Genomic DNA, 138,523 nt, shown 5'->3' on the forward strand with positions numbered 1-138,523 from the left:
AGGGAGGATCTGTGTGTGTTGGGGCACTAGGGAGTGGTGGTTCTGTGGGGGGGGGGGAGCTGGGCAGTTGTGGTGGGGCTGTGGGCAGGGGTGGTGTTGAGCAGGGTGCTGTGAATTTGTGCGTGGGTCCGGGGGGCTTCTGGTCATAGGGAGTTGGGGGGTGTTGGGCGGGGGGAGGGGCTGTGTGGTGTGGCATGGGTCCTGCCCCCAAGAGGAAGGGGCATACTGGCAGCACAGGGCCGGGCAGGCCACTGTGCATCTGGCAACTGCCAGTTTCTAAATAGTGCCCTTGCATTGGGCGGAGCGGGGTCGCCCCTGCCATACCATGCCCCATTGCCTCTGGCTGGCCCCTTGCTCTGGGGACTGACTTCCCCGTGCCATGCTTCATTGCCTCCATAGGGGCCCAAAAAGGTTAATCCAGCCCTGGCTGGGAATAGAATCCAGGAGTCCTAACTCCCAGCCTATCCCTCTCCCCCTTTTAATTTATGGGGCAGAAGCCAGTGGTCTCTGCAACTAATGGTGGAACAGCATGAGCCCTCCTTGTTCTTCTACAGGGGCCTCCCCTGTTCCCTTCCCCAAGCCTCCTCCCATGGTCAGTTCAGTCACAGCATTTGGGAGCCCCCTCCCCCCATATGGAAAAGGGGGAGCTGAACTGGGCCCTGGCCTGGTGCTGAATTCCAATGCAGATTGAGCTCTGGGCAGATCAGAAGCCTATGGCCACTAGTAACTTCCCCATCCCGTCTCCCATTCTGAATCCAGCCTCTGGTGCCGGGGATTACACCAGTAAAATGGGGACAATGTCCTCCCTTCTTGCCTGCTGCTCTCCATACACCCTCCCCCAACTTTGCCCTAAAGACAAAGTGAAAACAGTAAGCTCCACCCTCTGCCTCTGCTTTCAGACAGTGAGCTCTGGGGGCAGACGGCCTTGTTCCTGGGAGCTCAGGTAGGGCTGTCTGTGTTTAATAAATAACCTCCTCCTGGGGCTGGTTGGGAGGCTGGGACAAACGGGAAGATCCATGCAAGGAAAGCAAAGCTTTTCAGGGGCCAGGAGTGTCCTTGGTCTCCGGGGCAGCCTGGGAGCCTGCTGGCTTGGAGACGCCAATCATAGCCAGGAAAGAATCCTGCCAGAGCCTTGCCAGGGATAGGGTTACCATATTTCAGCAAGAAAAAAAGAGGACGGGAGGAGCCCCGCCCCTGCCCCTCCCACTTCCCGCCCCCCCAGAACCCCCAACCCTCCCTCCGTTCTTTGTCCCCTGACTGCCCCCTCCTGGGACCCCTGCCCCTAACTGCCCCCCAGGACTCCACTCCCTATCTAAGCCTCCCTGCCTCTTGTCCCCTGACTGCCCCAACCCTTATCCACACCCCCACCCCCAGACAGACCCCTGGGACTCCCACGCCCCATCCAACCACTCCCCACCCCCTGACAGCCCCCCCCCGAACTCCCAACCCATCTAAACCCCTCTGCTCCCTGTCCCCTGACTGCTCCGATCCATCTCCCCACCCCTGCCACCTGACAGCCCCCCCCAGAACTCCCAAACACTCCCCCCCTGCTCCTTGTCCCCTGACTGCCCCCTCCTGGGACCCCTGCTCCTAACTGCCCTCCAGAACCCCACCCCCTACCTAAGACTCCCTGTTCCTTGTCCCCTAACTGCCCCCTCCTAAGACCCCCCCCAACTGCCCCCCAGGACCCTACCCCCTACCTGTACGCTGACTGCCCAAAACTTTCTCCACTCCCCCCAAAAAGCCCCCCCCGTTTCTTGACTGCCACCTCCAGAACCTTCCTGACCTCCTTACCCTGCTGCTCAGAACAGAGTGTTGGGCTCTGTGCAGCCGAGCCGGACACGTGGCTGAGCTCCCCAGCACAACAAAACCCGGTCCCTGGCCCTGCACAACAAAACCCGGTCTGGCCCTACACAGTGCTGCCGGACTGGGCTGCAAGGGAGCTGCCGGCTCAGAATGCAGGGCGGATCCGGCTCCTCTACAGCTGCTCCTGAGTCCAGCCCGGGACTTCCCTGCAGCCCTCCCAGCCGCTCGCTCTGCTCTGCGGGGGGGAAATCCCGGACATTGTGAGTGCTTTACAAATTCCCCCCGGACGCTATTTTTAGCACAAAAAGGAGGACATGTCCGGGTAAATCCGGACGAATGGTAACCCTAGCCAGGGATGCACTTTATTTCTCAGTGAGCAAGCTCGGCAGTAGGAAGCAGTACAGGGGTTAGCACTGCTGACCCAGCACAGGGTGAGCGCGGGCTCTAGCACCGAGCACAGGGCGGGCTGGGAGAGCAGGCGCATGAGGCGTCAGTCCGATTCACGAAGATGAAGTTGGCCGCCTTGGCTGAGTGAGGTTATGTGGTCAGATCCCGCTTTCATTGGTGGCTCAGCAGTGACAGGGTTTGGGAGGAAGCCTGCACCATACAGATGGCAAAGAGCTCCAGCCAATACCCAGTTACCTTTCACTGAGCCACAGTTCTTTGTTCAGGCCAGAGTCTAACTACTCACAGAGCAGCCCAGCTGGACCTGGTAGTCCCCCACTATCTCAGCCTGGCTCTGGGGCCCCTGTATTGAATTTCCCTCCCTGGGCTCTCTGCTGTCCTGCACTACACTGGTAATGGCTGGGACCCTTTGCCCATCTCTCTTTGCCTCACTAGGCAGCCCTAGTGAGCGGCAGCATTGTCCCTCAGTGCTGACCTCCCTCCAGTGTGTTAGCAAGGAAGCATCTTGTATTTCTCAACATTCATCTCAAAGTGTCCTGCTGTGCTCTGCCCCAGGCCCAACTCCTTCCCCCAAGCTCTGCTCTGCTGCTTTAGTGCTGGAGCAACCTTCTGCTCCCCCTCCCCGTTCTTTATCTGCCTCTGAGCTCCTTTCTCTGGCTCCTGCCCCATGACTCTCCCTGGCATTCTCTTCTCCAAGTCCTCTTTCTAGTGGTCCCTTCTGGCCATGAACGCTATGACTTTCTGCCGCACAATCGCCTTGGCTTGCTCGTTCCCTCTCTGCTCTAGAAAATCCTTCTCCACGGCCTGTCTCTGAGTTTCCTTGTCCTCCCCCTGCTCCATCGACCCCAGAATTCCCTTGGTCTGTTCCTTCCCCTGGCTCTTCCCTCTCTGCTCTGGCACTCTCTTCCCCAGGTCCTGTCTCTGCCCCAGACTCCCCCAGGCCTTGTTCCTTCTTTGCGTGTGTGTTCTCTTCTCCAAGTCCTGCCTCTCTCGTACCCCACTCTGCTCTAGCAATTCCTTGGTCTTGTTCTTCCTCCTTGGCTGTGGAGCTCTCTGTTCCCAGTCCTGTCTCCTCCCTACCTTCCCCAAAATTTCCTCCCTCCTGCCTGCCAGCTCCAGCATTCCCATCTTCTCCCAACTGCCCCTTCCCTTCTGTTGCCCCTTTGAGCTGAGGCTGCTGGAAGAGGCCCTGGTATCTCTGCCGATCTTCCACATGTTTTTCTCTCATCCTCTCCCCCAACAGCCTCAGCTCTTTCTTCACAGCTGCTCCCAGTGACGGGTCCAGTTGAGCCGCCCTCAGGAAGTCTTCTCGTGCCTCCTTCTCGTTCCAGACGGCGGCATGGGCCTTTGCGCGCTTGAAGTAAGCCTTCACGTTCTCTGTCAAGTGCAGAGAAGCATGGGGTTATTTCCTTTCCTCTCTCGCCCTGCTTGGCCATCACACGCTCCTGTCCTGCCTGCAGAAGAGGGCCTCTGAGCTCCTTTCCCTGGAGCCTCCTGCTGCAGGTGCTGAGTATCCCAAAGGGGCTGCACCAGAACAAAGATCTAGGCTCCACTCACTCCTATGGCAATCGCAGCAGGGCGTTGTAGCACTACACTGCTCTACAGCTTGTCTCCCATTTAATTCACTGCCATGCAGCAGGATTCCAATGTAGGAACTGCCAAGCACCCATCTAGTCCTGTATCAGTGTCTGGCCAGTACAGCTGTTTCCCAGGAAGGTGCAAGCAAGCTCAGAGAGGACAAGTAAAGCATAGCTTGCCCACCTGGGACGTTTCTTAGTAGCCCCTGTCAACCACCAGTTTGCTCATGGCCTGAAGCGTGAAGGTTTCTTATCCTAACTGGAGATGTTCTCATCATCCAAGTCTGGCTTCTGTAATCTTACTAAGCTCTGGGCCTGCGGATCTAGTGGCAGTGAGTGCCACAGGCTGTTACACCTGGTGTGACAATATTCCCTTTCCAGGACAGAGTTCTCACAAGGGGAAAGCAGCAGATGAGAGATAGGAAAACACCCAGTGACCAACCCAACCTCTCAGACAGAGTGAAGGCTACCAGCTGTTCCTGAATCTGCCACTCTGCATTAGCATGTCAGCTTCCATTACTGACTCAGCCTTCTATGGATCTAGTTCAAGCTGTGCTCCAGCTGGGTTTAAATTCCATGGAAGGCAATACTCCTCCAGCCAGGAGGCCCGCCCCTGAAATGCCTTCTCTACACGATTTTAAGTGCTGGAGGAAGGGAGCAGCTGAAAAACTCCCAGGGGATCGGTAGTGGAGAGGAAGCCCCTGCGTGACAGGAGCGCTGGATGCAGAGTCCCATGAGAACAAGAGCCCCTCTCTGGGAGCCGAGTGGAAGGTTGGGACAGGCTGGCGAGGCGATTACCATTGTTCTTCTGGAGGAGGTCGGTGGTGTGCTCTAAGACCTCATAGTATTCCCCCAGCTCCAGCTGGCACTGGCAGTAATTCAGCACAAGGGGCGTGATGAGTTTCTCCAGGCTCAGCCAGTCTTCAGCCCAGGGCTTCTCCTGTTCACAAAACCAGCAATGTGCAGCGTGAAGACACCAGACCCCTCTGGCTGGGCAGAGAACTCGCAAAGGGACAGAGTGCCAGTAACCAGGAACAATACATAGTGCATCCCGCGGGGGCTTTGCAGGCAAACTGGGGTAAATGGAGGACAGTAGCTACCGTTGAAGTAAAACAGCCAGCATGGAGTGTGCTTGCTGGGAGCATCCCAGTGCATGCACGACCTTCAGCCATCTGGCTGAGTATGCCGTTCCAAGAACCGCTGTCGGAGCTTTCTGGCTCCCCTCCTTGCTGGAGGCCACAGGTCAGAAGTGGCTGTTTGCAGCAAGCCCTGCCTGGCCTTTCCCAGTGACTTGTTTTGATTTAGTTTGCAGGACTTTGTACCCTGAAAACGTCACCGCAAAGGCCTAGGAGTGCAGGTTCTCCCAGCCGCAGGGAGCCACGGTGTGAGCAAAGCGACCGGCAGACTGGGCTGTTATTGTCTTAGGAATCGTATTGGCTGCTGAGGACCTCCCGAAGCTCTATAGCTGGTGGGGGGGGGGGGCAGTGCAGCCAGCTCACTGCTGCATGCTGCAGGCAGGACCTGTGCAGATGGTAGGGGCTCCGCAGAGGAGGGAAGTGGTGCTAGGCAGGACGTACCAATGCTGTGGAGCTGGGCACAAGAAGCCAGAGCAGGAGGTGGCTGTCCCTGCTCCAGCTGAGCGCTGACCCATCACCCTGGGCGGCAGTGCTACGCCAGCCCACCCCTCCCCATTTGCAGTGTCCAGCGGGGTGGCTCTCACCTTGACCTGGACGTTCCGCAGGCAGATGACTGCTTCCTGATACTTCGCCGCTGCTTCCTGGTACCTCTTGAGCAGAACCAGCCGGTTGCCCTCGCTGTGCAATACGGGCACTGCCGACAGTTTCTCCTCTTTGTTCATGGCCCATGTGTCCCGTTTATAGGATGAGGGGTCGTCCACCTGGTGTGTGTGTGTGTGGGGGGAAACAGACCTTCACACTGCTGGCCTCATATGCTCCTCACACCACGCCCAGGAGAGCTGGGCTCCCCCTGCCCCAGAAGAGCTACTAGCCCAGGCTGTGCCACGCTGAGCATCGTGTGGTCTGTCCCGACTTTGCTCTCCCTCACCCCACTTGCCTTTCCTCCCCTGGCCCAGGCCTTACTTTGAAAAGCTCCATGATGAAGATGAGAGGCTGGGGGGCCCTCTGCAGCTCATCTAGGTCCACATAACCCGTGCTGTGGTAGTCGAACATGTTCCCCATCCCACAGCGGTGCTTCTGCCCCTCCAATGGGTCCTTGCCCTCTGCAATCCTCCTCATGCCCTTGGAGACCAGCGCATACATGCCTGTGTGCTGAAACATTGGGGGCAGGAGGAGATGGGGGAAGGCACTTTGGCTCAAGCACATGTACAAAACATTCCCCCTAGCCCGGGGGCCAGTGAGAGCAGGTGGGGTGAGATGGTGATGGGAGGCACCTGCTCTCAGCAGGGGGAAAGTGGAGTTAAACCCCCCTGCTTAAGGGCTGGGGCCTGGAATCTGGGTCAGGTATTCAGACAGCAGGCCAGGAATACTGTAAAAGCAGCCGCCTGCCACAGCAGAAATAAATGGCTCCTCTCCCTCGAGGGCTGAACTGCAGCCTGAGTTGGGGCTTTTCAGTCTGTCCTAGAGTTAGAACCTGCACCCACCAAATCTCAGGAATAAAAGGACTTGGTGAGGGAAGACATGCTGCTGGACCAAGCAGCCCAGTGCTCCAGCTCCCAGTTACATGCAGCAGGGTGCACGGAACCATGCATAAGACAGGTACAGATGTGTATGGCAGTGCGATCCTGTCCAGAATGTATCTGTGGGCTGTGCACACGTGTAAGTGTTGATACCTGTGTGTTTTGGTGTCAACGCATTGATCATGCAGAGAGAGAGAGAGAGAGAGTGTGTGTGTGTGTGTGTGTGTGTGTGTGTTCGTGTGTGTGTGTGTGTGTGTGTGTGTGTTCGTGTTCGTTCCAGCCACGGGGGTTGTCACTCACAATAGCATCACACCAGAACTCTGCCACTTCTCCGATCCTCATGGAGGTTACCAAGGTCTCCCACACCTCGATTTTGAACAGTTTCCCCACGATGATCTCCATGGGGATGCCAGCCTGTCGGCTGTCATCTATCACCGTGCGCTCAAAGTCGTCTTTTAGCGTCTGAAAGTGGAATGTGAGCTGCACCAAAGAGAAACCAGTGCAGAGCGGGTCAGCTGCAGGCATGACAGTCTGGGATCAGGTCACTGGAGTAGTAAGTAGCCTTCTCTCCCTCCCCTCTCCACCCTGAAACTTGGCTCAATCCCACCCTTGGGTCACTGAGAAGGGGTGACCATGACCCCAGCTTAGTGTTAGTTCACTCAGCTGTTCTCATGGGGTGAAGGGACAGGCTTTGAGGCACTCCACCATCTGCTGCTCTCTGCCAATACCTCTTTTTAACCCAACTCAGGGCTCCAGTAGAGTGAACTTCCTCACAGCAGTGCCTTGCAAATATAGCATGCACACTTCATAGCAGGGGTTACTGCAAGCTAACCACAAAGAAAAACATTAGGTCCCACTGCTAGAGGCTTAGAATGTGTCTATATCTACACAAACAAGGGGCACCCTGTCACTCCCATTATCTGCTCCCTACATGCAGCCCTTAGCTTTGTTCCTTCTGTATGCTGTGCTAATGTGGCTCCAGGAGCCTGAGCTGGATTACAGCATACAAAGCTGTCAACTGGATTCCAGTGGCAGAACCTATTAGTGCAGTTGATGAAGGAGGCAAACAGAGCACAGCTGGAATCTTCAATGCCTGCAGTTAGAAAAACCTGCCGCCTGGTAAACTCAGCTAATTTGATCTGGACTCAATGAGAGAAGAAATCAGCTGTTTTTATTTTTAGAGTCACTTCTGACTACAAGTGCTTTTAAAGGAGACACATGTGCAGAGGATTTCAGTAATAAGGGCTCTGGGTCACCATCTACAGCCCGAGAGCCTGGGAGACAGCTGCTGGGGAACCCAATACAGGCTGTCATTCAAGGGTATGAGATAACATCTGACCTGCTCTATCCCTCCTTAGCCAGTTTGAGATGCTTGCTGAGAGTAGTTACCTTGCTCCCATCTTTGAATTGCGGCAGCTCCCCTCGGCCTCCATGTAAAATCTTTTTCTTGACTCCTTCCACATTAAGCAGGTACATTTCATCCATGTTGAAGCTGTTGGCAGATCTCCCTCCTCACCTCTTTGGTTGCTGGTCACACCCACTGTTGTTCTCACTCTTTCCTGGAGCTGAGTGTTTCTTCGATTCCGGTCTGTTGGGATGAGTTTTCTTCCTCCTGTGGCTCATCTAACAATCTTTAGCTACTGCATATCTGGCTTAAGGCTGCCCACCCTGAATGAGGCTGTGACTGCACTGCATCCTAAAGCCTTTTCTCCCTGGACTTCCCCTAGGTGGAGTTTGCCCGTTCAGGAGCAGAGAGAACTGTGCTGTACAGTAACCACGTTAAGGAGCCAGAGTGGCCCTGTTATCTGTTATATTTTCTTACCCCTCTGTCTTCGCCTCACTCTTCCCTCCTCTGTGGTAAGGAAGAACCTCCCACCCAACACCCCGTGATGCATTCTGACAACTGCTGACTGGACTGCCTTTCCAATCCCCTGCCAGGTTAATCTAGGATTGGCCTCCCTAATCTATCTGGGATTAGAGAAAGCTCCCTACTCACAAGGGCTCTGCCCCGTGGGGGGGAGGGGGAGAGAACGCCCCCACACTGACAGCACAATAGCAGTTTCCCAGTTTTCCCTTGGGAGGGTCCCATTTGTATCTAGCTCGCTCGCTGAGTGAGAAAGCAAAGCTGCTGCAGCACCCCACCACTTTTACATCTACAAGCACCAGGGAGCTCTGCTGCCATCAGTCTCCAGCTGGCAAAGGGACAGTGCCAGTCACAGCACCGCTCTGAGGAAATGAGCATTACAGGACAGCGGGGTTGAAAACACACACACTTTATTCATTCCAGTTTTGTTCAAGCAGATGTTCCCCAAGCATGGGCACAAACTCCCAACACCGCAGACCCGTCAGAAAGTCTGTTAAGGAAGCACATGCCCCACTCAGGGAATGCTGCTTTGCAGGATCAGATGATAGCAACAACCAGGTGATGCACTGACCTAGCTCTGCTCCTCCAGGCCTGCGCAGTGCACGGGGGGTTAATTCCTGCCCTTTGCTCAGCACAGCTTTCTGGCACCATGAGCTAAGGTGACCCAGAGCGACAGTGCTGTGGATTAGCCTGTCGGGAAGCAAAGTGCCTTTGAAGGAGTGTTCCAAGGTATGAATGATTTCCACTGAGAGAAAGATGGGTCAAACTAGTCAAGGAACGATCTCCCCCAGCAGTGCAGCTAACCCACTAGCCATGTGTTTCTGCTGCTCTCAGAGAACCAACTGCAGGTTAGTGCCTTTCTTTCTTCAAAGGTTAATGGTTTGGGCTGCACTGTCCAGCACAAGAAACATCAGCCAGCAGCTCTAGAAACAGTGTCCAGGAGAATTCAGAGTGCCAACATTAACAGGAGTAGGCTTATCGGTAGTGAGGTCATGCCAGTAACATCAGGTCTTCAGCACAGAGGATGGCTCCAGAACCCATGGGTGAAGCGTCCATCTCAGCACTATGCCTGCTTGGAGGGTATAGCTCCCACCCTGATCAAAAGCCCTCCTCACTTCTCCATAAGGGATTCCAGTTGTTCTTGCAGAGAGGTGAGCTATGGGGAGAAGGTTGGAAGGGGAAGGAGTAAAGCATTAGAGATATTTTATGTTTAAAACTTCTTAGATCTCTCTCTCATACCAAAGGGGTAATAATACTCTTCTTTCTTTTCAAAGGGATCCCCAAAACTTTTTACAAACTATAGGTCTCTATGAAGACACCTACATGTAACTGCCTGAACAGAAATACCCATGCCTAAATGAGGTGCAGAATGAGCATGAGTCTTATTCTGCCCCTAAATGGCATGTTAAATAACCAGTTACATGCACAAACATCTGATTTGCTTACACAACTGGAGTAGCTGTGTGCACATATTCTGAGCATGTTTTTAAAAATCAGGCTCAGATGTAAAAACTGGTTTGTTTGCAACTGAAATGCAGCCACTTCTTGGGTGGAATGCTGCAGCTGTCTACAGCAAACAACATTACGCAAGCCAGTAAGTGTGGGGAGAAAAACTATAGTATTCAACTGAAACTGCAGGGAGAGATGTAAAGCAGCAGAATATAGTTACCCAGCTTGGTAATTTGCCAAGTGACCAGAGCTACCCCTACTCTTCAGAAAGTGCTACTGTATCTTTAATGGACACACGTCGTCAGGGTCTTCATTTTACATCTCACTCTAAATATGGCAACCTCAGCATCAGAGCACCCTCTGGAACAACGTGACTTGGCTAACTAGTGTTCCGGAGAGAAGACTACACCTACTGTATCACCATTTCCAGCAGCTCCACTGGTTGTAGGCATTCTACCACGGGGGTACTGGTCAGGTACAGCTCTGCTTAGCTTGTGGCAGCTGTTGATCACAGCCTGAGGTGGTGTGGTGCAGGGCTCAGAGGCCTTTATACATTAAACTACTGAACAAGCGTGCAACGTGTTGCTTCCTAATGCTGAGAATCACTCAGCATCACCCCACAACACTGCACACTCGTTGCTTTCTTCTACAGGAACATAGAGGAGACAGTAACAGAGGCTTCCTCACCTGCTGCTTCTCTCGGTCTTCCTGCTGTTTGAATTCATCCAGCACAGCCTGGAGACGGGTCTGGAAGAAAGACACAAGCAAGAACATAACTGCTGTCTCAATAGTGGCCATTTATGTAAAGAGAACAAATCTGCAGTTGCAATTTGACAGGCAGCAAAGTAAAGGGAACATAGCATGGATTGCAGGACCCTTATCTTCTTCAGCACAGTTCCATGGTTTGCTCTGCATCAGTCTCAGGTCATCCATGGATGACTGGCTGGAATGTATTCCTATAGCTACTTTCATCTTAAATTCCACATGGCAAGGCCATCAGCTACTCCGGGACAATAGGTTTGGATGCCTTCTGGTTCCAAACCTTCACTGCATCAGCTGAGCTGAACAGGACCCCGTAAAGAATGCATGGTTTGGGCTAGAAGGAAAGGTACCAGATGGTGACCAGCACTCACCTTGAGGGCTAGATTCTCTACTTTCATGATGAGATCTTCCTGGCGCTTTCTCCGTTCCTGGGTCTCCTGGAGTTTACCCTTCAGGTTGTCAATCTGCTTTTGGATCCCCATGGCTAAGGGAGACAGCAGAAATGATCCACACCATAGTCTGAATTATAGCACTAGCAGAGCAACATGCCAATCCCCCCGGCACCAAGCCTTCCAGGGTACTGCCCATCCTCGGCACCCAACCTACCACTGCCTAAGACTGCTCACCTATCTGGTTTGTTCCCTCGTTCTCCTGCTGCTGCCCATCAGATTCATTCAGTTTGTCCTGCAGTTGCCTCTCCAAGTCTTCTTCTGTGTCCATGATGTTCAAATCTTCATCATCATGATGATCTCTCTCATCTTCATCTTCACTGCTGCTGCTGATGTCATTAAATATCTCCCGCAGTTCATCATGTTCTAGTGGTGTGAAACAAGGAGAAAAACAATGAGCTGATGAACTCCCATCAGATTCCGGTGTCTCCTCAACTCTCCCTGAAAGGCACTGCACATCCCATTGGCTGTCAGGCATAGTTTTCTGTATCCAGTGTCTATCTAAACACACCTATTGTCCTTAACCTTCCTTATGGGATCCAATAGACTACAAGAAGACTAATTCAAGACCCAGAAAATACTGATTTTCTCTCTTCTGCCATGTTCACTAGAATGGCAAATGCATATCTGCTTGACCAAACTATTATTGTCCTGTTCTCTCATACCAATGAACACAATCTCAGCATCCAATTCTGCTCATAGGATTAAATACATCTCCCATGTTTAACTACTCCATAGAGACCAAAACCAGGTGACCCTGCCTTCTGGCAGCGAAATGATGTTACTAAAAGCATAAGCCTTCATCAGTGTACCCGATGAGCCATGGCCCTGCTTGTGGCCAGACATTCCAGGAGAGGAGATGTCCAAGCCGGTGAGTGAACCATGGTTGTCTGCTTCCTTTGTTTCATCTTCAGCAATGACCTCCCAGCCTGAGAGCAGATACAGAAGAGTCAAGGAAAAACCAGAAGAATGACAGACGGTGGTACCAGCAAGAGCCCACTGACAGCAAGGTGCTAGAAGAGGTTCTCCAGCTAACAGTACCCCAGGGATGACTCCAGTCTCTCTTGCTGTCCCTCTCTAATTCTGCACTGTGTTGGCAGGGTCACGCAAATGTGGCCAATCTGGCCCTGCAGGCCTATTTCTGTGAAGGCCTGTCTTCTGGAGATGATGCAACCAGTTACCCCAGCGTCAGGAGTAGCAGATACACAAGGAGGGCTGTGACGAATGCCAGAGAGAGGTCATTGAGGAGAAGCAGCAGGTTTTGAACAGGGTAAAGCTCAAGCTATAACTTCAGTGTCTGTCACATGCCCATGTCCTGCCTGCTGTTACCCATGTGTATTGTGAGATCAACTTAACTTCTCTCTCCTCTGAGCCTTCCTCAGCCACTCTCCTGCTCTGCGGAGTTAATCAGAAGAAAGGATACGGACACTGACAGCTTCAGCATCTGTACTCAGCAGACGCTTCACCTCCTTTTCCACGTCTGGAGACTCAATGTACTGGGCCAGAGAGGGGAAAGAGAGAAGAGACGGTGTTAAACACCCTTGGACAGACAGTTCTCCAATTCAGAAGTATCTTGGCTGTTGGCTGCCTCCCACACCTCAACCCATCCCAGCCCCTTATTTTAAGGCTCTTTTATTTTACTCTATTCTTTTAGACTTTGAGCTCACCCATATCCCACCAGAAGACTCTCCCTTGCCACTACCTGCCTTTCAAGACAGTGTTCCATCTTCCTCCTCTTTGCCTCAAAGCTCCTGAATGAGCTGAATCTTCTCACTATCCTGACTTCCGCTCCATTCTCACACTCCCAACACCACCTCTGAATAAAAGCTGGCCTGACTGTATGGCACATGAGAACTCCCCAAGGCTGAATTCATTTATGAATCCTCAGTGAAAGGCCTCCCAGGTTTGAAAGTCACCTGCTGAATCACAACAAGGTTTCACTTTTTATGATTATTAAATTTGTTGGGAATGCTGGCTAAGTGTTGCTACACTTCTCCTAGGGGAAAGTCTCAGTGCTTCCAGGGTCTGGTTTCCCTAATGTTGCACTGAAATATTGCTCCATTGTGTGAAAGTGAAGTGCAAAGCAGAGAGGAATTAATTCTCCCAGCCTGTCCCACAATGGGCAGCCACTTAGTATAGCTTCATTTCCCCTTCAGAGTGCTTTATTACTGGGGGCTTCTGCACAAAGACAGGATTGGAAGGGTTCTTCTGCTCCCATTTCCCTTCTGAAGTCATTCTGGGTGCTACATCGTAGCTGGTTGCTGTGGAAATGATTGGGCCCTACACAGAGGACTGGGATTTCAGGTGGGGAAAGAGGAGGAGCAGATAAACTCTCTTATTACTAGAAATATCTGCATAGAAATTCAGAAAGAAGAGACACACTGTATGCAAAATGGACACACAGACTCGATCCACTCCTGCACAGTGGGCTTTCCCCACTCCAGGGCATCTTTCAAAATTCAGCCAAGAAAATGTTAAAATGTCCTAATTGCCTTCTCCTGTGCTCTGTCTGAGTGAGGTGTGAAGCAAAGTTAATAAAACCCATGTTATAAGAATTCATAGTGCAAAGACAGATTGTTAGGCTCCTGACCCAACTACGCACAGTACTAGTGTCTTCTTCAGTCCCACACCTTTGGACACCTCTGACACCACAGGTGCCACCATGGATGAGGAGATGCAACTCACCTTCTTCTTAGCTGTTTTCCTGAACCGCCTCTTCCTTACATTCTTCAGTGGAAGAGTAACTGGAACAAAGGAAACAGGCTGTGTGTCAGGCACCGATCTCAGGGGAAAGTCACATGCATGACAGATTCATGGCATCTGAGTACAGGAAACTCCCACTCCAGGATGTGAGAGATCCAGCAGCACTTTGGTGGGCTGAGGGCAAGGTTCTCAACTACACAGCTGAGTAAGGAGCCCTGGCAGACTACCCCTGCATTGTCTAGGGTGGAGGGGATGAGCAGTGGGAGCTATGGGTCATGCCAGGGTAAGATAGGTAAAGCACCCTGTACTCTACTCACTGCCATGGTTCCAGATGAATTTCTTCTCTCGGTCCTTGTCCTTTTTCTTGTTTGCCTTGGGGTCAGTACTCACAGTTGGCTCTTCCAGAGGGGGGTAGAGATCACCGTCCACAGTACACACGAGCATCTGAAGCCCCAGAACACAAAGGAGCTGATTATAATGTGAGAGCAGAGCTACTCAATTAAATTAAAGGCTGGTACATTTACAACATATACAAGGAAATGCTACTCCCTCCAGCATGTAGTCAGCCTCTGGGATTCACTGGCATAGCTGACAAAATCAGCTTTTGTGGATGGATCAGTTTATGACCAACCTTCTCTTCAGTTAGAAGGGAGCAGAAGTCAGGAAAGAAATTGCCAACTGCTATGCTGCGATGGGAAATTTTACACCACGGCTGCTCCACTCACATTCTGAGGATGTGGAAATTAGCAGTGGGGTACCATATGTTGCACTGCCATAATATAAAGGGTTAGACTTTTGTCTGAAGGAAGCAAGCATAGGACACCAGAGTGAATAGAATAGGCAGCCCATACCTGACAAATATCCGCTGTCTTATAGAATGTTTTCTTATCTATGGTTTTTAAGCTCTCGGTGATGCAGGGCAGGTCCACCAGCTTGGCAGCTAAGGGGACGCGATCTACACGGACAATCCCATGACGCCCATCCGCTGCAGAAAACCAAGAGACAAATTAATCCAGTAAATGCCTAACCGGTATGCTGCATTCCTGGGCCAAACACTTTAAAACTCCTGAGTGAACTGGAGGTGCACAGAACTGTGGCATTTTCCTGTGAAATCTGTGATGCGCTTAGCAGCAAGATAACTACAGACAGACTCACAGAAAATACCTTTGAAGGAGAGGACGGAACAGTGGGGTATGCTCTACAGCTATGGCTATTCTAACAGGTAGAGGCAGAGCTTTCTTGCCTTTGAGTCCTCCAGGGCAGGACTGGGAATTTGCTGATGGAGTTGAGCTAGAAAGAAAATTCTTGGGATTTCCTCCAGGGCCAATGACTTATACCTGTGTTAGTAAGATGGCTCTACCCATGTGATTAGTGCATTGCATGAATCAATAGTATTTTACCTTCAGAACTACACATATTCACATCCCAATTTCTGGCAAATAGGGAGATGCCCATTTTGTGAGGTGCAGAGAAAAGCGACAGACTGCTCGGGCCAATCACATTAAAGAGGAGCTGTTCTATGCATACCCTCTTTATTGAGGTTGTTGGCCAAGCAGGTTCTCACAAGATGTGAAGCTTGTCCAGTTGGGGTGTGTGCAGCTTTCATCTACTGCACTAAGATGAACTTCTCCTCTGGGTCTCCCAATGGGAAACCAGTTCTTGGTTTGATGCCGGGCACATTTCCACCAGAAATCAGACACCCACATTGCTCAGTGCACCCTTCTCAACATGTCTGCATGATCCCCAGAGAAGCCCAGATGTCTCTTCCCACTCTGGGCTCTGCAAATCAAGTCACACTCTTTCAAAGCCTACAGTACTCGCTCCTGAACTGAGAGATTAAAGGCAGCTGATCTTGGCTACTCACGGTGTAATTCGATAGTAAGTCTATCCTTCAGGTTGACGCTTCCAGATTGTACTGCCCTCCGCACAGTGGAGGCATATTCCTGAGAAAAAGCAGATGAATGAGACAGGACTAGACCTGTGTGCGTTAGCTGGTAGAACAGCTAAAGAGATAATCTGCTTTCAAACCCAATTTTAATCCATACTTTCATCTAAACACAGAAACTCAACTGAAAAGTGCCATTAAACACAGGAAGAAAAAAGCACTTCTCCTAGCAATGTGCATTAACCTTGTGGCTTTGCTATTCCCAACGTACTTCACAGCCAGCAACCTAATGAAATTTGGGAAAGATTCTATCGCTGGTTTAAGGTCCTTTGGAAAACAGAAGCTACCCCATGTTTTTATGAACTGCTCATGTCTATTTTATTTATAGGGCAGCTGAGTGACAGACCCTTTCAGCAGAACTCAGATGCCCACTCTTACAGCTCCTCTACAATGCCCTTGTGGATAACCAGAGGGGCTCCATCAGGGTCAAGGGGAGATGCCTCATCAGTGTGTTATTTGAAGAAGCTTCTTCCCAGATTAAGCATTTATTGAATGAGATTAACTGCACCAAGAGTGAATGATAGAACTGATCACTGGCAATGAGGACCAACTGAACTATCACTTGTAAATACTTTGCCTTGATCTGTTTCACAATACCATAGTTTCTCCAAGCAGCAGTGCACCCGGATGCATCTCACAGGCATAGACATGAACAGGAATGGGTAGAAGGCTGGTTTACAAGGTGTCATTTAAGGGAGCTACATTACAAACAGGCAGGGGTTCAGTACAAATAGCCAATCTGTCTTGATATCTCAAACAGGGTCTGTAGAATTCCTATTGCTTTCACCCATCTCTTTAAACCCTCTCTACCTTGAGTTGCTGCCCTGCACCTTCCAAACTGGGGCTGGACAGGATGGGTGCCTTGGGAACTTGGTGATTTTTGCAGAGTGATGGTAGCCTTGTGTGGGAATGTTCCTCCCACTTTGTCCTCTTTAGACTGGCCCAGATCTAAGGGTCTCTTACCGGAGGCAGCCGCAGAATAAACTGGCTTTCCAGCTCATGGGGAGCATCGTCCTTGTTCTTACTCATCTTTAGTTCTTGAAGTCAGAAAACAAGATAAAACACAACGTCACCAAGATGTTTGTTCAGTCTGTTTTGACCTCTGATAGTTGATGGCTACTCAGCATTTATAAATAAAGTGGATATTCTCCCTGTTATATTACTAGGAACCGTATGTGCCGGCTGCTGAGATACAGACACTGATGGGATAGACACTTAACTCAGAAACTCCTTAATTGACAAAGCTAAAGAATTTCTGCTGCTGGTATCCAGTGTTTACATTCTGTCACCAAGTTTCTGTAGAATCTCCCTTATATGAATCAAAAGAAAGTACAAAATATTCCTGATCACAAGGATGCATTTGGGACGTGATATAAGAGTTTATGCCTACACACACACAGCATAGAAGAGCTTACATGAGAGACAAGAGCTGAAAAGAGAGAGAGCAGTTTCTGTGACTACATGGGATTCATTTATGAAGTCTTTTAGGGTAGGATTTTCTAAAACACTCAGTGTTGACCTAACTGCTCCTATTGACATCAGTGGTACAGCTCTCAGTTACTTCAATAGGAACAGAGTTAGGCCAACACTTAGCACTTTTTAGCATCCCACCCTTAAATTCTATCAAATAAGGTTCTGCTTTCACGAGAGCAACTTTAATATAACATTACAAAGGGGGAGAGAGTGGGTGTCTCTATCAGTTATGTATCTGATGTTACAATTACATGTGAACAGAAGACTACATTAGAGGTGAAATCGTGCATTGCCTGAAGTATCCGATATACTAGTCTAATAGTTCTGCACTGCTAGGGGAGAAACTCGGTACTATTTCCTGTCCTACTGTCTTGCTCCTAGAATGGTGGTGCTTAGAGTGCTCAGCTACATACAGCACAAGCCTCCTGTAACAATATTCAACCGCAAGTGCTCCATTGACATGAAGGGCATCCTGCCCACTTCTCCTTGCTAAAAGATGCCATTATAACACTAAAACAATAACATCATCTTCAGGTCTCAATAAGAGACAATGGAGGCCTTGTAGGGAGAAAGACATGCTTTTGATTCTGCTCCATTAAGTTTATCACACGCACTAAAGATACGTTTTCATTATACTCAAAACTTCTCCAACAGGAGGATATTCCAGGTGTATAACTCTCAAGCAGAAGTCCAGGAAGAGGCACCTGAGGGAGGCAGCATTCTGTGCTTGTGAATCTAACACAGAAGCACAGGATTCCTGCACTCCGCATTAGAAACTGTGTGATTAAATATCAGGAGTCTTTGACAATGGGAATATCTCCTTGAGGAAGCACCAATGGTGGATCCATAGCTAAGGGCTTGTCTACACTTACTGGGTTTGACAGGTGGCGATCAATGCATCGGTGGTTGATTTAGCGGGTCTAGTGAAGATCCGCTAAATCGACCGCCGATTGCTCTCCCGTAAACTCCTGTACTCCACCTGAACGAGAAGTGCAAGGGGAGTCAACGGGAGAGCATCTCCAGTCGACATCGCATAGTGCGGACCCCACGGGAAGTAGATCTAAGTATGTCGACTTCAGCTACGTTATTCACATAGCTGAAGTTGCATAATTTAGATTAATCTCCCCCCGTAGTGTAGACAAGGCCTATGGCTGCATCAGGATTTTCCTTGGGGGCCTCAGAAGTCATATATACATGGAGTGTATGTTGTTTGTTCTACAGATTCGATTTCAGCCCCAACAGCTTGCTGTTCTCCTTTGGATACTTTCAAAGAGTTGGAGGGAACACAGTGAACTTATGACTTTGAAGTATCCTTTTTCCGCAGAAAGGAAGCAGAGACAGAGAGACCCAGCACCAGAGAGACATAAGCAAACAAATTCATTACTTGTAGATGTCATCTTGCCTCTTCTTGCTTCACACAAATGTTTATAAACATCTGTATCATTCAAAAGCCAAATACAAATGCCCAAAGGGAAAAAAAGAAAAGAAAATCAGTTTTTTAAAAAATAAATGAAATAAAAAGTGATGGGGTAGACTAAAAAAGGACAAAATAAACTTAAAAATCGCACTTCTGCGTGAGAAGCGATTCCCTGCTATTGACACAAATAACAACACCGGCTATTGCAAGAGCCGAAAGGGGAAATACCAGTCCCCGCACCCCTATTTCAGTAGCCCTGACAGGGCTAACGAGGCCCGGATCCCGCAAGCCTGTGGGCGGACCCCTCTGCCCACCCCCCATGTAAGGCAGCGGCCGGGCCCGGGCCGTTCACACGGCGAGCGGGGACCAGACACAGCCTGTAAAGAGGAAGCCCGGTGACTGGGGGCGGATCTGACATCTCCCGCGGCGCGTCCCCGGGCTTAGAGCGGGGCGAGCGGCTGGGTCCCAGGACATGAGCTCGGCGGTGTCCTTGTTCCAGCACCGGGGCGGCCGGGGCAACTGCCCGGCAGGCGAAGCGATGGGCACGGCAGGGGCGGGGGCGGGGGCACTGGCTGAGACAGTCCCGGGACCCGCCCGCCAGCGCGCGCAGCGGGGTCTCGCTACCCCGGGGGGCCTAGGCCGGGCCTACTCTCCCCGTTCCCCGCCACTCACCAGGCCCCAAGCGAGGGCCCCTAGCAACAGGGGCGGAAGGTAAGAGTGACGCGCTCCCCGCTAGGCGTCTCGTTCCCCGCGCTAGTTCCGGAGGAAGGGTTTGGCTGTCGTACCGGAAGCGGAAGTGAAGAGCGAGGTGCTGGGTCCGGAGGCAGGGTTTGGCTGTCGTACCGGAAGCGGAAGTGAAGAGCGAGGTGCTGGGTCCGGAGGAAGGGTTTGGCTGACGCTGCGGAAGCGGTGTGGGGAGCTAAGCTAGGTTCCGGCGGGGAAGGGGCAGGGCGGGGCAGGGCTCTGTGCTTGCTGCCCGGGTCGCGGTGCCTCCCTGCGCTGACAGGGCCCGGGGCTCCTGTCCTCGTACAACCTGGGGCTCGGGGGGCACCGGGCACTCGGGCTCCTGCGGTGAGAGGCGAGGCCCGTTTGGCGGACGGGGCTGCCTGCGCTCCCCCGCCCCGAGGACAGTGCCCAGCACGCGGAGATTGGTGCTCGCCGGGCGGGGTACGGCACTCGCTCCGGAAAGGGGAGCCTGGCTCCCAGCGGAGAGCGGCACTTGGGGGTCGTTGCAGTTGAGCGCTAAGGGTTTCAGCCCGCGAGTTGGACAAGGGGGAGCTGCAGAATCAGCTCCTGGCACCTATGCACCCTGAGGGGTCTTAGGTCGTGCCCTGGTTTATGATTATTACTGAGACATTGCAGGTACACTGTCTTCTTAGGAGCAAAGTCCCCCTTCTCTTCCCCCCCCCCATGTAGATGTCCATTAGGACAGAGGTTCTCAAATTTCTTTTAAAACTATTTCAGACTGTGATGACACTGACTCCCCCTCCCCCCCACCCTCTGCTACTGAACATAACATCTGTGGCACCAGTGCACATACCTACAGAACTAAGTAACCACACCATGCCATCCTTACTTTTGCACTGCTGCTGGTGCCGGTGCTGCCTTCAGAGCTGGGCACCTGGCCAGCAGCTGCCATTCTATGGCTGCCCAGCTCTGAAAGCAAGGAAAAAGATGCTCTTGCAACCCCCCCTACAACAGCCTTGCCCTATCGTGTTTTGGGTTGGGACCCCCAGTTTGAGAAATGCTGCATTAGGAAATGTCAATGGCCCTAGCACTTGAAGGTGTAGAGATCAGTAAGAGCTCCCCACAAGCTGCCCTACAAAGTATTTATTTCATGTACAGCAATCTTTCATGTTCCAGGAGAACACCCTGCAACTGGGGCTTTCCTTAGATTTGTGTGGTGGACATGCCCAACCCTCTTCTCTCTGTGAATCTGAGTGTTCTTCCTTCCTTATGCAGGGGGCTGTGATGGAGGGCATGTCAGGTCACTACGACTTCTACATCGGACTAGGCCTGGCTCTATCCTCAAGTATTTTCATTGGAGGAAGTTTTATACTAAAGAAGAAAGGGCTTCTCAAGTTGGCCAGCAGGGGCTCCATTAGGGCAGGTACCTTACATCTTTATTGCTGCAGTTGGCTGTACAGTTACGTTCCCACCAAAGGCAATGTTCTTATTGTCCAAGTAGAACAATAAGAGAGTTTTCAGGGGCTCTCTACACATTTGGAAAGATTGAACTTCAAAAAGCTCTAATTGCTATTCAGCTAGATGATGTGAAAACATTTCTGGCTTTAATACAGCTCTTAGTCACTTTAAGATCAGCCAGAAGGGACACATTATTTTCTTGATCTTGGAGCTGTTAATACAGTCGAAATACCAGACTGCTGTAGTGTGTCTTGTAACCAGGTGCAGTCTAATATTGCACAGTATTGTGAGCAAAGAGCTGGAGAAGTGCAGCATTCAAAATCTGTAGAGGGCTGGGACAAATGACAAGAATTTAAATGAATAGGGAAGAGAAATAGAAATACCTAATCTGGACAGAGGAATGGGATGTGCCATGGGAAGATTTCAGCTCCAAGTCTGGCCCAGATCAGTAATCCAAAAACATTACTATCTGACAACTGCTTAATGCTGTACTATATCATGTGAGTTTGGTCTCAGTCCAGTTCTTAGTAGGCAAGTATTTGCTTCATAAAAACACTTACTTCAGCTGCTACCCTTGACGGTATCTTCACCAGAGATGGAATCAAGACCAGACTATCTCCTTGTGTTGTAGACGTGATCCTGGCATGGTTGGGCACATAGCTGAGGCAGAGAGGAAGAAGCATGTGCTGCCACTGCCCATGCTGTACTTATTCTTGAGGATAAATTGGACTTCTGTCCCCAGGGATGGCTACCCAGCAGTCTTCACCAGCATCAAGCTTTTTTTTTTTTAAAGGTGCTATATCATCTGGAAATTGGCTCATTTACAGAGGAGGAGGAGTGCTGGAGAATTAGCCCACCCCTCAGAGGAAAATTCATTCCTTTCTTAATAGGTAAAAGAGATCCTGAGTTATTTGTATAGCTTGTGCCATTGGAAACTCACCCTGGATTTGTTGTTGCTCTTGCTTTCTTTCTCAGGACAAGGAGGTCATGCATACCTGAGGGAATGGCTTTGGTGGGCAGGACTACTGTCCAGTAAGTACTTGCTGTGAAACTGAAGTATGAGCAAGAGATGTTAGTTGTCAAGGTTTTTGATTGTTCACATTTATCTTTGTCTTGTTCTTTTATTTCCTTTGTCATAATCGAGGCTCAGCTGCCTTGTTTTATCATTGAGCAGTTTGAAAGTGGTGTTACCTGTCTAAACAAACCATGTTGTGTGCTCTCATCTGACATATTTCTAAATTTCTCACTTAAGAGTTGAGTACTTAGTTAATCAGGTGATTGGGCCATTTTGGAAGTTCTGTCACCATGCAAAGCATTCTAGGGCATTATGCAGATTGCCATATGTGCTGCATAGTTGGCTCCTAAGCATCTGGTATTGCTGGGTAGTCAATAGAGCTTCATGGCAATTCACAGACGTGATTCATAGATTCTAGGACTGGAAGGGACCTCGAGAGGTCATGTCCAGTCCCCTGCCCTCATGGCAGGACCAAATACTGTCTAGACCATCCCTGATAGACATTTATCTAACCTACTCTTAAATATCTCCAGAGATGAAGATTCCACAACCTCCTTAGGCAATTTATTCCAGTGTTTAACCACCCTGACAGTTAGGAACTTTTTCCTAATGTCCAACCTAAACCTCCCTTGCTGCAGTTCAAGCCCATTGCTTCTTGTTCTATCCTTAGAGACTAAGATGAACATGTTTTCTCCCTCCTCCTTATGACACCCTTTTAGATACCTGAAAATTGCTACCATGTCCCCTCTCAGTCTTCTCTTTTCCAAACTAAACAAACCCAATTCTTTCAGCCTTCCTTCATAGGTCATGCTAAGTAAAGACTGGAATATGTCACAATGGACACCATTACAGGAAGGCAAAATTATACAAATATATGTTGAACTGTAAGGATGTTAGTATTTCTTTTCTCCATTGATGCTGGTTAGTAGTATATCCATATGTAAATAAGCTTTCTCCTTCACCATCCACCTCTTTGTCTTGCTCAGTTCTTCTCTACACTGTCCATACAGTGCTCAAGCAGATGGATTGTGCTATTGCAGATAACAAATTATGGAATCAGCAAGTGGTGATGGTGCTTCTGTACAGTGACTAGCTGCACAATGGTTATGAGCTGACATGAATTGTGCTGCGTTGGCTCCAATGTTATGCTGCTCTCCTGTGACTGACTGGGTCTCTCTTGCAGTGGGAGTTGGAGAAGCAGCAAATTTTGCTGCGTATGCCTTTGCCCCAGCAACACTAGTAACTCCATTGGGTGCATTAAGTGTTCTAGTCAGGTAAGCAACACAAGAACAAATGGTACTTGTCCCTTTGCCCTTTACCACTGGAAGTAGCTGTCTACCGTCACCCTATCTTTTCCCTCAAATACTGCACCTCCTTGGTGTTTGTTTATTCTTTGCTTTCAATCCTACAGTGCAGTTTTGTCATCCTACTTTCTGAATGAGCACCTGAATGTCCATGGAAAGATTGGCTGCATCTTGAGTGTTCTGGGCTCCACAGTGATGGTAATCCATGCTCCACAGGAGGAGGAGGTATCCAGCCTGGAGTCAATGGCAGAGAAGCTTAAAGATCCAGGTACCCAAACAAGGGGCTACTCAGATGGAGAAAGGCTAGTTATTGTCAAATCTGACACACGAAGTATGATGCAAGTGTTTGCTATATTTGCATTTTATTTTAATAAAAAAGAAATGGCACTTCTCATCTTCAGGATGTTTTGTAAGACAGAGGTTAAGTGACTTTCCCAAGGCCACAGGAGTCTATGTCAAAGTGGGGATTAGAACTCCAGTACTTTTGGGTCCTAGGCTTGTGCTTAGACCACTATCCATGACCCTTGTGGTTATAATACAGCCCTTTTAATACCAAAGTGCTAAGCAAGCATTACAAAGGAAGAATAACCACAAAACTAGTAGCAAAATCAACAGCAATATCAATTAACCCTAATATAATGCTGGTTTAGAAAAGGGGATTGTCAATACATGAGAGGTAGCATTAGTGGGAGGAGGAGAAGAAAGGCCAGAGAAGAAACTTAAGGTGAAAATAAACAATAGAAGCAAAGAAGGAAACAGAGAGTTGCAGGGAGGTGGAGCTCAGAGGAAAAAATACCTCACAATATGAGAAAGGAAGTTGGTATCAAGGGAGGGATTTGGGCAATAGCATGATAGGTAAGAATGAGTGACACTACAGAGAGGAAGCCTGCAGTGAGAAGGGAAGGGAGCAAAGCATGTCAATCCCTCCCCCCAAAACCCACAGGCTCATGCTGCAGTTCATCATAAACACACTGTGCTGATGCCCCAGAACGCCTGACCTGCAGCGCCCCTTCCTATCCCAGGAGAGTCCTAATCCCAACCTGAACAGCTCTGCAAGTACCACTCTGGCTTGACTTGCAGCATATTGATGTTCCAGTCCTGGGCTCCATGTAGCTCTGCCAATACTTCACAATTCCAATTTACAGCATCCCCTACTATATCAGTGGTGTATTATTCCCTACCCCCAGCCAATTCTGCATCTCTGCCTCCGTTCTGAGCTGTAGCTTCCCTATTCCAGGCTTTTGTATTTCCGTAACAGAATCTGTTAATCATGCCAACTTGTGTGGTAGTCTTCTGGCTTGGACCATAATGCATAATGAATAGAGATAGCCCTAAAATCTCTCTGACATGTAACCACTTTGTTTTGAACCCCAGTCACTAAGGTGAAAGGCGAGTATACTGACCCATGGGGGCACGTCACCCTATCTTGCATCTCCACTCACTGTTCTATTAGACACATAAGTATATGTAACATAAATGTACAATAGTGTTACCCACTCTAATGCAAATCCTAATGATTATTCCTTCTTATCTAAGGGTTTATAGCCTTTGCGGTGTGTGTGCTGGTGAGCTCCATTCTCCTTATCTTCGTGGCTGGGCCCCGTTATGGGCGGAGCAACGTTTTGGTGTATGTTTTGGTCTGCTCTGCCATTGGCTCGCTCTCAGTGTCCTGTGTCAAGGGCTTGGGCATCACACTGAAGGAACTGTTTGCTGGGAAGCAGGTCCTGAAAGAACCGCTGGGCTGGATACTCCTGATTTGCCTGGTGATCTGCATCAGTGTCCAGATTAACTACCTGAACAAGGCCTTGGACATCTTCAATACATCTGTGGTCACACCTATCTACTATGTCTTGTTTACCACAGCTGTCATGACTTGTTCCGCCATCCTCTTCAAGGAGTGGCAACACATGGTCCTACACAACATAATTGGCACTATAAGTGGCTTTCTAACCATAGTCTCTGGAATTTTCCTTTTGCATGCATTCAGAGACATCCCCTTCACCCCAGACCTGCTGCCTCTCTTTCTGAAGCAAGGAAGGGCAGACCTGCATACTTTTTGGAGGGGAGCAGAAAAACACCAGTCATGTCTACATCAGCCTCTTCTGGGCCCAGAGGACATCTACAAGGGTTCTCAGAGTGTGGAGGAGGAAGGTGAAAGTGTGTAATGACTCATGAACTTGTTGCCTGGGAAAGCCTTGGAATTTCTACCCAAGAGCTTTCAAGTCTCACTACTGAGCTCCCCTTAGTGAGTTTGCTAGATCAGACTCCACCAGCTACAGCTGTGTTATTGGGAATAAGTAAACATTTACTGTCTATTCTGTGAGAGTGTTCTCTGCTTCCACTGCTGGGGACCTGAAAGGCAGGTGAAGAGACCTGATTGCAATTTCCAGCTGTTAAGAACAAAACCTGGAAAAGATCCCTACCAACACTGTAACTTGAGTTTCCTTTGTAACATGCTGCAGCTGCTATCAGGCCACAGACTTATGTGGGAAGAGACCCGGCAGTAACACCACACTAATCCTTACTGAATGGAAGGACCACTCAGTTTAGGTGGCCTTAAAACAAAGCTTTTTTAAAATATTTTTTAATATTTAGATTGTTTACAAACCATTCTAGCCATGTGCTGAGATCCTTGTATGTTGTCACTACCCCTACAGCAACAAGGGGTAATGTGTTTTAAGATGACGTGCATAGCATGTTATTTTATAACCTCATCTGAACTTTGCTCTCTGTCAGGTGCCAGCTCTGCTCACTGAGGTTACTGACCCAAAGCTAAAAGCAGAACTAGATTTCCAAAACTGATGACTCTTTAATGTTGTTGCTGCCACTAAATGATGTGGTTTTTTGGATCAGATTTTATTGTGGAGAGTGATTCCTTCACCCCGGCACTTACCTTGTTGGGTGGGAGGGACTATAAACCTGTTTTTGGTAATCACCTAAAACCCATTTCTTCAGTTACCAAGAGTGCCCCATAAAGCATTACAGCTGATTGTCACGGAAGCAGTGTAGTGCACAAAATGAGTACTGCTTTGAGAGATTAACAATAGGGACAGGTATGAAAGCCTGAAACTGTAACCGGAAGGAGAGTTCAAGAGTTTCTCATAGATTGCTTATTGCAAGGATGGTTGTGACTTAGCTACTGGTTTTAATGCCTGAAAGATGAGTATATTCTGTTCTCTCATCGAAGTCCCACTGTTATTCTAAGGGTATGTCTACCCTGCACAGTATAGATACTCCTGCTTGTGCTGGAGCAGGGGCTCTGAAATCTGGCAGGAGTGGGGGAGTCTTTGAGCCCAACTGGAATTTTCATAATGCTATTTTTAGCCCTGGAGCTTGAGTCAGTTGACCCAGGTTCTGAGACTCTGCCTTGGGTTTTTCTTTGCAGTGTAGACATACAAGAATCAGAAAGCTGTTATTTAGAGGTTAGCCCTGCCCTAGGATTGGTTGGACGGATTAAGAGAGTTGACCTGTCTCATTGGTCCAGTCAGTCACTTGTTCTCTGGAAGATACCAGTTGTGGGAGACTGCCGTGGAAACTAGCCTATGAACCAGCCCATATATCCAAGCAATGGCTCAGAAAAATAATCACTGTAGACAACTGCTACAAAAGGTGAAGGCCAGCTATGGCACTTCTCCCCTGGGAAGGTAATACACAGACAACTTACATCAGTAAGCACTGTCACCTGATGAGGCATATTAAAAGTAGTGCTTTATTAGCTTCCGCTGTAGAACTCAGAAGTAGCAGTCACAATCATGCTCAGGAAACAGGCAGGAACATGATTTCAATAATTTATTTGGGGTTTCCAGGGAAGAGTAATAGCGCAATTAAGCTTTTCAGCAACTTGTGTAAGAGGAGATGGAAGGTCTATTTCCTGTAGGAAAAGATGTTTGGTTCAGAAAACCGAACTAGAATCACTCCTCTTATTGGGTGAGTCTCTACAAAGGCACAGAGGATCAAATGGTCATGAGAACAAATTACCTTCTTATGAGAGGTAGTCTGGTTAGATAAGAAGTTTTTGCCTAAGGAAATCTGCACCATTTTATCTGCTTTGTGGATGAAGTGGACTTAATCCCTTTTCACAAACAGTAGATTTACTAAGTGGCTGATCCAGTCACGGAGGCCATGAAATAGACCACTGAACAGGAAATCAGAGTTCACAATATGATATACAGGCTTTCTAGTCAGAACAGATCCATTGTGTTTAACTAAGAACTAGCCTGCATATTCTCTCCCTGCCCAAAAATTATTTTATGGTGAACAAAATGGAGGCGACAAGGAATGTGCAGAGAGGCTGCACCCATGGCAGAGGTGAAAGGTAGGTCTGACATCCCCACCAGCCCTCCTTCCTAAACACAAGCTAATTTAAAAAATTGATCCAATTAATATTTATTCCAATGATCAGGAGAAAGCAGTTTATGGAACAAATCAATTTTTAACAATGTTGCACTTCTAATTGAAACAACTGTTACTTGGTCACATGACTGACTTTATATCTTAAGTGAGGCTTAAAATCTCTTCCCGTAGCTACATCCTTGGGCAAGTTCTTCTATCAAAGGACAGTAAGCTAGATTGGTGCAGTCCTGCAACCCAAGCTGTTGTCCTCCCCTAGGCACGTGGAAGGCACAGATCAACTCAGCTGCAGTCTGGTTCTAAGACCAAGATTCACTAGTCTTTCTCTTAGGGGAGGGTTAATCATAAAAACTGATTCTGAATACAAGACCGTTTAACGTAGTGGTCCCCTTCCTAAGCTTCACTTAATGTTTCATTCCCTACTGGCTCCAGTACTTGAATTAGATAAGATCCTAGATATCTTGGTGTGCTCCCCCCAGTTAAACATTTTGGAGTTAGTGCGCTTGACATAAGAAGTTCTGTCCACACAATCCCAGTGTGAAGCCAGTATATGAAAGGTAGTCAGTGGGAATGAGAACAGTACACCGCCAAGTAGAGTAGTAAATGTGCATCTGTTACAGGCTCTCTTCTCTAGCTGTAATTTTCACAAAATTGGCATTTTAAAGGACAAAACAAAAAGCTGATCTCAGCTCATTCAGATGACAGGACACTCTAGAATCTGACCGAGGAAGGAGCCAACTTCCCCACAGCTTGTCTTCTATAGCTGTCCCATCAGCCGCTCTCCTTTTCCTCTCTCTCTCCCATTTGATGTGCAGTTCTCTTTATTAAGGGAACAGAGAAGTCCATGCCCTGCTCAGTCAGACAGGCTCTCTGAGAAGGCTGACTTGGATTTCTGTGTCTGCTCCAACCGGTTCAGAATAAACTGACTGGTATCTATGAAACGCTCAACACAGTTCACGAAACAGGTCTCTGCCCGACTGTCCAGCTTGGGCCCAGGCTTGTCCATGCATTTCTCCTGCTCAAGACATGAAAAGAACCAGTCAGAAGAGGAGTCAAGAAAGGGTCACCACCTACTAAGTTAACACTTCACAAACAAAAGGTTTGTTATTTGGAACAGCAGATCCATCATAGGCAGTAGCTTTGGCAAAGGGGAGGGTCCTGGCGTTCTCCCACCCAGTGCACACTTAGCATGTTTTGCCATAATGCTTATTGGCCCACTTTACAGTCAAACCTAAATAAGCTGACACTACAAGTGTGAGAACTAAGTGGGTGAAAAGTACTCGTGTTAAGTTTCTCTACACTCAACACTTAGGCTTGGTCTACACAATAGAGTTAAGTTTCAGAGTAACAGCCGTGTTAGTCTGTATCCGCAAAAAGAACAGGAGTACTTGTGGCACCTTAGAGACTAACAAATTTATGCATATATGCATCCGAAGAAGTGGGCTGTAGTCCACGAAAGCTTATGCTCTAATAAATTTGTTAGTCTCTAAGGTGCCACAAGTACTCCTGTTCTTCTTTTTGCACAATAGAGTTAGGTCAATGTAAGGCAGCTTACATCAACCTAACTCTGTAAGAGTCTATGCTAAAATGTAGCTCCCACCACTGTACCTTGCTCACTCCATCAACTTAATAACTTCAACTCTGCAAGAGGCGTGGCACTTAAATCGATGTAGTTAGGTCCATGCAGTGTCAGTGCAGACACTGGGTTGCTTACGTGGACTGTTAATGCCTTTCAAAAACCCTGAAATTCCCCACACTGGCAGTTAAATTGGTGCAAGTGCTCCTGGTGAGGACACGCTCCTCTGACAAGCAGCATAGGGTGGATGTGTAAATTCAATTACTGAGGTGATTGTGCAAACACATAACTTAGGTTGACTTAATTCTGTAGGCAAGACTTGCCCTGAGTGTACAGACACACCTGCCCCCTCTTCTCAGCTTGCTCCTGCTGCTGCCTTGTCCATTGAGGTTTCCGGCTCCTCCTGTACACCTCCCTTCACAGAAAGCTGCACCCCCACTCTCCCTGCATTTTCTACAAAGAGTGGCAGCTCCAGCCATTTTGTCCCTGGCTTCCCCCACTCCTGGGCAAGGGTCATCAGTTACTGAAACACTACTAATTTGTCCAGAATTTCTGCCTACCCATGGCAAATAGCCCAGACTCTACTAGTTTGACACATTACACCAAGTTTCCTCTTATCCTCATGTTCAGCACAAATATGTTCCATTTACAAGTCAGGACGATTTCCCTAACAGCCTGGGAATACCAATCCCAATGCTGCTGCTCTGTCTCATTACCAGGAGTAAAGATGCTGCAATCTCTAGCTGAAAGTTGTTTCTGGGGCTAGAGTCTAAGGGTGTCTCCCTGGCTCTATCCCAGGGGATAGTTATATATCCAGGTTCTCTCCTAACCACTGATCTCAATGACTCTCCAGGTACACTACCCTAAAACTCTCAGGGTTATGGGCTCCCATCCCTTGGTTCACACCTGCAGTCTCCTTGTGATGTGATGGACATTTGGATACACACTGAAATTCTGTCTTGCGTTTCCCTCTCCATCGCCACCCACCAGCGCTGGGGAGACAGGTTACCGGGACTGGACGTGCCTGCGTGTTCTCCAGCAACACCCCGTCTCCCCGCCTCACACACACACACGTACGTACTGGGGGGTTCCTACCCCTCGCACACAGCGAGCCTCGTGTTGGTGCCTAGACCCCTCTGCTCTCCCGGACGCTCTGTCAGCACAGCCCCAGATGGAAGAAGGGGATGGGGGCATGTCGGCAAGGGCCGCACCTGCGAGGTGCGCGCGGCTAGCTCCGGATGGGGAAAGGAGGCAAGGACCCCGATCACCCTCGAGCGAGTGGGAGGAGTGATGTGCCCCCATTCCCCGGAGACGGCGGGGAGCATCTGGGGCTGCCTCCCGCTCCCTCCCCGCCGGAGAGACCTGCCCGGAGCCGGCCCCTACCCAGCACAGCTCGGTCATCTGATGCACCAGCTGCTGGAAGCGCTGCTTCTGGGTCTCCACCTCGATGAAATGCTGCAGCTGCGGGTCGGTGGCGCCCAGGCCCGCGGGGGACGAGGCCTCCATGCCAGGCTCCGGGCACACAGCTCGCCGCCGGGAGCGACCTTCACGTGTCTGCCTGCAGCTTGCTCGGAGGGGGATGATCGCCCCACCACGCATGCGCAAGAGGGAAATTGTCCCACCACGCATGCTCGGAGCGTCCCGCAATCTTCGGCAATGCGCATCCTCAACATTACCACTGGGCTTCCAGGCCTCGCTCTCGTGACGAATCAGTCCCCGCGCGGCGGATGGGCCAGGGGATGCTGCGCCCTCTGCGGGCCGGGCGGGGCAGGACAGGGCCGGTCTCCGCGGGCAGCAGCATCGGCCCAGCCTCGGGTGCGGGCGGGCGCCCCCCCAGCCAACTCGTGGGGCCGGGCTCTGGCCAGGCAGGCCCAGGGGTAGAGTGACTTGATGTCCCAATATTTGTGGCGTTAGAGTTGCCAACCCTCCAGGATTGTTCTGGAGTTTCCCAGGATCCGCATCGATCTCCCAGGGACTATTGACAGCAATCCGGGAGATTTTAATAGGATATTTTAAGAAAATGACATCATGTCAGGTTGGGGGGGAAAATCTCCTGGAATAGTTTTAGTCAGAGTGGGCAACCCTAATAGGGGTCTATTACCCCCTGCCTCCCGATTTTTCACACATGCTGTCTGGTCACCCTACCCGGGGGAAACACCCCAGCCAGGCTGTGCCTATGGGGTTGGGGGTCTGGGTGCAGGGCCGCCCAGAGGATGCAGGGGGCCTGGGGCAAAGCAGGGGAGCTTGTACTCACCGAAGCTTGTACATGCTCCAAGTCTGCGGCAGCGGCATTTCGGCGGGGGGCGGGGACCCTTCAGTTGCTCTGCGTCTTCGGCAGCACTGAAGGACCCGCCGCCGAAATGCTGCCGAAGACCCGGACCACCGCAGGGTGAGGAAAGGGATTCTTAGCCAGGGCTTGCGGGGCCCAGGGTCTGGGGCAAATTGCCCAACTTGCCCTCCCCCCCCCCTCTGGGCACCCTGCCTGGGTGGTGGGCCCCAGGGGGACATGCCTCAGCCAGCCCAGGCCTGTGTGGCTGGGGATGAGGAGGGCTAGGCTCAGCTCCTGGGGAGATGTGTCCCAGCCAGTCTACATCTGCAGGGTTGGGGGCTGGCAGGGCAGGTGCTGGGCTGCAAGGAGACACCTGTGTCATCCTGCCAGGCAGGTCACTCAGACCAAATTGCACCGCACAGCGAGTTGGCATAAGTCGCCTTGTCTCAGCCTCCGTGTGCATGTGTCCATGCTCCGATTTGTCTTTAGCCAACACACACACCCCCTTATGGTAATGCAGCAAAACCACCTCCCTGACTGACAGGGAGCCATGTGGTCCTACTGGGGATGATGCTGTGAAGGTGCAGCTACTGTGCAACCTCTGTCAATCCTACCAGTCCTCCAACAGCTGTCTGCCTTATTGCCTGCGACAGGGACCACTTTGGTCACAATTGTGACCACCACTGACGGTCCATGGAGATTGGAAGCCATCCCAGTATTTTAGAAATGCTTTTTCTTGATTGTCCAGTGTAGCAAGCACATCTAGTAGCACTCTCTTGTTGTGGGCCACTGCCTAGCCAACCATACCAGAGCTGCACACTAGACAGGCTCTTGCCTGGAGTAGACAGGAGCTATTGGATCTCAGTGACCCAATTCCTCTCAATTTGTACTGTTTTATTTTACAAAAATCCCTAGTTTCTATGTCTCTTTGATCAATCTCTGCTCGTAGTTCCTGCACGGGCCATTAGTACCTGGCTATTGCCATTTATAATGCCTTCAGTCTCTGGGCTGTAGCAAGAGCCCAGTGCAGCAGTGAAGTGCTGCTTTCAAGGATCCTTTCTCCAGGGAGGTTCCTGATCTGTAACTATAGCAAGTAGGTTGCTATTCTCTTTAGTACCAGGAGGGCTCCAACACAAGTGAGTTGTTGGATTGTGGGAGAAGCTAGAGTCCGATGCTGTTTGGTGAATCCAGATATCTTCTGCCTTTCTGAGTATGGCAGGCTCTTTTAGGACTCTTCCAGTGCCTGTTAGGGCAGGTTTGTTAGTCACAGAAAAGATTAAATGGCAAAAATAAACACTAATAAATGACAGCTTGGTTCAAGTAGCAGTTCAGGGTTCATCATCTGTTATCTCGAGGATATTTCCCAAAAGGACTCTGAAGGTCGGTCGCTCATCTGCTTTCTGAAACAAACAAAAAAATGCATAGAGAAAAATACCAGTGAAGTAGAAACCCATGATTAAATAAATACTGGAGCCTTGTCTATGCTAGGAAAGTTTTGCTGATGTAAATATACCAGTAATAACTGCATCTATACCAGAAGGATTTTGCTGATTTAGCCATGCTGGTAAAAAAAAATCATACCCCTAACCAAGTTAGCTATACTGTATAAATTATAAGTGTAAAGCAGACCTGAGATAAAAAGCCTCTCCCCCCCCCCTCCCCGGGACCAGATGGCATTTACTGAGCAATGTTGGGTCCAATGGATGGAGTGACTATGGAGACTTGCAGATGGGTTGTGGTAGACAGGAAGAATGTGTACTGGTGGGAATAGGACCTACCTCATGCCAGCAGCTGTACATGATGGCATAGATTCTCTCTGAGGCCAGCTGAGGCCGATAGAGACGCAGTCCTTGGGTGACATGTTCTGTTGTCTCACTGTTGTTAAACCTCTCATAGGGCATCTTTCCCAGGGAGTAAACCTCCCACATCAGAACCCCTGTCAAACAGAAATGCACATGGACAGTTCATGGGGCAGAAAGAATACAGGATCATATCTGAAGCAGTTTCCTAGAGGATCTGATTCTCTCTGACTCCATTCAACCACTCTTTCCTTGTCAGCAACTTGAAATTTTGTCCTCTCAACTTACCAAAAGCCCAGACGTCAGACTTGCTGCTGAACTTGCTGTACAGAAGGACCTCTGGGGGAGACCACCGGACTGGAAATTTGGACCCCATGGAGCTTGTATATTCATCATCTAGGACATACCTGCAGTAGATACACATTTTATGTGATGTTGCTTCACATTTTTTCCCCATTCATTCATTCTTTCATCTAATGAACCTCTCCTGCACCCAGTCAAGCCTGAAAGAAAATGGAGAGACAAGACAGAGACAGAGAGGGAGGAAAATACACATGGATGAGATGAATGGGGTGGAGGAGCGAGTGATGGAGGCGAAGAGACAGGAAGAAGGGAGAAAAAGCTTGGTGAGAGATTTGGATGAAGACAGGTGAATACAGCAGAAATGGGAGAAAAGAAAAACAAGGGTGAGGAGGAGGAGAGTGAGAAAGGGATGAAGAAGATAAAAGAGATGCAGAGAAAAAGTGTGAAAGAGAAAGGAAGAGAGATGCATGTGCATGCATACAAACTGACCTGGAAAGGCCAAAATCAGATACTTTCACAATTCCTTGGTCATTCACCAAACAGTTGCGAGCAGCCTGTAGGCAGAGAGATGGGAAGAGTCATAGTATCAGCATTGAGTATGGCATATGAAATACACAAAGCTCTTCCCCGAGGGGGAATCACTGCAGCAGTGACCATCCCCCATACCAAACAATGTGCCTGGCACAGAATGGCTTGCCTTGGTCTCCAGGGGCTCAGAGAAAGGCACTGGTTGCCAAACCACAGCACCATGGCAGCTCATGTCATGGAGGAACAGGAACTAAGATTTCTCTAGGTCATGTTACTGACACACCAACTATGGGGAGGAGAGGACTGAGCTTAGCAGAAGTTGGTGTTTCACCCAAGACATGTCAGAAAGACTTGGCAGATACAGATGCACCACAGCTGACACCATTCCTGCATCGCTACAAGGTAGATCAGGCCAGGTTGGAGATTTTATGAGCAGCATTAACCCTACTCACCATCTTCCCAGGTCCTTTAACTAACTCTCCACCATCAGGATTAGAACTGGAAATTCTGCTTACATGTTACCCAGCTGAATGGTTCATTTTAGCTCTTGTATTAAATTTGCAGCCTTCTGTCCCAAATATCTCTCAAGTGCTGAGGCCCTGTCTTCGGTTTTGCAATGGTAGTTTATGGGATGCCAATAATTTTTCTCATTTTCACACCAAAAGTTATTTGCAGGTCTGTTACAATAGAGCTTTAACTACCTGATACGAGGGTCCAATCAGACAGACATCTAGGTGATGTTAACTGCATCAGCAAATTTCAGACATAAAAAGAGAGTCCTGCTTTTAAAAATGGGGTCCTGAGATTTGGCCTACACTTAAAAGTTAGGCTGACATAGCTAGACATAGTTACATCGGTCCGGGGTGTGAAATAAACAACCTGACCTAACTCCCAGTGTAGGCACAATTCTGTTGATGGAAGAAGAATGCTTCCGTTGATGTAGCTAACTTTGGGGAAGTGGTGTCCCTACACTGATATCAAAACCCCTTCTGTCTGGGTAGGTTGCATCTATACTAGTGGGTTACACTGGCATAGCTACGTAGACACAGCCTGAGTCTGTTCTTTTTTCTACTACATTTGACTCAAAGAGAATCCTGCCTATGTTGCCTAAAGCAATGTCTACCACTGCCTGAGACCAGAGAGATCCTCCAGCCTACTTATTTGCTGAGAGCACTAGGTGGGCAAAAATGTGGTTGAAAAATCTTGTGCTTTCTTCAGTCTCTCTACTAAACCACAAGCGGAGCAGAGGCTTAGGCGGGCTGGACTGTACATATGGTACACACTACTCATACTCTGGGAAAGGAGGGTGAGAGAGATGCTTTGCAGAGAGAAGGCTGCATGGCTGCCTCTACATGCTCATGAACAAGATGGACTCAAATCAAACTGGTCAAATCAATGTAAAGGAATATGTAGAACTTGCTTCACTGACTCAGTCCATAGTTCCTCCAACCCAGGATCCTCTCCAGCAGTAGCTGAACCCTTCAAAGGATGCTAACCCCTTGGTTTTTCCTGGGAGGAAATTCTTGGCTGACCCCTGCAGCAATCTGCTGATTGTCCAGAACATGAGATTTGAAGTTGATTTTCCTCCCCATCTTTAATCAACCTAACTACAACTACAATCAGGCATTGAGTTGTCCAGCCCCAGGATATGACTGTGACCTCCCGCATCAGTGACTCTCACAGGGTCATTACACCCTAAGTGAAGAATCATTTCCTGTTATTTGTTCTCAATTCACCACCCATTAGTTTCACTGAGGAGAACTAGATTTTTTTGGTTTGTGTCTGCAAGTTCAGCCAAGGCTTCTTTAAAGACGCCCGGTGACTCTCTCAGCACAAGATGTGTCACTCATCATGTTCCTTACGGACCCTACCAGGTCTCGGTGCAGGAACTGCTTGGATTCCAAGTACTCCATGGCCTCACAGACGTCCTTGCACATCTCCAGCAGCTCAGAAGGCTGGAACCGCCCCCGGGTTTCCCGTAGGTAGCTCAGGAGGCAGCCCTTGGCCATGTACTCAGTGATAATAAAGATGGGGCGCTGCTTGGTGCAGACACCATACAGTTGCACCAGCTTCTCATGTGACAAGTTCCTGCATTGTATAGGACAAGAAAGGAAATTAAACTTCAGAAAGCGGCTGGGGAGATGCTAGGAGCATGGAGACCGAGATCCTGGCAAGGGCAAGCATTCCAAAACTGGCATCTGCTGGCAAAATTGTGTGGGGGAAGCTCAGTACTAAATGGAGGTGGAAATGGCAGTGGCCTTTCATCGCAGAACAGGGCGGTTCCTTCAGGGCAGGGTTGGTGTCCATAGGTGGAGCAGTGCAGGGAATGACCAGGAGTGAATGAACCTGGAGGATGAATTCTGAGGATGTAGCAAGGCCAAATGAGACATCTCTGTAGTAAAGACCCCACAGGAGACAAACAGGATTTGTTGCCACTTACATCATGACTTTGGCTTCCTCAATGAACTCATCCTCTGACATGGAGCCCTCTCTGATCATCTTGATGGCCACATCAAACTGGCCTCTCCATTTCCCATGCTTCACCACACCAAACTGCCCAGTACCCAGCTCCTTCAGGAAAGTCAGGTCTTTCGGGTCAATCTCCCACGACCCTGTAACAAACAGCAGCATGGGCAATGATGTGGAAGTAACTCACCTGGACAAACATATGCATAAGAAGGGATGCTGTCGGGAAAGGTGCAGGCGCACTGATTGCAGGGAGCCCTCGCAGGCACCCCAACCCTTGCCTGTCCTAGAAGGGAAGGAACCTGGTAGGGGATGTTCTAAGAGCTCTGGCAGGGGAGCAGCAAGTCACTGCAGGGAATGGTGCAGTAGAACTGAAGGCAGACACAAGTGGTAACGTGCAATACCATCACACACGTATGGAAGAACAGTGGGCATTACCATAGCCCAGTCCTGCTGTGGAGGGGGCATTCTTTCGTTGTTGAGACACAGGGTATTTCAGTCTGGAGATGAGCCCTGAAACACAGCAAAAAGGTTACAGTGAGGTACATCCCTGCTCTATGTACTCCCTGACCTTCCAGAAAAGAACATGCAACTCCAGCATCCACCAGAAGACAAGGATATTCTTGCATCAGCACAAACCTATAGTCCTTGCTTTGAATTCCAGCGCTGCCTGTGCTGTTGTGCTTCCTGGGGCCCAGAGTGTGATAGCATTCAGAAATGGGGTGCCACAGGGTGGCTGGCCCCTTTAAGGGCAGTCAGACCAATCTTACTGTCTTTAAGCCAAGTGAGCCTACCTCAGGCCACCTGTAAGCAATTAGCTGCCAACCAACCTCCTGTGCAGTCAATTGACTAGCGAGTCCCTAGGAGTTCAGTTGGAGGGTTGCAGGCTTACAGAGAAGGGCTGCTCCCAAGGAGAGGCACACCTAGAGACACTAGCAAGGGAAGGTTGCTGCCTACTGAGTTCTCCCACACTAGGGAAAAGGACTAAGGTAAAAAGAGGCCCCCCCACCTGGGGGCTGGTTGGATGTCATTGGCTACCACTGGCCTGACTTGAGGAGCACTGCCCAACAAAGAGGGCAGTGGGTGTCCTGGGCCAAGAGGGAGGAGCCTGACAGGAACTCCTCTGAGCTCTAAGGAGGGCTGGGAAGACCCTGAGACTAAGCAGGAGGTCTTTTGCAGGATTCTCATTACACCAAATAAATCAGACTCCAGGAGAAAGGGAATATTGTTTCAAGCTCTGGATGTGAGCGGTTTATTTCTGAATCCGGGGAGAATGCCAGCAGGGTCTTGGTGTGCCACAAGGGGGTGCTCTGGGATGGCACCCTGCCACTGGGAGCGTTCTAGTAGACCAGCCCCTGCATGCTTGTTCTGCGCACAGTAGTGCCACTGAATGCAAAAGTGGAGTTTCATCCTGCCTTTGCTTGGACTGTTTCACCCTCCTCTGAATTGCTGCCTCCTCTTTGAGAGGTGGTTTCTTATCATGCCTGTGGGCTTCTGTTCTTCTAGGGACCACAGCGATAGGGAGGGGGGAAATCATGCCATGAACTGTTTCTCCCTTGGCTCCTGCTGCCAGAGGTCAGCTGGATAGGGGAGCCTTCAGCCCCTTCTGGTCCCATTGCTGGAGAGGGAGATGCAGAGCCTGTGTAGGGTATGGGGCCCTGACAGAAGTCTACTCTGCCCGTGTCCTCTTTCCTCTTGCGTACTCACCGGCAGAGTTGTGCTGATGGTACATGATGAGCTCCGGGATGGTGTTGAAGAGGTGCTTTTCTGCCAGGTAATACTGATTCTGAGGCGTGGAGCACACCACGTAATGGCGGATGACTCCTTGCAGGTCCCTGAGGAGCCAATCACATTCCGAGTCAGTGACTGCAGGGGGGGTGCCAGCTAGCGAGGGAGGTGGGCCTGGAAAGTGGGCATCAGAGCCGGGGGCAGCAATGGGACAGAAATGAGCCAGCTGCCCATACTGTGTCTAATGAAAGGAAAACAGCCTTGGATGACGCTTACCCGGAGGACTTGGCAAACACAGAGACTGTGTATTTTCCTGTCTTGCTGGTGGAATCTCGGACAATGTAGCCTCCTTCTTTCCCCTGAAACACAGAGAGAGGGGATTCAGCATGGAGGACAGGACTGGATGTTTGTGAGGAGACAAGGGATGGAACCAGAGACTCCACTTCCCTCCCTCCCCCCCCTCGTACTCATTCCACGGGGGAATGGGCAGGCAAAGGTTAAAGTGAACTGGGTTCTGAGGGGCTGGCTCACCGGAAGGGGGTGAAAAGAGCAAGGCCGACTCCAGGCACCAGCTTAACAAGCAGGTGCTTGGGGCGGCCAAGGGAGAGGGGCAGCACCTGCGGCAATTCCGGGGCGGCAGGTCCCTCACTCCCTCTAGGAACGAAGGACCTGCCGCTGAACTGCCGCCGCCGATCGCGGCTTTATTTTTTCCCCCCCCAATTGCCGCCGCCAATCGCGGCTTTTTTTTTGCTTGGGGCAGCAGAAATGCTGGAGCCAGCCCTGGAAAAGAGGGCAGCGTCTCCACAATCAAATGGGGAGCCCAGCACAGGCTCTCCCTCGCCCTCACGCTGAAGTAGATCCCTTGGGTTCATTTTGCTTTGTCTTCTGACTGGATTCTTGGCCTGGGCTGTCCCACCCTGGGCTGGGCTGGGGCTAGTGGACTCTGCAGTGCAGCCCTCTGGGACCATCCATCTCTGCCTGATTGGCAAAGCTATTCCACAGCAGGAGCTACTCTGCCTCCTAGTGTTAGGAACATACCCCTGCTTAGCTCAAAGGAGGCAGCAGCTTTATAGTCTATGCACGTGCCAGATCCTCGGCTGCTGTAAAATGACACAACCCCACAGACTTCCATGGAGCTACCGTGATCAACACCAGCTGGGGATCTGGCCCAGCCTCAAGATAATGTTAATTCCTATTGAAATGGCATCACTAGCCAAGCCAGTGCCAGCACTTCTCTGATCCTTTCAGCTGGGATGACAGTGAGGCTCCACTGCTTCTAGCAGAACATGACAGCTTTGCTGTGACCTGCTGGGGTTCAGAGGGCAAGACCCAGGGCAGAGAGAACATGCTGTGGAGGTGATGCATGGCTTTCCTTGCTGGAGTGAATTGGGTCTGGGCTCTGAGAAGAGCCCAGCAAGGACTGCAGTGGAGAAAGGCTCCCAGCAGAGCTAGGTCGCTTATTTTCACTGATGTCTCAGTCACCTCTTGCTTCAACAATTGCTCGGCTTGGCTCCGGGTTATGTTTTTGGAATACCACCTGGAACAAGAGAACATGGCCATGATCAGGGAGAGGCCCCTGGACAGGAAGCACGGTGGGGGTGGACACACAACTTACTGGTGACACAGAGGTAGGGTGACCATACGTCCTGTTTTGGCCGGGACAGTCCCCTTTTTCAGCTCTGTCTCGGCCGTCCCTACTTTTTCACCAAAACTGCACATTTGTCCTGGCTGCAAGGCAGAGCAGGAGAGCAGCAGCTGTTGTCTGGAGGGGGGGAGGGGGGTCAGCTGAAGGCATCAGTGCCCACCAGCAGGAGAGCAGAGAAATTTGCTGCTGGCGGGCAGCGCTGCCTTCAGAGCTGACCACCCGCGTGGTGTGGAGCTCAGGAGGTCAGCCCCAGCCGTGGGCGGTGTGAGGAGGGCGGGTCTTGCGAGCCCTGTGCGGGGGAGGGGGTGGAGAGGGAGGTGCTCAGGTGAGCCCCAGGCTGTCCTGTTTTTACTTTAAGAAATATGGTCACCCTATGCAGAGGGCCTGGTTGTGCGAGAGGCAGTCACCGTTCTCCAGCCCCATGTTCCAGTGCTGTATCCTCAAGCAGTCCTGTGACAAAAGCACAGTAGGAATGAAAGGCTCTGGGGCTCTGTGTGGGGCAGAGGGTATGGGAGTGGCAGAGCCAGCCCCCCCCCCTCCGCCCCCTCTGTGGGGCAGAGGGGGCTCTGATGTTAAAAGCTGAACTCTACTACTTCATAAAGAGAGGTCCAATGAAGCCCAAATCCCCAGCTGGCCCCACGGCTTCTCATACTCACTCAAAAATCTCCAGGGAATTCTTGGCTTCAGTGACGTAGTTATTGGGAATGTAACCTTGCCTCCTACAGGAGAAGAGAGAACCCATCAGCCTCTCCTTAGGGAGCGTAGGGAGACCCAGGATTCCTGGCCAGAAATCCTGGTGGAAAATGGCCACAGAGAGACTAAAGCCCACTGGGGCCAAAGAGTGTCTCTCCATGGACTCCAGTGGGCTTTGGATCAGGTCGGTACCAAGGGCATGCACAGCCAGTCCGTTGCAGTCCTCCTCCTTCCTCTGAACCAAGTGAATGAGCTGCCTCTCCCTCCCTGATGCTGGCACAGACTGTTAGCCTGCGCCATGGAGCTGCAGCAGGCCTGGGGTGACCCCACCCAGAGGGAGCTGTCCCCAGCACAGACTCTGCCAGCATGTGTCTGCAGGGCACAGAGGTTGCCTACATTTAGTTTTCATTGAGCAGGATTCTGGGAGAGGGGACAGATCCCCATTGGCTCCTGCACCATTCTTAGGGAGGCACCACCACGTGTGGGGGATGTAGTTGCGTGCAGAGGTACGTGGGCGTGCATGTGCTCTGGAGGTGCCCTCAGGAGGGGGCTAAGTGTGTGCAGGATCGTGAGTGTACAGGGTGACGTGTGGCTGAGCTAGGTCCCTCCCCCACACTATCCACGCTGGGGCTCTTACCCGTTCTTGTCCCGGGCTCTCCACCAGGGCAGGTTGCTCTCCTCCAGGACAAAGTACTCCTCTCCCTTCTGCAGCTGCAAGTCCTGGGCGTTCATCGGCTGGTAGTCGTACAGTGCCACCACCCTCTTCAGCTCACTCGCAGAGCTGGAAGATGGCTCGGGAGGCAACGGCTTCATCATCATCTTTCCAGGGTGTGGGGAAGCACAGAACACAATGAGGGCCCAGTGTCCCGCCCCTCACCACGTGCAGTACAGAGCGCTGTTTTAGGGTTGGGTCCCTGAGCGTGCTACCCGGGGCCTGGCACTGCCTTCGTCTCATCTCAGCTCCCCCTGCATGTTTCTCCAGTGCACTCACGTGCACCCAGGAACGGGTTAAACCAGCATGTCCCTCTTGGGGTCTTGTTCATCAAGTCCTTACAAAATATGTACAGTTCCTCTGGCCTGTCCAAGCTCTAAGCCTTCCTTCGCTCAGGACTTCAGCTCTCCCCAGGGTCCCAATTCCCTCTCAGCAGGGGGGTCTTGCCAATCCCACTCTGGCCCCAGGTGCAACCTTCCCTCAGGCCTTTTCCTTGCCCCCCTAGGCTCAAACTCCTCCCCTTGCCACAGGGGCTCCACAGCCCTCCTCCTTGGGGTTCTGCTTGAGCACTCTCAGTCTTCCCTAGCCTGCCAGCATCAGGAGCCTGGAACAGGAGAACCTTCCTGCTGGCCTCTCTCTCTCTTCCTAATGCTCAGCAGGCTGGCACACCTAGTGATCCTGGAACCACCTGTTCTGAAATGCCTTAGAAAAGGTGTGGCTGGCCCCAGTCCCCCACTGCTCTCCAAGGGGACAGACCACCCTGTGACAAGTACTGATCCCAGCCACTCCTCTCCTACCTGATCCTCCTCAGGGGTCGGGGGGAGAGGCTTCTTTGTCTTGCGATGAGACCCAGTCTTTAAACCTTTAAGATAAGAAATGAAGCAAAAGAAGCTGAAAAACTCATCAGGGTCAGTGGCTGGTGAGACGCTCGGAAGGTGACCCGGACCTGCCTTCCAGAGATGGGGCAAGGAACCGAAGCACAGAGAAGGGGAATGGAGGATGGGCTGGGGGTGCAAGGTGGTGTCTTACTTCCATTCCTGCTCTCCAGGACCTGGCAACCCATTGCATTTTTGGCTGTCTGAGAGCAGCATAGGTACTGGCCGTCAATCCAGAAGCAGGGGTGGTATTTCTGCACCAGGTCGTTGTTGTAACGGATCACTGCAGCAGGAGAGAAAGCCTGTTTGTACAATGGGTATTGCCTCCTCCACAAGGGATAAGAGCTTCACCTACCAGGTGCTCCCAGAATACAAATTAATATACAATCAGACGAAAAGGATGGGAGGCTCCTTAGTAACTCACGTCAGCTCTTCACTCAATGGCCCCCTTTTGAATCACAGTCGCACCTACCTATTTTTTTTCTATCGAGGCCTTACTCTCACACTCAGTACTGGGACATCTGAGTGTCCTGGCGAGCCAAATCCCAGTTCCCCCAAACTCTCAGTTATCCAAAGGCTGGATCTGTCCCTCAGGGTTTGACCGAAGCTGCAGAGCTCCTACACAAAGCTGCAGAGCCTCTGAGAAATCAGTTGGCTTTTTATCACCAGGGGACCCCGAACACAGCCATCAAAGCCTGCTGGCCCGATAACCCAATCTCCCATTACCTGAAACCTTCAGCTCTCCCCCAGGACTTCAGGCAATGGGGATTGGCCTGGCTAGTGTTCAGTCATTCTTCTTCTCCTTTGGGTGCCTTTTCCCTCTGACTGGCTTAGAGAGGGGTGAGACAGGCCTGTTCTCCAGCAGGATGTACCTTTGCCTGCTGAGGTTTGGCAAGTCCTGGCTTTCCAATGGTCCTGAAATCAGAGATTCCAGTGGACAAGCCAGGACCAGACAAAGGAGAGTGTGAGAAGGTTTTAGGACAGCTCTGAGACCATAGCACCTTGTACCCCCCCAGTGTGCTTGGTGGATCTGAGTGAGTTGAGTTACTGGCAATGCTAGTGATACTTCAGTAGCTGTGCTGGAAAGACAAGAGAGGGGAAGACATTAAAAAGCTCAGCCCCAGTAAGACTACTTTGCATTGCCCCAGGAATAGAAACCAGACAGCTGGCTTCATTGTCCAGCTGTGGACTCTCCTTGTGCAGAAGAATCCTGCAGGGGAGTGAAGCCAGCACAGCGCTGTCCTCAAGGCCCCTAGCTTGGGGGGATGCCTGAGAGAAATGAGTGTGGCTGGAACGCCCTTGCACTCCTGCAATCCCAGGCTGCTAGGACAACTCCTTTGTGGCTGTCACAGTCAGCACAGTTCAGGGCAGCCCTGAGGCTGCTCTATGATATTCCTCAGTACCAGGCCTGTGTCCAGTGACCGGAGGGTCAGGGAACCATAAAAGGCATACTCATGCTGCAATTAAACACCTGCTGTTGGCCCATGTCAGCTGAGATGGGCTTATGGGGCTCAGGCTACGGGGCTGTTTAACTGTGGCGTGGATGTTTTGTCTCGGGATGAAAAAGGGTCCCAGAGTGCAGGCTCCAGCCCAAATGTCTACAGTGCATTAAACATCCCCCTAGCTGACACGGGCAGCCACGGGTATTTAACTGCAGTGCTGACATACTTACATCCAGGTTTGTGGTTCCCCTTCCCTGAATGGTTCCAGATGCCAAATGGCCAGGCCTGAGGTTCTGGCCCCAGGCATCCAAGCAGCAAGAGGCTGGGCTGGTGTGATGCCCATGCATTAAAATAGAAATGCACAAACAGGCTGGGAAGTTTCAGCGTTTTGCTCTGATGAGCCAAACACCCCAAGGACATGATTATGCAGCACAGCCTGTGAGCAACTCCCCTGGAGTCAATGAGAGCAGCTTATAGCCAGCTGCTGCACAATCGCACTGTGGGCCTGACTCTGTGTAATTACATCCTGCCTCTGGCAAACCCCTTCCTCCTTTAGCCCAGAGCAAGGGAGAGAAGGGGGCCCCTAACTCAAACTTTGTAAAGCTGTCACTCTCCTTGCACAGCTCCTTGCAACTGTACTGGCCTGTTGCCTTTCCAAAGAACTGCTGTGGGGAAAGCGACTATGGGTGGTTAATTCTGAAAGCTGCCTCTTTTCTCCCAAATGGGCCCACTCCAGCCCTGCAGCTGGAAACTCCCGTGTGCTGAGGAAGGTCAGCTCTGGATCTGGAGACACACCCACGGCAAAGGAGGCTGCTACACTCTGTGTGGTGGCACTGGAAATGTTCATTGTACTCCCTCCTTGTGCGGGTCTCACTTTGCCTGACTGTTCGGGAGCCTCTCCTGATTCAGAGACCCCCGAGGACCAGGTACTAAAGCAGCTGTTCTGTCCTTGTTACTAGGCATCAGATGCACTGATGTCCCCGCATGCAAGGTTCCATGACTGTCATGGCAAACTGTCACAGGTGGTTCTCCAGCACTACACTGTGGCACAGCACCATCCCTCACTGGAGAGACACTCCCTCCTCTCCCAGGAGCCAGGACCGGCTAGTCCACATGTTCTCTAGCAGCAGCCCTGGGTTCATGTCAGTGTGTGGCACTTGATGGGCAACCAGAGCTCTGTTATTCTGGGCTGAGTTTGGCCTCTGAAGGCAGCGGCTGATGAGGAGTGACATTAAGGGCTGCAGGGTGGAGAGCTGAAGGCACAGCCAATGCAGGGGTATGGTTAATGGGGAGACCAGGGCATACTGCCAGACAGAGTGGAAGCAAGTGGCAGGATCCAGGCAGAATAGTGTGAACACAGCACTGTCACCCAGCTGAAGAGCTGATCTGAGCTACAGGCTTTGCTAAATGCCTGCTGTTTAAGAAGATGGGGTTTGTCATGCAATAACTGACTTCCCCGTTATCAGACTGACATCCTTCCGGCTTGCATGTGTGAACTTCCCTGTGTCATTTCAGACAGCTAATCTCCCCCCTCACACACAAGCCCACCCACACACACAGCTCCATCAGATTTCAGCTGCCCACAAGTGTTACAGCCCCGGTACACTGCATCATTGCAATATGGTCCCGGCTCAAATGAAATTATGATGATTCTAGCCCAAAGCTGATGTCATTGCCCCGTGCGGAATACAGACACCTGCCTTGCCCCGTGCAAGATTTTTAAAAAGGTTTCATTGTAAAAGCCAGAGACTCACCGTTCTTCAGCTGGTGAATCCAGCGTTTGCGTAACTCCTCTGTCGGGGAGAAGACGTAGAGGGGTCCTTCATCATACACCACCTGTGGGACAAACAGGCTTATGCTCTCCAGAGCAGCCAGGGGAGAAGGTGGGAACTGAGGCCTTTAACCTTTTGCTGCAGAGCATAACCCCTTTAATTTTGTTCTGGCCCCTTTGCTGTGCTTATGAGACTGTGACCAGGAGGTTATAAATAAGCCCCCTCCCCCAAGACTTTCCACTTCCTCCTTTGACTTTCAATATGTCAGGGGCTGCTTTGTTCACCAAACGGGATTCTGACAAGCAGAGAATGGGCAGGGAGTTTATGGGGCCCAGTTGCAGATTATGACTGGATCAGAGATGGGCTAAGGAGGGGAGATTCATACGGAATTCAGTCCACAAACAGCAAAATGTCTTTAAGTCTCCAGAACTAGAATCCAGAAAACTGTGTCTGTTTGTAGCTAACCAGCTAACCAAGATATTGGAGATGGGCCTGAACCAAATCCGCAGATCTGAACATCCCCAGATCCAAACTCTGCAGCAGACCCCAGGTTCTCCTGTGGGTAGAACCAAAACCCTGGATCTGAAATTTGGGGGAAGTTTGGATCTGGATTCAAATGGTGCACCTTAGGCCCAGATATTCACCCTGGCTCAGACACCAATGTACCTACCACATTACAGCCAGCACAGTAAAGCAGTGAGAAAGTTACTATATAAGCAACACTATATAATAGAACCAAAGGCTATGTCCACACTATGAGCTGGGGTGTACGAGCTCACTGAGCTAGAGTGAGTATAAATAGCGTTGCTGCAGTAGCACAGGTGGCAGCAGGCTGAGCTGTGCCAAGTACATACCCACCGGTTTCACATCAACATCTAGTTTTCATTTGGTCCCTGCAGTGTCTGAGCACCTCCCAGTCCCTTACTGTATTTACCCTCACAACGCCCCTGTGAGGTAGGTGTGGAATTATCCCCATTGTACAGATGTGAAGCTGACTAAGGGCTTGTCTACACTTGACAGTTAATTCAGATTAAGGTTGGGTGTGAATGCAAAGCACAATAGCTATCCCAGATTAGCACCCTGTGTGGGCACTCTGATTCTGGAGTAAGAGTGCAGTGTTCCTGGTTAGCTTACCCCACTTTCAAAGTGGATTAAGCACAGCACCCTGCATGTGATCCCAGTACAGCAAAGCATAGGAACACCAGCCCTCCCCTCCCCCCATCCCTGCTGCCTTCTCCTCATGCAAAGCAAGCCTGAGCGCATTGCAGACAGCCCCAGTGGGAACTGAGGGGAAGAATGACTCACCTGGAAAGGGTATGGGAACCGCTCTATGATCGAGATCTGCTCCATCTCATTGTAATCCTCCCCCTTTCTCTGCAAGAGACAGACAGAGAAGGTGGATTTATAGTCTGGAGCATCGCTACCAGTGCCTGCAGTACCCAAGTACCAGCCCCTTAGCTTGGATGTGCACAGTGTCCTGTTGGCTCCACAGATCAGTGCTGTACAATGAATTTGCTGTGTGCTCTATGGCTCTGGATATCAGGGCTTTGTAATATGGGCAGCTCCCCGGTCTTTGGGGATTTGGGATCTTAATCTGCTACAGCCTTTCGCCACCCTCTGGCATGTCAGAGCACACAGAGCCGCATCAATTCTGCAGCCTGCCCATCGCCCGGGCACCAAGGGATCTCAAAACGAGGCCTTTGGGCCAGTATGGGAGCTAACAGTAGATAGACAAACCCAAAGCCTGCTCCCCTGCCTCTGCTACTCCAGGCATCGGGGCTGGGAGAGGCCCATGAGATTGGGAAAGCAGCCAGCAGTTACCCCCTTCACCAGGACTTGCTTCTGGCGTATGCTCTACCTAACATGCCATCTGGCATGACAGAGCAACAGGGCTAACAGCCATGCAGTGGGGGCCAGTGTGCCCAGATGACTAGAGTGCAACTTCCAAATGCCCATCTGGAAATGGAGTGGGAAGCTCTCCCAATCCCAGAGGATTGAATCAGGGAACCCCCCACCAATGCCCCAAGGGGACTGGAAAAGGCCTTGCCTCCTATTTCCTTAGGGGCCTGTAGCCAGAAGCCCCCACCTTAATTCCCCAGAGGAACTGCAGCCAGTTCCTGGGGGGCTGGCATAGGACTCGACTCCCTTTCCAGGAAGAACTGGGGCAGGAATCTCCCCACAGGGGCTGGGCACACCCTGCAGGTATGGTGGGGAGAAGGGCTGCTGTTGGCCTGTGTTCCTGTCAGGGACAGCTGGGCTGGGAGGAAGCGCTGGGGATGGGAGGAGGGGGGCAATGTCAGCAATGGGGACATGTTCCTTTCTTACCGGCACCTGCCGCTCCAGGGGAGGATTATTCTCTGGAACCACCGTCTCCACACAGGTGATTTTCTCAATGTCCACGGACCCCTTCTTACTGCCTCGTCGCTGCAAGAGAGAACAAGGGAGAGGAATTGGGGGGAAGGGGAAGGAGATGAGACCCCCACGATTCAGACCCCCAGAATTCAGCACAGCACTGCCCCCAGACACCTACACGTAACTCCCACTGACTTCAGCATCCGAGGGCAGGATTTAGCCCAGAGCTTGATACTCCTCTCCAGCGGTTCCTGGAGCCATCACAAGGTACCAGCAGGTTCCCCTGGAGATCCTGGGATGTTGGGCTCTGAGCTGTATTGGCAGTCTCCTGAGAAACTGCTCTAGGAATAAATGCCTGGCAGGGCACATGCTCTTTTACCCTGGTGAGCAGGGAAGGCAGCTGTCAGCTCCTAGACTCTGTTGCAGCCCCATGGCACTACAGGGGGATGTGAGCTGCAAAGTTTGGGTATGGATCAGCATCTGGGATCCAATCTTCCCCAGAGTTTAGGAGGATGAGGAGGAGGAGAGGGGAGGGGGGGTTCCCATTATACAGAGAGAAAGGGGCCAGCCGCTAAGCTTGGAGTCTGATCTGCACCCAAGCTGGCTGCAGGGTTAATCTCTAGGCACCAGCCTGGACTGTTACCCCAGTCTCCGTCTCTGCGTGAACAGGATGTACTGACACACAGTGCACAGTGACTAGGTCAAACCTCAGACCCACACATTTCCCTTTCCCCTCACTCCATCCCTCCGAGCATCCTCTGCACTCCTGGCCTGCTGCCTTGCTTGACCCAGGGAAAGAGTGTTTCTGTGTCTTCCAGCAGGGGATCAGACCCTGGTGGGGCTAACTCTTCTGCAGAGCCTCCCTTGCCCCATTAGCAATGTCCCCTGCTTTGCTCTAGGCCCTTGGACTCACCCCACGCTCAAAGTCATACTCGTAGTAGGAGAGCTTGCTTTCCGTCAGGAGGAAGAGACGCTTCTTGAAGTTGAGAGGAGAAGTTTTCTTCTTCTGCTGTGAGCGCTTCAGGAAGATGCTTTCCAGGATAGTGGAGGCCATGTCTTTCTCCTCCTCCTCTTCTTCCTCCGCACCACGCTCGCTGGGCTGACGCTGCCAAAGCAAAGCAAAGACCGGCCAGTCAGTGAGCATCCCACCAGATACTGCCAGATCATCATGCAGAGTTCTAGACCTTTGCCCACAGTCCAGTCCCACAATTGACATTGAAGTCAATGGGACATTGTGGATGCTGGTGCTCTGTCAGCTCACATGGTCACCTGGGGAAGGCAGAGCGAGATCCCAGACTGGCATCTTGCACCAACTTGGACTGGGATCTAAGCGAGCTGAAGATGTTAATAGCTGGATACATGGTCACAAAGACGCAAAGGGAAGGGGGAGTAATTTACATACTTGATCTTTATCTTTCAGTTCCCTGTTTTACTGCTGAATTATTATTTTTTTTTATTGCTGAGTCCCAAGAATGACCAAGAAAGATATGATAGTATCTAAGCAGGTTTCAGCTACGGTCAGATCCCTAATGCTGATGCTGGGAACATCTCCCATCTGAAATCAGCCAATGGAGACATAGCTGCCTCTTATCAGTGACAAACAAGAAACCTCAAAAAGTGTGTGTGTATGTGCGTGAGTGAATGTTGGCGGGGGGGATTCATTTGTACTGTTTCTTCATGATTCAAATGTGGGTGATATTTCTGGAGAGTTACATGGCTGATTGCCATGGGATGATATCTTAGAGGTTTGCAGCTAGCATCTGGCTCCTGAACAGAGGCCATAAAGCTACCCTAACTGAGTAGCTTAATTCCATCCTCCCCCACTATCCTCAGTATAGGGGATGCCGTAGGCATGTGCCTGGGGAAGTGGGCAAGGCTGGAGCACTCTGCTGCTTCCAGTTGACCTAACTTGGGATCTGTTACCAGCTGGGAGTTAGAACAGCCCCCAGGCTGCTGTAATTTACAACAGACCTGGTCCCTGACAGCCCTGGGGCCTGGAGGAATGCAGAAGTGATTGTCCGTTGGCCCTGCCCCCTTATGAGGGAAGAGGTTAGTGCAGCTGTGTGACTCGTTGGTCAAATGCCTCCCAACTGGGCTTAAAAGAGGGCAGCCGGGCCCTAGGGAAGGAGACAGGAAGAGCTGGAGTGAGCGGCCTGTGAAGGAGGTAGGAAGTAGTAGGGGAGAACAGAGAGGAGCAGTGGCAAGTGCTACTGGGAGAGAGCTACAGGAGACCTGGGAGACAGAGCGACAGGTGAGGCGAGCCGGCCCAGGGAGCTGTGGAGGAGGACTGGCCCAGATTCTTCCTGCAGAGGCCCCTGGGCAGAGCTTGGTCAGGGCAAGCTGATCCCAAATTGAGAGGTTTGATGCTGGAGGGCAGATCCCAGGAGAAGGGGAGAGAAGTAGAGAGATCTGAGTGGCGCCCTGGAGGGAGCTCTCTTGTGGGAGAATAGACTTGGCTGTGATAGCAGAGTCATGGGACAGAATGACCTGATGGCCTGGCGAGTGGGGCCCTGGAACAAGGGCAAAGGAACTGGGAACAGACTGGACTCTCAGGTGGGTGACCTGGAAGTGATGACCCTGGAAGGGGGAATGGGAAAACTGCTGTGTTTGTACCTGCTGTGCTTTGGGGTTTGGGGAGAATGGTTTTGTCAGGATTACTGTACATGCATACATTATGCCCAGAGACAGGCCTTTGAATTGGACATTGAGAGAGATGATATTCCTAGCTATGGGCAAACGGAAGGGAAACTGAGGCAGGTGTACTGGCTGTGTGCAGGCCTATGAAGCCACCGTTAGTGCAGGCCCTTTTCTGACCACAGCTTAGCTGGATCTGAGGCTCAGAACTTTGGTTCAAATAAGCATCCGAAGCACCTTACATTGCGTCATCCACTCCATCCATCCATCCATCCACAACAGCAGCAGAGCAATTCTCTTTAGTGTCCTGGTGAACAGATCCAGGTAGAAATGGGCCCAAATCAAAGCTCTAGATTCAAACCTCTTGCTGCATTTGTAAGTCCTGGAAATCCAAACATGGACCTGAACTTTGCAGCATGCATCCAGGGGCTCTCCCTGGTGATATACATTAATCATGTGCTCATGGGTTTGCAAATCATGCTCTACATGGGCATATTTTGGAAATAAAACTAATAACTACTAGGGCTGTCAAGCGATTAAAAAAATTAATTGCAATTAATTGCACTATTAAACAATAATAGAATACCATTTATTTAAATATTTTTGGATGTTTTCTACATTTTCAAATATATTGGTTTCAATTACAACACAGAATACAAAGTGTACAGTGCTCACTATATTTATTTTTGATTACAAGTACTTGCACTGTAAAAAAACAAAAGAAATAGTATTTTTCAATTCACCTAATACAAGTACTGTAGTGCAATCTCTTTATCATGAAAGTTGAATTTACAAATGTAGAATTATGTACAAAAAATAACTGCATCCAAAAACAAAACAATGTAAAGCTTTAGAGCCTGTAAGTCCACTCAGTCCTACTTCTTGTTCAGCCAATCGCTCAGACAAACAAGTTTGTTTACATTTGCAGGAGATAATGCTGCCCTCTTCTTGTTTAGAATGTCACCTGAAAGTAAGAACAGGCATTCACATGGCACTGTTGTATCTGGCATTGGAAGATATTTACGTGCCAGATACGCTAAAGATTCATATGTCCCTTCATGCTTCAACCATCATTCTGGAATATATGCGTCCATGCTGATGATGGGTTCTGCTTGATAAGGATCCAAAGTAGAGTGGACCGATGCATGTTCATTTTCATCATCTGAGTCAGATGCCACCAGCAGAAGGTTGATTTTCTTTTTGGGTGGTTCGGGTTCTGTAGTTTCCTCATCAGAGTGTTGTTCTTTTAAGACTTTTGAAAGCATGCTCCATACCTCGTCGCTCTCAGATTTTGGCAGGCACTTCAGATTCCTAAACCTTGGGTTGAGTGCTGTAGCTATCTTTTGAAATCTCACATTGGTACCTTCTTTGCGTTTTATCAAATCTGCAGTGATAGTGTTCTTAAAATGAACAATATGTGCTGGGTCATCATTCGAGACTGCTATAACATGAAATATATAGCAGAATGGGGGTAAAACAGTGATTATTTTTTTAACAAGCGTCTTCAGCATGGAAGCATGTCCTCTGGAATGGTGGCCAAAGCATGAAGGGGCAGATGAATGTTTAGCAGGCTCTCTGAGCTGTGGCGCAAACCTAGTATCTGGCACGTAAATACCTTGTAATGCTGGCTTACAAAGTGCCATGCAAATGCCTGTTCTCACTTTCTGATGACATTGTAAATAAGAAGAGGGCAGCATTATCTCCTGTAACTGTAAACAAACTTGTTTGTCTTAGCGATTGGCTGAATAAGAAGTAGGACTGAGTGGACTTGTAGGCTCTGAAGTTTTACTTTGTTTTTTAGTGCAGTTATGTAACAAAAATCTACACTTGTAAATTGCACTTTCACCACACCAAGATTGCATTACAGGACTTGTATGAAGTGAATTGAAAAATACTATTTCTTTTGTTTATCTTTCACAGTGCAAATATTTGTAATCAAGAATAATATACACTTTGATTTCAATTACAACACAGAATACAATATATATGAAAATGTAGAAAAACATCCAAAATATTTAATAAATTTCAGTTGGTATTCTATTGTTTAACAATGCAGTTAAATCTGCAATTAATCATGATTATTTTTTTTATCGCAATTAATTTTTTTTAGTTAATCGGATGAGTTAATTGCGATTAATCGACAGCCCTAATAACTACATACTTCCCACATATGGAATAGTTTGCAGCCTAGAAGCTCTAATATTTGAGTGACTTTTACCCTAATATGGAAGGCTCCCAAAATGACCCCAAAATCTGGCTAAGTCTAGCTGACGGCCTGGACAGTCACATATGGAAACCTCAGTTAGTTATTCTAAAATGCTGCTTGGCTATGCCCATTTCAACATGCCCAAGACTTAGCCAGTTTAACATCATTAGCACTGGATGCCTGTGAGTCACATGTGATGTCCATTTCACTTGATGTTAAAATCACTTCTGTTTTCCCTCTTGCAGAATGCTCCTAACTAACGATAGCATGAGAATGCTCTAAATAATCCTTTTTTAAAAAAAGGATACAGCTTTATTTTGTCTAATGTCTTTCCTGGGGTGCAAACTGTATCCCAGAGCGCTTTGCAGGGCTCAGTAATTACAGAGATGCATAATAATGAAAGGAGAGATGCTAATGGCAAGGGAGAAAAGCTGTGATCCAAAAATAGAATAAAATTGTTTTAAGCCACTATTACAAGCAGCCCTCTTATAGGCAGGGCCATGGCCTATTAATTTGGAGGGAGAAGAGCCAGAAGTGATTTGCTGGAGAAACAGGCAATAATGAATGGTTCAGAGAAGGCCAGCGGAGAACTCCTCTTCCCTTCCCCCTCCTATAAGGGCAAGGAAGGCAACACATTTCATACAGATACAAGGGCAGACTTTTTTACACAAGGGAAGCATTAACCTGTGAAACTCATTGCTGCAGGGTATTATAAAACTAATTCAGTAAAATTCAAAACCACAATTTATGATGCACAGGAGTAACATTTGCAGTTCCACTAGGTGTTCTGAAGTTACAGGCTTACCAGTCCTCATGCTTTACGGCTTAGTCCTGCTGCCACTGAAGTCAATGACAATAACCCCATCAAAATCAATGGTACAGCCGAGTCTAGTCCTTGGTGTATAGGCTGGTCAAAAGTTGTCCAGAAGGAATTTTTCTTCCCACATACAGCATTGCACAACTGAGCACACAGATACATTCAAAGTGGGGGAGGTTGCCTTTATCTGAAACATCATGCAGAAGACACTGCCAGAGACGGGATCCAGTACCTCTACAATTTGCCTGCTCTGTTGAGGCACTTTCTACATTCCAATTATCAAAGAGTAGAGCTGGTCGTGCATTAGCATCAAGAGTAGTTGTTATAAAAAAACATCCCTCTTCCCCTTCTCCTGACTCCAGAATCATTCACAACTCAATCTTGATTTCATTGTTCAGAAGCATCCACAAAATGCTCAGGCTGCAAGTTGTTGTTAATTAACGTCACAGATTTAGGGGCAGACGGGACCCCCCAGATCACTCAGGCTGACCTCCTGTATCGCCCAGGCCACCAGCACCCACACACTACACCCCACAACCAAAATTAGACCAAAGTATTGCAGCCCATGAGAGACTAGGCTATGACATGCCCCAGGCAGAGAACGGGAAGGACTGAAGTACACCAGTGCCCGAGCCCTGATGAAGTGAGATATACCCAAATAATCCTGGCAAGTGACTTGCACCCACATGCTGCACAGGAAGGTGAAAACCCTCAAGGACACTGCCAATCTGACATGGGGAGAAATTCCTTCCCGACTCCCACATATGGTGATCAGTTAAACCAGGGGTGAGCAAACTACAGCCCAGGGGCTGCATCTGGCCCACGAGCCGTTGTAAGCCAGCCCCGCGAGCTCCTGCTGGGGACTGGGCTCGGCCCTGCTCCAGTCAGGGCCCTGGGTCGAGCCCTGCCCTGGCTGCTGGGTTGGGGGCCACATCATGCGCCTCCCAGAGGGCGCAGCTTGGCCCCAATCTGGCTCCTACATGTTCCAGTGGCCCCCCTCCGGTACTCCAATGGGAGCTGCAGGGGCAGTGCCTGCGGATGGGGCAGCGTGCAGGGCTGCCTGGCTGCGCCTCTGTGTAGGAGCCAGAGAAGGGACATGCCACTGCTTCTGGGAGCTGCTTGAGGTATGCGCCGCTTGGAGCCTGCACCCCTGAGCCCCTCCTGCGCCCCAACCCCCTGCCCCAGCCCTGATCCCCCCCTCCCACCCTCCAAACCCCTCGATCCCAGCCCAGAGCACCCTCCTGCACCCCAAACTCCTCATCCCCAGCTCCACCCCAAAGCCCGCATCCCCCACCAGAGTCCTCACCCCCTCCTGTACCCCAACCCCAATTTTGTGACCATTCATGGCCCGCCATACAATTTCTATTTCGCAATGTGGCCTTCGGGCCAAAAAGTTTGCCCACTCCTGAGTTAGACCTATAGCTTGTGAGCAAGAACCAGCCAGTCAAGCAGTCGTTAGTTATGTTTTGCTGTGCTCGTAAGCATGCTGTGATGCCTGGTAGTTCAAATAAACTGGCACAGTCCCCACCTTGAAGATTCTGTCTGTCTGATATTTGTATGGCCCTTATGCCGGAGTAGCTGAATTTTGCAGTTTCAGACGAGAGGCAAACCAACTGAGCTGGGGAGCACAGAGAGGGCTTGCGGTAATTAGGTATGTTCTTCTGAGCAGTGGCCCACGCACAGCTTCACTGAACAATTATTTTTCTGTACAGTTTTGTTTAAAAATATCTCTGAAAAATGGGTGAAAATTTGTACGATTCGATTGACTCGCACCTTGCGGGCATCATGACACAAGGGAGTCTTAAGGATCTGAATGGGGGGGGGCAGGGGAGTGGCCCAGGGAAACTAGCTGCCATTTCCTATGGCAATGGAGGCAGGATGACCTAATGGAAAGGGCACTGGAGTAAGACTTAGGTTCAATTCCTGGTTCTGGTCTACTGGGTGATCTTGGGCAAGTTGTTCCTGCCCCGTGCCTCAGCTTCCCCATGTGTAAACTGAGGATAATGATACCGTCTTTGTAAAGTGCTTTGAGATCTACTGGTGACAAGCACTATAGAAGAGGTAGGTATTATATTATTACTGTTAGCAAGCTGTTTGCCTTGGCTGTATGGTCTTTGTAGCGTGGGACCAGTTATCTGACTCCCACAGCATTATTTCTGCTCCCTGGGTAGGTGACTGAATAACAACCAGGGACTGCTGAATCACACAGTTAATTCTGGTGATAATGACTTTTCATAGGAATAACCATTAGTACTCCAATGCCCAGAAGGCTTGGGATTTTCAGCCATGTCCCCAGATCTCCAGACCCTCACTAATCGCCAGCGATCTGACCCTAGGAGTCACGCTGAGCTGGATCTGCCACGTCTGCCCCAAACAGAGTTGTCAAACTAGTTACCCCACTCTACTGACAAGAGTGAAAAAGGCATTACCTTGCCACGTAGCACCCGAGCAATGGCTAGCATCCACGTGCAGGCAGGACAGCTCCTCAGAGTGTCTTCCAGGTAGAGCCCAGTGACAAAGGAAAGGAAGATAAATACCAAGGGAGGACCAGGTCCCTTGCGCTCTATTCCTATGGCCCCACAGACAGTCCAGCCTCCTTCATTGTCACTGAAATAACACCCAGCTCAGCCCAGGGTGTGTCTTCTAACCTATATCTGGGCAGCACCCGGCCAGCACAACCGGCACCAACCTTGATTGGGACCCTCTAGGCAGTACCTCAATTGAACCCAGGTCACCACCCAGGGGCTCTGCTCCCAGCCCACATTCCCATCTCTGCTTCTAAAGGGCCAGCCACTGCCACTGGGTGACTCCCCAGCGCCATTAGCCACATACCTCGCAGTAAGCTGTCCATTTCTATCGAAGTGAAAGCACAGGAGTGGGAGTGAGAGGATGGCTCCCCCTCTGCCTGGCTAATGTTACTTCCTGTAAATATGACACTTTGGTCAATTGTGCTCTGACAAATGTGGGACAGCTGCATTTGTACATACAAAGTGTCAAACCCCAGAGCTCAGTGAGGCTGCGTGATGTGGCTCAGATATGGGTCTATAGGCAGCACCAGGTTGGGTGCGGGGGAGGAGAGAAGAGGAGGGTGGGCAGTGGTGGCTCATGGGATCTCTAAGCTAGGGCCCAAAGAGACAGGGGTGGTCTTTTCTCGCTTCAGATAAGGGGGATGGAAGTGGCTCTGTGTGATTCTCTGATGCCCCCAACTGTGTGTGTGCTTGGCCGGTCACATGAGCTATCCACCGGATGCTTCTTGTGTCTGAATTTAGAATGCCGCTATGCAGTGCATTCTGGGCTGTCTGGATGCACACCTCAGGGAGGTGCTGGAAATCTAAACCCAAGAAACAACAGGGAGGGCACCCTGAGCTCACAGTTCCTGTGCCTCTTGGCCCCACTCCCCTCAAGCAGTGGGGTCCTACAGATGGATCTATTCTATGCATGTACATTGCATCCTGGGTCCCTGCCTGCCAGGAACCAATGAGATCTGTGCTTAATCTGTCATTGATTGGGGGATAGAAAGGGGGGGTCCCCAAGTCCTGAGGCTTCCTGGGGAATTCCCCTGAAGCCCTACAGCAGAGAGAGAGAGATCGATCAGCCACCTCCTTCCCCCAAACTTCTGCAATCCGTGTCCATCTTTCTGTCCTCTCACTCCACTTCCTTGCATCTGTCCATCCTACAGCAGGAATATTCCCTTCCCCCCCAGCTCTGTGGTGAAAAAGAATGGGAACCCCTCCCTCCCCCAGCTGTATTCTTACTGGCAGGGACCCTCTGCTGTTACTGTCTCTGATGTAAAGGGCAAAGAACAATCCCGGGTGTAAAAGTGTGTCCCAATGAGGCCACTATAACTGAATGGGTAACTCCTGATCATCAGTGTAGCCATGGGGAAGAGGAGAGGTTGAATGATAGCTGGAGCCTGGGACAGAGGAGCACTGTATAATAGTCAACACAGCAACTAAAGCGTTACTTCTTTTGCGGTATATGCAAAAGTAGGAATGTGGGGTCCATGTCAATGGCTGGGTTCCTCTTGCCTAGCAGGACCTGGGTGAAAAAGCAAAAGATGGTAGACCAGGATGCTGTTTTTAACTGTAGCTGAAATCAAGGGGCGCTGCAATGTGGAATTTGGCCCAATATATTGTTTCAACTAATGTTCTAGTCTGCATCTGTGTGCAATTAGTGTGGAGACAGAGCTAAGCAGAAGAGCCGTTTCGAAGAGGCTGATCACAGGAAAATGTGGCAGCTGCTAAAATACTGAGGCTGCTTTTTGGATTACGTGTTCCTGGCAATATAAGTTTGTTTCTAAGTTTAATAGATGCTAAGCTTTGGTTCAGGAACCCCAGAGGAATCCTGCAGTACACAGCTGTGCTAGTGTCCTGCTTTGTGATTTCATCGACTGCCCCTCCTCCCTGATCATCTTGTCCCTATGCTGAAAGTGAGACACACGTGGCTGAGCTGAGCTACAGCCCTCAGCCCCCCTGAGAGGAACCTGCCCAGCTCACTCATCTGTGCCACTGTGGGATTTGCATAACCCAGCCATCAAGGCTCTGCAGTCAAACATGCTGCTTTAACTGGAGCCAGGTTTGCTCTCAATGAGCACTGACACCCTGGAAGCAACTGAAGATGCCCGCAGGGGCAGAGTTCTCAAATGGACTCACTTGGGGATTCCTGCTCTGCTGGGGCTTGGCTCCTGGCACAAACACAAGGTCTGAACACAGAGCAAAGGCAGAGTGGAGCTGGGCTCCCTGGAGTGTAGCAGGAGACGGGAGGGGTTGGAGAGCAGGGCTGGCTGGGTTCACACTGGGGATTGGGGCTGGAGTGGGCAGGGTAGAGAGAGGCCTTGATTCTAGTTGCTACATTCCTATGCTCAGTGCTGGGAAGGGGAAGGACCATGTTATATTCTGGGGTCATTTGGGGCCTTCGCTGGCCCCTGGTGCAATTTAGAGTAGCCTCAGGGATGCTCTAACTTATGTTAGTGCTGCCCAGGGCCCTCTAGAAGCCATGAGAAGCAGATAATAATTGAAATGCAGACATGCCAGGTCCTGGATGGCAAGGGGTTGCATATAGCCACTCCGCCAGTTTAACCTTAGACAGGGGTAATTCCCATTGCCAGCCCTACTTCTGACCCCAACACACTGTGGGCTCCCCATTCAAGTGCCAGGGCAGTAGTTTGCTGAGTCAGTCCAGTGATGACCAGCAATGGAGCAGGGAAAGGAAGTGGCAAGAGATGGCCTGAAGGAACTCCCCAGCATGGGTGTAGGGGAGGGGGTGGGGGTTCTTTAGCAAGGGATGGATTCAGAGATAAAACAATGACAGCGGAGTTCAGAGCTCTGAGAAGTCCGGGGTTAAGACAAGACATTTCAGGAGGCCTCTGTGCCTGGATCTCCTCACTCCCCAGTGGGGATCAATTTTATGTCCTTAGCCTACCTAGCGCTCAGTCCTGGGAGCAACTATCTCTGGCTGTGCAGTTTGATTTCACTTGGTGGGGAGCAGCCACTTCAGGCTCGCAGCTTAACAAGAAGTTTTTACAAGAAACGATCTTTGCACTTCAGAGCCTTAACTGTGTGAAATAAAATTCAGTGACCAAAAAACGAAGGGGAAGGCGAACACAGTATCATCTTTGCCCTGTCAAGCCCCGGCGACACGCCCAGCCCCAAGGTACTGCCGCACCCGGCGACACGCCCAGCCCCGAGGTACCCCGGTGACGCGCCTAGCCCGAGGTACCGCCACACCCGGCGATACACCCAGCCCTGAGGTATGACTGCCTCCTCTCTGCTAGATCACAGCACTTTAGCACATTCCTTTAGCAAGGGAGCAGGTTTTCATCATGTCTAGGCAGCAGAACACCTGGGACCCCACTTATCAAACCACAGTAGTGTTCAAATTATGCTGAGACTCAGCCGAGTGTCTTGTATCTTAGAAAGAAACCCCTCATTGAGAGCTGGAGCCCCTACCCCTGCCCCTGACTCGCTAGCAGAAACAGGTGCCTTTTTGTCATGATGAACAGAAGCGGCCACCCTTTCCTGTCCATCATTCAGCTCGGCCAGCTCCCTCCTCCCCTTGCTGGAGGAGCTCAGGTGGACCTGGCCAGCCAGAGAAGAAGAAAGCCATTAGCCATACTAAACTGTATGCTGGGTGCCAGGCTTCCTCCTTCCCTGCAGCATGCTGTAGCCAGTTGGCTGGTACATCAGCAGGCCACGTCTGCGCAGACGAGATGGACAAAGGGAGGGCAAGGTGGGAGCTGCAAGGCTGACAACTGGGGAAGGAGAGGCAGGAGGCTGGGGAGAAAGACAGCCAGAGACAGGGGGTGCTGGAGACAAGAAACAAGAGGCACCCTTTGCCATATGGACTCTCCCCTGCTGCTCCCTCATCCCTGCTCTGCATCTCTCCCTTCCCCCTCTGCCTGCCCGGCTGATGCTCTGGACTCGGCAGTGTCTCTGCTGCCCTGCAGGTGGCGCTATATGAAGCTGAGACGCTCCAGCTCAGTTCTGTTGTTGCCCATAGGTTGGGCGGGTAGGGAGGGCAGTCACATCTAGGCATGCTTTGCCCACCTTGACCTTCTAGCCATGGATCTCAAAGCCATTTACACATAAATGACAACGCCTGCAAGGTGGGTGCATGCCATTATCACTATGGTGCCACAGGGGAAACTGAGTCGTGGCAAGAGGAAGTGACTGGCCTAAGGTTACACAATAATTCAGTGGTAGACCTGGGAATGGAACCAGGAGTCCCGACTCCCACCACCTTGTTCTGTCTCCTTGGCCCCTGATCCCTTTGTGTACACCAGAGACCATGTTATCAGCCTGGGAGGACATCAGGGCCCTGTCACCCACTGTGTGAACCTTATGGGGACTCTAAGCCATGGTGAGCCCCCAGACCAATCCTGACCCCATGTGAATTGCTGCTATTGATACCTGGGGAACTCATTGCCACAAGGCATTCCTGAGGCACAGAGCCAAGTAGGATCCAAATAAGTATGAGACATTTAGGTGATTAATAATATCTGCAGTCCCACAAGCTAAAATGGACATGTATAAAGGTCATGCATCCTCCTGTTTCAGGACTAACTGCCTAGGAAGAAACTTCCCTTTTGGACATGGTCCTGCCCGACTGGTCATTGCACTGTCCTCGGAACGAGCTGGCACTGGTCACTGTGAGAGGCGATTGGCTACTGGGCTTCCCTGATTTGGCAGTTCCTACATTCCTGTAGTCTGACCCTGTGTGTGATTTCCCCCCACCTCTACCCTCCCCAAGTCCTAACCCTATGGACTCTGACCCCTTGTAGACTCTGGCCTTGTGTGCAGGCCCTGGATGTACTCTCACACTGGGTGATCTCTAGGGTCTATGGGGTCTCCCTGTGTAGCCCATGAGACGTCCAGACACTTTCCAATCCTGCATCTCATGTTGCTCGTGTCACACTGTGCAGCCACCCTTCACAGTCATTCCGCCTGTCTGGCACATTCGTTATGAATTGACGATGGCTTTCACACCCGCTCCTCCTCCCTTCTGGATACCACACCCCTTGCTGGGCATTGCTCCCAAGCATGGCATGTCCTTCTCTGCTTACTCCATGTGGCACACGCTGGACACTCCCCTCCCGGTCTCAGTGCAACGCACAGCAGCCACCATCTCAACCCTCATCACCTCCCCTCCACACACCCAACAGGGTCCAATGGGTCTCCAGAAACTTACTGGTGATCTCCTGTCACTCCTCCATGCGCCTGCCCCAGAGCTGGCTCTCTTCACTAAGGGTGGCTTCCCAGTGGCATTCAGACTCCAGAACAGCCAGTGGGCAACTGGTTTGAAATGCAGGGGTGGTCGGTTAGTGATAGGAATGGCAGCAGGCGACTCATTCTCACAGAGAGCTGAGAGGGAGGAAGGAAGGCCACTGAGAGCTAACCCCACCCTTTCAGTTCCCTTTTTTGGTTTCTGACTTAAGCCAGTAGCTTTGTTTCCTCTTGATCCCACAGGCAGCCTCCAACAGTGCCACCATGAGTCCTATGCAGAGAGGGCACCAGGGCCAAGCCATGGTGTTGGCCTGTGAGTGGTAGGAGGTGTGTGTGCAGAAAGGCAGGGTGGGACAATGGGCAGGGGCACAGCAATGGAAGGAGAGGGACACAAGGCATAGGCAGAATGAGAGAGGACAGATGGAGCCACAAACAGACAGACATCAGACAGACAATAAAAGGGAGATCAGATGGAGAGACAGGACAGGCAGAGGAACAGGACAAGAGAGAACAGGACAAGACACATGAGAAATGTGGAGCAGTTGGGTGGAGACAGTAAGGGTCTGTCTACATAGCAATAAAATACACGTGGCTGGTCCAGATCATGTGACTTGGACTTGTGGGGCTGAAAAATTGCAGTGTAGACATTTGGGCTCAGGGGGAGGGTCCCAGAACCCAGGCTCCAGCCCAAGCCTGAACATCTACACTGCAATTTTATAGTCCAGCTGACCCAGGCCAGACGTGGGAGTTTTATTGCAATGTAGACCTTGGAGCTCCCTTCCCCATGTGGGACAAAGGGATGTGTGGGGGGAGAGGGGCAGAGCCAGCTGCTCCACATGTAGGGCAACGGGGATTGTAGGGGTGAGAGGGGCAGAGACAGCCCCTACTAATGTGCCATATTTAACTGGAGCTCTTTCTGGAGCTGGAGGCAGAGACATGGCCAGTCACTTCCTCCTACTGAGTCATTAGCTAAGGGTAATTTTTTGCTGTTGATAAAAATGGTAACATAAGAGGAAATACACTTCTGCATTTTTGCTGCCTTGGCAGTATTATGAATTTCTTTGTCATTTAAGGATTTCATTCCCCAGTAGACACCCTGTTGGTATGAGATGGAATGACCTGCACCTTTGCACGCGTTCTGTCTGTGGAAAGGGCTGGTAACACTCGAAGGGTTACCATACGTCCTCTTTTTCCCGGACATGTCCGGCTTTTCGGTAGTCAAACCCCCGTCCGGGGGGAATTGCCAAAAAGCCGAACATGTCCGGGAAAATGGCAGCTCTGCTCCTCCCCGACTCTTCGACTCTGTTTAAGAGCCAGGCTGCCCGAGCGCTACCGGCTTCGGGCAGCCGCCGTGCCTCCGGACCCTGTGCCGTTGGAGCCCGGGAGGGGAAGTGCCCGGCTGGGGGCGCAGGGTCCGGAGGCACAGGGGCTGCCCAAAGCCCGAGCGCTACCGGCTTCACGGTTTGCCGGGCAGCCTCCAGACCCTGCGTCCCCGGCTGGGCGCTTCCCCTCCCGGGCTCCAGCTGCGCTGGGGAAGCGCCGGCTGGGGGTGCAGGGTCTGGGGGCTGCCCGGCAAACCCTGAAGCCGGTAGCGCTGGGGCAGCCCTTTCCCCCTGGCTGGGAGTGGGAGGGAGTAGGGGGCGGAGTTAGGGCAGGGAAGGGGCGGAGTTGGGGCGGGGCTAGGGGTGGGAAAATGGGCGGGGCCAGGGTCCGTGGAGGGTCCTCTTTTTTTATTTATGAGATATGGTAACCCTAAACACTCGGGAATAATGGACAGGGCAGTTTTACTCCACAAACTACATCCATTTCCCTGAAGAACATACCAAAATCCCCAGGTGGGGGCACTGAACTCTGCACAGCCGCGCCTAAGACCTGCAACTCCCAATGACTCCAGTGTCATCTCTCAGGGTCAGGCCCCTAGGGCCTCATGTACAACTAGTATCAGAGGGGTAGCCGTGTTAGTGTGAATCTGTAAAAAGCAACAGAGAATCCTCTCGCACCTTTCTGTTAGTCTTAAAGGTGCCACAGGACCCTCTGTTGCTATGTACAACTAGACGACCCCCAACTGCACCCACAGGCTTTGGGTTCGTGCAAATACAGACATGCCTGCACACAGGTTATGCAAAAAGAACAGGAGTACTTGTGGCACCTTAGAGACTAACAAATTTATTAGAGCATAAGCTTTCGTGGACTACAGCCCACTTCTTCGGTTATGCAGTAGATCCGGCACGTGCAAAGCACCTTTTACTCATACAGCTGCGGCATTTCACTGCCACGCACAACCCCTTCCAGTGGCCTCTGCCCCACGCTGGGCAGGAGCTCAACCAATCAGAGGCTCTCCTTCATCTTTATGGCTCATACTGGCCCAGCCAGGATCTTTCCCAACCAATGAACGGTCTCCTTTCATCCTTCTCAGCAATATCTGTTTCTCTCCAGTAGGTGGCGCACTGCTCGCTGCTGCCACACTCCATGGTCGCCAACCGGCGCTCTGGTTCGCCCTTTTCACTCTATTGTTCCGCCCTATTGTTTATTCCCTTCCGCTTCCGGGGCAGGTTCCTTCTTTCCGTGCTGTCGCTGCTGCTGCTGGCAGGATGGTGAGAGGGGGCAGCCTTGGGTGTATCCGCCGCCATCCGCCTCGGGGACCACTCGCCTGAGCTCGGGGCCGGGCTACATGCGTCGGGGAGCCGCTATGGAGGGACTCGGCCGGGGCCGATCCGGGAGATCCCGCCGTGGCTCGGTCGGGTGGGTTGGGGCCCTGTCAGCTCCTGGGAGCCGGGTGCGAGGAGAGGCAGGAAGGGGGGGCTGTCTCCCCTCTATTATCCGAGCCCGTGGTGGGCGGGCATGGGCTGGGGGCGCTCACCCGGCACTGCTGGCTGCACTGCTCGGGGCTGGGCGGCATCTCCCACGTCCCCTCGCTTTACCTGCTGTGTCGAGGCAGTGGGATTAGTGGGCACCGCCCGCCTGTGCCGGGAGAGAGAGGCACTCGTGTACTGGTAGTAATCCCAGTTGCTGGGGGGAAAGGGGGCAGGGTGACATTGCTCATGCTTAGCACTGCTTTAGCTGAAATGCTCGAACGCCCCAGGCAGATTACATGGCAATTACTCTAACATGCTACATTGTTCTCTGCTAGGTGAACGTCCCCAAAACCCGCAGGACTTACTGCAAGAAATGTGGCAAGCACCAGCCCCACAAAGTGACCCAGTACAAGAAGGGCAAGGACTCTCTCTATGCTCAGGGTAAGGGGCAGATCAGTGCATTTCTAGACTAATTTTCCATTGGGAGGCAGGAATTTATTACTCTGTGAGATATACCACCAGTGTGGACAATAATGGGGTTATGATTACTACTGGTAGTGGGAGCCCAAGGGGGTTTGAATCCTAGCAGTGGGTAATGTATTGCTCTTGAGGTAATAAGCACAAGGGATAATGGAGCGGATATGTGTGGAGAATTTGTTAGGTTTCATAACTGTTTAACAATCTATAGTGATTATGGGGTGGAAGCTCTCAGGATCCTTGGACATTCATGTATCAGGGGGTAGCCGTGTTAGTCTGTATCTACAAAAACAACAAGGAGTCACTTACTGGCTTATGTATGTTACCATTCCTGATGTCCGATTTGTGTCCATTTATTCTTTTGCGGAGGGACTGTCCGCCATCATGTGCCAGCAATGCCCCTCTGCCATGTACATTGGCCAAACCGGACAGTCCCTCCGCAAAAGAATAAATGGACACAAATCGGACAGTAAGTGAACACTTCAATCTCCCTGGTCATTCTATTACAGATTTAAAAGTCACTATCATTGAACAAAAAAACTTCAGAAACAGACTTCAAAGAGAAACAGTAGAACTAAAATTCATTTGCAAATTCAACACCATTAATCTGGGCTTGAATAGGGACTGGGAGTGGCTGGCTCATTACAGAAGCAGCTTTTCCTCTCCTGGAATTGACACCTCCTCATCTATTATTGGGAGTGGACTACATCCACCCTGATTGAATTGGCCCTGTCAACACTGGTTCTCCACTTGCGAAGTAACTCCCTGCTCTCCATGTGTCAGTATATAATGCCTGCATCTGTAACTTTCACTCTATGCATCCGAAGAAGTGAGGTTTTTACTCACGAAAGCTTATGCCCAAATAAATCTGTTAGTCTTTAAGGTGCCACCAGACTCCTTGTTGTTTTTGGACATTCATGAGTTTCAACTGTTGGCCTGAATAGTTTTGTTTCTTCCCTGTAGGAAAAAGGAGATATGATCGGAAGCAGAGTGGTTATGGTGGTCAGCCAAAGCCTATCTTCCGTAAGAAGGTGAGCATGCTAAAGGAAAGAGGGTGTTGAAACCTTCTGGTCAATTTCATGTGTTCTGGTGAACAGAGGTAATTCAGAGACTCCTATAGCCTGGCATGGTTTGTTGAGTAGAGATTCATAGCATGTGTAGGTAGCCTTGGGTAGGGATGTCAGTGCATGTTGGCATGGGTCTAAACTGGGTGCAGTGAGTGTAATCTTGCTGTTCTTGAGGCTCAGCAACTTGTATTAATGACAGGTTTTGCCCTTTTGTACCTGAATTCATTTCTTTCCTCTGCTGCTCCTTGGCCAAACGGGAAATTTTTCCTCATGGTAGATTGAAGTAGCATGCCTTTGTCTAGTGCAGGGGTTGGCAACCTGTGGCATGCGTGCCAAAGGTGGCACGCGAGCCAATTTTTTTTTTTTTTTTTTTTTTTTTTACTGGCACGCTGCTGCCAGCCAAGGTTCTGGCTGCCGGCCCCACTCAGTCCGCTGCCTGCCTGGGTGAATAGAACCCTAGGCTGGCAGTGGGGACCCCGGCTGGCAACGGAACCCCAGACCAGCGGCGGTTCACCCGCTGCCAGCCGGGTGGGGGGGCGTGGCTGATGGAACCCCAGCCCGCCGCCGGTCTGGGGCTCTGTCCGCCGACCCGCTCAGCCAGCTGAGGGTCTGGAGTTCCGGCCACTGGCCCCTTGCCAGCTGGGGTCCCAGCCACCGGCCTCGCTCAGCCTGCTGCTGGCCTGGATGAACAGAACCCATGGTTGGTAGCAGGCTGAGCGGGGCGAATGACCGGGACTCCAGCTAGGAGGAGCCAGCAGAACCCCCCTCAGCCTACTGATGGTCTGGGGTTCTGGCCGCCGGCCCCTTGCCAGCCAGGGTCCCGGCCATTGGCCCCGCTCAGCCTGCTGCCGGCCTGGGATTCCAGCCGCCCGGCCCCCTGCCAGCTGGGGTCCGGGCCTGCTCATCCCGCTGCTGGCCTGGGGTACCAGCAGCCAGCCCAGGGCTCTGCTCCTGGCCGGGACCCAGTGCTCTGCAGCCGTCCTTGGGTACCGGCAGCTAGCCCAGGGCTCTGCTCCTGGCCGGGGCTGGCCAATGTCCCTTGAATGACAGAAGGGAATGGCCGTCCCACTGACTTTTTTTAAAGGGACATAATGGGGATAGAAATGAAATTACCCCTTTCACTTGCTCATATTGCTGATACCTTAAATCGTTACAACTGGAAGAATTTTAAAAATCCAATGTCTATAAACAGTGTCAACGCTAAGAGATTTACTATTATAACTGTTTTGGTTAGGAAGATGATTTTTGCTTTTAAAAAAAAATAGTTATACAGTGCAACAACTGTGTAGCCCAGGCCTAAGACACTACATTAAAGGTGATCTGAGGGGGAAAATGGGTTTGTACCCACTTTCACTGCTTCATAAGTATAAAGGATGCCTGGAGAACTGCCCTTATTTAAAAAAATGCGTGGGGAGATTTACTTTTATTTTAACCATAGAAATATCTGGAGTGTCATGTCTGGTTTTCTGTTTTTGCTGGAAGATTCATTAGATGTCTCTGATAATGGGGACTAGTGAACTCAGCGTATTATCTTAGTTTTTTGGTTCTCTCTTGGCTTCCAGGAAAAAGATTGGAATTTCTAATGTAATTTTAAAAAAAGCAGAATTAGCCCCATAACCTTTTTTCCAGGTCCTTATAACGAACACAGGCACAACTCAGACTTTTTAATTTGCAGGTCATCTTTTAAGACTGGTGGCTTTTTAGTGTTGCTTGGGTCTATTAGGAGCATAGGGAGAGACATTGCAAAGTAGCTTTAGCATGCTGGCTGTGTGGCACAGTTGGTGACTGCCGTCCTTGGGTAACAAGCAGAAGGATGGCTGTGTTCAGTGTAGTTTCATGTCTGTCAGAACCATAATATAATCTGGTTTGCTTGGTAGTATTGGAAACTATTTGAGTAGCCAGTGGTAAAAGGAGTGCTGCTGGTTAGGATTACCATTAATCTCTAGGACCCAGACTAGAACCTGTGGATGGACAGAATATTGCAGGCCAGGACTGAAATGTGGTAACAGATCTGTGCTGGGAAACTGGCCCCATGGTTTTGTCAGCTCTGTGCTCTTCATTCCGAATAGGAAGTTGAGTTTGTTCCCAGATTTCTTGTCTCCAAACTCCCAAGGCTGCTGGGTTTTTGTTCCCGCAAGGCCTTGGAGCGCCTAGCCTGCAGTGTACGTCAGGACGAGTTGTTCCTCTCTAGGGCTAAATGATGGCTGGCTTTGCCTGATACTGGGAATATTCTGTTCACTGACTTTTTCTCTCTCCAGGCCAAAACCACGAAGAAGATTGTGCTGAGGCTTGAGTGTGTGGAGCCCAACTGCAGGTCCAAGAGAATGCTGGCCATTAAGAGGTGCAAGCACTTTGAGCTGGGAGGAGATAAGAAAAGAAAGGTATGTGCTGAGAGGGATTGTGGGTGAAAGTTAAACTGTGGACTGTGGCCACTTCAGTGCTGAGCATGGTGAGAAAACTACACTTCCAGAGCTGGCCAGCAGATCTTAGCCACCTCTATATTAATGTAAAGATCCTGCTGCTCGTTGGCTGTAACTAGTTAATGGAGAAACTAATGAGGTTGCAGAGTTGGCTTTTGGCCAACTCTGGAGAGTAATGTTAGTCACTGGATTTTCAGTATGGCTGTGAGAGGGTGCTGTTTGAATAGTGCTCCATAGGGGTCCCTGAGGCGAATTGAAATGTTTATGGTAGGGTTCTGTATTGCATACACTTAATCAGTCTTTTCTCTTACAGGGCCAGGTGATCCAGTTCTAAACTCCATCTTGTTCATTGTTATGGAATCCATTAAAATATGTGGAAAGAATCTGCTGCTCTTGTATATTTCCTTATTGCTAGGGAGGGACTTCTGGGTATATCAAACCCAAATGGGAGCTACCACTGTGAATAAAGCTCTCTGGGACTGGGAAATCTCACCAGTGGTTGAACATTGCTTTTGTATGGGCTGATGCTGCCTAAAAAGAGGTTTTAGAATAAATTCTGTCTGCAGCTAGAGAAACTTTTTTTTAATCCAGACTCAAAGGTGTCAGCTCCTGGGAGGTTGCTCAGGGCCTACTAGTCTGATGTACCAATGTGGTGTGGAAGCCACATGTTGCTATTGTCCCAAGTCCCTTACTTCCACAAAAGGGAGTAGAAGGTAGGGCTGTGTCTATGTATAGGACTCCATGGGACTGTCTAAACAGAAGTTGCACTGGTTATCCTTAATTGATTTAGTTAAATTAGTGCAAACTCTGGTATGTGACCACTTACCTGTTTTAAACCTGCTTCAGTAGTGTTGCTTGTTTCTGAAAATATATGGCCACAAGCTAAACCACTTTAAGACAGAGTTAAATTGATGTCTGTATACAAAGCTGCAGCAGTTTAACTAAATTGTATAAAATTCCACCTTTATTGTAGTGATAGTTTGCATGGACCAGCCCTTAGCCTTACCCACCCCTCCCTTTTCTCTAAAAGCACTTAATACAGTGTAAGATCAGCTTACCCCTAAGTGATGGTCCTAATGCATGGGGGAGGGCTGGCTTGGCTTTTGCTGATCCTGCTGAATAGCAGTTGGCCTCATTCCTTATACTAGATATATAGAGCTGGCCTCAGTTTAGATCCCTCTTCTCTACAAGCACTAGTAGTAAACTGAAAACTATAGGGAGTAAATGTACAAAGGCCCTTGTGGCAGGGTCTAGCTGCCCTAATACAAAATGTAGAGATTTCACTATGACAGATTCACCTCTTTCCAGTACCATTTTTAGGCAGTGATCATTCATTGCTGTTGGTAGATGTGAACGTGCTGCTGTTAGCTCAGACAAGCAGAGTTGTGTGGGCTAAGCTTCATGTATTTAGCCTGTGGTCTGCTTCACCCTCCATGTTGGAAAGGGAATGTCTCATTAGCCTATTCAGCTAGAAGCAAGTGTTTAAAGTGTTTAGCCTGATCCCATCCTTAGGCATAGGCTTTAGAGAAACCTGGCTAGCTTTCTGTTTCACACCAGCACTTAACACCAACCCAAGATTCCTTACCTTAATAAAGCACAAAATCCATGTGTGAAAGTTACAGACTACCAGCTAGCACTAAAAAAGGTCAATGAGATCCATCAGAATATGAATTACAGGTGCTGTTCTTAGATACTGACCTCTACTTCTGTCAAGGTTCCTTCCCCACTCTGAACTTTAGGGTATAGATGTGGGGACCTGAATGAAAAGCTCTAAGCTTAACTACCAGCTTAGATCTGGTTTTGCTGCCACCACTCCCGAGTGCTAACTCCCTTCCCTGGGTAGCCTTGAGAGACTCATCCACCAGTTGCCTGGTGAACACCGATCCAAACCCTTGGATCTTTAAAACAAGGAGAAATTAACCATTCCCCCTGCTTTCCCCCCACCAATCCTGGTGAGTCCAGATCCAATCCCCTTGGATCTTAAAATAAGGAAATCAATCAGGTTCTTAAAAAGAAGGCTTTTAATTAAAGAAAGGTAAAAATCATCTCTGTAAAATCAGGATGGAAAATACAGGGTAATCAGATTCAAAGAGCCCAGAGGAACCCCCTCTAGCTTAAGTTCAAAGTTACAGCAAACAGAGATAAATACTCTAGCAAAAGGTACATTTACAAGTTGAGAAAACAAAGATAAACCTAACATGCCTTGCCTGGCTGTTACTTACAAGTTTGAAATATGAGAGACTTGTTCAGAAGATCTGGAGAGCGTGGATTGATGTCTGGTCCCTCTTACTCCCACCAGCGAACAACCCTCAAAACAAAGAGCACAAACAAAAGCCTTCTCCCACCAAGATTTGAAAGCATCTTGTCCCCTTATTGGTTCTTTGGGTCAGGTGTCAGCCAGGTTACCTGAGCTTCTTAACCCTTTACAGGTAAAAGGATTTTGGAACCTCTGGCCAGGAGGGATTTTATAGTATTGAACACAGGGGGGCTGTTGCCCTTCCCTTTATCGTTATGACAACTTCAAAGGAGAGGAGCCCCCTAGGTTTCTTAAATCTAAGCTGTATAGAGGATGCCAAGGAGCATCTGGCAGCATCTCTGTAAAATTCCACTTGATAATGTATCTCTACCCACACCCAACTGAGATTCTTCATATGCAGCAACAGGAAGGTAGCTCTATTAAGTTTTAGTGTATATGCCTCTTCTAGCATAACTTTTACAGCATTAGCAGGAGGGGAAACTCCTTCCATGTTTTGTAACAGAATAGTGTGTCTCAGCTATTGACTATTGGGATGATTTTTTGACTGGAATTCGGAAGTACAGCTTTTATAGCTAAGCTGTTCTTTGCAGTGGAGGTTTAGAGTGGCATCTTAAGCAAGTCTTTGATAGGATACAGGTTCCTGTAGCAATTCTGCATGCAAACTTAGCACCTTTTAGGCCTGTTGAAATAATTGGTAGTATGTAATGCTAGATGAGAAGACAGCCTTTGATGGTGTATCTCTAAGAGAAGGCAGAAGTAATCAGCACCATCTGTTGAAGTTCTTTACTACAATTATCAAAGATGTTTAGGAATAGGTAAACTTTAATTTTTTTTAGCAAGACTTGTGTACAATGTTCTTTATGTACAAGTGTCTTGGTATGTGTGGATGTGATTAGTTTCAAAATAGAACTAGAAAACCTGCCGCAATAGAAATCTTAGATCACACTCCAGGTGAGGGTAGGCTCAGTTCCACACACCACTACAAAAAGCCTCAACCCCCTCTCATGTTTATTAAGGTAGATTATACCAAAGGAAGGAGATAGTGAGGGAAAGGACACAGCAAGCCCAAATCTGCCCTAATCCATTTCCTTTTACTGGCATCAGTCAACATCAGTGGGGAGGGGAGAAACCCCTTTAACACACCATCCTCGACCTATGGATAGTTAATGATCAATCCCTGTGCACCAAAAACTGTATTTCTTTAGTCCAAAGTCCAGAGCCAGCAGTGGAACATACAGCTGCTGGCATCAGGACAATCAGTAAGATGGATGACTGCCCTCCCCTGAAGAAACATGGATTTAAAAAAAAAAAAAACTAAGTGAAAGCTACAGGAGTGGGAGACATGACTATATGGATGTAGTGTCCTTTACTCATATTAAAGGGAGACAGCCCGCAAGAAAGTGATAGCCTAAAAAGTACTGGCTTAAGATACTGAGTCATCACAGCAAGGTGAGAGCAACCTTGGGCAAAAGGGTAGGAAGCATATGACTTCACATGGGGGTTTGAGGGTGGAATGTGTGTTTTCTTGCAGCTGGTGTATATCAGTCACACTGGCCTGAGAGGAAACTTAAGGCAGGAGGGGAGCACTCTTCCCCTGAGTCCTGGCATCACCGAAGAACCTCACTAACATGGTACGTGCTTTGCATTTTCTCACCTGTTGCCAAGGCCATTAGGTCTTTACAGAAGGCTGATCCAGTCTAATTGACCAACTCAATCCTTTAGCCCCCAGAGAAAGGAAGGTTAGGTTACATGCTACATTGAGCAGGACTTCGATAGATCTAGCAGGGATAAGTAAAGGCACCCTCTCCCCTGTAATTGCAACACAAGGATGGAGAGAGATTACAGTACTTCTTGCTGGATTAGGGTTGATTTGGTAAAGTTCACCCATCACTGATGGGATCTTCAGCACTTATTGCCCACAGATGTGGAGGGGCAGGATTGGAGCAAAGGAGCTCTGGTGCCTGGGGAATTGGGTCACCATTACATTATAAGATATCTGGAGATGGTTTTTTGTTAATGTTCATGACAGGCTTCTCATCTGGGAACTCCCCGATCACCACCACCTTCAGCAGCACAGTACCCGTTGGGTTCACCTCAACGTTCAAGAGCGAGACCCAGTTGTGTAGTCCCCAGTCCTCGCTGGTGGGGAGGATCTGCTGGATGGAGCATGCAGGGTTGCAGGCCAGGCCATTGCCAAGGAAAGAGGTAGAGAAGCTGAAGATCTGGGGTCCTCCAATCTCCTGTCGATTCAGCACGGCCACAGCATAGGCACCCCCTGACAGAGGCCGCTCCCAGAGCTCAAAGTTGTTATCCTGCCAAAAATGGAAACCAAACAAACGTTTGAGGGGTGGGACTGACTCTACAGGTCCTAGTCATCTTCTCCTTAAGCAGCCAGCAGGAAGGAATGTGAGAACCAGTTCTCTGTGGGTGGATGTTTCAAAACTCTACTCTCCCGAGTCTACTCTGAGGAAGGCAAGGGAGGTACACCACCCCCAGCAACCTAGTTTCACCTACATCTCACACCCCTGGGAGGAGAGGAAATCTCTTCCCTGTTTCACTCGCTCCAGCCCTTATCATACCTTGCTGATACGGTATCCTTGCTTGCCCAGCGGGTCCTGGTTGATGGCAATCACATCTTTGTTCTGAAGCAGCCACTTGGCCTGGGGGCTGATATGACGTAGGTCATTGGACATGAGCAGTGGAGCTGCCATGATAGCCCATAGCGCCATCTGAGTCAGCTGCTGGTCCCAGCTCAATCCAAAGTTGCCGATCACCAGCTGTGACAAGTGTAGAATGAGAATGGTAATACATGTGGTGTTAACATTTTCATCCTAGTTAGACACCCAGAGCCTGTCATCATGAGCTGGTAGGAGGAAGTGGGGCAAATGTCAAGGTCATGCAGCTATTGGGAGGTCCGGAGCTGGAGGAGTTAAGCAAAAAGTTATGGTAGGTGTAGAGGAAGAAGGTTGTGACTGACCGGAAGACAGCACTCAGAGCACAAGGCTTAGTCTGAGGTCAAATACTCCTTGAGGAGTGGCTGCTAACTGGGTGCCCAGCTTGGGCCTGTTTTCACCTCTAGAGAGGCCTAAGTGATTGGTATTCTGAGAACTGGGCCCAGTGGGCCTCAGGCTGGGCAACCAGAGCTAGTGCCCACTTCTGAAAGCCTTGGGCTTACTTGTCAGAGTAGAACTGCTCTTAAACAGAGGCTCCCTGCTGAGCCTGAGCAATGCATGCAGGTTACATTCCTCATCACTGTGGATATCCTACCCCATCATTGCACAGCCACCAGGCTGCCTGTTTTCCTGAGACATGGGTCCCCTTTGATGAACCTGTTGTGCTAGGACCACACAGAGGGTCCTCTGCCCCCAACATATTTCCCCAGTCAGTTCCTTACAAAATTTCCTCCTGATTCCTTTTGCTCTCGGGAATGGACTCCCCTTCCACAATCTTGCATTGGTGCTGCTCCCCACCCCTTATTCTTTAGGCAAGTAGAGGCATCCTCATGGTGGTTGCAGTGTAACAAGAGCTCGGGTGTTCTCACCATGTCAGGGTCATTCCAGCCCCCTGGCCCAGCAACATCCACAATGCTGTCTTGGTGTAAAGCTGTCCACTCCAGGGTATTCTTAACACTGTTCCAGGCATCATAGATGTCAGCAAAGTTCCTCCAGTGATTGCAGTAGTGTTTGATTTCTGTGTAATTGGGCTGCCGGAGGACAAAGAGCAAGAGGGTGCTCATAGGAGATAGCTTGAGCATTTAGGATAAGGAGGCATAAAAGGATGGATGCACTGGGGAGAATCATAGATGGAAAAGACCCATAAGGTTATTCAGTCCATGTGCTGGGGCCAGTGCAGGATTGTTCCCTATGGTACATTCTCTGATACTTGCCCCACTCTAGGGTGATGGCATTTCAACCACTTCCCCTGGGAGAACATTCCATGGTCTCCTAAGTCTTCCTGATTTTATTCAGCATAATGTCACATCATCAAATCTACTCATAACTGGTACCACCTTAAGTAATTACCCCTGGTTCTTGGGGGTTTACAGCCTACAACTTCCAGTGGATTTAGTCCCCTCTTTACACAGAAGAGGGTTGCTACATTCTGCCATGTCACAGCATGAAGGAGCCACCTACGGGTGAAGTCTCGCACTCTAGTCCCTTTACGGATTAGGATTTTGCTCACAGATTTCTCCCACCCTACTAGTGGAAAAATCACTGATAGCTCAGTACTCCAAAATCCCCATTGGTGCAGGGGATTACTCTACTGGCAGATAGGCCTAAGGGGGGGATTCTGTAATCCTCTGGGGAGCCCAGAGAAGAAGAACATCACAGCACCAGTTCTGCACAGATCACGCCTATTCAGCAGCGAGGACAAATTGCCTCAGGGTTCCTCCTGACAGGTAGGACAGAGTAAAAGGATGCCTCTGCCATGAATTCTTAGCTAGCTGAGATCCACCTTAACCCTCTGCTCAGTGCCCCTTCATTCATCAACACTTCTTCCCTTCACCATCTCCCTTCAGCCACTTTGGCTCCTTTGATATTCAGCCAGGATTCATGTAGATGCACTTGAGATGATCTTGCAAGTTAATTTATTTCCTTAGTATTCTGAATCACCAATGTCTTCCCAGCATGCATCACATCTGACTAGGGCCAGTACCCTGGGAAAGGGCTCCTTACCTTCTGCATGGGTCTCATGTAGAGAGGCCATTCACAAGAGTACACAATGCTTCTACCAGTCTTATTCAGGGCCAGAGACATGTTCCTGTAACCTGAAGGAAGAGAACAGTAGCCTGGTTATATCACCTACTGAGGCAGAGGGAAACAGGAGGGTAACAGAACTCAGCACCATTGGGTCTAATGTCAGATCAAGACTCTAGTAAAACTGGGAGTGGGTTGTGTGATGACATTTCCCATGGTATTGACAAAGTCAGAATCCCAGCTAGAAAGGAGTGGATTGTCATAGTCCAGCCAGACATCTGCAGTCCAGTTGCCTGCCTTTCAGGAAGTTGGAGCAGGTAGGAAGAGGGAAGTAATGTGGTTTAGAGACAGAAAACTCAACAGCCTCAGGGGAGCTGGGTTCTATTCCTGGCTCTGTCAGTGCCTCCGTTTCCGCTTCTGTAAAACAGGGGTGATACTTCATCTCCCTTTGTGAAGAGCTTTAAGACCTACTGATGACAAGTGCTATATAAGAGCTAGGTGTTATGAGAAGGTGTTGTCTATTGCTTAGAGCAGAGGAATGGGCCTCAAGTCAGATACTGGTTTCAGCCGTATGACCTAGGTTAAGGCAGCCATTACACTGCTCTAAGATTCAATATACTCTTCTGTAAAATGGGTATAATAATTACATACTACTGTGTAATGGGGCTTCCTCCCACCTCACTGTACAATGCGTTCTAGTCTAGACAATTAGTATTAGGCAAACTCAGTTTTTTGCTTTTACAGACAGCTGCTATTTTAACTTCATGAGCTGTCCTCCATGCTGAGAGCGGTTTGAGTAAAGCCAGCTGTGGCTAACAACTGAGCAGCTCAGTAATGTGCGCTCCTTACCCTTATGAATCCCTAAGCCATTTGGATTCAGACGGTAATGTGTAAGCAGTAGGAGACAGCCAATTGGGTGAGATTCCAGTATCACTACTCTCTTATCTTTGTACCTAGGAGAGCCCTGTCCTGTTTTGTCCTCTTTAATTTAAAGCATGGGCAGGGAAAGTTCCTTTGCTATTCCACTTAGAACTCTCCTGGAGTCGCACAGAATCTCTGCTAAGAACTTCCAGCTTCACTAACGACTGCCTAAAGGTGCACTTGCAGACACTGAAGTTGTGTGTTAGACTAATCAGCTTGGACAGGACCCCCTGATCAGTTTGCTCTGAGAGAGCGCAGAACCAGCTCCAGCCTGCCTGCTGCCAACCGCCACTCTGATAAAGACTGAGTCAAGGAGGAGTCCTCTTCTGAGCTGCCTTCTTCCCTTTTATGGGAGTCTACGATTTGTTAGACAGCACGTGTGCCTGGGATTGGTTGCCTATGTGTGGTGAGGGTCCATGACTGACTCCCCAGCGTAGACCAACACTGTAAACTGACAGTTTAGTAGTTTTCTATGCTAACCTGCCTGTTGAGTTCTGAAGTTGTATGTGCAGACACAGGGTTCCCTAGTTGGTTTTTCCCCAGAGGTCTCTCGAGTCCCTTTGCTGCTAAGACCCACAGGAATTGCACTTTTGTGAGGTACAAACTGATTAGGGGTTCAATGCCTGAAGTGCTTTGAGTCCCTCGGATGAAAGGGTCTATTGAAGGGCTGAACATCACTAATGTTAGCAGATGACAGAGCAAACTGTGGAGAGGCCCCCAGAGTGTGTCTGATCACACCTCTTGGAGAGCCTCTCTCCCTAAATGATGCAGGCTCTGGGTCTGAGAAGGCTGCTCCCTCAAGCCATGCCTGCAGGTTTCAAGCTATGAAAGAGCCCAGGGCAGGAGGCACTAGATGCAGGGGAGGCTCATTGTGTGCACAAAGGGTGGCTGATGAATGGATAAAGTGAAGTCAGAGTGACCCATTCCGGAATCCCCAAGATGAAGATGACCTGCAGCATATATGACTGGCCTGTCAGAGAAGCTTCCTTTTGGTTCCCCTAGGTTCTCAGATGGCGCCCTCCCCTCCAACCCTCTCCTCCTCATATCCCCTGTGCCAGTGGATATGTTCAGTGAAGAGCTGCTCTTTTGAACCTGTCTCAGCTCTGAGACAGTGCTGATTAGAAAGCATTCCCCCCACATGGAATGTCTACAGTTGGCACATACCTTCTGCCAGTTGGTCCTGTGTGCCATAGTTACAGCCATCAAACTTCAACAGATCCACACCCCAATTGGCAAAGGTTTGGGCATCAAGGTCATAGTAGCCATAACTGCCAGGGAAGCCAGCGCAGGTTTTGTTTCCAACATCCGCGTAAATCCCCAGCTTCAGCCCTTTGGAATGGACCTGAGGGGAGCAGACAGACATATAATGAGAGCCAACAGCCATGGGGCAGAGAGAAACAGCGGTGCTCAGTAGGAGAACAAGAAAGAAGCGAAATCCCTTTGCACTACCTTAACCACATAGCTGCTGAGTGGATTTCCTGCTCCTCCAAGAACAGGCCCATTCAAGAGAGAATCACTACCCAGAAACCTCTGGGATCCCACTTTCACTGCCAATATAATTCATAGTCCTAGAGGAAAATATGTGAATGAGAACCGAACCTCCCTCCCAGCCCAGGGGCTAGGGTCCTCTTAAGGATTAGTTCAGGGGTCCCTAGAGGCCAGGGTTAGAAACCTGTGTATAGAACAGGGAGTTTCGCAAGGGAGTTCTCCAGGTGAAGGAGGAGCAATACAGCAACCTTTTGGGGTAAGTGACTGTCTGTAGTGTGTGTTTGTTTGTGTTTGAGGGTTACTTGCTGTGTGCTGAGCTTGTGTTTGTCAGTCTGTTTGTTTGTTTTGGTTGTTTGAAGGACCGTGTGCTGTGGCTGGCAGTTGGAAGCTGTGAGCTTCAAAGGAAGGTTTGAAAGCTAGAAGCCTCTGGTAAGTGGCTGAGCCTTAATCAGTGGGCGGGGCATTCATACAGGCCAGGGCTTTATAAAGCAGCGCACAAGCAACCAGGGGCTGCTAACAGGGAGTTTCGCAAGGGAGTTTGGAAGGGAGCAGGAAGGGGGCGAGGGTCCCTTGCCGGTTCCATCTGTTTTCTCTTGATTCCCCTTAATACCTATAAAGCAACTACATTCTAACTGTTTGCTTAAACAACCCTTTCAGCTGACGGGGCTGCAGACGGGAGTTTGACAGAGGGAGGCTTACGATGGTTAGGAAGACCCGCAACACCTGTGCCAGCACTGCTGCTGTCTCCTCCACCTGTGCCTGTAGCCAGACAGAGTGCCTAAGCATGGATGCCTCTACCCAGATCCTGGTGTGGTTTTGCAAAGACTGTAACTTGCAATTTCCACTTACTGATATCCAGGCTGGGGGGACCATCCAATGTGAAAGGTGCCTGCTGGTGGAATCTCTCAGGCAGCAGGTGGGAGAGCTACAGGAGGAGGTGGCTAGGTTGAGGAGCATCCGTATCCATGAGCAATTCCTCGACAGTGTCCATGTGGAGACAGCTGAGGTAGCTGTCCCAGTACACAGGACTGCTGATACACCACTGGTGGAGGAGGAGATGGCTCAGGGTGGACGCTGGCAGCTGGTTACTTCTGGCAGCAGGCAGTGCTCCACCCTTGCTCCGAACCCTCCTGCCGTGGTTATAGGTAACCGTTATGCTCTTCTTGATACAGGAAAGAAGGAATCACTCCCTACAGTAAAGGAGGAGAAGCCTCGTACCCCTAAGGCTGGAGAGTCTGCTGCCACCACTGCGAATAGGAAACGAAGGGCAGTGGTGGTCAGAGACTCTCTGCTGAGGGGGACGGAGGCGCCCATCTGTCGCCCTGACATTTCATCTCGGGAGGTATGCTGCCTGCCGGGGGCCCGTATCCGAGACGTTACGGAGGCATTGTCGAGGATTATCCGGCCCTCTGACTACTACCCCATGCTACTCATTCATGTGGGCACAAATGATACTGCGCGGTGTGACACTGAGCGGATCAAGAGTGACTACAGGGCTCTGGGAGCACGGGTGAAGGAGTTTGGAGCACAGGTGGTATTCTCTTCAATTCTTCCTGTTAAAGGTAGGGGCCCGGGCAGAGACAGATGCATCATGGAGGTGAATGCCTGGCTGCGAAGATGGTGTCGCCAGGAGGGCTTTGGCTTCCTAGACCACGGGATGCTATTCGAGGAAGGACTGCTAGGCAGAGATGGCGTTCACCTTTCGAGGAGAGGGAAGACCCTATTCGGACACAGACTGGCTAACCTAGTGAGGAGGGCTTTAAACTAGGTTCGACGGGGACAGGTGAGCAAAGCCCACAGGTAAGTGGGGAACATGGAGACCGGGGAAATGAGTCGGAAACAAGAGGGAGTGTGGGCTATATTGGCAGAGAGAAAGGAGAGTCAGGAAAAAACTGGGAGGAAAGATCAAACCAGTATCTTAGATGCCTATATACAAATGCGAGAAGTATGGGGAATAAGCAGGAAGAACTGGAAGTGCTAATAAATAAATACAACTATGACATTGTTGGCATCACTGAAACTTGGTGGGATAATACACATGATTGGAATGTTGGTGTGGATGGGTACAGCTTGCTCAGGAAGGATAGACAGGGGAAAAAGGGAGGAGGTGTTGCCTTATATATTAAAAATGTACACACTTGGACTGAGGTAGAGATGGACATAGGAGACGGAAGTGTTGAGAGTCTCTGGGTTAGGCTTAAAGGGGCAAAAAACAAGGGAGATGTCATGCTAGGCGTCTACTACAGGCCACCTAACCAGGTGGGAGAGGTGGATGAGGCTTTTTTCAAGCAACTAACAAAATCATCCAAAGCCCAAGATTTGGTGGTGATGGGGGACTTCAACTATCCGGATATATGTTGGGAAAATAACACAGCGGGGAACAGACTATCCAACAAATTCTTGGACTGCATTGGAGACAACTTTTTATTTCAGAAGGTTGAAAAAGCTACTAGGGGGGAAGCTGTTCTAGACTTGATTTTAACAAATAGGGAGGAACTCGTTGAGAATGTGAAAGTAGAAGGCAGCCTGGGTGAAAGTGATCATGAAATCATAGACTTTGCAATTCTAAGGAAGGGTAGAAGGGAGAACAGCAAAATAGAGACAATGGATTTCAGGAAGGCAGATTTTGGGAAGCTCAGAGAGCTGATAGGTAAGGTCCCATGGGAATCAAGACTGAGGGGAAAAACAACTGAGGAGAGTTGGCAGTTTTTCAAAGGGACACTATTAAGGGCCCAAAAGCAAGCTATTCCGCTGGTTAGGAAAGATAGAAAATGTGGCAAAAGACCACCTTGGCTTAACCACGAGATCTTGCACGATCTAAAAAATAAAAAGGAGTCATATAAAAAATGGAAACTAGGACAGATTACAAAGGATGAATATAGGCAAACAACACAGGAATGCAGGGGCAAGATTAGAAAGGCAAAGGCACAAAATGAGCTCAAACTATAGCTACGGGAATAAAAGGAAACAAGAAGACTTTTTATCAATACATTAGAAGCAAGAGGAAGACCAAAGACAGGGTAGGCCCACTGCTTAGTGAAGAGGGAGAAACAGTAACAGGAAACTTGGAAATGGCAGAGATGCTTAATGACTTCTTTGTTTCGGTCTTCACCGAGAAGTCTGAAGGAATGCCTAACATAGTGAATGCTAATGGGAAGGGAGTAGGTTTAGCGGATAAAATAAAAAAAGAACAAGTTAAACATCACTTAGAAAAGTTAGATGCCTGCAAGTCACCCGGGCCTGATGAAATGCATCCTAGAATACTCAAGGAGCTAATAGAGGAGGTATCTGAGCCTCTAGCTATTATCTTTGGAAAGTCATGGGAGACGGGAGAGATTCCAGAAGACTGGAAAAGGGCAAATATAGTGCCCATCTATAAAAAGGGAAATAAAAACAACCCAGGTAACTACAGACCAGTTAGTTTAACTTCTGTGCCAGGGAAGATAATGGAGCAAGTAATTAAGGAAATCGTCTGCCAACACTTGGAAGGTGGTAAGGTGATAGGGAATAGCCAGCATGGATTTGTGAAGAACAAATCATGTCAAACCAATCTGATAGCTTTCTTTGATAGGATAACGAGCCTTGTGGATAAGGGTGAAGCGGTGGATGTGGTATACCTAGACTTTAGTAAGGCATTTGATACGGTCTCGCATGATATTCTTATCGATAAACTAGGCAAATACAAATTAGATGGGGCTACTATAAGGTGGGTGCATAACTGGCTGGATAATCGTACTCAGAGAGTTGTTATTAATGGTTCCCAATCCTGCTGGAAAGGCGTAACGAGTGGGGTACCGCAGGGGTCTGTTTTGGGACCGGCTCTGTTCAATATCTTCATCAACGACTTAGATATTGGCATAGAAAGTACGCTTATTAAGTTTGCGGATGATACGGATGGGAGGGATTGCAACTACTTTGGAGGACAGGGTCATAATTCAAAATGATCTGGACAAATTGGAGAAATGGTCTGAGTTAAACAGGATGAAGTTTAACAAAGACAAATGCAAAGTGCTCCACTTAGGAAGGAAAAATCAATTTCACACATACAGAATGGGAAAAGACTGTCTAGGAAGGAGTACGGCAGAAAGGGATCTAGGGGTTATAGTGGACCACAAGCTAAATATGAGTCAACAGTGTGATGCTGTTGCAAAAAAAGCAAACATGATTCTGGGATGCATTAACAGGTGTGTTGTGAGCAAGACACGAGAAGTCATTCTTCCGCTCTACTCTGCTCTGGTTAGGCCTCAGCTGGAGTATTGTGTCCAGTTCTGGGCGCCGCATTTTAAAAAAGATGTGGAGAAACTGGAAAGGGTCCAAAGAAGAGCAACAAGAATGATTAAAGGTCTTGAGAACATGACCTATGAAGGAAGGCTGAAAGAATTGGGTTTGTTTAGTTTGGAAAAGAGAAGACTGAGAGGGGACATGATAGCAGTTTTCAGGTATATAAAAGGGTGTCATAAGGAGGAGGGAGAGAACTTGTTCACCTTAGCCTCTAAGGATAGAACCAGAAACAATGGGTTTAAACTGCAGCAAGGGAGGTCTAGATTGGACATTAGGAAAAAGTTCCTAACTGTCAGGGTGGTTAAACACTGGAACAAATTGCCTAGGGAGGTTGTGGAATCTCCGTCTCTGGAGATATTTAAGAGTAGGTTAGATAAATGTCTATTAGGGATGGTCTAGGCAGTATTTGGTCCTGCCATGCGGGCAGGGGACTGGACTCGATGACCTCTCGAGGTCCCTTCCAGTCCTAGAATCTATGAATCTATGAATTTGCTAGGCAGCCAATCTGAAGAAGATCAATCATAAAAAACCTTCCAATATATCAAGCAAAATAGTCAGTTTTTGTAAATCAAGGAAAGTCCCCTGCCACCTCTCTATTTAAGTGAGGCACCCACTATAGCTCTTACTGTATGCATTATTCAAAATGGCCTGAATTAGAGGAAGGATGAAGATCCCATGAATGGAGATTTAGGTACCATCTCTAACTATACACTCACGTAGTCAGCCAGTTTGCGGATCCCACTGGGGAAGCGTTCTGGGTCAGGTTGGAGCCTGTCCTGATCATCTCGGGTCAGAGACATCCAGCAGTCATCAATACAGACATACTCATAGCCTACATCCTTCCAGCCATCTGACACCATCAAGTCAGCCATCTTCATAAACAGCTGCTCACTGAGGGACATAAGAACCAGGAGGTCACAGGGGTCCAAGTACCATGATGGTTAGTCGAAACAGTCTGTTAAGATTGCTTTTAAGATCAGATTTAGCACAACATAATCAGACAGATCTTTCAGCCACATGGTTTCTACCTGCATAGCTGCTTCCTAGGAAGGGCACATAGATGCTACAAAAAGAACAGGAGTACTTGTGGCACCTTAGAGACTAACAAATTTATTAGAGCATAAGCTTTCATGGACTTCTTTGGAAGTGAGCTGTAGTCCACGAAAGCTTATGCTCTAATAAATTTGTTAGTCTCTAAGGTGCCACAAGTACTCCTGTTCTTTTTGCGGATACAGACTAACACGGCTGCTACTCTGAAACCTGTCATAGATGCTACAGTGTAGTATAAATACATCAGTTGGATTAAAGACAATACTACAAACATCTAATATTTGTAAAGTGTTTTTCATGCAGAGATTTCAAAGCACTTTACACGAATGGGTTAGAGTCCGCTAGTGGGAAATCCACCCTCATGTGGTAAATGTTAGCCTGGGAAAAAAACAGCCAAAGGCCCATCTTAAAGATCTGAATGGGACACTGGCCAATCCCAAGCAGAGGATTTGTCTCCAGCCCTGGAAGAGATCACCCCCTCCCACACACAGATACACACGCACACTTCCCCATCAAGATTTGCTAAACCTTTTACAGACCAAGGTTCTGGTTGCTGCCTGTACTGCAAAACAACATGGTTATCCCAGATGCAGAGAGAAAAAAAGATCTGTCTCGGAGTGCAAATGAGATTGGACAGGATGTTTTTTAAACCACGTCCCAGAATTATGCTAAAGCCTTGGCCATGGTTGTATTTAGAGACAACTGCATTGTCCCTGGATTCCCTGCCCAGTCCCTTTGCAGTGCAGGTTTAGAGGTGACCCTAATCCTCTGACTGCCAGGAAGGGGAAGACAGGGGTGGATCGCGCCATAATTGCCCTGTTCTGTACATTCCTCCTAAAGCCCTGGTACAGGCCACTGCTGAAGCCAGAATACGGAGCAAGTTAGACCATGGTCTGTCCCACGAGGGCAGCTCTTACGTTCGGACAGGCGCTTAGGGAGAAGCGAAGCCTCATCAGTTCCCTGTGCTCTGCCGGCACTAGTAGAGCGGCTCTTTGTTCCTTGTAACTAAGCCCGCGGAAAAGGGAACTAGAAGATGAGCAAGTCACGCTCTCCCTATTTGCATCGGAGCCGCAAGGTTCAGTTTCCAGGCACCTGACCGCTCTCCTCCCACCACTGCAGCGGCCCGCGGCTCCGAACCCAACCCCAGTAGCGTTCACACGGGGCTGTGGCTCCCACTCCTCGTCTCGCCCCCTGCTTCCCCCCCAAAGGCGGCCGCCTGCGGAGCGCAGCTGACTGCAGGGCCACAGAGGCGGCCCCGGCGCCCCTCGCCCGGTACCTGATACAGGAGAGCGGCTCCCGGGCGCAGTCGGTGCTGCACAGGAAACGCTCCCAGTGCAGCCAGCCCATGGTGGGGGTCCGGGCCAGCCCATTCTCCAGCGCCTCGGCCCCGGCCAGCAGGACTAGGACCCAGGCCAGCGTAGCCCCCCGCCAGCTTCCTACAGCCGTGCCCATCAGCAGCGGGGACAGTCACCGATGTCAACGCGCGCAAGCCTGCCAACCTTACCCCGGACGGGCACTCCGGCTGGCCAATCCCGACCTGCCGCCCTCACAGCTCGGCCAATCAGAGCACGTAAATCTACAGGGTGCCGCCACAGCCAGCAGGGTAGGTGCGGTCCCAATCCGGAAGCGGCGCAGGAGAGAGAGGGAGTCATGTGGTTGAAGTGAAGGGTGGGGGGGCTGTCATATGACATGGGTGCAGGGTGTCAGGCGATGGCCTCTCATATTTGCCAGTGTCTCTCAGAGGGAATGAGGTGACCCTTCCCCTCCCCATGGAGTGGCAGTGGTGGGAGGTGTCTCGCTTTCCATGACCCAAGCTGGGTGCTGCTGAACTCTAGAGCCCTTTGCTACAACATGGCCATGGGTGGAGCGAGGTCCCCCACTGCTAGCTCCTGCCCTGGCCTGGCAAGAGGGCAGTTTGGTCACTAGGGCCCAGTCCTACTTTAAATTGTGTCAGACTCCTGAGGTTCCTGCAGTGTTGCTAACTTGGTTTTATTTAAAGTCTTGTGATAGCAGGAGTTTTCCTTAAAGCCCCAGCTGCTGGAATCAGGAGATGACATGAGAATCTCAGCTTCCATTTACCTATATAAAATGGAAGTGTCTAGTCTTCAGAGTTGCTGAAAAAAGCATGAAACTGTGAAGTGGCTGCACCCTAAAGGCTGTGGAATCAGAAAACAAATAAAAAGAATCTAAAATATATTATTTTTTAAAAATAATCTCATGATTTTCTGGGACTTGACTCATGAATTTTGAATGTTGGGGGTTGGCCATACTGGATCCCATACTCCCACTGAGTTAAATAATACAGTATTGCCCACAAATCACGAGTCAGGCCCCTCAACAATCATAAGATTTAAAAAAAATAGTAAGTGGGTTATTTTTCTTTGCCTTCTGGTTTCTGAGGCATAACAGTGCATTTGGTTCAAAACTTCAAGGTCTTCTCTATGAGCGCTAGAAATCTTTTTTCCAAATGAAAGCTAAGACTCTCTGCTCTAGGAGATGGGGGGGGGGGTCTTAAAAAAACAGTAAATGTCACATGACTCGCAATACAATCATGAGAGCTGGCAACGCTATCGCTGCTAGCACTGGTGCAGTAGGTCCGTTACTGGAAAATTTTATAGAATTTTCTAGTATAGAAACACTCCAGTTAATATGGTGTGACAATGCGGTTCTGGCGGAACCCAACTGAGAGTGCCAACTCAGGACAAATTGCTCAAACAGGGCAGTTACAGCCCAAGGCTGGGTTTTTTCCCACCTCTAAGGCAAACCAAACCAGCCAGACTAAGAGGACTTCGGTCTTACCCCACTGGCTAACCGCAAGTCTCACAAGCAATCTCCTTGGACACTCCAGTTTCCCAGTATTACCACCAGTGCCACTCGTTATGGGGACAAATGGTTATGAAAACCAATACCCAAGTAAAAGAAAAAGGTTCTCCTGATCCCAAAGGACCAAGCCCCAGACCCAGGTCAATATACAAATCAGATCTTACCCACAAATCACGCTGTTACCAATCCTTTAGAATCTAAAATCTAAAGGTTTATTCATAAAAGGAAAAAGATAGAGATGAGAGTTAGAATTGGTTAAATGGAATCAATTACATACAGTAACGGCAAAGTTCTTGGTTCAGGCTTGCAGCAGCGATAGAATAAACTGCAGGTTCAAATCAAGTCTCTGGAATACATCCCCCACTGGGATGGGTCCTCAGTCCTTTGTTCAAAGCTTCAGCTTGTAGCAAAGTTCCTCCAGAGGTATGAAGCAGGATTGAAGACAAGATGGAGATGAGGCATCAGCCTTATATAGTCTTTTCCAGGTGTAAGAACACCTTTGTTCTTACTGTGGAAAATTACAGCAAAATGGAGTCTGGAGTCACATGGGCCAGTCCCTGCATACTTTGCTAGGTTACAAGGCGTATCTGCCTTCTCTCAATGGGTCCATTGTATAGCTGGGATGGTCCTTAATGGGCCATCAAGCAGGCTAGGCAGAGCTAACACTAGTCTGTCTGGGATGTCACCCAGCAGCATAGCATAAGTTTGAAATACAGACAGTATAGAGCCAATATTCATAACTTCAACTACAAAATTGATACACACATATAGACAGCATAATCATAACCAGTAAACCATAGCCTTGTCTTAGACACCCCATTTGACCCCCTTTATACAAGATTTGGGTGCCACTTCAGGACCTTGGTTGCAACAATGATCTATATGGTCCCAGATTATATCAATAACGTCACACATGTATAGGAGCAAGATCAGGCCTCAAGTTGCTAAGAGGGGAAGGATAAGGTTAGGATAACAGGCCTTGGAATCAGGAGGGTTAAGTTCTACTCTGGCCTCTACTGTTGTCTTGTTTTGGGCAAGTCATGCAACTTCTGTATGCTTTAGTTTCCTTATATGCAAAATGATGATGACCTATCTCAGTGAGGGAAAGCACTTTCAGACCTGTGGATGGAAGGGACTAGAGAAGGGCAATGTACTAGGGTTGTCAACAGTCCCGTATTACAAGGGACATCCCTTATTTTTTCATCTCTGTACAACAAGATTGGGAGTTGCTGAGTGCTGCAAAAAGCAGCAAGAAATACCCCTGGCAAATACTGTGTATTAATTATTATTAATAATATAATACTTATTATAATTAATGATGATGATAATAATAATACTGGGAGAAGGAGCTGGGCGGGGTGCTAAGAATACAGTCCCTTATTTTTTAAATGCAGTGTTGGCAACCCTACAATGTATTTGTGCCAATTGTGGTGATGGCTTGTGTGATGAGGAAACAGGATGAGAACCATTGGCAGGGGGCAGTTGATAGGCATCAGATGGTAATAACCGGAGCTGGATAATTCACAGAACTCAGTTATTTGAAGAATATTATTTGACAAGCTGTGGTAGCAAGTTTTAAGTCATTACTAGTCTGTGCTGATTCAAAACTGGCAACCTAATGGGGGAGGGCTGCATAGCTCATCTTCAGTTCCATAAGTCACCTGCTTCCTTTTCTATAGGAAGCCTTACTCTATAGGGTATGCCTTTGCTGCGGTCACAGAGTGTGTTTGCTACTCAAGTGAATATACCCCTTAGCTGTAATCTTGCTCGCTCATGGTTGGAACAATGGAGCTGGGGCAGTGTGAGCTTCAGCACAGACTGTACAAACCTGCCCAGAACACTTGGTAATTATTTGCAGATTAATCACACCCTGTGATTGCAGCATAGACATACCCTAGCTGTAAGCAGCTGATGAATTTAGGAGGTACTACCCTTTCCTTGTGGACCACCCCAGAGGCAAGCTGCATCTGAAGGGACTTTTTGTGGTGCAGTAGCATTGAGATGAATGGTTGGGGATGTGCACGCCATGGACATTGCTGAGCACTTTCATGTTGCCCTACTTAGGCCTTTTTTCCCTCATTGACCCTGTGTTTATGATAGCACTGGGTTTTGGAAGTTGCCAAAGGGTTTGCTTGGCAGGAGCATACCCCAGCCACTTGCATCTGTAATGTTTGCCTCAGCATGTGATGATGATGCCTCTGCTGGTGTGGCCCTGGCTGCAACACAAGCATCTGTGCTGCTTGGGCGATCATGGCCACACAGCTGGTGGTTACTCAGAACCATCCTGGCCTCTGACTGTTCTATGTTCAGAAGGGGCTCTATAGGGTTGGTGAAGCAGGGAGAAGAGGGAACTGTCAAGCAAGCCCTGATTTCAAGAACCCAGCGCCACCTTGGGAGCTGTTCAGCCTCACTGTGGGGCTCATGCACAAGCAAATCTTTCAACCTAGAAGCCTTGCTTGTCCTGGATCCATCTGTGTATTCTCCACCAACCCCACAGGCCAGCTCACTTCCACATTCTGGTATGTGCAGCCCCAAACTAGCTGTGCTCAAGATTTCAATTCCTGCTTTTACTGCAGGTTTAGAACTTTACTTCCATATTTGGGCTCAGCTAGCACAGCTCTTTGCACCACAGAGGCCATTGCAGGAATCTGCCCCAGCAGGACAGCAAGGAATCCACCCTGGGAACACTCCCTCTTAGGAGTTGTGTTTAGGGACGTATTGGACTTTAAACTCAAAACTGGATCTGGACCATAAAACTCAGACCTCATGAGCAGAAATTCTTTTCAAATACAGAGATTTTGTTTCCATCTCTACTGTTCTACTTGTTAGGACCTACAAAAAACACAATGCCTTGTGTTGGCCTCTGCTCTTTCCTATTTAATGCTCTGGCTTCAGAAACAGAGTCACAAGCAGCTGATGAAGAAATATTGCAATGTGCATTCGTTCAGCCACTGACTTTCCCCTTCCTACTGATCCCTCAGGATCCTTCCCACCCTCCCCTCCATGAATATCTTCACCTCAACTACAGCTTTCTTCCTCTATTGCTGCTGTCTTTTCTTATCCCCACTTCTGCTCTTTTCCCTATCTATCCTGTGTCCTCCTCCTCCTCCAAAGGGTTTTGCTAGTTTCAGCTCAGCCATGTATGTTTGGCACCTTGAGGACCAAAGCAAGTAGGTGAGAACCCTAGAGGAGCCAGAGGGAGTGTTCAGAATCAACGAGGGAAGGGGATGGACTTTACTATTCATTTAGCAGTATTTTATTGTTATCCATATTTCTAAGGTGCCAATGCCAGTGGTGTCAGGGAGCTGTTAACTTACATGCATTTAGATGTAGATCAGTTCCCTCGAGGAAGAGGAACAAAGATCACAGCCATTTGCCATAGATTAAAGCTGTTTACTTAAACGTAGAGTAATTAAATCCAGATTGTTTATAGCCCAAAGCCCCAGTCAGGGTATTTCCCTGCTCACTTCCTAATGGATGGTTTACTGAAAGAAATGAGTCCTGCATTCAGTCCTATATTTGGTTAGACTTTCCTATCCTGGTTTACAGTGGCAGCGGATTCCCCAATCAAGTGCCGTCTGCAGAGAACATCCGCCACCCACCTCCACAAGTTCAATCCTGGACTGCGTCCAGTTTCGTTCCGCCATGCCCTGGTGGTGTGGAGTCGTGAGGTCTCTCTGCAATAGCCCAGCCCTACGCCATGTAGGGTGTTGAGGCTAAGAACCAGGTTTGTGGAATGGATCTGGCATTGGGTAAGTAGCCACTGGAGAGGGCAGAGTATGGGTGTGATCCACCTGCTTGTGTTGCCTTCTCCCACCTTTGCACCTTGGAGAGTGGAAGGTGTACCAATGTCAGTCTTGAAGAATGCTGATGCAAGAGAGGACGGAGACCTCTCTAGAGCTGAGATTTGTGCTCAGCTCAGAATTAACACCACAAAGAGCCAGGTTGGCAAAACAGAGACCAAAAAATGCTGGTGGGGGAAGAAAACAGTTATTTCCAAACTTTGAAGAGCACCAGGACTACAAAGGGTTAAACAACTAAACCAATAGCAAGCATGGCCCATCTGTGTCCTTGTGGAGACCTGTCTATGTACGAACCATAACCCACATTGTGAGACAGCTGGCGGCTGTCATCTCCGCTCATGTCCTCAGAGCTAAGCACAGCAGAAAGGGATGCCTTTCCTGTGTAGAACGGGCCTGCTTCTGAAAGCTACAGAATGCACACTGAGGATGCTCGGCACCTTGACAGATTGGGTCCAAATTTAGATCCTGCTCCTGCTCCAACTGACATCATCAGCAAAGTTCCCAGTGACCTCACTGTGAGCAGGGATTCTGATCCTGGTGAAGTCAACTGCACAATTCTCATTGACGTCAATGGGACAAGAATGTATCCTTTACAGTGCTGTTTCTGATAGAAAAGAGTCTGAGCAAAGACAGTTGCATCCAGCACTATGGCTTGTTGGACGAGGCTTTTTCAGAAGGGCTTGCTGGAAGAATGTAATTTCTTTGGTGCGGGAGCTAACACTGGCTCTGCAGACACTCGGTTATGATTATTTATTGTTTGGGCTGCAGTACAGATTGCAAAGTGATTCCAGGAAAGCAGATTGTGGAGCAACATAGATTACTTGTAATGGAGTTTTGGGTGAAAAGGACAAGTTGTGAAACAAAGGACAAAAGGCGAAAAGAGCTGTTGCAGAAGCCAAGGGCCAAGCACTTAAAGCCTTATATGAAGGGTTACTTATTAAGAAAGTGGGGAAAGGAATATATGGATAAGCCAAGATTGGGCAAAGAAGCACAGAGGACTTGGGAGCCATGAAGTGTGTCAAAAACAAAAATGGAAGAGCGCTGGTGGAAGCCAGTGAAATCATTAGGAGGTGACAGCAGTTGTATGAAAAATTACTCAATGAAGAGTATCTGAGGAAACCATTGAGGGAAGTATGCACAAGCAACAATCTCGTACAATTTATCACTGAGGCGGAGGCTCAGACAGCATTACCCGTGATGAAACATGGGAAGGCAGTGGGACCGGACAGTACAATTGAGGCATTTAAAGGATTAGGCCATGAGGGAAGGGCAATGATGACAAACGTCTTCCACTTTATCCTCTAAACTGGAAACATGCCTGATGAATGGAGGATGAGTATATTGCTCTCTATCTTCGAGTGAAAAAGGGATGTGCAAGAATGTAGTAATTACCAACCCAGCAAGTTAATAAATCACAACATGAAATGGTTAGAAAGAATTATTGACTTAATGTCTGTGCAACAATTCAAATGCCTCGGTTCAGCGTTAAGCTACGATGGGAATGTAGATGTGGATGTTAGGTATCATATTAGGAGTGCTTGGTGCAAATGGAGGGAGTTGACGGGAATTCTCAGTGATAAAATTATGCCATATAAGACCATGATTAGGTCAGCCATGAACCTGGGTCAGGATGCTGGCTAGTGAGGAAGAAAGAACAGTACAAGAAAACAATGGGACAGTATTGGACAGCATGATAGGCAGTGGTCTCAGCACACCATATGTTGCTTCTGTTGTTAATGGGCTAAGCACATCTTAAAATGTATAAAGAAAACACCTCCTCCTACTCAGTTTTCACTGATTTTTAGTGGGGCCTTATCACCGGAGACACTGAGCAGACACTCGGGCTCAGATCCTCAAAAGTATTTAGGCTCCTCACTTCCTTTGATTTCGGTGGAAGTTAGGAGCCTAAATCCCTTTGAGGATCTGGGCTTTGCTCCTTAAGGAGGTGTGTCAGTCCTTGGTTCAGGTGAGCTTCTTTTATGTTCCAAAGTAGCCAAAGCCGTGTGATGTGAGGGGTGGTTTTAGGACTGGGAGTTTCTGAACACTTGTAACCATTTTGATAGAAGCCTGGGTAAGAATCAGTGTGGCTGGGAAGTGGGAGACCAGGGCTCTCTAATGTCCTGTGAATTATAAGGTGTGCTTTGCTTTCACCAACTCATGTCCCTGCTCAGGAGCAATTGCATGGGACACAGTGTCCCTTCCCAGCTAGGACATCACCCACTCCTGGAGTCCACACCTCCCGCCCTGCTTGAAAACCATGATACTGCAGTTGGCTATGCAGGTGTGGAGGTACTGCCGTGAGGATGGCCACTGGGGTGCAAGATCCCTGATACCACAGGAGCCCTGAGAGCCTCTGTCAATTCCTTGACCTTCTGCTTGTACGACCTGAATGCCCCAGTGTCTGTGGTATCTGGCTGTGTTTGACTCTCAGATCCTGTGTGGAGCTGGTTGGGTCTGTTCTGGGCTATAGGTCTCTTATGTAACAACCAGCCTGTTTGCCAGTCAAGCAACAAAGTCCTGCAGAAGCAGCAGCTGCCTGCCTGTCAGCCCAGGCCATTAGATGAGCTACCTAGACCAGGGGAAGCTACGCAGTCAGATCCTGGCCCCTTTGAATTAGGGAAAGGGATTAAAGGCATCAGGTCGGTTCCATGGCTCCTGTGTGTCCGGCTCCCGTGCCCTTTGGGGGAGATGCCTCACCCCGATAACATTCTCTCAGGGTTGGGCAGTGTTAGGGTTACCATATTTTGTGCCTCCAAATGGAGGACACCCCCAGGGACCCCGGCCCCGCCCCTGCTTCCCGCGAACATTTGAGTCGCGGGAAGCCTGTAGCAGGTAAGGGGCGGTGTGGGGGGAGGAGGTGCGGCCCAGGCTGGCCCCCCGGCGGCTCCAGCCTGGGTCGGCTCGGGCCCTGGGGTGCCGGCCCCGGCCCACCACCCCTGGCCCGCCCAGCACTGCCGGCCCCCCGGACCCCCCGGCTCGTGGCCCCACGGACCCCCCTGGCTCGCGGCCCAGCGGCCCCCCCGGCCCAGCGGACCCCGCGGCCCCCCCGGCTCGTGGCCCCGCGGCCCCTCCGGCTCGTGGCCCCGCGGACCTCCCGGCCCAGCGGACCCCGCGGCCCAGCGGACCCCCCGGCTCCTGGCCCCGCGGCCCAGCGGACCCCCCCGGCTCGCGGCCCAGCGGACCCGCCGGCCCAGCGGACCCCGCGGACCCCCCGGCTCGCGGACCTCCCGGCCCAGCGGACCCCGTGGCCCAGCGGACCCCCCGGCTCCCGGCCCAGCGGACGCCCCGGCTCGCAGCCCCGCAGACCCCCCGGCCCCGCGGACCCCCCGGCCCAGCGGACCCCCCGGCCCCCCCGGCTCGCGGTCCCGCGGACCCCCCGGCTCCCGGACCCCGGACCGGCACCGCGCCCCCGGCTCCCCGCCCGGCCCCGCGCCCACCCCGGACCGGCACTGCGACCCCGGCCCGGCACCACGCGCCCGGCCGGACTCGGCACCATGCCCCCGGCCCCGCGGCCCCGGCCAAAGAGCCCTCCTGATTTTCCCGGACATGCCCGGCTTTTGGGGATTTCCCCCCAGACGGGGATTTGAGCCCCCAAAAGCCGGACATGTCCGGGAAAATCCGGACGTATGGTAACCCTAGGCAGTGTAGACGGAGCCCCTGTTACTGCTCTTGGGCTTCCCCATTTACTGCACGGGCCCCTGGCAAAGGACTCTTTACAGCTGTCATCCTGGACTCCCTGCCAGCTGACAAAGTCCCCTTTACTGCACTACTTCCTCACCCAGGAGTCCTGAGCTCCCAACATGGGACAAATCCCTCTTGAACACACCAATTCCTAGGTCCCCAACACAGTGCCGAACCCCCTCCAGAACGAAGCCCTGGAATACGCCTAATTCCTCCTAAGCCTCTGCTCTGTGGACTGGTATTTGTGACTCCATCTGGATTTAGCCTCTGACAGTGGCTCTGGGTTCTAGCAATTGCTGCCTTTGGGTTTCCTAGGCCGAAAGACTGCTGACTTACTGTAGTCTCTGATCTCCCCACTAGGTGCCCCCATATCCCAGCTCCTGGGTCTACAGAGGGCAGCGGTTGTTACAAGTGGAGAGAACAAAAGTGCCTTTGTGCTGGGAGTTTAATAATTGCTTGTTGTTTAAGAGCCTTGCCCCTTCCCTGCCATCCCCTTAAGGGCCTGAGGCTGGGGCAGAGGCTTCTCAGAGAGTCAGGCAAAACAAGCTGGTTTGGAGGTTGGAAAAACTCATTGTCCTTGTTTTCCTTGTGCAGAACCACTGCCTGGGGGCTGGCACGTGTGTCCCATTTATCTCGATCCACAGAGTTCCAGGGTGCGGCAGTGATGATCCAGCTCTACATCTTGAGAGGCTAAACCCTCCTTGGCTGGGCTGGCCTCCTACATCCCCTAGAGACTAAGAACTGGTCTCCACTAGGAACTGTCACTGGTCTACCCTGTTTCCCCGAAAATAAGACAGTGTCTTATATTAATTTTTGCTCCCAAAGATGCGCTAGGTCTTATTTTCAGGGGATGTCTTATTTTTCAGAAATGAAAAATGCCTTATTATCGGTGGATGCCTTATTATCGGGGAGGTCTTATTATCGGGGGGATGCCTTATATTACAACGAGAGGCAAAACTGTAAGTAGGCCTTATTTTCGGAGGATGTCTTATTTTCGGGGAAACAGGGTAGCTGCATCTCACAGCGGTGTGAGAAATCCAGCCCCCTATGCTCCCTTCACCTGCGGTGTCAACAGCGCTAGGGAATTCTTCCGTCGACCTTGTTACTGCCTCTTGGGGAGGTGGATTAACTACGCCGACGGGAGAACCCCTCCTCTTGGTGTAGATAGTGTCTATGCTGAAGCGCTATAGTGGCCCACTATGCAGCTGCACCACTGTAGCATTTTAATCGTAGACATACCCTTGCCTGGATAATGAGGTGCATGACTGTGAGAGGTCGGTCCCGAAACCTCAGGGGTTTGGCTTGAGCCTCAGGATTTCTCAGGGCTTCAGCCCTAGAGCCTACCACCTATCAGGGCTGAGTGCCAAGGATACAGCAGGAGGGTACTGGGTGAGGGGCCAGGCAGGGCACAAAGGAAATGGCTCAGAAGCCCAGAAGCTCTTCGGAATAACTTACAGCAAGAAAGGATGAAAAGCAACGTATTTAATGTACCCCACCCCCCCCGAATAGCAGAGACCTGGGAGCACAGGGCCTAGGCCAGCTGGGAAGAACACTTCCACATGATTCATTTCCCATTTCTGGCAGGTCTGGGCAATCCACTGCACTAGTTCCATGGTTGTTAGAGACCAAGGCAGGAGAAACACCCTTCTGTTGTACTTCATTCTGGTTGGAGATCATGAAGACTAGAAATGGAAAAATCTATTAGGTCCCATACTACATTTCCCTTCCAACAGAGGGCTGTTCTGTATGGTGCATTTACTAGTGTTTTGTTTTGCTTAGGTTTAAATGCAACTTCCTTCAGGATCCTATTGCATTTTCATCATAGTAGTTGGAAATGAACGATTAGAAGTAGTCTCCTTGCTTTTGTGGCTAGCTGTGTCTGGTGTTAAGATGTTTGTGTGACATTCTATACCTTGGGGGAGCGTGCTGTAACCCCTATATTCCTCATTTTCATATAATTGTGATCTTATGTATAAAGCATGCCTTGTAAGGTATCAGGGGAAAGGGTATGATCTGCTGAAAATCATTTCTCTATCCATATATGTATATCATTAATGCATATGAAGTTATGAGAATTGTGTCAAGTATCAGAGGGGTAGCCATGTTAGTCTGAATCTGTAAAAAGCAACAGAGGGTCCTGTGGCACCTTTGAGACTAACAGAAGTACTGGGAGCATAAGCTTTCATGGGTAAGAACCTCACTTCTTCAGATGCAAGTAATGGGGAAATCTCCAGAGGCAGGTATATATCAGTGTGGAGATAACGAGGTTAGTTCAATCAGGGAGGGTGAGGTGCTCTGCTAGCAGTTGAGGTGTGAACACCAAGGGAGGAGAAACTGTTTCTGTAGTTGGATAGCCATTCACAGTCTTTGTTCAATCCTGATCTGATGGTGTCAAATTTGCAAATGAACTGGAGCTCAGCAGTTTCTCTTTGGAGTCTGGTCCTTAAGTTTTTTTGCTGTAAGATGGCTACCTTTACATCTGCTATTGTGTGGCCAGGGAGGTTGAAGTGTTCTCCTACAGGTTTTTGTATATTGCCATTCCTGATATCTGACTTGTGTCCATTTATCCTCTTGCGTAGTGACTGTCCGGTTTGGCCAATGTACATAGCAGAGGGGCATTGCTGGCATATGATGGCATATATAACATTGGTGGAGAATTGTGTAGTATGGTTGTCACTAAAACATGCTGTAAATTGGGGAAAATCAGCCAGATATTAGCTCCCAGAGGCAACAGCAAGGAAAGTAACCAACGCCCGGGTGGGGTGTCAAACAACCCATCAACAGCCATTGTCCAGCAAGGGAGCCACAATGCAATGACTCACATGCACACCAGGGGAATTACTCAACCTTGCTTGGAGAGACTCAGTAATGCTCACCTGACTCTGAAGGGTGCGGGGGGGGGGGGTAAAACCAAGAGGGAAGAAAGGACGTGATAAAAGGGCATGTTCTCTCTCTTCCACCTACATCTACAGACACCACCACCACCAAGCAACTGAAGCGCTGATCCAGGGGGAGAGCCTGGCTGAAGAGCAGCCAGCCTGTGATGAGACGCATCTAAATTTGTAAGGAAATTGAAAGTGTTAAGATCAGCTTAGAATGTGTTTTGCTTTTATATCATTTGACCAAATCTGACTTGTTATGCTTTGACTTATAATCATTTATACTCTATCTTTATAGTTAATAAATCTGTTTGTTTATTCTACCTGAAGCAGTGCGTTGGGTTTGAAGTGTGTCAGAGGCTCCCCCTGGTACATATCAATTTCTTTGTTAAATTTATGAACTTTTATACGCTTGCAGCGTCCAGTGGGCATAACTGGACACTGCAAGATGGAGGTTCCTAGGGTTGTGTCTTGGACCAGAGATATTGGCTAGCGTCATTTGCTTGCAAGTAGCTGGGAGCAGCTTACATGCCAGTGGCTGTGTGTGAACAGCCCAGGAGTGGTGGTTCACGCAGCAGAGCAGGGTAAAGCTGGCTCCCACAGTCAAGGATTGGAGCGGCCTAGCAGAGAGGGGAACGTCACAGTTTGGTGGAGTGGAAGTGATGCCATAGTTAAAGGAGCAAAAGAACTTTAATTTTGGCAGGATATACATAGTAATAGAGACAGTGCTGTACCACACACCCAGGTCAAGCACCCAGAACCGGGGAGGTAAAGTCAGAATCCAAATCTGGATCCAGATCTAAATTTTGCAAATTAATCCTATTTTATACTGGATTGAAACAAAATACCTTCATTCAAACACATAGGGTGCTGAACTATGAGGTGGACTTCTCGGTTCTACCATTCACTGGCACTGTGAGCTTGGGCAAGTCACGTCAATGTTCTTTGCCTCAGTTTCCCCATCTGAAAAATAGAAATAATGAGACTGAGCTCCTTTGTAAAGCGCTCTGAGGTCTCTGAATGGAAAGTGTTATATATATACATATGTACTAGGTTTTATTATTTTATCTAAAGGGCCCCAAAGAGCTGTTCTGCAGTAACTGTTGCTTCCATGTTTTACCTGTTTTTCTGTCTCCAGGGCTGTTTCAATCCATCACCCCTTCCCAGCATGAAATTCTTTTTAAACAATGTGCAGTGAAATTATGGCAATGGGGTTGGGTACAGCATGTTCCTTAGCTTGCAAAATTCCAAGCATGCACCAGGAGCAACGTGTGATGGGGACTAAACAGGTGGGAGATGCAGCCCAGGGAGAATTTTCTCCTTAGTTTTTCCAGAGACCCATTCGATGAACTCCAAACCCACCTGTCTCAAAGGGGGAAAGAGACCCTTCCCCATTGTGTGTGTATGTGGATGCATGTGTGAATGGAGCGCTGCCTGCCCTTTACCTCTTGGGGCCTGGGAGATTCGCAAGGAGTTGTGAGACTGTGCTGAAACTTGGCTGAGACAGTGATTCATGAGGGGACATGTGAGCGATGGCGGAAAGCAGGGGGACAGATTAACTAATAGGGTTAAAAATAGATTCATTTGGAGAAACAAAAGAATGTCAAATTAAAACAAAGGACGCTTCCATCAAGTCTGTGCCACCCTGCCTCTGTCCCGCCTCTCTGCGAGCAGCCAAGAATACAGCTTGTGTGCCTTCTCTTCAGTTCTGGAAGAGCTGGAACTGCACTCACAGATCTATCTATCTATCTATCTATCTATCTCCTGCACTTACACATAAAATCAAGCAACTTCTTATCCTTTTGCTCTGTGTTGGACCTGCAGATTATTTTTCATTAGAAGGGGTTTGCTTTTTAGCCTTTAAGTTACAGGCTATTTACCCATTTCTGACGTTTTGTCCAAGCTGGCTCTGTCCCAGGAAAAGGGTCTGATTGCTGAGGCAGAAGTGAGTATGCAAGACAGGGAGAACCGGAGGGAGGGGTAAGGAATAAGTCAGGGAGCAAAGAGAGTTTGGTCCCAGGGAATATCAACCTCCAGTTACAGAGCCTGTCTATAAGGAAAGCACCAATCCTTTTCCCTGGGTCTGGGTGGGAGGGGAGCATCTAAATGAGGAAAGGATTTATGTATAAAGCCCAATTTTCAGAGGTGCTGAATAATTAGAGGAGTGAGGGCTGAGCACCTCTGCCAGTCACACCTGTGGAGGCTGAGCAGAGAAATGTTTGTCATGAAAATATACCAGCCCAGACACAGAAACTACTTGTCCACATTTCCGACAGTGAAGCTAACAGGAAAAACTAATGTCTTCCTTGCTCAGCTAACACACAGTGTTACTGATGGCGGGGGGGGGGGGGGGGGAAGGGGAGGAGGGGGAGAGCTTCCTCAGGCCGAGTTAGGGAGTGTTGATGATTATGAGGACAAACACAGAAAGTGTGAGCCAAGTGCTAGAGCCCTGTGGCATGGATGTGCAGATGCTGAGAGGTTTCAAAAACCTGGGGGAATCATTTCAAAACACTTGGACGATATATTAGGGAGACGGAATGTATGGCTTCTCAGGGCTGGCTCTTGCTACATGCTGAGTGTCCCATGTGAAGTACTGAATGCTGTCTGCTCCCACTAAAGTCACAAGGAGGTGAGGATGCTCAGCTCCTCACAGGCCCTGAATGATTTGTCTGTAATGTAAACAGCAGTCAATAGGCGTTGCGCTCCACAAGCCAGGATCTATATTATGTGCCACCCTCTGCCCATGCTCAGCAAATGGCCCATTGCAGTCAATGCCTCGCTGATTCTGGAAAAGGTACAGTGTGGCAGAGACTCTTGCTGTGCCTCTGAGAGAAACCATCCATGGGATTCTAACAAGGAGGTTGGGCGCAGGCCTTGGACCAAGATTACAAACCATGGCCTGGACCTGCTGTTTGCAAACTAAAGGTGGACCAGATCCTCAGCTGGGGTGATTGGTGTAGCTCCATGGACATCAGTGAAGCCATGCTGATTTATACCAGCTGTCTGAGGATCTGGCCAATAATACCATATGTCCTGTTTGAAGTGCCCTGTGGTGCCTGAGGCAGCCCAATAGGCCTGCTCATGGGATCTTGTATTTAAAATAAATATTCCCTGCCCTCATTTACCGTCTCTGTCTCACCCCCAGTAGCAAGGAAAGAAAGATGCAGAAAGAGTGAAGAGCAAAAAGAGATCCTGGTAGGAGAGGTTCGCTGGATCTAGTTGATCACAAGTAGAAGGGAGAAGCTGTGCCTGCAGTGTTGGTAGCTGGAGGGGACTGAGCAGTGGTCACTAGTCTCCCAGAAGGCCACCCCTGCTGCTGTGCCTCTCTTCCCTTTGCACAGCCAGATCCTTCTCTACCCTTGTCAGCAGCACAGAGTGCTCTTTGACAGTCCCCTCCACGGGAGGCATAAGGGAGGCAGCGCTGCTTCCAGGTACAAGTGGGTGGTAGGATGTCTGTAGCCCACACAACAGTCACTCCTAGCTTCTGAGACAGGCTGATGCTCAGGGCATGCTTTCCCATGGCAGTGCTGCTCAGCCCAGAGAGGCGAAATGCCTTACGCTGACGGCCACAAGGGCCCATCCTGCCGGCTGTTCTGGGAAAGCAATGAGACAGACCTAGGGGACCTCTCCCCATAGGCCAGATTCAGGATTCAGATTTAATTACGTGATCACATACTTTTCTTTCCTGGGACCTCTGCCTTGTTCAGGGCACAGGATAGATAGTGCTCACTTAATGAGCAGCTATTTCAGCATTTTGTTTTCTCCTCCTTGTTCAATGTGTGGCCGTAGACCTTATTTACTGCACACCATTCAAACCCTGCTCTGACAGCAGAATTGTTAATTTCCCCAGGGCTTTTCTATGGCAGACATCACTAGAGTATGAGTGCTTCGCAAAGGTTAATGAACTTATTTTCACAACACCCCTGTGAAAATAAGTTCATGGAGGGGATGGCATGGAGTGGCTGACCCCTTTATGGGGAGTCATGGCGTAGTCTACGCTGGCCAGGCTTCTTTAGGGAGAGCAAACCTGTTTTTGCCCACCTGTAGAAGTCAACTGGCTAGGTGGCTGCTTGGCAGCTAATTGACTGATGAGCATCTGGACCTGATAAAAGACTACCAGAGGACTCACCAGGAGTCATTTGCTTGTTCAGCTCTTTAAGCTTAGGGAGAAAGGGCTGAGTAGGTAAAAGGGGCTAACTGGTCTGACTTACCACCCAGCTGTAGGAGGGGGGGCTGGGAACTTCTGACCTACTGAGAGAGGGACTATACCCAGCTGCAGACAGATATTTCCTGTCAGCAGAGGAATGGTGAGACTTAGGAGTTCTGGGTTCCACTTCAGGCTCTGGAGGGGAGTGTGTCTAGTGGCTACAAACTCTTCTGCCTATTATTCCCAAGCTGGACCCCTTCTACCCTGTCCCCTCAAAGCTGTCCTTGCCCCAGTGCTGTCTCTTCTGCAACCCTGATCCCCATCCCATCCTCCTCACCTAGCCAGTCTCAATCTCCAGTTCCTAAGCTTCTCATCTCAGTCCAGTCTCCTTGCACAGCAAGTCTAATCTCACCTCTATGGACTCTCCATCTCTGTCCCAGTCTCTGTCTCCTTCCCTCATCTGAGGATACTTGTCCAGTCATTCCCAGTTTCCTCCTTACCCTGGCTTCTTTTCCCTCAGTCTCTTTGCCCAGCCAGTTCTGGTCTTCCAAGCTCATTGTCCCAGTCTGCTTCCCCCACCCAACCCCTGCCTACAGGTCTGGCCGTTGTCCCATTTGTACTTGACTCTGGCAGCTTCCTCTTCCATGCTGTCTGTACGCAGTAAGGGGGGCACTGAGCTCACTGGAGAAGCTACCTGCCCTTAGTTCTGGTGCCCAGCTTTACCTGGCCCATGAGAGCCCAGAACAGCAATTGCAGGCAGAGTCTTGCTCATTTCTGTGCTGGTGTGGAACATGCTGTGAATCTTCAATTAATTTGCCTGTTAAGTTCTAGCAAGTCTTAATTGAGCATGTTCAAACTACACATCTTTCTCCCCCATGTGCCCCCACCCAACTTGGCTGATGTTTTTCACATGGATGGCAAAAGGCAAGCCCTGGCCACAGGCCACCCCCATGCCAACCTTCAAGTCCTTGCTCCAAAGCAGGGGGATTAGAGCGTCTCAAAGAAAAAAAGCTTCCAGGGTTGTTTTTAACCTGGGTAAAACAGCATTGTTCTCAGAAACAACCATTTTGGCTGACATTTTCCAAAACTCCATCTGAGGCAGACACCTGCCATGGAAAACTTCAGCCCACATGGTTAAATTTGGCAAAGTTAAATGCAACTGAAAATGGGCCTTTATAATGGGAAGTGTCAGGTAATCTTAACCATAGCCAGAGCTACCAGCCCTGCTGTAATATCTGTTTGTATCTGTATCTGTATGTCCCTAACTAGCCATTTGGCTGGCAGTCCAGAAAACACCAGTGCTGATTAAATTCACCTTACTGCCTGAGAGCCAGATTAACCCCTGGTATAATTCCAATGACCTTAATTTACACCATCAATTAATTTGGCCCTGACTATTGGCTTGAAGCCTTGGGCTGCTTCTCTGTGAGAGCCTGACAACCACTCTGATGTCTCTCTAGATTCAAACAGAGAAGGCAGAAAATGGTCTGTGTGCCTGATGTGAAGCCCAGTGAAGTGTTTATGAAAGGATCTTTACATCAGTGGTCAGAACACAGGACTGGCAGCCAGGAGTCCTGTGCTCTGCTCCTGACTTGCTGCGTGTCTTTGGGAATGGAGCATGCTTGGCACTTCAAAGGAGCAGGCCCTTACTTTTGTAATCAGTACAGTGGTTCACAGCCTCCTGCACGGATGGCAATGTCAGGCTCAGCTTTGTGTGCATCCCTCTCTGGGGAGGGCTGGGGAGTGAGCAACCCCCTGCAGTGCTGTGAATATGGGAACTGCACAAAAGTGCTTGGGAGCCAGGAGGGAGTTTGGGCTGCCTGATTCCCCTAGGCTGGCAGTGTGTCTCTAGCCCTGGGGAAGGGGAGAGGGGCAGTTGGACATTGCCAGTCAAGGTCCCTGTCTTCTCCCCCCCTCCCACTTCCCCCCCACAGTTACACTGAGAAAAGAACCATTCAAGCCACTATGCCTGAAGGGCAGAAACCCAAGTGCCTTCTTCTATCACTGCCTCTCTTACAGGGAGGCTGCTGGTTGTCATGGTTACCATATCAGTCAGACAAGGGAATTTAAAATAGTAATTCTGGGACAGAGCCGCTGGCTAGGGAGGGAGACCTCAGACAGCCTGGCAGGGGTGAGAAGAGTGCCTTGCTCCTTCCCAGTTCACACTGGGGGAGTGGGATCCAGGGGCCTCCTGGTGCCAAAGGGGAAGAAGGCACAAGGGGTGCATAGGGTTTTACAGGGATCCCCTAGTCAGACATTTGCATAACAGTTCACTGAAGGGTGGCATGTAAGGTCTCTAGCTGAGAACCAGTAGCCCACTGGTTGTCATAATAATTGTGAAATGCATGGCTGGAGGAACTTAAGGCATTACATACTTATACGATATCTATACTGGCCAGGGGGGACAAGGTAGGTAGCAGGGGTTGGAGAACAGGGTGGGTGGTCCAGATTGGGCCCAAGAGAATCAGGGAGTGGGCCAGAGGAAGCTGCAGCAGGGGCTGAGGTGGGTAGGCCTGCATGGGCAAGTATAGGTGGGCTAGACTGAACTAGAAATACCAACCACACAATGGTCACGCTCTCTGGAAGTACTGCACTTGGCTGGAGGCCACCTCAGCTTGTCAAGGAGCTGGCATTTCTGCTGCTTAGGTAGTTCTGGGCAAGGCCAGTTTGAGCACCAAAAACTGATTGCCAGCTTATTTCACTTGTTTGGCCCTAAACTGTGAATCAGGCTGAGTTGTTTGTGCTCACTAGTGATGTGGCGCCTCTACTAGGGGGTGAGGCCAGGAACAGGCCAGCACCGCCACTGAAAGTGTTCCCCCAGGGCTGAGCAAAAGCAGTGATGTTTGGGAGAAGGCCGAAGTCAGGTTTGGGTGGAGAAAAGGGGGAGGCAGACAGTTCTAAAAGGTACGAGCCAGTGCTTTGCCCTGCACACCATTAGTGAGAGGCCAGGGCTGGGCTGTTGCTCAAAGATCAGCTCTATTGAAAGTTGGCTGTGAGGACAGAGGGAGATTGATGTTCGCTTCAGAGTGGAGTGATCAGCTGTGATCTCTGCCTCACCCTGATGCCAGCTGTCAACAAAAGCGCTGGCCCTTCATGGTACTGCAGAGCTGTCCAGGCTGCCCTAAGTCTCCGAGGACAGCTGGCAATTCTCTAATGCTGGCTTCTGACCAGCTTGGAGAGGGGAGGGCAGATATGGGGGTGGGAGGTGAAGGGGCAACAGAGGAGGAGCTGTCACTCAGTTAACTGCAACCCTAGGGCCGGCTATGTCCCAAGTAAACCTCATCCTTTGCTTCCCACTGGTGAAATAGCTCATAGAAGCGGGACTTGGGGTTTCTACCAGAGATGAGATCCCTCATTAAGATCTCTTTCCTCTCCCCCCCGCCCCCCTGTGAGCTTGTATTGCTTCCAAAGCAACTGGAGATACTGTGTGAGACTCAGCATCTTTCTAAAACTCTCTAGAGACTGGTTTATTCTCACTGTCTCTGTGGGAGCCACAGAAGGGGTCAGCCTCTGAAATACATGCCTCAGCTGTAGCTCTTGCATGGGGGCTGTGACCAGGCAATTGGTGGTCGTGCTGTCTGGGCAGTGGGCAAACTTTGGCTGCATCCTGGGCAGTTAATATAGGGCACTGAAGTAGGGATGAGAGAGGAGGGAAGCAGAACCCAGGGTCGACGTGACTTTGGCTGGGCTGTTAGTAGCAGTGGTGGTTCTGTGAACTCATTAAAGGGCTACGTATGGGGCCTGGGGAAACATTAATTAAGTTGTTAATCTCACCCCGGGGTGTATCTCTATTAGGCTGTGTGTGTGCCTAGCACTGCAGAGGAGTTGGGGGGGTGCAGAGGAGAAAGAGGCATAATTAGCTTTTCTAATGGAAAGAAGAGGAAAGCACCTTTACCACCCTGAGTAGTTAAAAGGAGAAATGCCCTTTCATTGTAGCAGTGCTTGCTCTTGGCTCTGCCGGAGGGTGGGGAGGGGGTCTGGTAATTCTGTTGTGAGAGAGCCACATGATTTAGAGACTGTGCATTTCTTGGAAGGGTTGGAGCTTCCTGTGGATTTTTGCTACGACAGCAGGTAGGTTGTCCCCCATTCCCACTGCTTGACTGGATTCCAAGGTCAGACCGACTGGATTCTTGAATCTAGGGAATCCATCTGCTGGGGTGTGAATGTGGGGCCCGGGGGCAGGAGTCTGTCAGGTATGTTACAATATAAAATGTTTCTGTCACAAAGTCAAGATTAACCTGAAATGAGCCTAGGGAGACAAGCTGACGCGAGAGGCACAGACTGAGTCCTGAGACCAGAGGAAGGTAATGCCAGGCCTGCTGACCACTGGATGGGCACACGGAGGACACAGTGGGAGTTCAAAGGACACTCTGAGAAGCTTGTGATCCTAGCTGGGACATAATGATGTGGTGTAAAACATAGGAGACCCAAGGACAAATGGAGGGGCATAGGGCCACTGAGTGACCATAGCTGTGGAAAGTTGGGCTGAGTAACCATAGAAGTGACAGTGGAGACTCGGTGACCACAGGTAGAGATGTACAAGAAGCTAAGGCTTTGATCGAGGCACATCCAAAACCATTTTGAGAATCCATCCTCCGAAGTTATTAGGATTAGTGAAGGAGAAGATGCTGAGGAAACTCCAGGGGGATTCAGCCAAGGTTTTCTCATCTGCTGGTCCAATAGGGGCATCCGCACAGGGGAGTGGAACTGGGTCTCCACCATCAGTTCCTGGGTCCATGGAGGAGAGTGGGGGACAATGTTATAGATGAGACTCTTCACAGGTTTGAGTTGATGGTGGAGGGGGCTATGCCTCTGACCCCTTTCGGGCTATGCCTTCACTGCAGTGTTAATGCCAGTGATTGGCACTGGGCATGAGTAACCACACTGCAAAGCCGTGTCTGAGTTACTAGGGGCGTGTTACCAGCCTGAGGGAAAGCATGTTGCTGTCTCAACTCACACCCCCAGCCAGGCCAGCTAGCCTGAGCTGAAAGCTCCCTCAAACTCCTGTGAGGGGGTTTTGTGTGTGGATGGAAGGGGAGAAGGGGGCTAGGGGCTGCACCCAGGTAAGAGCCCAGGCTGATGCTGTAGTGAAGACGTTCCTCAGGTGGAGGTGCCAGGGAAGAAGCATGGCCTGCCTCTGAGGAGAGGCTGCAGGGAGAGCTCTAAGGGGAGGACAGTTGTCGGTTTCTGGCCAGCAAGCATGGTGCTCACTGGGCCTTGGGAACCAAGGGAATATAAAGGAAAATACCAGCCTAGCCATGGTGGCTGGAGGCGCAGCCTGGGGAATTCTCCACTCACAGTGTGACTGGCACTCCTGAGGGGAGCGTGGTGGCAGCTGACTGAGACAGGACTTGTGAGGGGGCATGGGGTCCCAAGCTAAGTGGAGGGATAAGTGCAACTGTACCCCCATCCCCCAGTCCTCAAATGCAGGAGGCTTCCTAGCTACAGGCCCGGAGTGCTGGGCTCAGCGACTGGCTGTGTAATGTCTAATGAAACAAGACAATCACTGCCAATTATGTCAGAAAAATCACCGCTGGAGATAACTACGTCCCAATGCAATTCTGTGCCAGGGCTGCTTCCCCCCTGCGGCTGCCCCAATCTCCGTTCCGGGCTGCTGCATGTGCTGTTAACAGCCCACAGTAGGGAAAGCCAAGAGCATTGTTTACAATTGATTGATGCCAAATCGTCCTATTGAAACAACATGATCCTGAATGTGGGCTTTACTTAACGTGCACTCACTGCACCAGGCTTGAATGCCCACTAAAGGCATTCTTATCACTTTCTCTCCCTACGTAACCAGCTATTGTATTGCTGATGCACCTGCCACTGTGAGATATCACGGTTGTTAACATCCCCTAGTGGGTACAATTAGAACTGCTTTCACTGTGTCAGGGACCCTGTACTGCTCAATGGAGATTCTCCTTTGCCTCTAGGGGTAGATGCATGTGCTTTTGGTGCAGAGGGATTTGAGATCTTGCCTTGATGCTGCTGGGAAGTTCAGAGTGGCCATGGCGTGCAGCATAGTGACAGGCCCAGGAGACATGGATTTGAAATGTCTCATGGGAAGGCTGCACTCAAGACGAGCAGACCATAAACACAAGCAGGATAAGCTTCTGTGGGCCCTTCAGTTACATGTCCCTCTACTATGTGGGGAGAGAGGCCCTAGACTACTTCTGGGGTTTCCACAGTAATTTTCTTGCTCAGGGCCCTGCCCCAAAGGTTGTGCTGCAGGAGTGGGGTGGATAGAATCTGTGTTCTCTGCTTGGGCTGATAGGTTTCCCATATCCTGACCTGAGCCCTCAGCACAGGAAGCTGCTCTAGAAGTGAAGATGGGAGAATGGGTGGGAAAGTGTGTGTGTGAGATTAGCCCTGGAGAATGAGGCCTTCTAGGTATCCACAGAAGTGAAAGCTTCTCCCCCTAGTGTGGCTCAGCACTGATCTGAAGTGAGGGGGAGCTCAGTCCCGGCCTCTGCTGAGATGGAGAAGGGGCCAAATGCACGGTGATGGGGAAGGGATTGTGATGGGGACACCTGTCCGTGGAGTCCCATCAAATTCATTGCACACAGGCCAAAGAGAAAATGTCAGACCATAACAACTTTAATTCACTGCCACAGCAAGCTGGGTCTAAACATGTGACCCCTGGCCATTACTTGGTCTACACTGAACCCTGTCTGGCAATCTCCCACTGCTGGTCTAACACAGATTTGGTTCCAACAGCGTTGGGAACAGCAGAAGCGCTATGGTGGATCAGCCACTGATTGCGTAACCACAACTTTGAGCAGAGTTAGGTCAATGACACAGCTCTTTTATTTAAAAAAAAAAAAAGAAAGAAAGAAAAGAAAAAAGAGCCTGTGGCTGATCTACACTAGTGATCCCAGTGCTAGAGCAATGGTGAGAGGTTTCAACGACCGCTCAGTGCAGATGCAGCAGATAAGATGAAAGGCTCCAGTCCCCAGAGCCAGTCAGCCCCCAAGTGTCTGGATTTTTCTTAAGGAAGCCAGAAGACACTATAGAGGGCAGCACTACCTAATTCTCTCTGCTCCAGAGGCCAGGCCTGACACCAAGCCTTGCGTCTATGGCACTCCTTGTACAGGAGCACCTGGGAAGGTTTAACTAATGTGATCGCTCACTGCAGATCCTTTCCTTTGATATGCAGCCCAGGCACTAGCTTGTCCTCTCATCACTCTGAGAAGGAGCTTCTGCAATTTCATTTAAATGGAGATGATTGAAAATGAACCTTTGTAACCAGCCCAGCGTCTGTGCTCTCTACAACACTATTAACAGCGTAGGAAAAGAATAATGAATATGCAATGCACTTCTAGTCACGTGCCCCCTCTGAGGAACAGGGTGGTCAGTGTAAATAAGTCTCCTTTTCTGTAATAAATGAGTTTTTGCTTATTTAATTTAAACTAGTTCCTGTTCATAAATATTAACCATTTTATTGTCTTTTTTTCTTGTATAGTCAATTCATTTACATATTGCCTATTCTCCCCAAATCTTTATGGTATTAGCAAAAAGTGTGTTCGAATTCTAAGGCCAGGGTGTTGATTTTTAACCTGTGAGTGACCTATATTCAGGAACTTCATGTGATCAAATATTAGACTGTAATTCATTATGGCTGGTGCCTCCAAGTCTATAGGAAAATGGGTGTCTCAGGGAAGACCCCTTCAAACTACTAAAAGTGCCTGCAGACATATAAACAGAAGTGGGTGATTGATCAGGAATACTTGTTATGGCAGATGTTTTCTGTAATGGACTGGGTGGTCGATAAAGGATAATTGTTAGGACAAATGGGTTCTGTAAGGGATGAAACAGTACTAATGAGCAGAATAGAATTCCCTTTAGCCTATTAATCATGTAACCTAAGGATACCATCAAAGAAATTCTGTAAATAATGGCTGACGTAAGTGAAAGTGTAGCTGTAGCCCTAATCTATGATTGATAATCTTTGATTGTCAAACAAACTCAAATGAAATTATGTAATCTCAAATTGTTATTACAGTAGATCCTCAAAGATACAAACACCAGAGTTACGTACTTACGGAACTGGAAGTAATCAGAGAGCAGCGGACACCTCCCTTCCGCCACTGCCTTGGGGCTTTAGTCCTGAGGCTTGGGGCTTCAGCTGGGATGGGGGGGTGGTGGTTAGGGCTGCAGCTGCAGGGTGTATGTGTCAGGGGTCTGGGCAAGGGGTGGGGGTCAGGGCTTCTGACCCTTGGGAGCGCTGGGGCTTGGGGCTTCAGCCCCACAGGGGGCGCTGAGGCTCAGGGCTTTAGCTACAAGGGGAGTGCTGGTTTCAGCCCCAGTGCTCCCCCTGTCGCTAAAGCCCCGAGCCCTGGCAGACTCCCTAGTTGAAACTGGGGAGCAGAGCCATAAGGAGCCCCGGCATCCCCTGCAGGGAAGAAGCTGTGATTGTTGCCCCGAGCCCCAGCGCTCCACCCAGATCTAAAGCCCTGAGCCCTGATGCTCCCCAGGGTCAGAAGCCTGAGGGCCCCCCCAGGCTGCAACCCCAACCTGCCCCCCCAATGGCTGAAGTCCGTAATATCTGGTTCAGAGTTATGGGCAACCTCCATTCCCAAGGTGTCTTTAACTCTGAGGTTCTACTGTAAATTCAAACGTGCAACACCATTAACAACATTCTAGCCATTATGTTTTCCTGTATTTACTCTTCTGAAGGGAAGGAATACCTTGCCAGAGTGAGATCCTTGATCAAATCAAAGACTGTACTGCAAAACTTCAGGAACTAAATTTCCAAAATTCTCTCAGAACAGTCTATCTCCTAACTGGCTATGAGATGTTTGTGCCTGACTGCCTACAGTCAGACTGGGCTGATTATGTACGTTGTAATTACTGTGTGACTGTCTAGAGTTCTTAGGTTGTCACTAACTGCAGCTACATGGCAACAATGGAGAGAAGACAAATCCTCCTGCTCCAGCCCCTATCATCTGAGCTAAAAGAGAAATGTCTATCACCTGTGAGCTGTCTAGGGTCTATGACACACAGCAGAGTGGGGAGTTGAAAGAACACTTAAAGGCATAGCTGGTGTCTTTTGATGCAACAATGAGTGGGGGGACACCAAGGCTTGAATGAATAGGGAGACTAATTTCCCCTCTGACCCACGGAAACAGTGGTTTCTCCAGTGCAGGTTGAGGGGTGTATGCAACTTCTGTCAAGACTGAAATGACCATGGAGACTGAATTCCTTCAGACCCCAAGAGAGGGTGGTTTCTCTGCGACAGAAGAGTTCAGATCTGTTGATGAAAAAGAGCGAACAAGGGATAGGTTTGAATGACAAAGGAGACCAAATAGCTCTTGTGCTCTTGAAGATGCTATTGTGATCCTCTGCTTCACACTGGGGACCAGCGATGGAGAAAGCAAGAATGGGCAAGAATGGTCTCCTCTTTGAAGGGAGTAGGAGGCATGTGGGAGGTGGCAGCAGGTCAAGACCGACAGGTGTTGTGTCAATGTTAAATTAAATCCCTTCCTCTATAAATAACACTGGCACTATTAATGAAAACCCCAGATACATTTTATTTGTGTAGGAAGATCAATGCTGTTTAAAAATCCCTCATTTCAAAGCTTGACACTTCTCCAGATGCCGTACAATGTATGCACCTCTGGCGCTTCAAGGCTCCTCAGTGCCAGGAGAGAACAGTTAGCAGTTTTGCAGTATAGAGGAAGTGACTTTATACCAGGTGGAGGATCACTTCCAGTGGCCTCAAAGACTTGATCTGTCCAAAAGCAAGTCTTTAAATAGTCATGTTGGGTTGTGTTAGGGCCAAACCTACCAACCAGGACTCAGAATCAACAACAAAACAAAGGGAGAGAAATATCCAGTAAGCTTACATGACTTATGGGGACATTACTAGGCTCCATCAACACGGGTGGAACAATACAATGTAATTGATTAATGGCCAAATAGGGTTCTACCGTAGTTTGGCCACTCCTTGGGAAACCCTGGCTGTTACACTGACTTCTTTGAACAAGTCACTTCAGTTTTCTGCCACCATTTCGATGTCTGTAAAATGGGAACAGCAATATCTACCTACCCACTGATCCCAAAGGGGCGGGGTGAGATTTAATTCATTAGCAAATGTTTGTAAAAGTTTTGGATGACAAAAAGCGCTATGGAAGCCCAATCCTGTGAGGTGCTGAGCATCCTTGTTGGGTTAAATCCTGACATTCTTACTCGGGCAACTGATGTCAAGGGGGGTAAGGCCTGAGAAAAGACTAAGAATTCTCTCTCTAGATTTGTATAAGGTTTCCCATCACTGTGGTCTCTGGGCACCTGATGTGACTGCAGTAGGGAACTGACCTTTAGCTGGGGTATTATTACAGCAGAGAGAGCTGTTGTGACCTGCACTCTGCCCCTTGTTTCCCTGGCTAGCGAGTCTACTCTCCGGTCTTTTGGCTTTGATTCTGTATATGCAGGGACTGAGGTGGTGGTCTGGCATCAGCTGACTGGGGGCCTGGCTCCAGTCAAAGAGGCTCCCTTGTTCAGCTCCGTTACTGTCCATGAAGTTTCCCAACAAGGCGGATTTGTGCCGTTTGCCCATCTGGACCAGATCTACAATAAGAGGCACTGTGAGATGTGCCAAGACCTTGCCCCCTTTCTGCAGCCTGGTGCTTGGTCCCAGGCATGCAGAGATTTAAAGGGACACCCGCTGCTCACTGTGCTGTGGCTTGCACTTGCCTGTAACGAACTTCTAGACAAGTGACCATCCCACTTCTCCTGACAAAGCTGTCCTTGTCAAACTGGCAAACACTTCCCTCCCCTGCCCCACCTTGTGTGTGGTGTGGAAGCCCCAGACATGGCTGTACAGCATGAGCACCAGCATCTCTGAGGAGGTGAGCTATGCTTTGGGCACTGTCTGGGTTAGTTACATGTGAGCAGAGGGAACAGGCAAACTCAAAATGCCAGAGAGGGAGAATGACAGCACAAACGTTGTGGGTTTTTTTGTTTTGTTTTTTGTTTTTTGTAGCACCTATATAAACGTTGCCTTTTGCTTTTATTTCTTGGGGCAGAGCAATGGATTTTCCAAAGCTATTTCAGGTCTGCTGTTCCCCAGATTATTAGACTCCTTCAGATTTAGTCCTAAGTTACTTGACAAAACAACCTTGATGCAACTCCACTGACTTCAATAAAATTACAACAGGGGTGAATTTGACCAGTTTAAAATGAGCCAGAGAGCCTAGTGGTGTTGGAAAGGGAAAACAGGTGGGGAATGGAAGGAGATTGGTGAGGGCCAGTACTTCCTCCTTCTGCTCCTGTTATGGTTGGAAAACACATTCACCCTTTCCTGTCCCAGCAGGACTGTATCCTGCTCTCACTGCAGCTGAAGGCAACTCCACAGGCGAGATCAAAGGTGCTGATCCAGGGACACTAGCTATCCCCAGACTCATTCCCCTCTGGTATCAGACAAGAAGGCCAACAGCACTTTAGAGAATCCTGCTGCCCAACAAAACCTTTTAAGGGAGATCAACTTTGGGCCCAATCTTGCCAGTTACTAAGCACCTCCTATTTGGTTCTGAGCACCATTAAATTCCAGTTTAACCACTGGGATTTAGGGGTGCTCATCACTCACAGGATTGGGCCCTTATTTATTCTGATCTTTTAAAAAACCTTCCCTTTCACTCCTGCACCTGAAATCCGTGTTAGAGCGCTGCATAACGTGCAAGCTCGGGTGGCTCTGTTCACTTCGACATGAGAAGAGAAGAGAAGAGAAGGGGAGTGGACTGGCTGGATCGTGAGGAGAATTGGGAATGTTTCTTCACAGAGTAAGTCAAGAACATAAACACGGCCTCCTAGACAGACCCTTGAAGCCTTTTCCTTTACGGTGAACCATCTCCAGAGCTGGTTCCAGTGCTTTCTGCCTTACTGCCATTTTCAGGCCCTAGCCTTCTAACCAATCTCCTCAGAGTTTCAGAGGAGGCTTGGTGTCTTGCACTTGACATGCTCACCAAAAGGGGTGCCCCCAGCAAGCACCTCTGCCCCGTGGCCATAAAGAATCAAGGGTAAGAGCGAGGAGATGAGACGGCCAAGAACGTAAATATCAGAGGAAGAGTTGATTACCCTATGGTTTCCACTGCTGCCTGGCCTTGTTTGCATGGCTGGATGGGCTTTGCCAGTTTAAGATGAGCTCAAGATCTAGTTAATAACCATAGTGGCAGCATAGCACCCTCCATCACCATGCTAGGTTGTTGGCAGCTGGAGGATGGTACACAACGCTTCTAGCAGCACAGTGCATCCTAGCACCATGCTGGGGCTGTGTTGGGAGCACTGTTATGGTGACTTTCATCTAGTCTGACCATGAATTGACTGTTGTCCACATTTCCACAGCGGATTATGGTGGAGGACAGCACCTCCAGTAGCATAGCATTGCCAAGGTAGGGCGTTAGCTGGTGGGTTATATCTGGGTTAGGGAGGACAGCACCTCCAGCAGCAAATACCCTCTGTCACTTTGCTGGGGTGTTGTGAGATGGCACCCATCCAAGTTGTGGCACACGGTAGCCTAGCGCCCCCAGCTCTGGGCTGGTGGGGGTATTGGAAAGATGGAGTGTCCCATTCTAGAATGACACGCTCCCAGCAGTACATCATCCCATGTTACCGTGCTGATTACGTATCAGGGGATGGAACATGTCTCTGTTTTGGAGGGCAGCAGCTCCAGCATCATAGCACCCTCTAAAGCCATACTGGGGAGCTAGACGATGAGCTTATCTTGGTTATGGACAGCTGCAGTGCAGCACTCCCCAACTCCCTGCTGGGAGATGGAGCATGTCTAGATGATAAAGGCCAGTGCCTCAAGCAGCACAGCGAACCCCAGCACCATGCTAGGGTATGGGTGGATGGAGTACCGCCAGATCCTCGTAGGCAGCATAGTGCCCCCTAACACCATGCAGAGTGAGCCCAAGTTTCTCAGATGTACTAGAAGTTCTGGGTCAGTGAGAGACAAGGTCCTGGCAAAGCTACTAGTGTCTGACTGGTGCTGGTGGAAGGTTCCAGCCCACACATCAGTGCGCACATGAGACCGGGAAGACATAGCGGCTCCCCTGCCTGGCGCCATGTCCCGTGTTGCATCAGGGTGCCTGGTGGATGTCCTCAGACCGCAGCACTTTGTAGATCACCCAGTAGAAGATGTTAAACACCAGGAAGGTGAAGGGGAAGACGGCTCGGGAGATGGTGTCGATCCGCTTGGCCCTGTCGACGTAGCGCCTGAGGATTGACTCTCCCTCCCTCAGGAAAGGGGTCGGCGGAGGGGGATTGTAGATGCTGGGACCCTCCACGGCACCACCATCCTTCACATGCATGCAGTGGCCTAGGCCATAGCCACGGAAGTAGAAGCGGCTCTCACGGACAACCTCTTCCTCCTGGAGAGATGCAGATGAGAGGGGAAGGGAATGACATGTGAGTTCAGTGTCACTGGCCACAGTTAGATGCCAGACTGTGAGAGAAGCTGTTGCAGGAGTGTGTCTATACAGAGAGTGTATATATACACATGGGTTGTTTTGATCATATACAGTGTATATACTGTATGGAAATGTGTGTGTGTGTGTGTGTGTGTGTGTGTATTTCCATACAGTATATACACTGTATATGATCAAAACAAGCCATGTGTATATATACACTCCCTGTACAGACACACTCCTGCAACACCTTCTCTCACTATCTATACCAGCACATGGATATATAGAATTTAGAAATACCAAATACCGCCACACACATTTATATGCCTGGATCGTGCAGGTAGAAGGGTCATGCTAGCAGATCCCATAGCAGGGAGTCTCATTGGCTACAGTGGGACACCCTGCTATGGGATTGTGCATGGTCCAGGGGTTCACACTCACACATGCCTTTGCTGGGCCAGGGCTGGGCTTTCCATGCATCTCTCCCCTCAGCAGTGATGTGTGAGTAGCTAAGACAGTGGTTCTCAACCTGTGGGCCGCTTGTGGCCCCATCAGCACACAGCTGTGGCCCATGTGACAGCCTCAGGGCCATACAGAGTGTGTGTTTGTGTGTGTCTGTGTGTATGGTAAATAGATTGAGAACCACTGAGCTAAAATAATCCATTTCCACATAATGTACTTCCCCCAAAGACCTGGAGCAGGAACCAGTTACGTGCACATACCAGCATAGAAAAGTCAGGAAATCACAGTTAAGTGCTTACCCAGCCCTGGTAACCTCCTCTGGATTATTTTACCCACAACATTCCCACCTCTGTGCACACAACGTGCAGCCTGCACCTCGGATCAGGCAGCAGGGCTGGGAATGGCTCTTCTTGGATTGCTCAGGAGGTGAGGGGGTGTACTGGAAGGAAAGGGCTTGCATGCATGGTGGCAGGTTGCCAGTGGATGGGTGTGTTTCAGGGTGTTGCGGTTGATGGGAGGAATGGGGTGTTTGTAATAGCAGTCACCAAGGGGTGTGAGGAGGATGGGTGCTGTTTTTTAGCAGTAGCTGATCGGGGAAAGGTTGAATGTGCAGTGTGGAGATGGAGGGGAGGAGGCCAGTGCATTGTGTGGTACACAGGTGACCTAAGAGCTGAAACCATTGCGCCTCTCCCCTCAACTTCTCTTACTCCAGGCCTTCCCCATGCTGTCTCCACCACCCTGTTCCCACACATCCTCACCTGCCCCCCATGTTCTTCCTGCATAGCCCCTCACCACCCCCTTGGGACTCCCCCATGCTGCTTCTGTATGAGGGGTGAGCAGAGCAATAGGGGTAACCAGAGGGTGAACGGGGAAGAGGATTGTGGTGGGGGAGGTCAGGGCCTCAGCATCGGTTGGTTTCCCCAGCGCACTGAGGCAGCAGCCCCTCTGGAAGCCCATTGCCTTGGTGCAGATGCCAACTCCCCCAGTGTTTGCTGCGTGGGGTGCTTGAGAGCCATGGCAGAAGGGTCCGGAAAGCCAAGTGTCCCTGCCTGGAGACGTTATCTGTGGAAGAGTTATCAGGCCATGTCTCGAGAACATAAGAACGGCCATACTGGGTCAGACCAAAGGTCTATCTAGGCCAGTGTCCTGTCTTCTGACAGTGGCCAATGCCAGTTGCCCCAGAGGGAATGAACAGAACAAGTGATCCATCCCCTGTCGCTCATTCCCAGCTTCTGGCAACCAGAGGCTAGGGACACCAACCCTGCCCATCCTGGCTAATAGCCATTGATGGACATATTCTCCATTCATTTATCTAGTTCTTTTTTGAACCCTGTTATAGTCTTGGCCTTCACAACATCCCCTGGCAAGGAGTTCAACAGGTTGACTGTGTGTTGTGTGAAGAAATACTGCCTTTTGTTTGTTTTAAACCTGCTGCCTATTAATTTCGTTTGGTGGCCCCTAGTTCTTGTGTTTTGAGAAGGAGTAAATAACACTTCCTTATTTACTTTCTCCACACCAGTCATGATTTTATACCTCTATCATATCCCCTCTTAATCATCTCTTTTCCAAGCTGAAAAGTCCAAGTCTTATTAATCTCTCCTCATATGGCAGCCAGTACATACTCCTAATCATTTTTGTTGCCCTTTTCTGAACTTTTTCCAATTCCAATATATCTTTTTTTGAGATGGGGCGATCACATCTCCACTCAGTATTCAAGATGTGGGCAGGCCGGCTCTAGGCCCCAGCAAACCAAGCACGTGCTTGGGGCGGCACATTTTCAGGGACGGCATTCCGGACATCTTTTTTTTTTTTTTTTGCTTCGGGTGGCAAAAGCCTAGAGCCGGCCCTGGCAGCAGCAGTGCGTCGTGCGTGGGGGGCACTCTGGGGCTGCTGCAGTTTGTGCTGCGGGGGAGCAGCGCCCACACCTTGTGGCTGGGCTGGGCAAGCTCCGAGCAGGGGACACTTGGGCTGGGGGCCGCCCCGCGGGGCATATGGAGCCGCCTGCAGGTGCTGCAGGGCGGCCGCCCCCCAGCACCACAGACGGGGGGCGAAGTGGCCCGAGCCACCCAGGGACTGTGGCAGGGGGGCCAGAAGTAGCAGCAGCGGGGCCATAGAGGACAGGGCGCTGCCATGTGGGGCCCGTGTCCTGTTTTCCAGGGCTCCGCTCCCTCTGGGGCTACCCTGCCCCAGCTCCTCAGCCCCCTACCGGGGCAGTCCCCCGGCTCTGCCCTCCCGGGTCCCGGCTGGTCCTGGAGCCGGGAGCCCTGGCTGGAGGGACCCTGGGATGAGGTGCAGCCCAAGAGTCCCACTGCTTACCCCGACCCTGCCAGTGCCAGACCGGCTGGAGGCGAGGGGTGAGTGGGCGGAGTCAGCACTGGTGGGGGGGAGCCCAGGGCTGGGGCAGCAGGGGATGTGGGTGAGGTGGGGGGGGGGGGGAAGAGAGAGCCCAGGGCTGGGGCGGCAGGGGGTGTGGGTGGGGAGGGGTGGAGAGCCCAGGGCTGGGGTGGCGGGGTGGCGGGTGGGGGAGATCACTGGTGGGGAGGGTGAGAGCCCAGGGCTGTGGTGGGAGGCAGCCAAAATTTTTTTTGCTTGGGGCGACAAAAAAACCTAGAGCCGGCCCTGGATGTGGGCATACAATGGATTTATATAGATGCAATATGATATTTTCTCTCTTATTATCTATCCCTTTCTTAATGATTCCCAACATTCTGTTCGCTTTTTTGACTGCCACTGCATATTAAGTGGATGTTTTCAGAGAACTACCCACAATGACTCTAAGATCTCTTTCTAGAGTGGTAACAGCTAATTTAGACCCCATCATTTTATATGTATAGTTGGGATTATGTTTCCCATGTTTATAGAGACTCGCTGCAATCACTGGAGTGCGAAAGAGAGGGACAGTAATACAGACAATGAACAAGCCCTTAACTCTGGGTCACTACCGACACCTCCACGATGCAGAGATATGGTGGCAGATGGTGTAAAGGCCTGATCAGCATCCGCTTGGGATGAGTGGGCAGGCCCTACTATCCCTATCTATACGTTAAAAGAACAGGAGTACTTGTGGCACCTTAGAGACTAACGAATTTATTAGAGCATAAGCTTTCGTGGGCTACAGCCCACTTCTTCGGATGCATATAGAGTGAAACATATATCTCTATATGCATCCGAAGAAGTGGGCTGTAGTCCACGAAAGCTTATGCTCTAATAAATTTGTTAGTCTCTAAGGTGCCACAAGTACTCCTGTTCTTTTTGCGGATACAGACTAACATGGCTGCTACTCTGAAACATATCTATACGTTGTGAGGACATGTAGTGAACTACACCCATTGTTGTGTGTCTATAGAACAAGACTTACAGACATAAGCAGCCATATTATAATAGGATTGCAGGCAGTGCTCAGAATTGATGCCCAGGCTGCCAGGGCATGGTAGGTGAGCTCTGAGCTGCTGTTTCTAACCCTGTCTACTTACACTGCATTATCATCCCATAGAGCAGTGCTGCGTCTGGCTCACTCCATGGGGAAGGCTTTAGCATGCCTGTCAGTGTGGGGTACTTATAGAAACACACACACAGTGATACAGATCCAAGGGGGAAACCTTTGCATAGCTTCCCTGGGGTCACCTTACCTAGATAAACTCGGAGGCCTGAACCACCTGTGCTGGATGGTGACTCTTTCATCCAGCATCACCGTAAATTGACTGTCACCCATATTCCCACAGTGGATTATTCTGGCCCTGGTGTCTTTGTCAAGACGCCCAGAAGGGGGCTCTGTAGCCTCACTCGATCCATATGGACTGTGGTTTTCTTTGAGACAGAAAGTTCTTTTCACTCCTTAGGGTACATCCAGACTACCTGCCAAATCGGCGGGTAGTAATCAATCTATCAGGGATCGATATATCGCATCTCGACTAGACGCGATAAATCGATCCCCGAACACGCTCCCGTTGACTCCGGAACTCCACCAGGGCGAGCGGTGGTAGCGGAGTCAACGGGGGAGCCACGGCCATCGATCTCGTGCCATGAGGACCCGAGGTAAGTCGAAATAAGATATGTTGACTTCAGCTACGCTATTCCCGTAGCTGAAGTTGCATATCTTACATCGACCCCCTCCACTTTTGACTCTAGAAATGGCTGCATTTCAGTAATCGGTCAAATGAGCCATAGTCATCCCTTACCTACCTTAACGAGGAGTTCCAATATTTAGTGGGCCAAATTTAGCCCTGGCATCAACAGGATCCAGCGGCCCTTCAATGGACTTGCTCCCAACTATAGCAGCGATTAATTTGGAAAGAAATATGATCTTGAGGCTAAACTATGGGGCTGGAACTCGGGTGATTTGGGATCAACATGTGGCTCCGCTACAGACCTTGGACAAGTCATTTGATGTCTGTACCTCACTCCCCAAGCTTCTGTTTGTATGTTGTAACCCTTTCTCCTACCCACTGTCTCGTCTATTTAGGTTGTAAGCTCTTCAGGGCTAAGACTGTCCCTTTCTGTGTAGAATGGCTGATACAGTGGGGTTCTGATCTCAATTGGGGGTCTCCTACAGACAAGCATGAAAAAGGGGCTGTCAGATCCTCGGGTGAAAGGCTACAGAAATGGTAAAGCATGATTATCCATCATCATCATTGTGCTTATTTCTCACTTTCACAAGGGTCCTCCGCACAGACCTGCTCATCTCATTGCATGAGTGAGCAGGGACCAAACTCCTCCCCTATTTTAGTTTCTGGGGTGGAGAGCAGCCAGCTTGGGGGGCTCTCATGCAGAGGGAGCACTGACTTGGCTCTTTAACAGGTAACCTGCCTACTAAGCAAGTCTCTCCCAGGGGGGAAAACAGGGAGATGGTAAATTATTGATATTAGTTTTCTTTCATTGCAGAGATTTATTTAGCCCTTTCTTTAGATTTACCGCTAGCTGCAAAATCCAGGAAAGCAGAGAGAGCTCTTGGAAGAATGGCGCACACAGCAGGGTTGCTAAAGGTGAACTGCCAAGCCAGACAAAGTGTTGTGCCCTTCACTGCTCCTTTAGGAGCTGGAATGATGACCTCAGCTTTTTCTTACACTGCAGAAATAGATGCGGTTTGACTCACCTCTGTTGGCTGGAGGAGTTTGGTGCTTTTGGGAAGAGGATCACCAAACCCCAAGGCTGAACCCTGACCTGCAGTTAAATTAGGCCTTGCCTAGGCGGAGGCTGTGTCCCAAGAGCTGCCATTAATAGCAACCACGATGCAGCTGCAATAGAGCAAATGTCTAGTGTAGGTAAGCAAACCTCCTCTTTGCACCCGGGGAGCTGCCTGACAGCCAGGTGAGCTGCACTGGCACAAACTGTGGCTGATCAGCCAAACTCTCTCTGCGTGGGGTTTGTACTGGTGCAGCTATGCTGGTGGCTGGAATCGGGGAAAATCCCTAGACAAGGCTCTGTCGCTGGACAGGAGGGTGGGCTGGCTGTGTGAAAGAGAGACTGAAATCAAGAGATGTTAAACTTGACATTCAGAATGGAATTCCCTCCCAGGCCGAAATCCTGCTTTGCCAGTTTCATCCAGAAGAGGGAGCAGCTCTCAAGTAAAGCCCAGTGTGGGCAGCAAGCTTGAGCTACATTTTGCAGCCAGGTCCTTCCGTTCTGTGGCACTCTGGTGCTAGGGTGACCAGATGTCCCGATTTTATAGGGACAGTCCCGATATTTGAGGCTTTGTCTTCTATGGGTGCCTATAACCCCCTATCCTGTCCTGATTTTTCACACTTGCTCTCTGGTCACGGCCAACTAGAGATTTGGTGGCAGTTCCAGGTATAGTACTAGAGCGAGGGTTAGATTCACCTGGACATGAATAATCACTAGGGAGTCCTCTTGGTTATTTAATCTGATATGACCTTCTGTTTCTTTTATGCTGCCCTGGAATTGTACATGTCCAACGTGCTGCAGAACTTTGTATGGCAGCTGCATAACAAGCTGGCAGCAGGCAGCGAGTCGAGGAGGTAGTCTGGGTTTCTGGGATAGGCACTCTAGCTGGGTGTTAAAACAATCCGCAGTGGAACTATGTTGAAATTAGCACCATGTGTCAGATTTTAAATTGAACGCCCCCTTGAGAGGAAAGCGGCAGTTCACCCCTCAGAGATTTATTCTTTCAGGCGGTCTGCAGACTGCTGCACTGGTTCCATTTGCATCTGGAAGGTTTTCTTCCCGGCCATAAGGGCTAGAAATACAGGCTGAGGTTCTGTGTTGCATCTCCAGGAAGCACTCCACAGAACTCTCAGCCCTGTGGGAGGGCGGGCAAAGGTGACTTTAAGCCAGGGGTCCTGTTACGAGGTCTCCTCCTGACAGCACTGCTGTTAAAAGCAACATAATGCCACCTTTGTGCCAATCCCTATCCATGGACTGCCACGGGGAAAAGTAGGTGGCTGCCTTTGGCTGGAGGGCTGTGCAAAAAGCAATCATTTCTTTCTGGCTTCAGCAAAGGTTCCACTCTAACAAGTGGCTCTGTGCAAAAGGCATTGTAGTCTAGTGTGTCCCATTAGCCAGCAAGACTTTGTCTGTTACACCTGTGCAGTCCCACTCTCTTCAGATTAGGTCCTTGGTGAGATGTATGCAATCCCCTGCCCCTGCCCTTTGCAATGGGTTTGCCCATCTGCCACAGACTGGCCTTGTCACTGGAATGTAGGACACATTCCTATCAACAAGGCACAAGAAGGAACAGACTCCTCATCTCTCTGTCTCCAGTTTTGTCTACACTTGGGGGTTTGCCCCAGTTCCAGCCATTGATTCCTGGCCACCAGCATAACCTCCCCAGTGCAAACCCCTAGGGTAGCCAGGTAAAGCTGCTGCTAGCACCAGTGGCACTGGAAGCTGGGTTAAGATGCACTCGGGGAAAATGGGAGCTGACAGCACTTTACTCTGTCTACACTTGGGGTTTGTACCACTGCAACCACGCTGGTGCCTGGCCACCAAAGTCTGAAATCAGGACTCCCTGCCAGCACAGGCAGGCCTTAGCTCTGCAGACTCTGCAGCGTTAACAGCAGTAAAACTCAGCACACACTTATGATAGTGGCTCTGTTAGCAGCTCTGGCTCTCCGACAGCCCCGGGGCTGAGATCTGCTGAGTAAGAAGGTGTCAGTTCTGCACAAACCCTGTTCAGAATGGAGCTGTGCTTTAAACAGCTTCAGTTAGGGCCCCGACTGCACTCCAGACACAACTGTGTCAGGGGATCCAGTAACGGCACTGTACTGCTGCCAATCTACAGCACAGATGGGCCCTTACGATGTAAACTCCTTGGAGCAGGCAGCTGGGCCCAGTTCTACTCTCTGCGAGGCTGGTGTAAATCACTGGATTCAGTAGGTTTGTCCCAGATTTACACTAGGGAGACAGAGCAGAATGTCTCCTCTTGTCTTTAATGGATCTTTAATTGGAAGGATTGCATACGCTCCGACCGCACAAAATATGCCGGTGAGTAACTATGCAGAAGGGAAACCAGGAACATCCAATCTAAGTTGGCTTCTATTATCCCTTTTGAATTATGGAGCTGTGTATTCAGAGTAGGGAGGTGGTACAGAAAGCTGGCTGTGCCGAGGGAGATGAGTGGGGCTGAAGCAGCTTGGAGGTGTGCACGGATGACTGGTAAGACAGCTGGGCTTTCTGGGACTGCTGGGGTTCTGCAACAGGATGCATAGGGAGGCTGGGAGAGATCACAAAGGGAGAGCAGCAGGGGAGGAGGCATGCAGGGTTACAGTGCTTTGTTGTCAGTAGCAAACATGGACATTTCATTCTGCCTGATAGTGAAACTCTTTAGAAGGTTCCTTTGAGGATGTTGGGGAGTCCAAGAGCAGCACTAACAAAAATACAGGAAGCCATTCTGACCTGCCCCGAGTGTGACAATCCTGATTGCACACCCAAATACACTTTCTGCTCTGACCTGTACTGTGTGACAATCCTGAGTGCACACCCAACTACACCCTCACCGCTTGAACTTGCCCCAATTGTGACAGTCCTGATTGCACACCCAAATACACCCTCACTGCTCTGAACTGCCCCGAGTGTGACAGTCCTGAGTGCACATCCAAATACACCCTCACCACTTGGACCTGCACTGAGTTTATTAGTCCTGTTCCCACCCTCACCACTCTGACCTGTGCCAATCTCTGTTGTTCTCACTGAATTTAGCCTTCAGGTTAGAGTATTGTTTGCTTTCCCTGCACTCACCTGCCCCACCTGACTTCACCTATTGCACCTTTCTGAACCCCATATGCATGTCCTCATTGTGCTGGACTTTGTATTTTTATGACCAAACAGAATGTTTCTGCCCAGGGGTTCTCCAAGGCCTTCTTACGCCACCTCTCTCTCAGTGCACTGGACTGTCCAGCTGTGGTCACTCTCCTCAGGTGCGAAGGCTCAGGGGAGCTGCTGCCCACTCCTGGGAGTGCGTTTGGAAGAAATTCCCAGGATCACTGGTAAGAAGGCTCTGACTCAGGGGTGGGCAAACTTTTGGGCCTGAGGGCCACATCAGGGTATGGAAATTGTATGGCAGGCCATGAATGCTCATGAAATTGGGGGTAGGAGTACGATAAGGGGTGAGGGCTCTGGCTGGGGGTGTGGGATCTGGGGTGGGGCCAGAAATGAGGAGTTCAGGGTGCAGAGGGGAGGCTCTGGGTTAGGGTGTGGGGGAGGCAGGGTGAGGGCTCTGCGATGGGGTTGGGGATGAGGGGTTTGGGATGCAGGAGGGGGCTCCAGGCTGGAACCAAGGGGTTCGGAGGGCGGGAGGGGGATCAGGGCTGGGGCAGGGGGTTGGGGTATGCAGGAGAGGTGTGAGGGCTCCGGCTGGGGGTGCAGGCTCTGGTGTGGGGCCGGGGATGAGGGGCAGGAGGGTGCTCTGAGTTGGTACCGAGGGGTTTGGAGGGTGAGAGGGGGATCAGGGATGGGGCAGGGGGTTGGGACACAGGAGGGGGAGGGCTCTGGCTGGTGGTGCGGGCTCTGGGGCGGGGCTGGGGATGAGGGGTTTGGGGTACAAGAGGAGGCTCTGGGCTGGGATCGAGGGGTTCAGAGGGTGGGATGGGGATCAGGGCTGTGGCAGGGGATTGGAGGGCGGGGGGCGGGGGCACAGGGGTGCAACCAGCTCCCGGAGGCATGTCCTCCCTCCAACTCAGAGGCGTGGCCAGGCGGCTTTGCATGCTGCCCCATCTGCAGGCACCACCCCTGCAGCTCCCTTTGGTCAGGAACCGTGGCTAATGGGAGCTACAGGGGCAGCGCCTGTGGACGGGGCAACGTGCAGAGCCACCTGGCCACACCTCCGTGTATAACGTAGGAACCGGAGGTCGTTCATGCCGGCTGCTTCCTGGAAGCCGAGCGGAGTGGAGCAAGCCCCCGACCCCACTTCCCGGCCGGAGCTGAGGGCCGCATTAAATGGTCTGATGGGATGTGGCCCATGGGCCATAGTTTGCCCACCCCTGCACTGACTGGGTCCCTAGAGAGCTGCTTTGTCTGCCCAGGGGGAATCCGTAAGAAGCAGTGACTGGCACGCAGGACAGGAGATTGGCCTTCTGAGGAGAGATGCGGAGTAGAAGCCTCAAAAGGAAGAGGGGGAGACAACTAGACACAGGATTGGGGGTCAGAATGCTTGAGTTTTTGACCCGGCTCTGCCATTGTTTCTCTGTGGGGCTTCAGGCAAGAATCTTCACGTCTTAGTCCCTCTGAGGGATGTTCACAAAAATGCTTTGGAGAAGGTGCAAGTCAAAGAATGTGATGGTGTTGTTTCATAGAAATCGTATCGCTCTCATGATCAGCAACTCGTCTTCTATACATCAGTCACCCCCTACCCAAGGTACTTAGCATTACCCGTATTTTACAGAGGGGAAAACTGAGGCACATAATGGCAGAATGCTTTGCCCCAGGTCACACAGTGACAGAGCTGGGATTGGAACCCAGAAATTCCTGCTGTGTCCTAGTCACTATGTACCCCTGTCCTGGACAGTGAGACTGTTTCACTCCCTTTAAATCTGAACCCCACCCCTACGCCATGTATTTTTGTGGCTCTCATCTTCCTAGCCTTTGAGCATCCCTGCAGGATAACTTTGCTGCGCTACCAGGCCAGGCCACAGATGCAGCTATCCCCAGTGGAAAGGACTACCCCATTTTTTCGTGGGTGAGGGTGCAGGCATGAGCTTGGTGGGGTTGGGGGAGGTTAACATAGAAGAAGGGGACAGAATGGGCCGAGCCAGGGAGGTTTCTCACAGTGTGGGGTGGTTGGTTTGCTTTTACCCTGGAGCTGGAGCTGCAGAACTGAGAGAGCGTTCCGTACGTGGGCTCGTGGCTGCGCAGGCCATTCAGCTGCTGCAAGGACTCCAGGCTGGGCGTCTGGCTGGTCAGGCCCTTTTGGAATCCAATAGTGCAGACCAAACAAAAACAGGACAGTGGATGATTGGTGGCTCCACCAGCCAGCACATGTGCACAGAAGCTTTGAGCAAAGGCCTTAGTGCCAGGGAAAAAAAGGGGGGGTATAATGGGCACGGGTGAAGGGTGCCCACCTGGTGATGCAGTGCTGGGGAGAGTGACGTGGCAGGTTATGGAGGTATGTATCTCTGGCAGCACTGCGCCCCTAGTGTGGGTGTCTGGAGAGGTCGGACAGCAGCACTGTGCCCACACGCAATACAGATGTGCCAGGAACATGTCCAGACTGAGGGTCTGATTCTGGCAGGTGCTGAGCACCCTGATCTCACATTAACTGCAACAGAAGATGCGGACACGTGTCCGCTTGCAGGATGGAATGAGGGAGTGGGACTGACGGCCTGCAGTCAGGCTCTGCAGGCCTGATTCTTCCCTGCAGCTTGGGTAGTGCGTTCACACATGGGCCAGAGGGCTGTCACACACTCCCCTTTTGGTGAGAGGCAGGGAAAAATCAGGCCCCTTATTCACCAGGCTACATTGAGCTTTTCTTTCTGAATAACCGGGATCTGCAGTTGTTACATTATCCACCGGAGGGCGCCCACCCAGCCCCTCTGAATGTAATGAGGACACTGGAAAGTGAGAAGCACAACTTAATTACAAATTGAATAGGAGGCTGCAAAGGGCCAGCCCTGGAGCTGGCTCCCTGGGCCTGCCAATCTCATGGAAATCAGGTCTCGTCTGCTGGCTGCTCTGCTTCTTCCAGGGGTCGCCCATCTGCCTTTGCTCCCTGCCTTGGAGCCCCCTGGAAGGCAGCGGGGAGGCTCCCGCTGATGATGAGGTGTTGGCACAACCTCCACCTGAGCAGATTGCAGCATGGCCCGGGCAGCTGGCTCTGCTGGAGGAAGAGGAGCCTAGGTGAGGGTTGGTGTCTGAGCTTAGGCCCCACTCAGCTGCCGCAATCCACAGCCAGTTGGTGCAGAGACTTGGGGAGGTTGGTTTTCTGCCTTGGCCGGGGTCACTTGCCCAATCGTGAGCGGCAGCATATGGGCCTGGCATATGGGCACTCCCCAGCCTCTAGCGCGAGCAGGCAGAGGCCCTTCACTTCAGATCAGAATTCCACTATTAACAAGCACCATCTATCTGGGCTTGGTCACTAGGCAACCAATGCGCAGCTCAGCAGTGCTGCTTTTATTTATTTAGAGCCTGTTTGATGCCCTGACTGTTGATCAGCAGCATATCCTCTGTTGCCATGACGACATACTGATAACCCTGCCCCTGGGATGGGGGGCAGAGGGCCATCTCCCCCTACCCCCCAGCACACCCACACCTTAAAGCACAGAGAGTGATGGCATTTCCTGTAGGAAGAAAGTGGCTGCCCTGGAATAATCCCTGTGCCCACACTCAGCCTGCTGGACCCAGATGGGGCTCCAAGTGGAGATCTCTGGGGACCACACATACAGTCCTTTCTCTGCTCGGTGTATTGATGCCTCCTGCTGGCAGGCATTCTAGGCCCTAGAGGAGGATTTACCAGCTCTTCTGTTGCCACACACTGAGTCTGGGGTCAGGATGGGCAGCGTGACTGAGCTAGTAGCTGGCGGCACTGCGCCTCAGGGCCTCCTCCATCTCGGGCCTGATCCGGTCCCAGCCATGGCAATGAAAATCTCTCCTTGGCTTGAGTGGGAGCAGGTCTGGGCCTCATGAGGCTCATACTGAGGGCAGCAGGAATGCTTCGGGGATATTTTACAGGTGTCTCGGGGCTATGGGTTTCCAGAGCTGCTCCCAGATAACAGAACCCTCTAGCCAGGCCTGGGACCACGGGCCGTAGGCGGAAAGAATAAGGTGCCATCAGGCCCTTGGCAGGCCACTGTCTCCCCCAGCTCTGTGCTATTACTGGGGTCCATGCCCCCCGTAAGGAGGCACTGCCTGCTCCCAGCCCCTGTCATTCTAAACTGGCTGGGAATTTGTGACTGTATCTGCCCAAGTCGAGTGGCCATTCCCAGCCAGGCTGTAGCTGTGCAGCAGGATTGCAGGTCGGTGAGTCTTGTAAGACTTGCTTCCCGGGTGCCCCGAGGCTGGGTGCATCTCGCAGGGCTGTCCCTTGGGCTCCCTGGAGCAGAAGCACTGGGACACAACTGAGAGAGCCTAGTTAAACTCCCAACGCAGGCCTCTACAACTGCTCAGGGCTCCGGGGGTGGTCGGGTGCAGAGTAGGGGCCTGTGAGGGCCAGCCAGGGAGATCCCCACCAGCCAGTCCCCATGGTGACGCTGAGTGTGCAGTGTGTGCTGAAGGGGGTGGGGGGACTCACCATCCTCTGGCGCCGCTGCCTCCTGCGCAGGCGCATGAACTCCTTGTGCTGGCGGGAGACGAAGTTGACGGCCGCGTATTCTAGCAGGGCGGCGAAGACGAAGAGCAGGCACACGGCCATCCAGATGTCAATGGCCTTCACATAGGAGACCTGCAAACCGGCATGGAGAGGGGTCTGGTCAGAGAGCACAGGGCCTGGGCTGCTCCAGCCCATGGGGACATGGCCATCCTCTGGCCCCAGGCCTCCCACACCCCTCTGCTAGATGAAGCCTCTCACAATCTCTTTGGGCCTGCTCAGCCTCTTTCACTTCTCCCTCTCTCCTCCCTTTTTCAGCCACACTTCTCCCTCCCCGACCCTCGCTCTACCTCTCTCTCTTTTCATTCCCTTCATCTCCAACCCCAGGGATGATTGTGCTAAAGCAGTAAGGAGAGCAGCCCTGTTCCCATCCTCTCCTGGAGCCACCACGATGGGACGGGCCCCATGTGGGGCCATGAAAAGAGGGGAAGAAGAAAATCAATTATGCAGTACTTGATGCATTTTCCACCCATGTGCCGCCTCTTCCCAGCTCCTGCTTTTATTAACCCAAAGCAGCTTTTGTCTCCTATCGTCGCTGTCGCTGCTTCACTGGGCCGCTGGGCAGAACAGCCGTGGAGCTCTGCTGGCTTGGCCAGCAGCCCTCCCCGGCATGGTGCTTCTTCCGAGTGCTGCAAGAGAGGAGGAAGATCTTGTTCCCCTCAGCCTTGACTAACCCAAGGGCAGGCGGCTTCATGGCCCTTCCTGAGAGCTGACTGAATGAGAGCCCCTTAACCAACGCCACAGTAGACAATACCAGTCCCAGACACTGCTCATGCCTGGGAGCATGGGGGGCTCAGTGGCCTGAGTCAGTCTTTTCTTAAGAATGAAGAACGGATTCAAGAGCTGATTAAACTCAGGGGCTTGTCCCATCGTTGCTCGTACATGGGGCTGGCAGGAGCTGAGCTAGCTTTGCCAAGGCACCTCTGTCCTGGTCTGGAAATCTGTTTCTCTTCCAGTCCTGCCCCACTCCTCACACAGCTCTGCCAATGCCCCTCACTCCTGACCTGCAGCCCCCTGCTATTCCAGTCTTGAATCTCCCTTGCCAGTCATGCAGTTTTATGATGTGTCAATGGGCAGCAGGACAAGACATCCCAACTCACTTTACTTGTAATCGAAACAAAAACCTCCAGCCTGTGGAGCTGAAAAGCTGGTGTTCTGATGCAATGCACCACTCATTCACTCTCTGGGGCAGGGGCTGGCTCTTACTATGTGTCTGTACAGCACCTGCTATTATGGGGCCCTGCTCTGAGTTGGGGCTTCTACTGTCATGTGAATACTGAATAACTCATAACTAGCTCTTGCCCCTGTTTGAGCTGAAAGAAGAACCCTTAGTACAATCCCCTTTCCCCTGCTAAAAACTAGAAAACCTCATTTAAATTCCCCACAAAATCTGGACTCTGTCAGCTTTGGAAGAAAATGGAGCCAGGTTTTCAACTGAGCTTAGCACCAAATGTGCATCCGGCATGCTGAGATCTTTGGCCCACAGTTAAGCAAAGACTTTTCCTTCCCTGACCCCTTAATAGCACAAGTGGGAGGGCTTGTAAAACTCCTCTGGAGCTGACTGACCTCTCTGTGCATTTCCCTCTGCTTGGACACTGGAGCTCAAGGACGTCAGATTCAGTTGTTTAGAACTGTTTTCACTCGGAGTGAGTCAATAGCAGGGTTGCCAGGGGATGTTTGTTTGCTTTAAAAGACGGTGGTTTCTGCTGGAGTCAGAACAGAAAGGCACAGGACGGTTCCCTTTCAGCTTAGCTCTTCAGGGCCAGGTTTACCCTGTCAGCATCCAAGACTGTGTCTCTATCCTTTACTCCCCCTCCCAGACTCCAGGTGCTACAGCTGGGTTTCCTCTAGCTCCTGCAGTTACAGGGACATCACCAACATCTAGGGTGGGACTCTTGGAACATGTGCTTACTGGCTAACGGCATCATTTGTTTGCTCTCTGTGCATGGGATTAGCTGAAAAAAACCTAGCATCATCCTCAAGATGTGCAGGAAGCAGGAAGAAACATTTTGCTTCTGAATTAGGAAACTATAAATAGTCCCGGTGAGCAGATGGGCTGAACATGTTGACAGGAGCCTGTCTGGCCAAAAGGGATCTTTTCTGGCAGCAGAAAGGTAAAAATTGAAACACCTCCTTCAACTGCACCAGACAGTGCGAATCGCTTGTGAACTGGGGACTTAGAGAACAGGCTGGTGTGAGGCATGGTGCATGCTAGGGAGGAGCAAGCTTCTCTTGTGCTCAGCTCTGCCAGAGTACCTCAACCCTCAGCTGCAGAGCCCCCTGCTATTCCAGCCCTGGGTTCCCCACACCCACTTTGCCAATGCCCCTCTTTCCTGACATGCAGCCCCTTGCGAGTCTGGGTCTGGGCTCCCCACACTGCTCTGCCAATGCCCCTCAGGCCTGACCTGCAGCCCCCAGCTATTCCAGGCTTGAGCTTCTCAGTTCCATTTTCGAATGCAGTGATTGTAATTACAGCGTAGTTCTGCTTTTCCATCCTTGCAATTGCTACTAAATTCACATTGCTGGGAAGTTAACGACGTGGCTGAGAGTGATCCTGGCGTACGGACAGTTTGCTGCAGCACAGGAGAGGAAGCAAAGCTCCAGTGAGGCCCAGCAGTGGTAAGGTGGGACTTTTCTCCACAGGGCCCGCGCCTGTAGGTTCAGCAGGTCCGGGGCGCACTGAGAACAGGGGCAAACTCCTCAGCTGATGTAAATCAGTGTTGCTCCATTGACTTCAGTGGAGCTACATCACTCTACTGAGGCTGAGGATCTGGCCCTTGGTTACTGGTACTTGCACTGGGTTCTGCCCCACACAAGATTTGAGACCTCTTGTGTCTGGGACCTGACATACAGTTACCATCCAGTAGGGGGAGTGGGGAGAGTACTGGGGTACATGGCATGTGCTCAGGAAGTTGGGATAGAAGCAAAGAGGTTCCCACAGCTTGCTCTGGGCCTGCTTTGCTCCAGATCTCCCTGCACGACAGCTGGCTGAAGCCGGAGGAGTGGGAGGAGCAGTGGTGTTGGAGCAAGGAATAGATGATATGATGGCACAGGCAATGCTGATGTGATCCGTAACCCCCTTCCACTGACCTTTGGCAGAGAGGCCCGGGAGCCCGCGCTCTGGGTGGTCATGGTCAGCACTGTGGTGATCCCCAGCCCTACCCGGGCGGGTGCAGCATCCATATTGATCCAAAAGGAGACCCAGGAGAGGATGACAATCAGCAGGCTGGGAATGTACATCTGGATCAGGTAATAGCCCATTTGTCTCTCTAGGTGGAACTTCACCTCGATGCAGGTGAACTTTCCTGCAAGGAGAGAGACACAGGACAGGTCAGCGCCATGGATGGTCCCTAGGTCTGGGCAGCCCTAAGAGAGGTTGTGGTGACTTGGTCAGAACTCCCTAGCTCATGGCACATGGACTGGCATTCTGGGGCGACACAAAACCAAGGCATTGTCCAGGTGTGGCCATTGGCAGCCCCCTGGCACTCTTTGTAAGAGTTGGGGCATTAGCCCTGCTGGCCTGGCAAGTGATAACTCAGGGAGATAAGCTCCCAGTTTCCCCTGCTGTTTCAATTGGCGACAATCTCCAGCTGCACTTCCAGGCCTAAACTGTTGTTCCTGGGGTGGGATCAGGACCAACCTTCCTGCTCTGATCGCTTGCAGAAACCCCAGGGTGGAGTTATGTGCAGGGCAGTCTAGGGGGGTCGTTTACCTGTGCTGTGATGCTGTCAGGGCAGACTTGTATTGGTGTGTGTGTGTGTGTGCGCACTTACCTGTGTTGTAATACTTTGTGCAATATCCCAAATCCTTTTCATCCCTCAGAATAAACTGTGGGAGTGTCAAGCCCTCTGCCACTTGGACAGCTTCTTGCTCTTCCAGCCACTCAAAGATCAGGTCATTCATGGTGTAGCCAACTGGCAAACAGAGAGAGCACGAGAGAGAGTGAGGGTGGATGGAGCAAGGGAACGAGGGGAGAGAGAGTGAAAATTGTGAGATAATTCTCTGAACCCTCAGGCTAACTCTAGAAACACGATGATGGAGAAGCAGACTTGAGGCTGCTCCGTGTGCTGGCACAGGGCATTCCCACTGAGGTTAGCCCAGGAGCTGTGAAGGGCTGTGGTGCAGTGGAGAACTTCCCAAGTTGGAATTCTGCCCTGTCCTGTGAGCCACTAGTTTTGGAGGTGGGACCTGCCCTGCATAGCTGGACGTGTTGAAATGCTGCCTGCAATGCACGCTGCGAGTCCATGCATTCACGCCTTGGGACTAGAGCGGCGTAAGGACTTGAAAGTGCTCCTGTTTGGAAGGGAATAGCCACAAATGTGCAGATATGCATGCCACATAATAGATACACATGTGCAAAACACCACAGACATGCATGCACTGAGACTCACACATGCAATACAGACACAAACGTGTGCACATCATGCCATAGAGATGCATGCCTCCACAGAAATTCATACTCATGCAAACCTACTGACGAGCACACCTGGGATATACAGGCTATTCACACACACACTTGTAATCATTCCCCCAAGCATAGCATAAGGAACTCTCTCTCTCTCTCCTGGAACTAGAGTATGGATGAGTTTTTCTAGCAGCCATGATCCTCTTGCCAGGGTCTCATATACAGTATTAGGCCTATTTTCTCCCCGCTTGCCCTCCCCCTCCTGCAGTGTAGGACACCCGGTCCCACAGTGGGGGCCACTGACCCCAAAATGAAGGGAGCGCTCAGGGTCAGAATTCCCCCACTTGGTGTCTCTCAGCTGCTCACTAATCATGCCCCTTTCCCTCCTATGCCCACAGCCCCCCTCGGCTGTGTCCCCAGAGCCTTCCTTGGCTCATCTTCTCATTGCTGCCACCATTCGCCCCTCCTTTCCACCTTTTCCTCCCCTGCTTCCCCCTCACCTCCATTCACCCCTTTCTCCATCTCCCTCCATTGCACCCCTCCCCTTCCTCCTCTCCTGGTTACCCAGCAGCCCCCTCAGTCACAAGCAGCAGCAGGGGCTGCAGGTGTGTGTGGGCCGAGGGAACCCAGGCTGCAAGAGAAGTGGGGTTACATGCAGCCAGCTCGGGAGGGGGCCAGCACAGGAGGCATGTACAAAGACAGCTGCTGGACACAGCCTGCTGATTGTCCTTCCCCTAGTGCTGCTGCAGGCAGCCACCACAGGAGCAACCTGGAGAGATGGTGGGACATGGCCCTCAATCCTGCCTTACATTCTTATCCCTGCCCTGTATTCCCAGGGGGTACTCACAGCTCTCCAGCTGCATGGTGCATGTCTGGATGTCCATGGGGAAGTTCTTGAGATCCATGGGGCAGGAGAGGATCAGCGTCAGCCTGAGAGGAGCAGAAAGAATGGAGCAGGTTTGTCTGAGCCTGCTGCATTTGGATAGCCCTTCCCGCCCTTTGTCTTCCAAAGCAGCCCTGGGACTCGTGGGGTCAGAGAGCTGTGCTGCTGGCCCATGGTTAACAGCAGGAGCAGAACCTCTCGTTAGTTCTATGTGTAATGGCTCCCGCACCGGGGTCCTTGAACCAGGAAACTTCAGCACTACAAGCATGGGCCTGTATCACTCCAGCTAAAGGAGTAACTCCCTGAGCTGGTAATAGTAATAGGCTATTCACCACTGGGAGGGACATGTGCGAATCAGTAGTGACCTCACACTGGTGATGAAAGGGTTAATGTAGGCCTGAGCGACATCTGGAGGATGCAACTGGTGTAATTAAAGATAAGGCCCAGTTGGAGAAGCGCTGGGTGGGACTATAAAGAGAAGTTTGGCTCAGAAGGGGCTGTAGGCAAAGAGCTTTGCAGTTACTCTCTGGCAGATGTAGGATTGGAGCAAGTTCCTGCAGCTGATCCTGACACAAAGAGAGGAACTGGACCCCGGGGAGAAGCCCTGGGAGATGCTGCTTGTTACCAAGAGCCAAGGAAGGGGCTGGGGAAAAGACCTGAAGAAAGGCTAATGGAAGGAGTCCAGGGAGGCAGCTGCAAGGCATCTGACAGAGCAGACCTTGGCTGCTTGTCCAAGGGTCCCTGGACTGGAACCCAGTGCAGAGGACGGGCCTGGGTTCCCCTACCAGCTGTAAGAGGATAAGGATGATCTAAAGTCCTGAGAGAAGTATACAAGGACCACAGGGCTGAGAGGTGGGGGCCTGATGCAAAGATACTGGATTATCTGTGAGACTTTGTCATCTTGGAAGGGGTAGAACTGAAATGTGACTCTCCCGGAGGGCCAAGTTGTAAGATGAGGCACCACCACAGGACCAGAGTGACCAGTGGCAGGGGATGCTGGAGAGGAAAAGGATGCTACACCATGTCCAGCCAGGCCGAGGGGCACCTGCGGTGAGTGCTCCCTTCTACACAAGTCAGAGGATCAAGAGTTGAGGGGAAATGTGGTCCCAGTGAAAGGTGGATGCACACCTGGTTGAAAAAACATACTTGTAATAGTTATCAATGGCTTGCTGTCAAACTGGGAGGATATATCTGGTGGGGTAGGTTCCCCAGAGGTACATCCTGGGTCTGGTACTATTCAGTATTTTCATTAAGGACTTAGATGATGGAGTGGAGAGTACACTTATACAATCTATGGATGACACCAAACTGGGAGGGGTAGCAAGACCTTTGGAGGACAGGGTTAGAATTCAAAATTACCTTGATAAATGGGAGAGTTGGTCTGAAATCTACAAGAGGAAATTCAGTAAAGACAAGTGCAAAGTACTTAAGAAAGAAAAATCAAATGTACACACAGCTACAAAATGGGGACTAACTGGCTAGGGGGTAGTATTGCAAAAAAGGATCCTGGGTTATAGTGGATCACAAATTAACTCATATTCAATGTGATGCTGGCAGGAAAAAGGCAAATGTCGTCGTTCTGGGGTATATTCACAAGAATGTCCTACCTAAGAGATAGAAGGTAATTATTCTGCTCTACTCAGCACTGGTGGGGCTTCAGCTGGAGTATTGTGTCCAGTTTCGGGCACCTCACTTTAGGAACAATGTGGACAAATTGCAGAGAGTCCAGGTAGAGCAACAAAACAATAAAGGGTTTAGGAAATATGACCTATGAGGAAAAGTTGAAAGAACTGAACATTCTTAGGCCAGAGGAAAGAAGGCCTGATGAATGTTCAGATATGTTAAGTGCTGTTATGAAGAGGACAAGTTTCAGAGTAACAGCCGTGTTAGTCTGTATCCGCAAAAAGAAGAACAGGAGTACTTGTGGCACCTTAGAGACTAACAAATTTATTAGAGCATAAGCTTTCGTGGACTACAGCCCACTTCTTCGGATGCATATAGAATGGAACATATAATGAGGAGATATATATACACACATACAGAGAGCATAAACAGGTGGGAGTTGTCTTACCAACTCTGAGAGGCCAATTAATTAAGAGAAAAAAAAAAAAAAAAAAACCAAAAAAAAACCAAAACTTTGATTATCACTTCAAAAGTTTTTTTTTTTTTTTTTTTTTTTTTTTCTCTTAATTAATTGGCCTCTCAGAGTTGGTAAGACAACTCCCACCTGTTTATGCTCTCTGTATGTGTGTATATATATCTCCTCATTATATGTTCCATTCTATATGCATCCGAAGAAGTGGGCTGTAGTCCACGAAAGCTTATGCTCTAATAAATGAAGAGGACAGCGATTAATTGTTCTTCACGTCCACTGAAGGTAGGACAAGAAGTAATCATCTGAGTTTGCAGCAAGGGGGATTTAGGTTGACTCTTGGGGAAAACCTGTTTAACTCTCAGGGTAGTTAAGCACTGGAACAGGTTACCTAGGGTGGTTGTGGAATCCTCATCAGTGGAGGTGTTTTGCAGACCAGGTTAGGGGACAAACACCTGTCTGGGATGGTCTAGGTATATTTGGACCTGCCTCAATACAGGGGATGGCCTAGATGAGATCCCTTCTATCCCCATGTGTCTATGATCCTAAGACTCGTTCTTGATCCCTTTTTCCCGGGATGACCCTGCCTTGTTTTCCCCCTAGGTAGGCAGAATCTCCTCTCCTGCCTTCTCTTCATCCCCCCCCACCCCCCCAAGGGAGCTCTCCCTGTTTCTCCCTGCCCTGTGGGTACCTGATGCTGTACAGCACGTTGCCGTTCTTGAAGATGCGCAGCAGCTTGTTGTCGGTGGTGACCTCATGGAAGTTGGCCCCCTTCTCGTTGGCAAAGAACAAATCTGGCTTCCAGATGGAGTCCAGCATGGAGGGGTCCAGGTCCAGCGAGTCGTCCGGGTACTCCCTGTATGCCAGGCGGGGGTCATTCCACTGCTGGCGCAGGAAGACGTTCACCCGGTAATCCTAAGGGGAGAGGACCACCCATCACAACCAGCTGGGGAGGAAGAATATTCCCTACTATCAAACACCCATCGTGCCTCGAGGGACTTGGCTCTAGTGTGATGAGTGGGGCTGGAGAAAGAGGGCCAGCTTCCTGGGGAAGAGCAGTCAATTGGAGCTGCTGCAGGAAGCAGGCAACGCTCTCATTCCTCCGCTCAGCGGCGGAGAGGCGTTCTTGGGAAGGGTTGGGTGAGAGGGAGCAGCCAGTGACAGGTACTATCGCACTCCTGGAATAGTCAGATTTTTAATAACCCTATTGAAATATCTAGAACGTTTATAGTGACTGTGTTTCTGGCTTCATGGATGTGTCCTACAGGAGCTAACGTCAAACAGGGTGACTAATGCAAATCCCCAGTACAAATCCTCTTGTAGCTGGGAAGAGCAGACCCAAACAAAGTACTTGGAACTAGACAGGGACAGCCCTGATTGCAGAAGGGGGTCGGTGTCTCATGTTCAGGCCAGGAGTTTGTGACCAGAGACAGGCCTTGTGAGAGGATTTGGGGTTGTTTCAAACCTGCCAGGGTCTTCCTATGGAAGATGGGTAAGCCAGGCCTGCATATAAACTGTCTAAAGTTTTTAAAGATACGTTTCTCTGAAATGCCTTTTTCCTCTGATAGTACTCGCTTTCACAGTTGTTGGCACTTACTGTAAATTCACCACTCCCCCGCCGCCAGCAAAGAAGTCACAGTTCCTGTGCTAATTGTACCTCTAAAACCGTCCTCCCCATTTCTGTGAGGGCACTGTACTTAGATTGCAGGCCTCGAGCCACAGGGTAAGATGATCCACTGCCTCCTGCCTGAGGCTTAGCCTGGGACTCTTATGATTATTATTATTATTTTTTTTTTTTGTAATTTCAGCAGCGCTGACTTCAATTCAGCCCCTGCAGCCCTCTTCTCTCAGGGTCACATGCCAGAGTTCTCCTGTGCCCATTCAGCTCTCCTAAAGCAAAGATCTGTTTGTTCTGACCAGCAGCACAATTTTCTCTTCCACCCCAGTGCAGCCTGCTGCACCTCACACTGTTCCAAGTTCCATATGGGTTGCTACTCGCTTAACTCTGCAACTGGGGGGTGGGGAGGGGGAGTTGGCAGCGTTAATGGTTGCACACACTGAGGTGAAGAGAGGGAGCTCAGCAAAGGAAAAATCACAATATCAGCTCTGACCCAAACATCATGAGGGTTTTTTAGTCTCATGATTTTGGGGGGGTCTGGCTCACGGTTGTAGGACCTTGGGGGTTGGCCCCACTGCATATGGTTCATCTCCTCTGCTGGCAGAAGGTGCCCTAGGGTCCTCAATGGCCAGGAGTGACTATGGCCTTTCAGTTCAATCTCATCTACAAGACTGACAGTGGGTCTGGCCAAAGGACAGGGCTTCTGGCCCCCACTGCCTGGCGTGTCTTAAGAAAGCCGTGAGCCTCAGGGGCCCACCTCAGGTGGGGAAGGCAGCTTGGGTACTTGGCTGGACATCGCTGCTCCTCACAGGGGGGCTGAATGTACTGTGCCAGGCAGGGCTACCCCACCCCATTGGGGATGAAACACTCCTACAGGAACCAGCTCAGAGCGGCCTTGCACATCCCTGGGGAACAGCAAGACTTGCCTGTGGAAGGGAGCTAATACTAATCTCTTTCCTCTCTGGCCCCCAGAAGGCTCCAGCTTCTCACGAGGTTCCTGCCATCCACCTCTCCCCACCACAATGCAGTTCCTAGTCCATTCTCACAGCCTTCCCCCAAGACCCCCCACTGCTTAGCCCCTTGTCCCACAAGGGTCCCACCACTTCCCCATAAGTCTCCCAGTACCATGGGCAATGGGTCTCCATGATAGCTACAAGGTTAACACTAGAGGTGGGGCTGAACAAACCTTCAGGTGGGCTGGAGCTGACCCCAGATCTCATGGAGTTTGCCCATTCCAAGAGCCTGGTGCAGGCACAGCAAAGAGGGCCAAATTCCCAGCCCATGATGGGAGGTGCCACACCCAGCTGTCCCCTCCGCAGACTTCTGGGGGAGTGGAAGGGGCTGGGAAGGAAGGTGGGACAGATGGTGACGTCTTACCATGGTGGTTTCTGTGACAGAGCCGAAGCTGTTGATGAAGATGTTGCATGTCACATTGACAGGCGGGCCTGAGAAACAACCAGACGAGGTGTGAGCCCTCCTTAGAGCAGCTGGTCTGAGGGGAATTGCTCCTCCTCTGCACCCCAACAGTCACTCACCCCAATAAACACACAGGCACTTGCACATACACACACACATAACCCCCATACACCTGTGCACACACATGCACTCTAAGGGGATGGGGGATTCCAGACCCCCCCATGTGTTCATTTACACTTATAAACTGTATCTGTGGGTCTCTCCAGGGGATGGAGAAAAGGCCATGGGGACAAAAATCTGGCTGGTTCTTCACCTCTTGAAAACTTGTAGACAAAAGCAAGGGCAGTGGGCTGGGAGTCCGGAGCCCACAGTTCTGGTCCTGACTCTGCCATTGGGATCTTGGGCAGGTTACTTCCCTCTTGAGGCATATGCTTCCCCTCCCTCTTTTTGTCCTGTCTGCTAGATTGTGAGCTCTATGGGACAATGGCTGTCTCTCACTATGTGTGTGTATGTACAGCCCCGAGCACAATGGGGCTCCAGGCAATGCTGTAATCATAACAACTGGACTGGAATAGTGGGTGGCTGCAGGTCAGAATGGAGGGGCAATGGCAGAGCTGTAGCAGGTTCCCAGGCTGGAATAGCAGGGGGAGACAGGTCAGGGTTGAGGGGCATTGGCATGGGTCCTGCACCAAATCACTTGCTCACACTGTCCCTGGTTCTAGTCAGCGCTGTCTGAGAGATTCTGGGTTTCAGTTGCTGTGGGATTTTTAAGCCTTATTTGGGCGCCATATTTACCTTTGAAGTTAGGTCGAATCCGGGCATCATACCCTGACGTTTTCCCCATGAGCTTGTCCAAGAAATCAGAGGGTGACATAGGCTGGCCAGAGTCTGTGGAAGTGGATTTAATCTCCTCTTTCCCCGAAACCAACCTGAAGGGGGAAAGGATGGAGGTTAGCAGGCTGGAATCCTTCCTCTTGGTCCAGGAATGCCTCAGCATCTGCCTCAGTGCTGTATGGAGGGCTGGGGAGCAGGAGTCTTTAAGGCATTGCTGTGGTGGAGCTCCTAGAGCCAGAGACCTGCCTGGCACAGACAGGGCTTCAGGTTGAAGAAGTTGCTGCCATCCTGGCTGGTATTGCCAAGGCACTACTTGAGGAAACTCACAATCTGCTAACATGGTTATTGTCAATGTCAGGATTGGGCGGGAGTATGGTAAATATCAATGAATTGGACAAGCAGCTGTTCCCCCTTGCGGTGTTTTCGAAATACTGTACCTGACCAGTGCTGAACAGTCACATGCAGCTGGGGAATTGCATTGCCGGCGGCAGGGAGGCGTTGGCTCTTTGCTGGAGCTGTTCTTTCTCCTCTTACCTATAACAGCGTCTGTGTCTCTCTGTGAGGAGTGTCTGACCTGGAGGAGAGCAGCTGCAGCATATAGCCCTTGGTGCCAGGTGAAGCAGAAGCTTTGCAGCAGGGACAGAATAAGCTGTGGGCCTCTGCCCTGCCTGACTTCACACAGCACAGATGCCTTCCACTGGTGGCATCAGCTTGCTTACCTATGCTTGGGCCCAGGGTCCTGCTGGTCTATGCTCGTGGGCTTGTGGTCATCTTGTGTCAGGGTGGGTACCCCATTCTGTGCGCTCTGGCTCTGTGCCTCTCGTGTAAGTAGTTGGAGTTGGCTCTTGGCCTGAGATCTTTAGGGCAGGGCCTGTCTCTTTGTTATGAGTTTGTACAGTGCCTCACACAACTGCGGTAATAATGCTGGCCTGAACACCAGACTGGGAGCCAGGCCTCTGGAGTTCTACTCCTAGCTCTGCCATGTACTCTCTGATCTCAGGCAAATCATTTAGAG

The 138,523-nt window shown here is 50.3% G+C and overlaps 8 protein-coding genes across 19 annotated transcripts in view; 2 read left to right on the forward strand and 6 right to left on the reverse strand.

The window, feature by feature from the left end:
* Positions 1-2,267: 2,267 nt before the first annotated feature.
* On the reverse strand, positions 2,268-8,206 carry LOC128843527 (aryl-hydrocarbon-interacting protein-like 1). Of its 3 annotated transcripts, XM_054040415.1 has the most exons (7): positions 7,834-8,206; positions 7,211-7,213; positions 6,745-6,885; positions 5,888-6,076; positions 5,509-5,685; positions 4,587-4,728; positions 2,268-3,588 (listed from the first exon to the last, which is right to left on the reverse strand). In XM_054040415.1, the coding sequence occupies exons 1-7, from the start codon at positions 7,927-7,929 to the stop codon at positions 2,738-2,740; spliced, it is 1,599 nt and encodes a 532-aa protein (XP_053896390.1). In that variant the 5' UTR covers positions 7,930-8,206; the 3' UTR covers positions 2,268-2,737. The 3 variants fall into 3 exon arrangements, with proteins under 3 accessions (XP_053896390.1, XP_053896391.1, XP_053896389.1); XM_054040416.1 differs by lacking the exon at positions 7,211-7,213 and having other exon boundaries at positions 6,745-6,858; XM_054040414.1 differs by lacking the exon at positions 7,211-7,213 and having other exon boundaries at positions 6,745-6,924.
* A 495-nt stretch (positions 8,207-8,701) lies between these two features.
* TAF7L (TATA-box binding protein associated factor 7 like) lies at positions 8,702-19,285 on the reverse strand. 3 transcript variants are annotated; one of them, XM_054039159.1, is made up of 13 exons: positions 19,179-19,285; positions 18,474-18,524; positions 16,580-16,653; positions 15,536-15,614; positions 14,523-14,656; positions 13,989-14,115; positions 13,654-13,712; positions 12,392-12,464; positions 11,781-11,897; positions 11,146-11,334; positions 10,891-11,003; positions 10,445-10,504; positions 8,702-9,464 (listed from the first exon to the last, which is right to left on the reverse strand). In XM_054039159.1, the coding sequence occupies exons 2-13, from the start codon at positions 18,484-18,486 to the stop codon at positions 9,420-9,422; spliced, it is 1,083 nt and encodes a 360-aa protein (XP_053895134.1). In that variant the 5' UTR covers positions 18,487-18,524; positions 19,179-19,285; the 3' UTR covers positions 8,702-9,419. The 3 variants fall into 3 exon arrangements, with proteins under 3 accessions (XP_053895134.1, XP_053895133.1, XP_053895135.1); XM_054039158.1 differs by having other exon boundaries at positions 12,392-12,469; positions 13,653-13,712; XM_054039160.1 differs by lacking the exon at positions 18,474-18,524 and having other exon boundaries at positions 12,392-12,469; positions 13,653-13,712; positions 19,179-19,280.
* A 59-nt stretch (positions 19,286-19,344) lies between these two features.
* LOC128842888 (magnesium transporter NIPA2-like) lies at positions 19,345-25,285 on the forward strand. 7 transcript variants are annotated; one of them, XM_054039156.1, is made up of 6 exons: positions 19,345-19,372; positions 20,469-20,616; positions 21,627-21,683; positions 22,850-22,940; positions 23,078-23,238; positions 24,507-25,285. In XM_054039156.1, the coding sequence occupies exons 2-6, from the start codon at positions 20,478-20,480 to the stop codon at positions 25,133-25,135; spliced, it is 1,077 nt and encodes a 358-aa protein (XP_053895131.1). In that variant the 5' UTR covers positions 19,345-19,372; positions 20,469-20,477; the 3' UTR covers positions 25,136-25,285. The 7 variants fall into 7 exon arrangements, with proteins under 7 accessions (XP_053895131.1, XP_053895130.1, XP_053895129.1 ...); XM_054039155.1 differs by having other exon boundaries at positions 19,368-19,415; XM_054039154.1 differs by lacking the exon at positions 19,345-19,372 and adding an exon at positions 19,380-19,429.
* A 2,055-nt stretch (positions 25,286-27,340) lies between these two features.
* TIMM8A (translocase of inner mitochondrial membrane 8A) lies at positions 27,341-30,569 on the reverse strand. The gene is given in 3 exon segments (XM_054039439.1): positions 27,341-28,335; positions 30,280-30,515; positions 30,518-30,569. Coding segments are annotated over 3 exon segments (450 nt in total). The 3' UTR covers positions 27,341-28,173.
* Positions 30,570-31,803: 1,234 nt separating this feature from the next.
* Positions 31,804-60,980, reverse strand: BTK (Bruton tyrosine kinase). 2 transcript variants are annotated; one of them, XM_054039856.1, is made up of 20 exons: positions 55,970-56,019; positions 55,567-55,631; positions 48,394-48,585; positions 47,454-47,552; positions 46,434-46,502; positions 45,111-45,192; positions 42,069-42,197; positions 41,837-41,901; positions 40,965-41,146; positions 40,291-40,353; positions 39,472-39,526; positions 38,266-38,348; positions 37,969-38,096; positions 36,700-36,774; positions 36,236-36,407; positions 35,667-35,883; positions 33,757-33,821; positions 33,253-33,371; positions 32,944-33,101; positions 31,804-32,565 (listed from the first exon to the last, which is right to left on the reverse strand). In XM_054039856.1, exons 1-20 carry the CDS (start codon positions 55,986-55,988, stop codon positions 32,494-32,496), a joined length of 2,109 nt encoding a protein of 702 aa, XP_053895831.1. In that variant the 5' UTR covers positions 55,989-56,019; the 3' UTR covers positions 31,804-32,493. The 2 variants fall into 2 exon arrangements, with proteins under 2 accessions (XP_053895831.1, XP_053895832.1); XM_054039857.1 differs by lacking the exons at positions 55,567-55,631; positions 55,970-56,019 and adding an exon at positions 60,824-60,980.
* Positions 60,981-63,314: 2,334 nt separating this feature from the next.
* RPL36A (ribosomal protein L36a) lies at positions 63,315-68,000 on the forward strand. Its single transcript, XM_054039677.1, has 5 exons — positions 63,315-63,452; positions 63,989-64,094; positions 65,094-65,161; positions 67,456-67,578; positions 67,931-68,000. The coding sequence occupies exons 1-5, from the start codon at positions 63,450-63,452 to the stop codon at positions 67,949-67,951; spliced, it is 321 nt and encodes a 106-aa protein (XP_053895652.1). The 5' UTR covers positions 63,315-63,449; the 3' UTR covers positions 67,952-68,000.
* Positions 68,001-69,620: 1,620 nt separating this feature from the next.
* GLA (galactosidase alpha) lies at positions 69,621-83,820 on the reverse strand. The gene is made up of 7 exons (XM_054039403.1): positions 83,588-83,820; positions 81,978-82,152; positions 76,657-76,834; positions 74,551-74,642; positions 73,416-73,577; positions 72,454-72,651; positions 69,621-72,186 (listed from the first exon to the last, which is right to left on the reverse strand). The coding sequence occupies exons 1-7, from the start codon at positions 83,761-83,763 to the stop codon at positions 71,860-71,862; spliced, it is 1,308 nt and encodes a 435-aa protein (XP_053895378.1). The 5' UTR covers positions 83,764-83,820; the 3' UTR covers positions 69,621-71,859.
* Positions 83,821-112,340: 28,520 nt separating this feature from the next.
* Positions 112,341-138,523, reverse strand: part of LOC128843466 (glycine receptor subunit alpha-4) — a 27,638-nt gene continuing 1,455 nt past the window's right edge. The window contains exons 2-9 of the mRNA XM_054040327.1: positions 137,470-137,550; positions 136,636-136,703; positions 134,332-134,555; positions 131,513-131,595; positions 130,034-130,174; positions 129,351-129,565; positions 126,186-126,335; positions 112,341-113,011 (exon numbers count right to left, since the gene is read on the reverse strand). Of these exons, the coding sequence (XP_053896302.1) occupies positions 112,721-113,011; positions 126,186-126,335; positions 129,351-129,565; positions 130,034-130,174; positions 131,513-131,595; positions 134,332-134,555; positions 136,636-136,703; positions 137,470-137,548 (1,251 nt within the window). The 5' untranslated portion in view covers positions 137,549-137,550 and the 3' untranslated portion in view covers positions 112,341-112,720. The remainder of the gene's footprint in view (positions 113,012-126,185; positions 126,336-129,350; positions 129,566-130,033; positions 130,175-131,512; positions 131,596-134,331; positions 134,556-136,635; positions 136,704-137,469; positions 137,551-138,523) is intronic.

The sequence above is a fragment of the Malaclemys terrapin genome, chromosome 9 (assembly GCF_027887155.1).
Source record: "Malaclemys terrapin pileata isolate rMalTer1 chromosome 9, rMalTer1.hap1, whole genome shotgun sequence".
Classification (NCBI taxonomy): Eukaryota; Metazoa; Chordata; order Testudines; family Emydidae; genus Malaclemys; species Malaclemys terrapin.

What these genes read in the sequence shown, in the direction of transcription:
- GLA (XM_054039403.1), bottom strand. Translation starts at nt 83,763, where the DNA reads ATGGGCACGGCTGTAGGAAGCTGGCGGGGGGCTACGCTGGCCTGGGTC. An exon ending in GAGCCGCTCTCCTGTATCAG is followed by an intron (nt 82,153 to 83,587) that starts GTACCGGGCGAG and finishes TATGTCCCTCAG; the next exon opens with TGAGCAGCTGTTTATGAAGA. An exon ending in AAGGATACCGTATCAGCAAG is followed by an intron (nt 72,187 to 72,453) that starts GTATGATAAGGG and finishes CATTTTTGGCAG; the next exon opens with GATAACAACTTTGAGCTCTG.
- BTK (XM_054039856.1), bottom strand. An exon ending in GAGGAAGCCAAAGTCATGAT is followed by an intron (nt 35,884 to 36,235) that starts GTAAGTGGCAAC and finishes TATACAATGCAG; the next exon opens with GAACTTGTCACATGAGAAGC. An exon ending in TCTGATTTTGGCCTTTCCAG is followed by an intron (nt 33,372 to 33,756) that starts GTCAGTTTGTAT and finishes TATCTACTGCAG; the next exon opens with GTATGTCCTAGATGATGAAT.
- LOC128842888 (XM_054039157.1), top strand. Translation starts at nt 20,070, where the DNA reads ATGCCATCCTTACTTTTGCACTGCTGCTGGTGCCGGTGCTGCCTTCAG. An exon ending in TCTGAAAGCAAGGAAAAAGA is followed by an intron (nt 20,182 to 20,469) that starts TGCTCTTGCAAC and finishes TCCTTATGCAGG; the next exon opens with GGGCTGTGATGGAGGGCATG. An exon ending in CAGGGGCTCCATTAGGGCAG is followed by an intron (nt 20,617 to 21,626) that starts GTACCTTACATC and finishes TTTCTTTCTCAG; the next exon opens with GACAAGGAGGTCATGCATAC.
- LOC128843527 (XM_054040414.1), bottom strand. Translation starts at nt 7,929, where the DNA reads ATGGATGAAATGTACCTGCTTAATGTGGAAGGAGTCAAGAAAAAGATT. An exon ending in AGTTCTGGTGTGATGCTATT is followed by an intron (nt 6,077 to 6,744) that starts GTGAGTGACAAC and finishes CCAATGTTTCAG; the next exon opens with CACACAGGCATGTATGCGCT. An exon ending in TCATCATGGAGCTTTTCAAA is followed by an intron (nt 5,686 to 5,887) that starts GTAAGGCCTGGG and finishes CACACACACCAG; the next exon opens with GTGGACGACCCCTCATCCTA.
- TAF7L (XM_054039158.1), bottom strand. An exon ending in ACTTACTATCGAATTACACC is followed by an intron (nt 14,657 to 15,535) that starts GTGAGTAGCCAA and finishes GGTTTTCTGCAG; the next exon opens with CGGATGGGCGTCATGGGATT. An exon ending in GAAAACAGCTAAGAAGAAGG is followed by an intron (nt 12,470 to 13,652) that starts TGAGTTGCATCT and finishes TCCCCTCTCTGG; the next exon opens with CCCAGTACATTGAGTCTCCA.
- RPL36A (XM_054039677.1), top strand. An exon ending in GGACTCTCTCTATGCTCAGG is followed by an intron (nt 64,095 to 65,093) that starts GTAAGGGGCAGA and finishes TCTTCCCTGTAG; the next exon opens with GAAAAAGGAGATATGATCGG. An exon ending in AGCCTATCTTCCGTAAGAAG is followed by an intron (nt 65,162 to 67,455) that starts GTGAGCATGCTA and finishes TTCTCTCTCCAG; the next exon opens with GCCAAAACCACGAAGAAGAT.